The 143211-nt window shown below is 45.7% G+C and overlaps 4 protein-coding genes and 1 non-coding gene across 7 annotated transcripts; 3 read left to right on the top strand and 2 right to left on the bottom strand.

Annotated features, from left to right (window-relative positions):
• The first annotated feature begins 13994 nt into the window (after positions 1-13994).
• On the top strand, positions 13995-36058 carry NT5C1A (5'-nucleotidase, cytosolic IA). Its single transcript, XM_063139628.1, has 6 exons — positions 13995-14221; positions 27242-27409; positions 29147-29276; positions 31544-31666; positions 32928-33112; positions 35288-36058. Exons 1-6 carry the CDS (start codon positions 14066-14068, stop codon positions 35651-35653), a joined length of 1128 nt encoding a protein of 375 aa, XP_062995698.1. The 5' UTR covers positions 13995-14065; the 3' UTR covers positions 35654-36058.
• Positions 36059-49024: 12966 nt separating this feature from the next.
• On the top strand, positions 49025-53016 carry LOC134408087 (ras-related protein Rab-39B-like). The gene is made up of 2 exons (XM_063140170.1): positions 49025-49259; positions 52488-53016. The coding sequence occupies exons 1-2, from the start codon at positions 49039-49041 to the stop codon at positions 52909-52911; spliced, it is 645 nt and encodes a 214-aa protein (XP_062996240.1). The 5' UTR covers positions 49025-49038; the 3' UTR covers positions 52912-53016.
• A 3258-nt stretch (positions 53017-56274) lies between these two features.
• Positions 56275-67532, bottom strand: TAF12 (TATA-box binding protein associated factor 12). 3 transcript variants are annotated; one of them, XM_063140173.1, is made up of 7 exons: positions 67358-67532; positions 64774-64857; positions 61544-61795; positions 60028-60105; positions 59583-59697; positions 58918-59006; positions 56275-56743 (listed from the first exon to the last, which is right to left on the bottom strand). In XM_063140173.1, the coding sequence occupies exons 2-7, from the start codon at positions 64840-64842 to the stop codon at positions 56708-56710; spliced, it is 639 nt and encodes a 212-aa protein (XP_062996243.1). In that variant the 5' UTR covers positions 64843-64857; positions 67358-67532; the 3' UTR covers positions 56275-56707. The 3 variants fall into 3 exon arrangements, with proteins under 3 accessions (XP_062996243.1, XP_062996241.1, XP_062996242.1); XM_063140171.1 differs by having other exon boundaries at positions 67366-67472; XM_063140172.1 differs by lacking the exon at positions 64774-64857 and having other exon boundaries at positions 67366-67474.
• A 2076-nt stretch (positions 67533-69608) lies between these two features.
• Positions 69609-69750, top strand: LOC134408545 (U11 spliceosomal RNA). The gene has a single exon (XR_010026117.1). It is a non-coding gene; the product is annotated as a U11 spliceosomal RNA (small nuclear RNA).
• A 3943-nt stretch (positions 69751-73693) lies between these two features.
• On the bottom strand, positions 73694-130382 carry LOC134408332 (discoidin, CUB and LCCL domain-containing protein 1-like). Its single transcript, XM_063140586.1, has 16 exons — positions 130379-130382; positions 128998-129447; positions 113720-113941; positions 99762-99899; positions 98133-98184; positions 97904-97976; positions 95602-95735; positions 93822-93859; positions 91866-92060; positions 87275-87396; positions 85727-85907; positions 84876-84971; positions 81697-81787; positions 77944-77981; positions 76199-76321; positions 73694-74363 (listed from the first exon to the last, which is right to left on the bottom strand). Exons 1-16 carry the CDS (start codon positions 130380-130382, stop codon positions 73828-73830), a joined length of 2493 nt encoding a protein of 830 aa, XP_062996656.1. The 3' UTR covers positions 73694-73827.
• Positions 130383-143211: the final 12829 nt, after the last annotated feature.

Here is a 143211-nt window from a genome sequence, read left to right as displayed (position 1 = left end):
ACAGAAAAGGCCCTCTCCCTTGTTGCCATCCTCCGAGCAAAGAGATTATGTGAAGCTATTCACATGGGTGGGGTTGATAGTTGGATGCGCTGTTAACTTATGAAGGGCGCAAGCCTAGGCACGATTAAGCAGAAATAAGTCCTACAACTCTCAGGATTTCCCAGCCAGCAAGGCTGGCTGGGGGAAGCTGGGAGTTATAGAATCTATTTCTGTCCAATCATGAATAGGGTTGTGCACAAAGTTCTTGAGAGTATTACAGTTTTGCAGACTTGCTTGGGGATAGAAGACATGTAAGACATAAGAACGTAAGAAGAGCCCTGCTGGATCAGACCAAGGGTCCATCTAGTCCAGCACTCTGTTCACACAGTGGCCAACCAGCCCTCGGCCAGGGATGAACAAGCAGGACATGGTGCAACAGCACCCTCCCACCCATGTTCCCCAGCAGCTGGTACATACAGGCTTACTGCCTCAAATACTAGAGATAGCACCCAACCATCAGGGCTAGTAGCCATTGATAGCCTTCGCCTCCAGGAATTTATCCAACCCCCTTTTAAAGCCATCCAGATTGGTGGCCATCACTACATCTTGTGTTAGTGAGTTCCATAATTTAACTATGCGCGGTGTGAAGAAGTCCTTCCTTTTATTTGTCCTGGATCTCCCACCCATCAGTTTCATGGGATGACCCCGGGTTCTAGTATTTTGAGAGAGGGAGAAAAATGTCTCCCTATCCACATTCTCCATACCATGTATAATTTTGTACACCTCTATCATGTCTCCCCTTAGCTTCCTTTCCCCCTAAGCTAAACACGATTACGTTGCCATGAGCAAAATGGGCAGAAAGAAAAAAATATCCCAACCTTGGCAAAGGGGTTATAAGAATTATCCCTGAAGAAGGCCAGGCATGGAGGATGAGGGAAGAAGCCTTTACACCATCATTCAAGGAACTAAATGAAAAAAGATGATTATGATTTCTGGTTGCTCTTGGTAGGGCCGCTGGTGCAGGAGAGGAGATCTGGGGAGAGGGGGTGCAATTAGAGAGAGCTGACTGTCCTCCCCCCACCCCCAAAAAAAGACTCGCAGCTACAAAGCGATAAAATTGCAGAGGCAAGGGCTTCAGGATCAATGCTGGACTGCTTCAGATGTAATGCTTAACCCACTGTGTGTTATGAGTGAGGGCCTAGGCAGTCCTTGGGCTCACATGCTTTCTCCCCCATCCGGCACAGCCATCAGAAGGAGTTTGGAAGGATTCACTTCCATGTTTGATTATCTGCAGTTTGCCATGTCATCTGAACCACTGTGCCACTGTGGTTAACCTTAACTATGGTTCCTGGAAACAAGCTAATTTCAAACCACAGTTTTATCAAGCTGGTTTGTTTTCACTAACCATAGCTAAGATTAACTACAGTTTAGTGTGTCCCATGACCCCTAAACGGTGTTTAAACTAAAATAGAAATGGAATCTTCCAGTCTCCTCTTTGCAACTGCACTGCAGGAGGGAAGAGGAGAGAATGTTAGCCCAAGGGCCCACCACCAAGCGTCCTATCCCTGGGCCTGCGACTTCTGTCCTTCCGTGTCCCCATTCCGGACTGAAGATTATTCTTGGAAAGGTGTCCTGTCTGCTTGTTGTGGTTTTGAATATTGTCGTAACTGTTTAGAAACTGTGGTGTTTGTGTGTGTGTGTGTACGTATACACACACACACACACACACTGCATACGTAATCTTTTTAATGAAAAAAAACTTGGGGGGGGGAAATAAAATGTGTCCAACACAATGTGAGTTTACAACTTCGCTTGTTTAAATAAAAGTGCAATAGCTTCTTTTGCAGTGGGGGTCGAGGTGTGGGGCAAGGTGTTACCTGCAAACTTTACTTTGCTCCATGAGTTCAGTACTCGAGTATTTGTCTGCTTGGTTGGGGGTGGTCTCCTAGTACAATCCAAAGACATTTTGCAACCATTCCATTCCTTTTTCCTAAATGATTATTTTTTGTGGAAAGAAAAAAAGCAGGGAAAAGTGGTGGGAAAACACGAGAGGTTTACAAATGGAAGATAACATGAATGAGGCAGGTGAGGGCACCATAAAGGGTTGGAAGCATCCTTTGTGTCTCATCACAAGAACTTGGAGCCTTTCTACATGAAGCTATTGTTGTTCACTCATGATTCCTCACTTACTGTAGTTTGCAGGTCCTTTACATGATGTCCTCCTCCTCTAAGGCCTCTCCTACGTTGTTCAACCATTATTGCAGTTCTTTTCCTAATGAGGAAAACCTGTTATCATTTAGAGATAGTGGAATGAGAGTCTCGTGTAATTGTGCAATTCCATGATACCACAACATCATCTAAAACTTATATAATGGATAGAAAGGATATAGAAAGGCAGAGAATGAAAATCCTTGGAGGAAAAGCTTGTGTAAAGGAGCCAATGTTAAAGCGCCATCACACAGGAAAATCGTGTTTGTTTACCATCGTTTCTTGACTAGCGCATTCATCCCTCATTACTTCCTCTTTTGAAAGAGGAAGTAAACAATGTGCATGTGGCCCATTCAGTGGCCCGTTTTGATCCTGCTGCTTCTCCTGCACACAGTAAGAGAGAGCGGCAACTTCCATCTTTAAACTAAGTCAGGCTTACTGGGGTGCTTTTTTGTGGTGTGAAAAAGGCTAGAAGGGGCCAGAGGTGAGCGGGAGGCAGAAGTCATCATGAGAGGGACCCTCGAAAATCTGTGAGTGCCCAGCGATGAGCATGTGATAAAACGCTTGTCTGATGGAGCTCTTACTCCCACGAAGAATCCGGCAGCAGAAGCCTCAGTAAAAGTGCAGGATAAAACCCTCCTGTGGAAATGGCCTTAGCTGTGATGTCTTTGCTACCCTTACACATGGATTAGAATGAAGCTAGCCTTCACGTCAGGCAGCTGGCACTGACCGTTGGCAGTCAGTCCTGGCAGGTCCAGCCTTTGGGGGTGAGGAAGAAAACAAAGGCAGCTTCTCGGCATATTGAAGCAATGCAGGCTGAAGTCTAAAGCAACTGTGGACCTGAGCAGCTCCACATTTTGGCCTCCCCCGACCCTGCCAACACACACACACACACACTCACTCTGTTGGGAATTGGCACAATTTGGAGAGGGTGGTGTGGGGAGCAGTATTTGTTCAGGGTAAAAGTAGCCAGGTGCCTTGGCAATCGACAGAGGCCTTGAACCCTGTAGGCCCTGCTATATCCCACCTCATTCAGGTATCCATGAAATTCCTTCTCACGCAGTTTCAAAAGCCCAATTGATGCATTGAGCTTCCTCAGTTACCTCCCTACGGGGTATGTGACTGATTCTCATTGTCCTTTATTTGTTTATTTAAAAAATTTACAGGCTGCTTTTCCTTCTACCCATTTTTAAAAAAATACCTAGTGAATGTGGGTGCAAAGGTGTGACTTTGTGAACTTGTGGTGCAATCGTCAGTGTTTAAGTAATATTTAAAGCTGTATTCTTTGCTAAAGAATGGCACCAAAAACCCTGAATAAAAGACCAATGAAAAACAACACCCTTCATTCATAACACCCTTGTAAAGTCCTTGAGTGATGTCTGCTCCACTCTCTCTCCTACACTGGAGCCACAAACGTAGGGTTGCCATATTCTGAATCCACAAAACCAGGACATTTTGGGGGGTGGGGGTGGTAGGGTTTTTTTAATATAAAAAAACCGAGCAATATGTAAACATCTAGGGAAAGAAAGCAAGCTATCTAAGCTTTAGTTATCGAACAGTGCAATCCTATGTGTGTCTACTCAGAAACAAATCCTATTGCAACCTAAAGTACTTAAGCACCTGCAAATAAATAATAGGCAAAGAACAGTTTAAACAAACAAACAGAAAAAAATGACACTAAATTACATTTCTCCACTAGTTCTCAAAAGCTAGAGGAGACTTCAGTATGGAGACTGACACTCCACTGAGCAGGCTCAAGGCACCATTTCGTAGGTTGGAATTTCTCCGGCCGGCTGGAACAGGAATCCGGGATTCTTGACTGACTGGCGGGGACATTTTGGAAATGCTTGGAAAACGTGACATTCCTGGTTTTCCGGGATGTATGGCAACCCTACACAAACACGCCTGCCTTTGCGCCTGCCCTGGTGACTGTACCATTGCCTCTGGGGTGGAGCTCAGGCCTATCCCATGGCAACCCCGGCTGAAGAAGGACATGACGTTTTAAGAATGGTGAAGGTGTGGGGGTGGGGTGGGGTGGGGTGGGTGGGTGGGTTTGACAGCACACTCGCTACCCCTTCCATCCCCCAAGCACCAATACATTCTCCCAGGGCCGGTGCCAGACTATTTTGTGCCCTAGGCCAGCTTCAGAAAGGCGCACCTGGAAGCCGCTATCCCAGAGTGGCTTCCAGCTGGGTGTGCCATTCCGAAGCCACCTGCCCACTCCCCCAACCCAACGTCCTGGCTTCGACGCCAGCGCCCGGCTAGAAGCCGCTCCTGGCTTCAAACCCAGAACACGGGCTGGGTGGGGCGGGCCGGCGGCTTTGGAACGTCACGCCCGGAAGCCTCCCTCTCAGAGCCACTGTGGGAGAGCGGATTCCGGCACCCCCCTTACCTTGGTGCTCTAGGCCGTCACCTGAGCTACCTCTATGGCAGCGCCAGCCCTGCATTCTCCCATATATATTTTATCTTTTTTTCCTTAACTTGTTTTCTGCAGTAAAGAAAAAAGACAGAAGTAACAGTAGGAAAATACAGGAGGGCTATGGATGGAAGACATGTCTGGACACCCCCCCCCCAAAAAAAAAAAAACACTCCATGAATGAGGCAGGGTGATGGAGCCATAAAAGCCTCAACTGGAAACACGCCCAGTTTTCATCCAAAAATGCAGTAAGCCCTTCTAAAGCAAGCAACAAGGTTCATTGGGACCTGGCTCTTGATGGCCACTAGAGGGCACTGGAAACCACAGTATTGGCCAGCTGCTGCTACACCCGAGGGGTCTGTTACATATGGGATCCCTGTATATGACTTTAATGCGTTTTTAAAAGTATATATTGATGAGTGGAATTCAAAGTTATTCATTTGCAACAGGGGCTATGTTGCATCAATTCACACAAGAATGCACCAACATCCAGACCATGTGGAGGCATGGCCAACTGCTCAGAAAGACCTAACATGAGCACAAATCACACTTTTTGTATCCCACCTTCAGTGGGATACAAGCCCCACCCACCATGGGGACAACTGGCCAGTACTGAAGGAGTCCCATGATCACACCCACACACAGTTGTGTGAATTGTCCTCTTGATCAGCCAACACCTCTACTCAAGCTAATATATCTGCTTATCTGTTGGGAAACATAGAATCATAGAATAGTAGAGTTGGAAGAGGCCTACAAGGCCATCGAGTCCAACCCCCTGCTCAATGCAGGAATCCACCCTAAAGCATCCCTGACAGATGGCTGTCCAGCTGCCTCTTGAATGCCTCTAGTGTGGGAGAGGCCACAATCTCCCTAGGTAACTGGTTCCATTGTCGTACTGCTCTTAACAGGAAGTTTTTCCTGATGTCCAGACGGAATCTGGCTTCCTTTATGTTGAGCCCGTTATTCCATGTCCTGCACTCTGGGAGGATCGAGAAGAGATCCTGGCCCTCCTCTGTGTGACAACCTTTTAAGTATTTGAAGAGTGCTATCATGTCTCCCCTCAATCTTCTCTTCTCCAGGCGAAACATGCCCAGTTCTTTCAGTTTCTCTTCATAGGGCTTTGTTTCCAGACCCCTGATCATCCTCGTTGCCCTCCTAATCTAGCCCTCGGTACTGTAGGATTTAAAATCTGCCATTGATTTTATTTTATAGGTGGGAGGATTAAGGAAAGGGATGTAAGGAAAGAGTGGGTGTTGCAGAGGGGGAGATGTAGCGTGGAAATGCTTTCAGTTGGGTTTTAGGCACTGGGCAAGCCATGTGGGAGTTTTGACTTCTTCCACTGAACAGCAGAGCAGAAACATGCCCTGCCTTGTGACTATGAGTTTCTCTACACATAGGAAAAATCTCGCCACCTTATTGAGGGTTTCATCTTCCACAGTCTTTCCATCTTCACGATGCACTCCTTTACAAGCGGCCATGTGATTTTAAATGGAAAACCCTTCTAGGCAAAGCTCCATTGTGTTTAATGACACAGCTCCATGTAGTGACAGAATTATAGTGCAATGATGACTTTACACACTGGGGAGATCCCGCAACACCCCAGTGATAACTTTAAATACCATATTATCTCTGATCTTTTTTTAAAGCGAGATTACCAGGGGATAGCGTGGGAGATGTCCTGGAAATCATGTAATGGACCCACAAACCTCTAAGAGTGGGCCAACCATGAGCATTCAACAAATCGCTTGTTTAGAGAAGCTCTATTTCACAACCTACCTCAAGCCTCCCTGGTGTGCTTGGAATCCAGACCAGTCTGTATGGTTATAAGACCCAAAACCTTGATGTTGGAAAACAAAATTCTGAGTGTCTTGGAGGTGCCAGATTTAGTACTGTACAACAGATTCCACATCCGAATATGATGTACGCAATGCCTATATCCTATAGTTGTCCTTCCCTCATGCCTCATTTTGCCACCTCTAGCTCATCAGAAACCTGTTAAGATGAATAACCCTCATTGGTTGCTAGGATACCTTCTTGTACTACTAGCATCTCTTAAGAATGTCTCCATTCCACCTACACCCATCCCTTTTAAATTAAAATGGTCCTGGCATGGCCTGTGGCAGGAATGTAACCAGATGAATTCTCCATCACGGCAAGTGCTCAGCGTTATTCTGAGCATCCAGTCAGGATTCTAGAATGTGCCCCTAAAGAACCAATGGCTTCCATTTGGAACCCAGTTTGTTTCCACATGGGGCTTTGTTTCCCAGATCTACCTTGTACTCATGGGGTGAGAATAATAAAACACAGCTGGCGTGGGTGGGCAAAGCCCCTGCCTGCTGAGACGTCCAGGCCTCCTGTCTCTCCTCGGCCTTTTGGCTAAGATCAAGTGTAAAAACGATACAGTCAGACATAACTCCCCTATTCATACTACAAGCACAACACGTATCGAAATATCTGCAATTAAGCCTTGGAGCTTAAAGCTGTTTTGCAACAAAAAGACTAAAACCAGGATTTACCCCCTCTCCAGCAGCCACCCTGGAACAGACGTCAACATGGAGGCAATAGAGAGGGGCAACTGAGAGGCTGCGGACAAGAGGAAGCCACGAAACCAGCTGCCACGCTTGCGTGGGACCTCCGTTTTAATTCTGATTCCAGCTAAGGCGGAAAAGCCATACTTAAGCAAGCACGCAAGGGCTGCAGGATGAAAGTAGCCCCAGACATGTTACTGAAAAACCACAGAGTCATTCCAAATGAATTTTCTTGACACAACCACGGTGCGTGCACGGATGTGTGCACGTTCACTCACACAGGCTGTGCCAGTCTTGAATGCCCAAAGAACAGCGGGGTTGGGTCAGGTCAGGGCCTAGCACCTTACAAGGAGGAGGAAACCATGGGACCTGCTCCAGTGGTCCTTTATAGCTCACTCTTGGCTCAAACCCATTGAAGTTGTTTTCCCCAAAGCTCCCTCAAAGAGTCTCTTCTAGATCAAGTCTGCTGATGTTTTGATTTGCTGCTGGCTAAGGAGTTATTTTTGTCAGACCCTGGCATATGGGGAGGGAGGGAGGGAGGGAAGGTTGAACTCCCTGCATTCCTGCCACGGTGTTGGGGAAGTCCTTCCACCCAGCCAGCCCCACCAGCAGCCTTTAATCCGAGAAGGGCAGCTTCTATTAGCAGCCAAGCAAGGGGAGTCCCCACTTTCACGCCTCCCTCTGTGTGTCTGGATGGACCATCTCTAGCCACTTTGCAGCCAATGCTGGCACTGTGCTACCTCTTCCTCAGATGCCTAAACAGCCTGGGTGGGATGTAGCAAATGGGAACCACAGAGCTTGTGAAATATCTCCCTCCCACCCTACACCTCAGAGGCAGCGGCCCGAGATGTCTCCATCATTGTGGGACATATGTGTAGACGAAGGTTGGAGTCAATCCAACCCTCCTGCAAGGTAGGCCCCAGACCAAACGTCCTGTTGTCCCCGGCCACCCCTCGCCCTCGCCCTCTTCCCAACCGGGACGAGCCAGAGATTCCTGGAATAAAAACACACACACTCAGCTAAGGGCCAAAACAAGTTTAATACCATTCAGCTAAAACTAACACGTAAGGTTTTGGCCAGAGGTAGCAGCAAATGGGGAATTGGGGAAGGAGAGGACGGGAAGGGAGGGGAATCAAAGGAGGGACCACAAAAGGATAATGTACTAGAAGCCAAGGCTCCATCTAAAACCTGCAAACACACAACCCACCCCCAGCCATAAAAGCGGCTAGCCTTGTCTCAGGAAATCCAGACATTTAAAATAAACAAAAGACCCTAGCTTACTCTGAGCAGCCGTCCCATGCTGACTTGGGTGTTCTTCCTCCAAACCCAGAACAGAAGATGCTCATCCCAAACAGGGTACCCTTTTTATCCCCTTTTGGAACTTAGGGCCCCATGACCTCTCGAAACCAACCCCCAGCTTTGCCTGGCTCTTAACAACCCTCCCCTCCTAGGGAGGGCTTCACCCTCTCTCACACAACTGAACCCAATTATCCTAGCGACCAGGGAGATAACCTGCAGGTGAGAGGCCCAGTCTTGGCGCCGAGAGTGCCACACTCCCACCCCCACTTCACATACCATCATAACTACACAACACATACAAGAACAGATACAGAACAGAAAGAATAATACAATTAAAGAGCCGGTACAGTCCGCAAGCCAGAAAGGCCCCATGTCCTTCACAATATGATCACGCCAGTCGGAGGTGGATCGGAACTGGAATATGTGAATGAGGACTATGTGGACCTCCCCATGTACAGCACCCCCTAGAGAGCTCCAGTGAGGAGGCCTGGGCTTCTGAGAGTAGGGGCAGCAGCTGTGGGTCTTAATCTCATGCGAAGCCCTTTCTAGAAACAAACCGCTGCTGGCAGGGTTTCTTTTTGAAGGGCCTGCCACTGAATCGCAGCAGAGAAACTGCCAGGTTGCAGGCTCCTTCCTCTCCCTGGCGAATGTGGCCCAGTTCTCCAAAGTGGCCAGCTTTGTCTGCCCTGGCCCACTTCAGGCTGCAAGAGGGGCTTGCTTCACTCCGCATGCTCCTCCATGTGCCCAAATTCCTGCACCCAAACCTCATGCCGGGCGGGGAGAAGAAGGCCGCCGAAGGGGTCTCCTCCTGGACACGCCAAGCAGTGGGGCTGTGGATGGAGGAACATTTGTTTGTGTGAGCCCCCCGCTTCTGTCTCAGGTGGCTGAGCACGGAGAACCAGGGCAGGGCCCTGGGAAGCCCCTCGGCAGCCATGGGAGCTGGGCCAGGGGACTTTCCGGAGGCCTTCCAGGTAAGCGGCAGAGGGAGGCGCTGCTGGCCCCCATGTGCTCCCAGCTGAGGAGCTAGCTGGCCTTCTCATGCTCTTGCAAACAGCTGTCAATCATTAGCTAGGGAATTGCAGGCTCGGCTCGGAGGCGAGGCAGCCGGAGACCAGCACTCTGCCTGACGGGTCCAGGTGAGGGTGCACGGGAGCCACGGATGGAGGCATGCGAGGAGGGAATGCACCACGCAGGAGCACATGGTCCCACGCCAGACTTGCCTTCTTTCCTGTTTCTGGGGGCACTGGAGTGCCACCTCCCCCAATCTGAGCATCCTTCAAGTTTGGTTTCATTCACGCACACTCGCACACTGACCCCGCACCCGGTCATTTTTATGGGTCGCTAGCAGCCCAAGCCCCATTGGGTGATGGAGGGGAGGGTGATCTGTTACAGCAGTGAAGTGTCCCCCTCAATCTGATGGCTCTTTATTTTCTACTTTGAGGGCTGAGGACTAAAACTGTGTTGGTGAAAGCAAGTTCTGTTGGGCTGGGCTGGGCTGGGCGTGTGTGTGTGTGTGTGTGTGTGTGTGTGTGTGTGTGTGAGAGAGAGAGAGAGAGAGAGAGAGAGGGAGAGGGAGAGGGAGAGGGAGAGGGAGGGAGGGAGGGAGGGAGATATTAACTGCAGTGAAGAGGACTTTATTGTGGTTTTACCACAATTAGCATATTTTATCTCTGAAAAAATTAAGCCCCCTTTTATTGCATGACCTAGACTGCATTGCGTAACCAAATACGCTCCAGGAATTATTCATCAGGAATCATCTGCTCACCACCAGTCTCTTGAGCAGAGCACGCCACTCCACTGCTGAGGGAGGGACAAAGCAAGAAAGAAAGCAAACAGGGGTTTCAGGGTAGAGTGGGTGGGTGGGTTTAATTTTGTAAACTGCCCAGAGAGCTACGGCTATTGGCCCGTATAGAAATGCAATAAATAAATAAATGTGTCCAATGGTAGCAGGCAAGGCTCCAAAGAGAATCCACCAGTAGTGTTATTCCTGTGAGTGTATATTATATACATATATCAAGTATTTTGTGGAGGAGGCCTGTTTATAATGGATGAAACCGGTGCCCTGGGGACCCACCGGATGGTTATAATGGGGGGGGGGATCAGGTGCAACAGGCAAAGGGTCCAGGATGGTAACTCTTTGATATTTGGGGGGCACAAGTGAAACAGCCACATTCCAGCTCTCTGGCAGGGGCACCCCAGGATCCTTGGCCATCTTCTAAGAGATCCAGGGGCTCATCTCTCAGATTCTATGGCTTAGCAAACCTGCTTCCTCCTTGAATTGTTATGCAGAAGAGGGTTATTATTATTATTAGGATTTTTTGCAGATGCAGTCTTCCTCATTCTCTCCTGGACAAATCTTAAAGGTTCTGGGCTCTGTCCCCATCTGACATATTTGGGACCCATATCAGTGGTGACGATCCAGCTGCATTTTCATCCTCTCATTGCAGACACAGGTGTGCTTTTTGGGCTGGGCTGCCCAGGCAGCTGCCCTGGCAGGTATTGGGGAGGGAATGCTGCGAGATGCACAGCACGGAGGCTGGATGAGACCAAAAGCCTCTCTGGGCTCCATCACACTAGTGATTTAATATACTCTCGCCATGTCTAGTGTGCAGTTTTGCAGCATGGTCCTCACATGACGCCGTGCCTGTCCTGCTGACAACCCGCCTCTTCCCCAGCCTTTTCTGTCTTTTCCTAGAATGGGGAAAGGCTGGATTATTTTCCCCAAGTGCATTTAATGCACCTTGAAGCCTCCATGTAGTGCTGTCCTCTCACTTTTTCCTTTGTTGGGTGTGTGTGCTTTGAATGGAGTCTTGCTGATGAAAGGGGATGGTGGATTCTCCTCCTCCAGCACTCCATCTCCAATGCTTGAATGAATGGACTTTTTACTGCTCCAACCCCACCCTCCTTGCCCGCAGTTCCCTCATTTTTAAAGATAAAGAGATGAAACTTGGGACCTTGACAGCTCTTAAGTAGAACTTTAGGCATGCCAAGCATGAATCAGATCGGTTCATCCCTTGATTTTTAAGGAATTTTTAAATCCCCCCCTTAAACCATTTCCCTGATGGTTCACCAATGTGAAATTCCACCTTTTTGCATTTGTGGAGAATCTATTTCCCTTTCTTTTGATAATGTGAAGCTGTGCATCTCCAGTTCATAAAATAGAGATGTGCTGTTCCCTTACTCAAGAGTAAATCCCATTGATTTCAACTGCATTTACATCCAAGTCATACTAAAATCCAATGAATGCTTACCTTTGTGTAAACCCCATTGAACAGAGAGAGACTTACTTCTGAGTATTATTTATTTATTTATTTATTGCATTTCTATACCACCCAATAGCCGAAGCTCTCTGGGCGGTTTACAAAATTAAGACAATTCAAAGTGTAAAACAACAGTATAAAACCATAATATAAAATACAATATAAAAGCACAACCAAGATAAAAACAGCAGCAATGCAAAAATACAAATTTAAAATACAAATTTAAAACAGTAAAGCTAAAATTAATTTATAGACTTAAAATACTGGGAGAATAAAAAGGTCTTCACCTGGCATCTAAAAGAATATAATGTAGTAAATATGTATAGAACTGACTTTTAATAGTATGGTCACTCAGAAGCTTTTTTTTAAAGTCTAAAACAGCAAACTGAAATAAGTTCTCTGCCACCCTATGCTTCTGAGGTTTTCTGTTTACTCAGAAGTAAGTCTCTATGTTCAACCAGGTTTACTCAAAGGTAAGCATGCATGGGATTTTACTATGACTTGAATGTAAATGTAGTTGAAATCAATGGGATTTACTCTTGAGTAAGGGAACAGCATGTCTATATTTTATGAACTGGAGATGCACAGCTTCACATTATCAAAAAAAAGGAAAATAGATTCTCCACAAATGCAAAAAGGTGGAATTTCACATTGGTGGACCATCAGGGAAATGGTTTAAGGGGTGAAATAAAAAAAAATCCTAAAAAATCAAGGCATGAACAGATCGGATTTAAACCTGGCTTGGCTAAAGCTCTCCTTAAGAGCTATCACTGTGCCAACCTTTATCACTTTAACTTTAAAAATGATGAAGCTGTAAACATTTTCATTAATTCCCATAGGAGCTCCAATGAGCGAGGGGGGGGGGGAGGCTGCCACTTCCATTACAATGTCCGTCAAGGACAAGAACCAATGAACTGGAGGGGGAAGAAGGTGGGGCGGGGTGGGGCCGGCTCAATAGCAGTGAGAGAGCAAACAAGTGAAAACAGAGTTCACTGGTATACCTGCGATTGTGAAACAGTGGAGGCAAACCAGAGGGGGGAAATAGGTGTGAAGGAGCTCTCTGGTCTAGCATCCTGTTCCCAACAGTGACGAAGCAGATCCTGGTGGGAAGTCTGTGATCAGGACAGGAGCACAGTAGGCTGCTGCTAAAATCCTTGCCCATCAGCTGGAATTGAGAGGCAATCTAGGGCTATCACTACCAACAGCCATTGCTAGCCTTTTCCTCCATGAAATTGGCTTTTCCCCTTTTAAAGTTGTCCAAGCTGGTGGCCATATTGTGTAGGATGACCATATGAAAAGGAGGACAGGGCTCCCGTATCTTTTTGTATTGAAAAAGAAATTTCAATAGGTGTCATTTTTATATATGGGGAACCTGGTGAAATTCCCTCTTCATCACAACAGTTAAAGCTGCAGGCGCCCTGCCCTCTTTTAAATCTGGTCACTCTAGTATAGCTCCTGCAGCTTTAACTGTTGTGATGAAGAGGGAATTTCACCAGGTTCTCCATATATACACAAATGACACCTGCTGAAATTCCCTTTTCTATGCAACTGTTAAAGATACAGGCGCCCTCCTTTTCATATGGTCACCCTATTGTGGAAGTGAATTCTATAAGTTAACTACGTGAAGAAGAATTTCTTTGGCCTGTCCTGAATGACTCTCAGCTTCGTTGGATGACCCCACTGAGTTCTAGTATTATGAGGGTGTGTGTGTGTGTGTGTGTGTGTGTGTGTGTGTGTGTGTGTGTGTGTGTGTGTGTGTAGAAGATGGCTCTCTGCCCGCTTCCTCCGCACCAGGTGTAATTTTATACATCTCTACTGTGTTAATAACACGATCTGGGCTTTCACTTTCCTAGGAGACTCGGTTTAGAGGCACCCATAAACCCCAGAAAGTGCCCAGCCTCTTTTCTCGCTGGATAGATCTGCACCTCGTGGCCTCCCGGACCCTTATCCTGATTGCATGTTAGTTTTGAGTGAAATATTCTCTGGGGCGAGAAAGGCGCTTCCTCCCAGAAGGGCCAGGAACAGCTTGCTGTTGGCATCGGTTCCAGCCCCGAGGAGGTTAAGTGAGCCGGCCAGTTGATTTGGTAACCAGGGATGCCCAGGAGGTTCTTGGGTACCCTTATAAAGAGCTTTGGCTGAGCGACAGAGGCACACTTCCCTGCCCACCCACCCACACGCGCGCTCCCTCCCTCTCTCTCTCTCCTGCGCGCACAGGCAGACCTCGCCGCCGCTTGATTCACCCTCTCTGGAGCGGCATCCACAGACACCCGCCCTCCCCCTCTGCCTGCTGAACTGGAGCCCTGCGACAGAGGAGAATCATCTGCTTGCCCTTTGCAGCCCATCCGGCTCCCCTGGAAGGGCAGAGGGAAGGCGCGATGGATCCGGCAGGCCCCGGGCACCCAGAAGGGAGAGGATCCCCCAGAGATGCCAGCAGCCAACCGAGCAACGGCGGGAGGCAGCCAAAGCCAGAGGGATGGGAAGATGCCAAGGCGTTTTATGACAACCTCTCCCCCAAAAAGAAACCCAAATCAGTAAGCGAGATTTCCCTCTTTTTGTCCTCCTTTCTTGGGCTCAGGGATGGCGGTCCGTGGGGTAGCTTGGTTGCATGCCAGGTGCATTTGCAGATATAAAGAAGCTGACATTCTGCATGGGTGGAAAGAGGGGAAAAAAAAAACATCCTGGGGATAGACATGCCAAGTTATGGGACCTGTTGAAACTGCCCGCTTACCTGCCTCTGTCGGTGTGTCCGAGGCAGGTCCACCTGCTGCCACAGGGCAGGGAGAGACGCTGGCCGGCTCAGAGAAGCCCAGAGTCAGTCTGCAGCGTCTCCCATGCCAGCCTCTCAGCCGTCCAAGGCTGCCTGGGAAAGAAGCCTGAGAACCGGGAGAACAACAGTGGCCAGGCAGAACGCGCAGTTCTGGACTAGACAGCCGCTTCACTCCAAAGCAGCTTTCTATGGGTCAAAGCCATGTGTTAGATAGGTGGCAACATCCAGGCAATTGGCATTCAGCAGAGAATGTTGTTTCTCCTGGAAGATGCTGTTCTTGCTTGTGAGGACGAAGCTTGCTGAGGATGCAAGATAAAATAGCAGAAGGGAGCTAGGATATTTTGCTACAAAAACGGAATGCATGCTCCTTCCTTCCTTCCTTTCTCCTGGGTGACAAGTTCTTTCTAGCTGTTAAACCCCTTTGCTGGTTATGCCCAGTGGTTGCATATATGTGTAACCTGTAAATAACATGGCTGTCCCTTCCTCACGCAGACAGACTCCCTGCCCAGAGGCGGCAATCTGGCACTGATCTGCTCAAGCCAGCTCCCTCTTAAATGCCACGCAGATGGCTAGTTGCTGCTTTTGCCAGTCCACGTGCAGTGAAAATAATGGGAAAGCTAATGTTTCAATGGTAGGGTGACCATATGAAAAGGAGGACAGGGCTCCAGAATCTTTCACAGTTGTATTGAAAAGGGAATTTCAGCAGGTGTCATTTGTATATATGGAGAACCTGGTGAAGTTCCCTCTTCATCACAACAGTTAAAGCTGCAGGTGCCCTGCCCTCTTTTAAATCTGGTCACAGTATAGCTGCAGTATAGCTCCTGCAGTTTTACCTGTTGTGATGAAGAGGGGATTTCACCAGGTTCTCCATATATACAAATGACACCTGCTGAAATTCCCTTTTCTGTGCAACTCTGAAAGACACAGGAGCCCTGTCCTCCTTTTCATATGGTCACCCTATTCAATGGCCAATCCTCTAGCATCAAATGTAAAATCTGAAATTCCAGGTAACGTTGCTGGGTGACCATCTGAGGCCAGCCCTTCTATTAGGCAGAGTGAGATGGCTGTTTGAGGAAACAGCTTTTGAACACCATTAAAGAGCTGCTTCTTAGGAATTACATTAGCATACATGCCTTAATTTTTGCTGCTGGGGGGGCAGTGTGTGAACTCCCCACCTCAAGAACCAAAATGTCTTAGTGTGGCCTAGATTTCAGTGTTTCATCTGAACGTTGCAGTGGGAGAGAGACAGTCCAATGGGTCAATACTCACATAGATGAAGCTGCGGTACCATCTAGCTGTGGAAACCTCAGTGAAATGAATAGGAGTTGTGCAGGAGCGTGCAACTTCTATGAGCAATCATCCCATAGTTTTGCAGAGTGATTACTCATGCCTATCCAATCACCAGTGTACCTTATCTCACTGTGTACCTACTGCGTTGACAACATAAAACAGGCCCTGATGCAACTGGTGTTGACTCCAAATGAACTTTTATTACTGCACCCCCCACCCTTATCGGGAACTGGAACTGGGGCGCAGCATGGGGACTTCCAGACAAATGGGTCCTAGTGCTATCAATTGCAAGGCCTTGTACAGCAATTCCATCTTTTTTTCTTAATGGGTTTTCCGCTGTAAGGAAAAATGCGAAAGAAGCAGTGCTTTCCTTCCCTCACTGAATAATCTCAGGATTAGGGTTGTGAGAATGCCTGCAAAGTCCAAGGACAAGTAGCAGAGTTCTGACACCAACAGTCAATGCCGAGACATCTAGTTCATGCCTGGCTTACTCTCCTTTGCCAATTTGGAAATGTGCATAATCCTACATGATTTACTATAGTGCTTTGCTAACCAAGAAACTATCCGGACTTTTGTATAATCCCTGACTGGTGAGTACATGGGCTGGACCGGCAGTTTCAGAAAAGCTACTATACACCAAAACATAGGGGAAATGTGTCTTCATGCAGTCCTCCGAAGAGTTTCTGTGAGGTGCACCCAGGAATGATACTTTTCAAGAGACATATAGAGGCTGTGGACATGCACCTCTTGTATTGTGTGTGTGTGTGTGTGTGTGTGTGTGTGTGTGTGTGTGTGTACGTGTACGCAATCTTCTCCTCAAGATCAAGCTGGGGTGGGATCTTTAGGTCTGGATCTTTAAGGTAAAAACTGGCTGCGCACTGCACTGATTGGCTGTGAGTTTATGATGCCACAAATCCACCTACCTCCTATTGGGCATCAGTAACCCCATACTTTAAAAAGGGGGTGGCGGTGCTTGTTTTAAAATGCCAAACAACTTGCAAGTGGTGATCTGAAGACGTAAGTGAACAAATAGAGACCTTGCCTGAAGGATGGGGTGCTCAATAAGCATTTGGCCCACTAGCTAGGAGTACCTAAATGTGTCTGAAAATATGTGGGTTTTCTCCAGTGGGGTGAGCCTCGCTTTCTCTGCCTTTGTGCTAAATAGACAGATGTAGGGCTTTTCTAGATGAGGCTTTTAATCAGCTTAGAGACCGCTTTCTTGTTCTTCCAGGTTGTGTGTAGGTTCTCTTCACACCCAGTGTTTCCTCTTCCTATGAACCTTTCTACATGAGGCTATTATTGTGTGCTCGTGATTCCTCACTCACAGTAATTTGCAGGTCCTTGACACTACATCCTCCTCCTCCATGGCCTCTCCCGTGCTTTGCAACCATTATCATGGGTTTTTTTAGATTGAAGAAAGTCTGGAGGATGTCCGCTAAAGCACAGTCAACTTCTGCAGGTGGGAAAGGGTGAGCACACAGGAAGAGCTTTGTCTCAAAACTTCCAGGTGAGGCTTGTCCTGCCCTCTGCCTCATTCACCAAATTTTATGTGGGGCTGGGTGGGTTTCCAGATGGTGGTGTCATGTCTAGCCCTGCTCCCCCTGGGTTGGAAGAAGGTGTTTCAGGTAATCAATCCGAATCAGGCTCTGAAGCAGAGGAGTGGGCATCAGAAACAGGCCAGCCTGTACCAGTGGGGGAGGAAGTTCTCATGGGCTCTTCACCAGCTGGGAGTGAACCCTCTCCAGAGCTTATCTCCTTAAGGGGAGGGCTTTCCATTCTTCTTGAAAGGACAATTGTCTCACTTAGTTTGCATAGTTTTGCCTAGGGAAAAGTTCCTAGAGATTAGACTCTCTTCAGGAGGGAAGAGATGTATATAGCTTGAATAAAGCTTTTGGATTACTTAGCAGGCCTCATTGTTGTCTCCCAAGAAGGCAGGAAGTTTTGAGAAACATGACAGGTGGGATCTTCCACTTGTGACTTCCCTGTGTTGCCCCATCAATTCCATCTATTTTCTTACGACAGAGGCCGGTGGGCAACTTGTGGCCTTCCAGATGTTTTGGCCTACAACTCCCATCAGCCCCTTGTCTAAGTTGGCTGGGGCTGATGGGAGTTATAGGCCAAAGCATATGGACGGCCACGAGTTGCCCACCCCGTGTCAAGAAAGAAAAGGTGGCAGAGTTGCACAAGGCCTCCTGCTTGGAAGGCAGCAGCCATACCCCCTCTGCTTCCAGCTTGGCAGTGTTAGGGTGACCATATGAAAAGGAGGACAGGGCTCCTGTATCTTTAACAGTTGTATTGAAAAGGGAATTTCAGAAGTTGTCATTTGTATCTATGGGGAACTTGGTGAAATGTCCTCTTCATCGCAACAGTTAAAGCTGCTGGTGCCCTGCCCTCTTTTAAATCTGGTCACACTAGTATAGCTCCTGCAGCTTTAACTGCTGTGAAGAAGAGGGAATTTCACCAGGTTCTCCATATATACAAATGACACCTGCTGAAATTCCCTTTTCTATGCAACTGTTAAAGATACAAGAGCCCTATCCTCCTTTTCATATGGTCACCCTAGGCAGTGTCAGTTCTTTGGTTACTTTGGCAGGTTGTATGTTTTTTCTTATTCAAACCCTGTGTTTGTGTTTATGTGGTTAAGTGCGCCTATAAAAGAAATGCAGCTGCAAAACTGTCCCAGGGGGAAAGAGTGGGATGGATGAACCCAGTTGGCAAAGCCCAGTTGGCTAATCAGTGCCATGTGGCTTTAAACACTCTAGGATCCACTGTTGATGAAGGATGGTTTCCAGTCATATAAATGCCTGGGAGCCCCATCGAGAGCATCTGGATTAAAATAAACAGGGCAAAGAATAAAAGGAGCATGATAGTCGGCGTCTACTACCGACCGCCCAATCAAGGAGAAGATGAGGATGAAACTTTTGAAAAACAAATTACCAGCATTTCAAGGAAGTGCGATGTAGTAGTGATGTGGGACTTCAATTACCCCGATATTCTGCAAAAAGCGGCCTTTCCAAGAAATTCCTGACATGTGGGGATGATAACTTTCTCTGACAGAAAGTGGAGGAAGGAACTAGAGCATTTGCAATGCTTGACTTGATATTGACCAATAAAGAGGACTTAGTGGAGAAAGTGGCAGTTACTGGAACTCTGGGGGAAAGTGACCAGTCATACTTGAATTCTTGATTTTAAAGGAAGCAAAAGCTGAGTGTAGCTGTACGCATACTCTGGATTTCAGGAAAGCTGATTTTAATAAACTCAGAGCTATGATAAGTAAGGTTCCAAGGCAAGTGGCCCTAATGAGAAAAGGAGTCCAAGATGGGTGGGAGTTTTTTTAAAAAGGAAATTTTAAAGGCACAATTTCAAACAATTCCAACAAGGAAAAAAGATAGAAGACAGCAGAAGAAATCAACGTGGTTCCACAAAAAGCTTAGAGATGACCTGAAAACAAAAAAGGATACCTAAAGGAAGTAGAAGGAAGGCCAGGCCACAAAAGAAGAGTTCAGACAGATAGCACAGAAGTGCCGAAACGGCATCAGGAAGGCTAAAGCTGAGAATGAGCTGAGACTAGTGAGGGATGCTAAAAGCAATAAAAAGGCTTTCTTCAGATATATGAGTAGTAAAGGACAGAGGGAAGAAATAGTGATTCAACTGCTTAAGGAGGATGGCAAATTGATAACAGATGACAAAGTCCGAAGTGCTCAATTCCTACTTTGGCTTAGTCTTCTCCAAAAAGCGGATCTATGACCCCCCTGGAAAAAGTGAAGTACAAGCTGAAGGGGCAGGATTGCAATTTAAGATTGATAAACAAATGGTCAAGGAACACCTAATTTCTTTGAACGAGTTCAAATCTCCAGGGCCTGATGAGCTGCATCCTAGAGTAATAAAGGAGCCGGAGGAAGAACTCTCAGAACCAGTGTGTATTATCTTTGCAAAATCATGGAAGACAGGTGAGGTGTCAGACGACTGGAGGAGGGCTAACATTGTCCCTATCTTCAAAAATGAGGAAACTGGAAACTATAGACCAGTCAGTCTGACATCCATCCCTGGGAAAATTTTGGAGCATATTATAAAGAAGTCAACCTGCAAGCACCTTGAAAATAATGCAGTGATTACGAGAAGCCAGTATGGATTTGTCAAGAACAAATCCTGTCAGACTAATCTGATCTCATTTTTTGATCGGGTAACCTCCCTTGTGGACTGTGGGAATGCTGTGGACATAATATATCTTGACTTCAGGAAAGCTTTTGACAAAGTGCCCCATGATATTCTGATTGACAAACTAGCTAAAAGTGGGCTAGATGGAACAACTATTAGGTGGATTCACAGTTGACTACAGAATTGGACTCAAAGAGTGCTTCTCAATGGAACTTTCTCAAACTGAGGGGAGGTAATGAGTGGGGTACCGCAGGGCTCAGTCCTGGGCCCAGTGCTCTTCAACATTTTTATTAATGATTTGGATGAGGAGGTTAGGGAACGCTTATCAAATTTGCAATGACACAAAATTGGGTGGGACAGCTAATACCTTGGAAGACAGAAACAAACTCCAATGTGATCTTGATAGGCTGGAGTGCTGGGCTGAAAACAACAGGATGAAATTTAATAGGGATAAATGCCAAATGTTCTACGCCTAGGAAAAAGAAACCAAATAAACAGTTACAATTTATTTCTGTATTTATATATTTATTGCATTTCTGTACTGCCCAATATGCGAAGCTCTCTGGGCGGTTCACAAAAACAAAGAGGGAAAACAGGCAGCCAGACGAAGGAGATGTGTTCTTCTGCCTCGTTCCTCCCCCCCCCCCCCTGCCTCCGGTTTGTCTGCCGCCATCTATATATGAATCTGTGGAGCTCCGCATATAAAATTTATAGCTTCTCTCCTCTCTCCTCCGTAGCTTTGTATGTGCAAATGTGCATATATGAGCAGATGCTCATTTATAACTACAGTACAAAAAAAAATTCAAGACATAAATCGCTGTTGCTGCTGCAGTGTGACACTCTTTATTTACATTCGAATCGACGAAAAATTGGGTTTATATTTAATGAGGAGCAACCCTGTTGTCGTGTAGACGGAGCCCCGGTCTCTCTTGTGATTGGTGGCAGTTAGAGGCTCCCTGCCCTTTGCCTGCCCAGGTTTTCTGGTCTCAGTGGGATGCAAAGCTCTGAGGAGCGAGAAGCCCAGGGACAGCTGCCCAGTCACCCTCATCACTGCTCCCATAATATTTCTGCTAAACGTAATCCCTCAACCCAATTGAGGGAGGGAGGAAGAGATTTTCCAGGAGGAATGGAGCTGACTCCCCACTCCTCACCCCGTCCCACATACACACACACACGCCATTCAAAACCACAGAGTTCTGCTTGCATTCATGCAACCAGTCCCTGGCCTCTCCTTCCTGCCAGCCAGGGGCTGCTGCTTTCTAGATCCAGACGTCTCACTGGTGTTCTCCTGACCTTGCACAACCTTGGCTGTTGCTGGGAGGAGAAACAGGGCTTGTTCAGAATGGATCCTTGCAACACTGAAGGTTGCTGAAGGTTGCATGAGCCCCAGGTCACAACACAGGTCCTGAGAAGGTTTCTTTGCCTTAATGGGGGAGACCAGCCACAGAGAGAATGACGTGGAAAGGAACGTTGCTTCTTTGCATTAATGAGGGAACAAGACTTGAGTTTTACCTTTCTATTGTTATTATTTAACTAGCAAAATGGCCATAATTTCAGTGGATGATGCGAGTATGCAGAAGGAAAGCCTGGGCTTGCAGGGGCCTCTGATGGCAGACACGTCAAACGGCCCCCTTTAACCAGGGACAGCTCATCGTTCCTGATCCCCGTCCCCCTGATTTTAAATAAAAAATTGTCAATGTGGGCTGCTGAAGCTGCTGTTCTCCAGGGCTCGGCCTCCTCCCCCAGAATTTAAATCTAGAATTTAAATCACTGTGAAGAGTGGATGCGTCTTGTCCGTAGCGCACAGGCATGTAAATGCATGCCACACATATTGTGCCAGGCAATACACAGCCGACCATTTCACATCCTGCTGCCAATGAGGTATATTTTGAATTGTTGATTTGTGTGTGTGTGTGTGTGTGTGTGTGTGTGTGTGTGTGTGTGTGTGCGTCTTTCTAGTACATCTTGAAGCAAAAGAAAAATGCCCTCTTTCTTTTTAAATTAGCGGAGGGCAAGCTGTGGTGGAGCAAACCGGTTCAGCAGGCGAAGTAAAATGTTCAAGTATATGTTATAATGTGTGCTTAGATGTGGTGTGGGGGCTCAGGCAGTGATACTTGTTATAAAATTGGGGTGCTGCAAGTGCATCCCTCTTTTCATCTGTGAGATGTTGGAGGGTCTGTGATGGGTGTGTGAGCAAAACATCTCTGAGTGTTAGAGGCAGGGGCTCGTTACAGCCTCCCATCCCAGAGGGCTCCTTGGTGAAGGCCGGGCTGCTCCTGCTCAAGTTTAGCAGGCAGGTTTGCCCCCTCTGCAACCTTGTTCCAAGTGCAGTGCTGAACGCCCGCCACCCCCTCCCCTGGGAGGAAAAGGGCATTAGCCATCATCTGGCAGGACTCCTGTGCCTTTCAATAGGCGTATGATGGGTAATGATGATTTGGTAGGAAAATCTTTTCATGGCCTTGGAAGGGAAAGTGAGAGAAGAGAGGGAAAACTTCACTTGATAAATTTCTACAGGTCACAATGTTGTAAAAGACACAGGTGCTTTGCCAGAATAACGTTGGCAAACGGACCACACTGTTATATCCTAGAAATTACTCTGGGTAATTCAGCGTTCTGCCCATGTGCCCTTCTGTCAGGGTACTTTGGGTTATTTGGAGGTAACACAACCCAAAGTGCCCGGGTTCGTATGTCACACAGCAACCTTAAATCATGCCGATGAGTGGTTGCATAGTTAAAGATACAACAGCAGGCACGTAGCATGCAACCCAGCAAATCATGGGTTAATTAACCCACAATTTGCCCCCAATATGTGTGAATGGGGCTAGTAGGGGCACTGGAGTGGGGAGCTCCCAGCAATACAAACACACACACAGGGGTTTAAGCTAGGGTGACCATATTTGGGAAACCAAAAAAGAGGACACCTAGTGTGTGTGTGGGGAAGCAGCTTTCTGAGTCCTGCAGAAAGTACGTTATTCCCCCGCCACCTTCAAGAACCCGATTGGAGTGGAGGAGGGGAAAGGATTTCATTCTGCACCACCACCATCCACTCCAATTGGGGCCTTTTCTATAATGTCCACGAATGACCCACTTTCCCCTTTAAGACCTCAATTTTTGCTCGGGGTGGGGGAATGATGTGCCTCAAGAAAGCATGTCATTCCCTCCTGCCATGCTAATGGCAGCCTTAAAGAGGAAGGTGTGTCATTCCAGGACATTATTGAAAATTATAGAAAATCCCCCCTGACACCATGGAAAGAACAAAAACCAGGACAAATCCGGGGAAATCCTGACAGTTGGTCACCCTATTTAAGCAACTTTTCATCACTGGTTGTTAACAGAAGCAACTAAACTAATTTATTTAACAGAAGCAACTAAACTAATAGCAGGCCTATCCAGTGAAATTTTAGAATGTTTTAAAGATGTTTTAATCATGTATGGTGTGTTTTTAAATCAATTTAAATGTGTATTTTATATCATGTTTTTATACTGTTTGTTTTATAGTTTGAATGGTTTGAGTTTTTGTGAACCACCCAGGGAGCTTCGGCTGTTGGGCGATATAAAAATGCAAATAATAATAATAATAATAATAATAATAATAATAATACATTTCTTTTATAATTTCTTTTAAAAATTATATCCCCTTTCAGCTACAAAAGCTCCCAAGGGGGCTCCCAATATAACTCAAACAGATGCATACAAATCAAACAATGACAACCATGGGAACTAAAACCCAGAGCAACATTTAAACATTTAATAGCAAGAAGAAACATTTATAAACAGTCCAAAGACCTGGTGAAATAAGAATGGAGTGCTGGCAATTGGCCTAAGGACTAAAGGAAAGGGAGCCTCCCAAGGAGGGCATCTTCTCTCCCCACACATCCCACTTTTGGCACTACTACTGAGAAGACCCTGAGCTGTGTCCCTGCCCCTGCCCAAGTCATTGTGCTGCCTGAGGGGAAGAACAAGGTGGCGCCTCCTCCCATTCCATGTACAAAGCTGATGTCATGTTTCTCAGAAAACTCCTGCTTTCAATGGGAGGCAAATGACGAGGCTTGCTAAGTAATCCACAGAGCTTTCATTAAGCAACAAACATCTCTTCTACCTGAAGAGAGAGTCTAATCTCTTGGAAACTTCCCCCTAGGCAAAACTATGCAAACTAAGCAAGACAATTGTCTGCTCAAGAAGAATAGGAAGCCTCTTCCCAAACTCCTGTAACTTCAGAGAGCCTGGTGCGGAGGCAGGTTCTGGCGCAATCCTAGTCCGACCAACTTTCTCATACCTTCCTTCCGCTCCGTGCGTTTGAGCTTCCAGCGGACCCTAGCATCCGCTAGCTTGTCAGGACGCTCACCTCCGGAAGAAACCTCACTTCCAACTGAGTGTGTAGGATTTGGCCTTGAGGAGATGAGCTCTGGAGAGGGCTGACTGCCAGCTGGGGAATCGCCCATCAGAGCTTCCTCCCCCACTGGTACAGACTGGCTGGTGTCTGGCGCTGCGTCTTCTAGTTCTGAATCTGATTCTGATTGATTACCTGAAACACCTTCTCCCCAAACAGGGGCAGTAGGGCTAGACGTGACAGCTGACTGGATGGTAGTCGAATCTTTCTTCAACACTGGCAATGGGACAGCATCCTGCACCACCTCTGAAGGCAGCAGCAGGCTTGCTTAGAGGGCACAAGGCCGGCTGTGTGGCAAAGAGGTCTCTCCTCCCGCACCTTGTTGACGCCTCTGAAGGCAAAGGGGCACCGAGGAAAGCCTCAAATGATGGCCATAAAACAAAATTGTAAACTTAATCACCCTGCGCCCTCCTAAGAGCTGTTAAAATAATATTTTAGCTAATTAGTAACTCACAGCACCCATGTTGTTAAGGAACAACTATTTTCATTAGCAGGGGAGTCCCCAAACTGGTTAATAACTGACTGTCATGAATGACACAATAATGTTTCATATTTTGTCCTTTTGAAAACATGGGAAATAATGTTGGGTCTGTTTGTAACTTTTAATCCAATTTGGCAGCTAGGGTGACCATATGAAAAAGAGGACAGGGCTCCTGTATCCTTAACACTTGTATTGAAAAGGAAATTTCAGCAGGTGTCATTTGTATATATACGGGGAACCTGGTGAAATTCCCTCTTTATCACAACAGTTAAAGCTGCAGGTGCCCAGCCCTCTTTTAAATCTGGTCACTCTAGTATAGCTCCTGCATCTTTAAGTGTTGTGATGAAGACGGAATTTCATCAGGTTCTCCATATATACAAATGACACCTGCTGAAATTCCCTTTTCTATGCAACTGTTAAAGATACAGGAGCCCTGTCCTCCTTTTCATAGGGTCACCCTAAGCAGCTAGCATCTTGGAAGGTGTGTTTGCTTATCTTTCATACAGTATTGCTGAGGGACTCTGGTCTGATCTTCTGCTAAGATTATTCTTAATTAGCTTGTTCTTCAAAAGAGTTTGGCATTTGCTTTAGTACAATGAGGACCACCCCACCCACCCTGAAAGCCATTACATGGGGATGTGACAACCTTTCAAGTACTTGAAGAGGGCTATCATGTCTCCTCTCAGTCTTCTCCAGGCTAAACATGCTCAGTTCTTTCAGACTCTTCTCACAGGGCTTTGTTTCTAGACCCCTGATCACCCTCTTTTCATTGCCCTGAGCTAAATGGACTGGGGGTCTGGTTTGCAGAAGGCCTCTCCCTGTGTACCTGAAGGAGTTGTGTTCTTCAGCAAGTTGTTGGCAGGGCCAGATTAAATTGCAAATAAAATTTGAAAAGTTGAAAAAGATTTGAAAAATTGTATTTTGAACAAGTTTTTTGTTTGAATTTGAGGAATGCTTTTGAAAAGCTTAAACCTTGCTTAATTATAAGCCTACAGTGATAAGTGCAGTACTGTTAACCTTTTTTTTTATGTAGTGCTCTCCATAATTGATGATGATAATAATAATGATAATAATAATAAATTTATTTCTTACGTTCCTCTCCATCCTGATCGAGGTGGGGAAGTGATTACAAACATGGTATACATTGTTAAAACTTCCTAGAAAGCATACTAAAAACATTCTAAAAGCATCCTAAAATTCCCCTAGATAGTTCTACCAGAAGAGATCAGTCTTTATAGCTTTCTTAAATGCTAAAAGACTGCTAAATTGACAAATCTCCTCCAGCAGGCCATTCCTCAGTCTGGGAGCAGCAGAAGAGAAGGTCCTCTGGGTAATACCTGTCAGCCTAATTTTGGCTGGCTGAAGGAAGTTCTTCCCAGAGGACCTGAGTGTACATGAGAAGGCGATCCCGCAGGGAGCCTGGCCCCAAATCATGTAGGGCTTTAAAGGTGATAACCAACACTTTATACTTCTCCTGGAAACTAATTGGCAGCCAGTGAAGAGATTTTAAAACTCAAAATCATGTATCCATTTGGTCCATTAGATTAGAGAAAAATTCACATCTAGACAGTGAAAGAATTAATTTTATGAGGATTATCTGAGGCTCTCCCTTACATTGCTTCTGAAAGATACACAGGGGCCGTTGTCATGTACAGTAAGTAATATGCTGTATTGTAGAGTTAGAAGAATATGAATAAAGCAGTTTTATGATCTTAACCTTCATCTGAACTGCCTTGTTGGATCAAGCCAAGGCCCATTGTGCTTCCAACAAGCGAGACACTTGGGACGCTCCCAAGCCTGGTCCACTCTCTGCCCCCCACATTGTTTACTTCTAGTAGCATCTGGTATTCAGAGGCACGTGGTCCTTGGAGGTTCCCTTTAGCTCTCTGTCTGAGATAGAGATGTATCTGTATCATCATCATCATCGTCATCATCATCATCATCATCATCATCATCTACATTTCTGTACCACTCCATAGTCAAAGCTCTCTGGGTAGTTTACAAAAGATTAAAACATTAAAAACGATATACAAAATTTTGAACCATAAAAACAAATAACAGACAATATACATCTAAAAACAACTTTGAGCTGTCAGCTAAACCTGAAAAACAAATCCGTAATCGATTAAAAACTCATCACATGCTGCTAAACACTTGGGAAAAGAGAAAAGTCTTGACCTGGTGCCAAAAAGTTAGCAACGTTGGTGCCAGGCAGGCCTTGTTGGGGAGATCATTCCATATTTGGGAGGCCGCCACCGAGAAGACCCTCTCCCTTGGAAGAGGACCTTAGATATGAGCATAGTGTGTGGGTAGGTCCATGTTGGAAGAGGCGTTCCATCAGGTATTGTGGTCCCAAGCCATGTAAAACCTTTATAGGTTAGAACCAGAACTTTGGTACTACCCTTCATGGGTCATGGGTAACTGCCATCTCTCTCTGTCTCTCTCTCCCCCTCCCCCCTCCCCAGCCAAAGCCACAAAATGCCATCACAATTGCTGTGTCGTCCCGAGCTCTGTTCCGAATGGAAGAGGAGGAGAAGATTTACAGTGAGCAGGGCGTGGAAGCCTATGTGAAGTTCCAGTTGGACCACGAGAACGAGCCCTTCCTGCCTGGAGCTGCCTTCCCTTTTGTCAAGGTCCAGTCCTTCTCCAATGTTTTTATTCACCTCCAGATGACAGCATCAGGCCTGGGTTCAAGATACTGGGACACAGCGAGCGCTAGTCATTTATCAGTGATTTAGCCAACCCAGAGGTTTTCTGAATGAGCCAATGAAACGGTCCTTACAGGATGCTTCCAGACAGGGGTGTGTGGTCCCCTCCTAGCTCTACCAGTTGCAAGGCATTGGGCAGCTATTTTCTCATTAATGGGTTATCCGAGGTAAGAGGAAAGATAGAAAAAGCGGTGGGAAAAGATGGGTTACAACCAGAAGATGATGATGTTTGGACCCCATAAAACTCATTTGGATGGACTTGCCCTCCATCCAAGGAGGAGGTGAGTGAATGGAGAGGAAAAAATAAAGACCCATCCCCACGGCAGGAAAGTTGGAGCAGGAAAAGACCCGTCTTAGTGGCAGGAAAGCTACCCATGCCCACAGGGGGAAAGGCAGCTGTGCCCATATTTGCCCAGAGCAGTGTGTAAGCACTCTAGCACTGAAGTTGCACAACAGGAGAGTGCACAAGCACTGGAGAATTAGAAACAACGCCAGAAGGAAAGTGGTTCTGGCATGCGCAAGGGGTGGGGCAGAAGTATGTTGCTCATCGCTCGTTGTACCACAGCAAATAGCCACAAGGCATCCATGACCGTCACAAACCACGTGCTCCTGGGTGGAGGTCTTCCATTCCCAGCACCCCCTGGTTGTGCTGTCAGTGCTCAGTAAATGCAGGTATACTGTGACAGAAGCACAATCATGGACGCAGTAAATCCCCCATGCAGACATGCCCTTGGAAGAATGAACAATGCAACGCAGCCGGTGTTCTGTGTATCTCAGGGAGCGGAGTCTGTCCAGCCCAGGAGAGGCCGCAGGGCTTCATGCAAGATGCTTTGCCAGCTCTTCCGAGAAACGCTGGGAATTGAAATGGGACCCTTGTGCCTGCAAAGGAGGGGTTCTGCCCCTGGACTCCAGCCCTTCCCTAGCTGTGCTCTCTTGCAAACTGGGCATTGCTCAGGGCCAGGGGGCTCTGGGCATGGCACCCCTCTAGCCCTCTGCCCAGAGGGGGGGGACCCTGGATGCTTTCCAAGAGGTGGGGGGATGGGCAGCAAGGGGCAGGGGGCAGCACCGAAAGCAGGAAAGCCGCACCCACCCCCCCAAACATGATATTCCGCTTGGTGCTATGAAGAGCAGTTCTGGGTGCAGCGGTTGCAGCCACCTGGGGCCTGGAGCATAACCTGGGGGCAATGAGGGCAATGAAGATGGTGGCAGCTGTAGCTGCCTGACCCGGAGCTTTTCTCCAGAGCCGGGCCCTGATTTTCAAACAAAGGAGCAGCCCGCCAAGCCATACTCCATGGGGGAACCCAGGCGCTGCACTGCAGCTTCCTTGCAAGGTCCATCTCCAGCTAAAAGGATCCATCAGCAGGCGAGTGGAAAGCAAAGGTTTGTCCCTGCCTGAGGGCCAGGAAGGCTGCTGCTAGTCAGAGGTGGGGTGGGGGTGGGGGCGTGCAAAGGCAGCTGAGCCTCTGGGTGCCACCAGGGTGGTTCTTTTCCTTTTGCTTGCTTTCGATGGAAGGAAGGTGCTCAAAAAGCGATCTGCTCGTCTGTCAGTGGCTGCTGAGTGGAGAACTTCTTGCAGGTCCTCTTCTGTTCATGGGTTTATGGAAGGGAGTCCCTGGGTTTTGTGCTCTTGGCCAGACTGCTCTGCCCTCTTTGACCCCTTAGGCGCTGGAAGCTGTCAACACACAGCTGCGGGAACTCTACCCAGACAGCGAGGAGCTCTTTGACATCGTCCTCATGACCAACAACCATGCCCAAGTGGGGGTTCGCTTGATCAACAGCATCAACCATTACAGTGAGTAACCAGAAGCCGCCACAGCTCTTGACCAGAAGCACCCGAGCAACAGATGGCTTTACCTATCAGCCCCCTATTTGCAAATGGAAACCTTATACTCATTTGACTGTCCCGTCTGCCCACTCCCCAAAAAGCCCGGCAGTGCAGTGATGGTGTTGGGAGGGAATGCTTTGCGAGAGATCCCCCAAGGGGATCTCTCGCAAAGCATTCCCTCCCAACACCATCACTGCACCCCACCCCCACACATGGTCAAAGCAGTTTAGGCTTTGATGATCAGGGGTCTGGAAACAAAGCCCTATGAAGAGAGACTGAAAGAACTGGGCATGTTTAGCCTGGAGAAGAGAAGATGGAGGGGAGACATGAGAGCACTCTTCAAATACTTGAAAGGTTGTCACACAGAGGAGGGCCAGGATCTCTTCTCGATCCTCCCAGAGTGCAGGACACGGAATAACGGGCTCAAGTTAAAGGAAGCCAGATTCCGGCTGGACATCAGGAAAAACTTCCTGACTGTTAGAGCAGTACGACAATGGAACCAGTGACCTAGGGAGGTTGTGGGCTCTCCCAGGCTAGAGGCTTTGAAGAGGCAGCTGGACCAACATCTGTCAAGTATGCTGTAGGGTGGATTCCTGCATTGAGCAGGGGGTTGCACTCGATGGCCTTTTAGGCCCCTTTCAACTCTACTATTCTGTCGTGTAGAACATCAGGAGACCAGCACAGTTCTCCCAGCAAGGAAGGCCAGCAGGGACACACAGACGCAGGAGGGCTGGGAAAGGGCATGGAGGGCATCAATTGGGCAGGTAGGTCGAGATGGGAGAGGGGGCTGCTGGCTTGCCTCCCTAGCACTCCCCACCCCCACATGCACCTGGCATTTGACGTTTTAGCTTTCCCTATAGTGGCTGGGTGCACAGCCTCCATGCGGTGCAACCCTTCCAGGCACATCCTGTCCAGCAGCAGAAGCTTGCTCGGGTGAACTGGGACTGGTGGTGGCAGAGAGGTGGATGACGCGTGCCCAGTGAGCCCCCTGGGGGCTGGAGCAGCGGCCTGTCATCTGTGACAAGCATTGCCTGGCATTTCACACAGTAGCAATGACTGCGTTTCATGCACTAATGTGGGTGGGTGAGGAACTGCACTTTCCCAGAGTCAAAATATGGTAGTTTATGTGCTGCCTTTAGGGAAGGCATCTGGAGTCCTTGAGAAACAAAAATGTGCTCTCAAAAGGCAACTATGGGTGCTTCCAAGGAAAGTTTTTATCGTTGACCACCCTGCTTCAAACATGAAATTTTTGGGTGGTGGTGGTGGTCCAGACTGTCGTGTTTAGCCTAGTTATCTTGCCCTTCCTGGGAAGCCGGCCAGCTTATCAGCCTTTTCTGGGAATGCAGCCAACTGAGAGGCTCCTGGTTGCTAAGCAGTGAGAAGTTAACTCACAGATGTCTGAGATGCCAAGTTGTCATAGTCTACATAGCAGAGAGATACAGAGGAGGTCCAAAGTCCAGTCTGGGGTCAAAGTCACAACAATTCCAAGGGCACCGAGTCATGGAGCAAGCAGCAGAACTAGCAACTTCATAAGGGTTGTTGCCAGCATCAGGAAACCATCTGATGCTCCCTTTTATGCTGGGCTTCAGCCTGGACCCACCCATCTCTAGCTGTGGCTCATTACTGAGCCTTCCGGCTCAGCCAGCTATTTAAGGTCAGCATTCACAGAGCTGCGTTTCTCCTGGCGCAGACTCCTTCTCACAGGCCGGACCTGCTCTGCATTCCTCAATCTCCTTCTTTCCTGGGGGCTCAGAACCTGCTTTGTTGGAGACAGGAGGTGGAGGAGTATGGCCTTCACGGAGCTCTTCCAAGGGACCTGCATCCTCCTCGGCTGCACGGCCCTTTGCTCCCTGCAACACTGCCTCTGGTATGTCTTCGGAGGAAGAAGAGTCTGCAGCCTCTGGTAAGCCTACTTCCTCCTCAGACGAAGATTCCTCAGGAGGGCCTATGACACAGACATTGTCATCTTCCATTTGCAACAGTCCTGTGTTTTCCCACTGCTTCTTCCATCATTTTTCTTATAAAAAAAAGTTGTTAAGGAGGAATAGATGGAATTGCTGCACGAGGCCTTTTGGTTAGTAGCTCTAGGAGCTGTCTGTCTGGAAGCACCCCAAGAAACCAGTGCAGATGTGACCCCTGCAAGTATAGGCCTGAGGTTGTGGCCTCCTCTGGCTTTCCAAGGGTGGTTTCTTTCTATACACAAAAAAGTGTATTTCTTTTTTTCTCCCTTCCAGATCTGTTCGTTGAAAGGTTTTGTATGACAGGTGGGAACAGCCCTATTGGCTACCTGAAGGCCTACCACACCAACCTGTACCTGTCCTCTGACTGTGAGAAAGTGAGTGAGGCCATAGAAGAGGGTGAGTGCTGCTGGTGATGGACCTTTGGGTGAAAGTGAAAAATGGTGGGCCATGTTGCTTTTACTGAAAACTTTGCTCTTGGAAAGAGAGTTGGAAATTCTATGTACATTTCTTTGATTCTAAGACACTTTCCCCCCCATATAAACATCTCTAAAAATGGGGTGTGTCTTAGAATTGCGGGCGTGTTTTAGGGTTTTTTTTCCTGTTGGTGGTACTGAAATTAGTGTGCGCCTTACAATCGATGGCGTCTTACAGTCGAAGAAATATGGTATATGTTGTGTGTGTGTGTCTCTCTCTCTCCCTCTCTCTCTCTCTCTCTCTCTCTCTCGGCACATGTATGCTAAAATCTAAACCAATTTAATTAGGGTGACCATATTTGGGAAACCAAAAAAGAGGACATCTAGTGTGTGTGTGTGGAAGCAGCTTTCTGAGTCCTGCAGAAAGTATGTTATTCCCCCGCCACCTTAAAGAACCCGATCGGTGTGGAGGAGGGGAAAGGATTTCGTTCTGTACCACCACCATCCACTCCAATTGGGGCCTTTTCTATAATGTCCACGAATGACCCACTTTCCCCTTTAAGACCTCAATTGGAGCTTGGGGTGGGGGAATGATGTGCCTCAAGAAAGCATGTCATTCCCTCCTGCCATGCTAATGGCAGCCTTAAAGGGGAAGGTGTGTCATTCCAGGACATTATTGAAAATTATAGAAAATCCCCCCTGACACCATGGAAAGAACAAAAACCAGGACAAATCCAGGGAAATCCTGACAGTTGGTCACCCTAATTTAATTCTCATGACTTGTTTCCCCAAGAAATCCTGGCTATTGTAGTCTTGACCATGCCATCTTGCAGTCCCTTTGAACTTTGCTCCCATAGTTTCGTACTGGCCAAGAGGGCCAAACATATTGCAGGCCAATATGTTTACTAGCCCTCCCAATAATGGCGGCGTTGATAGTGGTGGCTGTGGTGGGAACTTGTCATGGCTTGCCATGGTGGGAGAGAGGCCTTTGTGGGTCTTCTGCCTGAGAGGCAGATTTTGACTGAGGTTTGTTTATGCAGAATCAAGTGGCCTAAAACAGCCAAACCAAGCTAGGATTACATGGACCAATGGAGTTTGAGGTTGGTGTTTGGTTCCTCTGGTTCAGTGACAGAAGACTGTCCATCCGTAACCAGTTCAGGAGGTCTCGCTCCTGACTACTCCTGACCATTTTGGGAAGACTTTGGTGAAATGCTACTAGACCACTTCCCCCCTTCTTTTATCAGGAATTGCTGCAGCCACCATCTTCAGCCCCAACAGGGATGTGGAAGTCCTGGACAACCAGCTGCGTGTAGCCTTTGATGGGGACGCAGTGCTTTTTTCAGATGAGTCTGAGCAGATTGTGAAGGCTCACGGCCTCGACAAGTTCTTTGAGCATGAGAAGACGTACGAGAACAAGCCCCTGGCTCAGGTATGGTTGAGAAGATCTGGACATCTTGTTAGCGCTCTCTATGTCTCTTGCAAATTGAGACGGCAATTATATTTATTTATTTCAGAAAATGGTTGGCCACTTTTCAGCTAACAAAAGAATTTAAAACAAGACTGACCAAAAAGAAAATGCAATAAAATACACCAAATCAGGAAGTTGAGCAGCATGACCATTCATATAAGATCAACAGATCTAAAAAGCTAGGGGAAATATAAAAGTTTCACCTGGTGCTAAACAAAAAACAGAGGTCATGCCAAGCAAATCTCCCAGGGGAAAATTTAAAGGTGGGGGTGTCATGACTGAACTATAACAATAAAACTTAGTATGCACATTAATGACAGAATCCTATGGCTCGTTGTTGACAATCAGCATTTTCATGGAAAATGGGCAAAATGTGGCATTTACATGCTAATGTAATATGGTGACGGCAGTGAAGCATCTGGCCTGAGCTACCATGATGTCATGGAAAGCACACCAATGATGGAGCTGGCAGAGATGGCAAAATTTCCATCAATAATTAGAGAAAAGTCAACATCTGTGTTTTTAACGGAATGGAAACCGTTTATAGACTTTTTGCAAGAACAAGAAAAAATGAGTTATTCATCTGTGGATTCAATCAGATAAAATTTATTTTTAAGATAAAATACAGAAGGGAATCAGGATTTTTCTAATGGTAGATTAAGAAAAAATAGGATTATATATTTGGGCTGTGGAGAAAATGGGAAGCCAGTTTTATGTTTTAAGTCTTATGTGTTTTTTGAACTTTGTATATATATATATATATATATATATATATATATATATATATATATTGTTTTCTCTTTTCTTTTTCTTGTATTGTGTTTTTTTAAGTTGGTTTTGTTTCAATGCAGACAGTGTTAAAATTCGCCAGAATAAGAGGAGGACAAATGATAGCCCCAGCATGTAAAGTTTTTGAGGCAAAGGTTTTGCCGCAGTTATTCTGTGGGGCAGAAATATAAAGCAACTTGAGGTGGTCCAAAATAAATTCCTACGGATATTGTTGGGTCTTCCCCCTGACACACCCATTTGTTATATGAGGGCGGAAGTTGGGATGCTCCCAATAGAGTATACCATCTGGAGGAACATGTTTTTTTATTACCTCAAAATGAAAACATCAACAAATAACCTAGTTAAAATGGTGGTGAGAGATCAGAGAAAATACCCCTCACATGGCAACTGGATAGAAAGGTGTGAAGCCAAGCTGAGACAATTCGGAATAGATCCTAAAACGATATTAGAAGGAAATATAGATCAACAACGCATGGTGATTAGACAAACATTGAGGAATTATTTTGGTAAGCTTGATATTAATGCAATTAAAGCTTCCAAATTCTCCAATATTTATCCTTTCATAAAATTAAAGCACAGAGAAGAAAAATACCTAATTGAAATTACGACTCCAGTCTTGCGTAAAGCTCTTACAAGCCTGAGAATGCAGACCATGCAGACAAATTTTAGAGAAGGAAGATTTAATAATACACCCAGAGACCAAAGAATTTACTGTTGTGGAGAACAAGAGGTGGAGGACTCTGTTCACTATATATTGTACTGCAGATTATACAATAGCCCTAGGAATAAATACTTAGCAAGGTATTTGGCCCCTATGGTGCATTTAACAGACCAAGCAAAATTAGGCTACCTACTAACGGCAGAGAAATCGACCCTACTGAATTTGGCCTATTTTGCAGTAAGAGCTGCAAAAATTAGGAAGGAACACGTACAGGTGGATGATTGTAAATAACAGATATACCATAGATATACAGAGTACAATGAGAAATTAGAATGTGTTTACTGTAGAAGATGTGTGCTGATGGGAGTAATTGCTGTACAGAGACCGTCTCATTTTAATTTTTTATGTAATAATGTGTGATAATATGTGTTTGGCTAAAACCCATTCAGGGTAGCCATGAATAAAATTTGATTTGAAGTTGGTTTTGTTTTGAAAAAAAGTTTAAATACCAAAAAAAAAAGCAGCACACCAATGAATAGATGCCTGAGACACCTACTTGCTGTATGTGTGTGTGTGTGTGTGTGTGTGTGTGTGTGTGTGTGTGTGTGTGTGTGTGTGTTATTTTCCTACTATATATGAGGAGTGGGAATAGAGCTCCGGCTGATGGTGTCTGTTTCCCTCTCCAGGGGCCACTGAAGGGCTTCTTGGAATCTCTTGGGAAGCTTCAGAAGAAGTTCTACTCCAAAGGCCTGCGCCTAGAATGTCCCATCCGCACCTACCTCGTCACAGCCCGTAGCGCTGCCAGTTCTGGGGCTCGTGCCCTAAAGACTCTCCGGAGCTGGGGACTCGAAACAGATGAAGCTCTCTTTCTGGCCGGTGCCCCCAAGGGCCCCATGCTGGAGAAGATCCGCCCACATATCTTCTTTGATGATCAGATGTTCCACGTGGAGGGAGCGAAGGAGATGGGCACCATCGCAGCCCACGTCCCGTATGGCGTGGCTCAGAAATCCAGGCGCACAGCACAAGGAAAGCAAACTCAGAACAGCAAGTAGCACCCAGGAGTGGGACTGGGGCTGCACCAGCTTTTGGTACATGGAGATCAGTTGGTGGGTGAAAGGGTTAGAGCATCTTCCATGATGACCAGAACCAAAGGTGTTGGGATGACACGTCCTGCTTGGATCAGGTGTCCGGGAGAAGCTTTCCTTCTGGTTGTCTACATTGCACTTTATGAAAATGTCCTCCTCCTGCAAGTCAGCTTCATGCTGCTTAGCCCACCATACCTGCACCAAGGCCACCCTTAGCCTCCACTTGTGCCAGTATCCATTGGTGGACACTGGTTTCAATCCTGCTGTCCATTCACGATGCTTCATGGTTGATCATAGCCTGACCTTTTTGCTCCGGAATATCCACGGTTTCTAGTTTTCCTCATGAACCCCTATAAGTGGGCTGTATGCGTTCCATGCGTTGTGCAGAATTTGCCAATGGTGAAGATTTAAGCATTGTGAAAATCCCCCTTTTCAACATTTGCTTTTAAAAAAGGGCCATTTCTAGTTGTCATGATTGCAGAGATAAGCTTAAAAACGTACAGCAATGGCACAAGGACATCTCCAGAGCCAGAAGTCTCAAAAGGCAACCCTGGAGAGGCAAGTGCCCAAGACGGGACAGAGGAGGGACCACCCTCCACAGTGCTGCCATGCTCACTCTGCACTGGGAACCCACAAGGGCCAGAGGCATGGCGTGGAAATGCTCCGTCTTCACATTCCACCTGTTCTGGGTCAGTGGATGCAATGCCCAATTCCCCCCCCCCCAGAATTGGCACTGTTAGACAGATCGGACCTGAGGGCTCCGTCACACCAGGGTTTCATCATCGCACTCTTGTCATGCCTGGTTTGCAGTTTTGCAGCGCAGCACTGTCCTGCAGCCACCCCGCCTCTTCCCCTCCCTTTTTCGTGTTTTCCTAGATTGGGAAAAGTCTGGATTATTTCCCCCAAACGGAATTAAAGCACCCTTCAGCCCCGGTGTAGTGCCGTCGTCTCGCTATTTCCTTTGTTGGGGGAGTATGCTTTGAAGGGAGAGCGTGCTGACAAAAGAGGAGGGCAGGGCAGTTCTCCTCCTCCATGCCTGTGTTGAACGAACGGGCTAGTGTTGAGCCAGTCTAACATACTTTTGCTGCTCCAACCCCACCCTCCTTGCCTGCAGCTCCCTCATTTTTAAAGATAAAGACATGAAACTTGGGACTGTGAGAGCTCTTAAGTAGGGCTTTAGGCATGCCAAGTTTGATCAGATCGGTTCATCCCTTGATTTTTTAGGAATTTTTAATTCCTCCCCCCCCCCTTAAATCATTCCTTCCCATTAACACACACACACACACACACACCTCTGATTCTGCACAGGAGCGGTTTAAGGCAGAATCATGTGTGTGTGGGGGGGGTATATGTATGTATGTATGTATGTATGGCCTCCACACCCCCAGGGACCTTGGGGAACTTCCCTTCAATAAATAAATAAATAAATAAATACAAACAGACCACGCGCGCACCAGGAAAATGGGGAGGTGGTGGTTCGAGCTTCATCCCGCGTACCTATTTCCCTCGAATTATTCTCTACAGCGCTAAGCTGTCATTGTTGTTGCTGCTACTGGGCGGCAAGATCTTTTGCATACCAGAAAGTGGGTTTAAGGGGGGAAATGTAAAAAAAATCATAAAAAATCAATGGATGACCCAATCCAATTCAAATTTGGTGTGCTTAAAGCTCTCCTTAACATCTATTACTGTGCCAATTTTGATGTCTTTATCTTTAAAGCTTACGCAGATGTAAGCATTTGTTTAATTTTTCTTAAAATCCTGCTCCTGCGCCCCAGTGGCTGCTCGGAAAACAACAAAATGATACGCTCGAAAACTAGTAGCAAAATATTGCACTTCTTTTGGTTAAGAATCGCAATTAAAGCAGGATGCATGGGAGTACTTCACAATAAAAACAGATTATAAGCTGGAAAACTTCAGAGTACTTCACAATAAAAGCAGATTGTAAGCTGGGAAACTTCGGAGTCCTTTGCACGCGATTCACAGTGATTGCACAGTGTAACGCTGGTGTGATAAAGCATCTCCACGCCTCTCTAGAATGGTGCAATTGCAAAATTACAAACAACTGGTTTTTTTATAACAACAGCAATCCCAAAACATGGGTTAAAAACAAAACAAAAACAGGGCAAGGAACCGACTTCCCCCTCCACGATTTCTTTGTTTTTGGATCAGAGGAGGAGAGGGGAAACGGGTGTGTGGGATGTTCAGGAACAGAGGGTGCTCGGGGCGGCAGAAGCCCCGAGAACCTCCATGTTTCAGTCCTTCCAGCTCCGGCCGTGAGCTTCAGGTTGTTATCAGGGTTACCAAGGAGACAAAAGTAGCCAGACTCACAGGTTTGCTTACAAGGAGACTAAATTTATTGGCATATTTCAGCACATTCAAGCATATCCCAATAAAAGTGGACCAGGCAGCGAAAGCTTCCTGCACAAAAGACCCTTCGGCAAAATCTGGACCCCCCCCACCCGTGGGCACAAGAACAATTACGGCATAACTTCACCCAGGGGCACTTATTAATTGGATGGCAAGACTGGAATGTCAGCTTGTTAGATACAGTACCTCCAGATGCAGTACCAGGCTACATAGATAAGACACCTGATGTTCTCACGAGATCACTGTCATTGGGCTTTTGACCCATCTTTCCCACAACGCAAAGGAATGTTGCTGACTGGTACAGAAGGCAATAACAGTTTGCTAGCTTAGAAGCAGAAGCAGCCATTCACCCAGAAGCCTTTGCAGGCAGCCATGGTTTGCAAGCCTCCAGGCCATACACTCCAAAATCCACATTTGTGCTCCTTGCTGTGGGTATTACCCTGAAGGTGCACAATTGCGGTTGTTGGATAACTACGTGCCAATGTGACCTCATATAGACACGGCCCTAGTCAGAATTGCTGCCACCCCATGGCTGACCCTCCTGTTCTCTCTACAGCTGTGGAACCCTCACAAACAACAGCCTGTGCTCCATCATCATCATCATCTTATGTGTATGGTGCAAAGCATCTTACAGCAACATCAGAGGGGGAAACATAACAAAATACAGCAATATTTTCTGAAAATTCACCAATAATTGCAAATCCTAATACAATGTAAGCAGTGTTTATTAGAAAGTAGCTCTCTAATAAGCTTCCTTTGAGCAAGCTTCTGTTGCCAGCCCCAGGAGCCAAGTGGGGCTTATGCCAGAGAGCAGGGCAGAGGCCAGCTAAGCAAGACTTGGGCAGGCAGTAGCAGAACAAGATAAAGACCTGGATCCCTTGAGAATCCATGACCCAGAGCATCGGGCGCTCTCTGTCCCAGTCTTGAAATATTGACTCCGCAGTTGTATTACCTGATCCACCACAGAACTACCACCATGCTAAATATATAGGGTGGAGTGGGTGAGTAGTGGAAGCTGTAAATCAAGTTTTGTCTAAAGGTGGGCCCAGGTATGAAAAACCTGAAGACTACTGGTCTTGTTAGCCCACCTCTTGGCCAACCTGCCTAAAGTGTAAAGAAAGAAGAAAAGAAAGAAAGTCGTGCTTGTGAGAAATGGGAGGAGAGTAGAAACAGAATTCTTAGGCCCTTTGTACACCTAAGGATTATCTCAGAAAAATGGAGGAATCATCCCTGCCTGCTCCCGGGATCTCCTGTGTGTCATTTGGATGCACAGGAATGATCCCGGGGGAAAAGGCAGGTGTAGAAACGTCCTTAATCAGTAGGTCTACAATTCTCAGGTTCCCTTGGAGGGTAGCCATGATAGTTAAACTGGTACACATAAGGTGGTTGTGTTGCAGTGTGTGAGTGTGTGTGTGTTTTGTGGGGGGGTTGTTGATTTGTTATAGCTCTGACCTGAGAAAATGGGCAAGAGGGATTTCTGAGCAGCGGGGTTCAAAACTGACTGAGGAAGACAAGGGCAGAGATTCTAGCCCAAGAGTGTGAGGAAACAGCTACCTATGTGTAACGTGACTCGAGGCCTGGCTAGCTTGACCCTTCTCTTTTGGCTGATGACCAGAAAGTGGAGAGGCACTAAAAGCATTTGTAGAAGGCAAATGCCACCCCTGGGATGTCTAGCCCACCAATATGTTTTGTGCCACTTCCTTTTGTGATGAACTTAGCGTATCCCGAAGCAAGGACAGCAGAGGCTGTGTTGTCCCTCACAGCCAGTTCTGCCTTTACGCCCAGGGTGCTGGACGGCCTGCCGCAGCCCTCTGTGCTTATCGGGGAAAGCTTTCTCCCATTTCTGCATGTGGCTTTGAATCCCACCCAAGCACTGACTGTTTTTAGGCCTGCTAAATTTAGATGTCCCTCTCAGTTTGAAGACCATGTGGTCCATTCAGGGGCCGTTTTTATTGCACCGCTTTTCCTGCACGTAGCAGGAAATTAAGTCGGATTAAAAGGGGTCCATTTTGTGACGGAAAAAAAGGCAAGAAGGAGCGGGAGGTGTGCAGGAAAGGACATGCGGAAAAAACATGAGTGGGCAGGAGGAGCGAGCATGCGATAAAACGCTCGTCTGATGAACCCCTTCGTGTGACTTTTCGGAACCCGTTCTTCAGGGTATAGCCCCCTCTCTCTTCTCAGAGTCTCTAGATCAGAGCTGGGCAACTTTGGCTTTCCAGATGTTGTTGGACTGCAGCCCCTATCAGCTCTAGCCATCATAGCCAATGGTGAGGGTTGATGGGAGTTGAAGACTAATAAAATCTGGAGGGGCACAAAATGCCCAGCCCTGCGCTAGATGTTAAATGCTGGAGCGGAGAGGGAGCAGCTCAATCATGGCTAGTGTCGATGCAGGCGCATGGATGCAAAGGAAACCTCTATGCGTTGGGCAGTCTGGGCGTTTGCCTGCTGCTGCTGCTGCTGCACACATGGAACTATTGAAAGACAAGATATTCTTTCTAGCTTATCCCTGTCCAACCAAACGACCTCCTGGCTTTCAAGTGGGTGGACGGAAGGCCACTGCAGAGTAAATGAACGCAGCATACAGAAGGTGGAGCAGGAGCGCCTTCAGCAATATGTGACATGGGAAGGGTGGTTGTGGGGTACAGCAATCCACGTGATGAGATCTGGGGTGTTGCCGGCATGTCTCGTTTTTTGTTTGGACAGTATCCCTGAAGGCTTGAGGCCCCTCGCCACAGTCCTTTCCAGTATTGTGAAGGAAACAGAGACTGGGATGTCCCGTTGCCCCCCGAGGGGAAGAGGCTTGGCTGGGCTTCTTTGGGAAAAAAAGAGTGGCTTAAAGAGAGGCATGTGGAGAACAGGGAGAGGGTAGAATCTCTGCAGTATTACGTGTGGCGTGGCAGGAGGGCGGGAGCAGGCTTGGCTGGCAGCTCTTGCAACATCGCTGCCAGGCTCCAGGCATCTCATGCCTTTGACGAGGCCCACTATTTATAGATGAACTGACCCATGCCTTTGCCACTGGGCCGTCAGAAAGGGTTTGATGACTGTAAGGAAAGAGCTGCTATTCCAGAGCAGGGAAACTGATATTCCCCTGCCGCCCCTCAAGCCACCACAGAGATTCTTTATCTCTCTCCTAACAAAACAGTTGAAACATTGCTTGTTGCTGTGAATTAACTCTAGCACCATTCACAGCGTGGGACCACCAGGAGACTTGAAGGATCAGCGGTCTTCTTATGTACATGAAGATCTTCAGTGGAGGGCCTCCGGAGGCTGCCATTTGGGTTGAGGTGGGTGGCTACCAAGTCGCTTGTCTCTACACTCGATATACCCCGTCATGGCTGTGCAGTTGTGCCCCATTGTTTATGTGATGCAGCCACCAACTTGCAGCCACATCATGCTATTCCCCGTGAAACTGTGCTTTTTCGATGTGACGTTTTACCACGCCTCTTTACATTACTCCAAGTCAGTGGTGGCTTCAGATTAAGAGAGTGGGCACAGTTAAGAGGCAGGTCCTGGTGTGCGGTAAGCAAGGGAATGCAAGTAAACCGTCCCACTGTTGTACAGTTCCTAATATTTAACCTAGATTTTGATTAAATATGAGGAAAAACTTTCTGACAGTAAGATCTGTATGGAGGTTGTGGGTTCTCCATCTCTGGAGGTTTTTGAGAAGAGGCTGGACACCCACCTCTCGTGGATGGCTTAACTGGTTTTGCTGCACATTGCAGAGGGTTGGATTCTTGTGGTCCCTTCCAGCTCTACAATTCGATGATGATGATGATAAATAATAATAATAATAATAATAATAATAATAATAATAATATTCCTATCTTTCCTCTCTCATCTCCCACTATTGCCCCGCTTGTGCTCTTCGCTCCTCTAATGCCATGTCTCTCACCTGCCCAAGGGCCTCTACTTCCCTTGCTCGGCTTCGTCCATTTTCTTCGGCTGCCCCTTACGCCTGGAACGCTCTTCCAGAACATTTGAGAACTACAAGTTCAATCACAGCTTTTAAAGCTCAGCTAAAAACTTTTCTTTTTCCTAAAGCTTTTAAAACTTGATTTTGCTCTGACTTTTATACTGCCGGTTTGGTGCATTCTCTTCCCCTCCTTATTGTTTTATTATGATTTTATTAGAATGTAAGCCTATGCGGCAGGGTCTTGTTATTTATTGTTTTACTCTGTACAGCACCATGTACATTGATGGTGCTATATATATAAATAAATAAATAATAATAATAATAATAATAATAATAATAATAATTTTTGTTACCCGCCTCTCCCTCTGGATCAAGGCGGGGTACAACACAAATAAAAACACCATAAAATACATACAACTAATTCAAACGTTTAAAACCAGTGCATCATTAAAAACAGCACACCATTAAAAAAGGCATCTTAAAATTCAACTGGGTAGGCCTGCCGGAAGAGATAGTGTTCTTAAGGTTAAGGGGAGACATGATAGTGCTTTTCAAATATCTGGAGGGCTTGTACTCGCTTACTCCTGAGGTCAGGGCTAGAACCTACAGGAGGAAATTTCAGGAAAGCAGATTTCAGCTAAGCATTAGGAACAACTTCCTAACAGTGAGGGCTGCAAAGCAGTACAGCAGACTGCCAGCCCAGGCGGGCATCGCTCAGGGATGCTGTAGCTGCACCCTAAAGTGGATTAGATGATCTCTGAGGGACTTTCTAACTTTACGGCCTGGTTCAGACAACACGCTAAACCATGCTGCTTAACCACAAAATGGTTGTGGTTAAGCAGCATGGTTTAGAGTGTTTTCTGAACTAGGCCCATGATTCTTGTGAGGACTGAACCAACTTTTGAATATTTTGTGGTTAACATTCAATTGTTTCATTAGTGTACATTTTATTTATTTATTTTGGATTTAAAAAGAAAAGAAAAAGGCAGAGCCCAAATTATTCTGCACACACGTATTAAAAACGAAAATCTAGATAGTGATTAATTAACATGAAAAACCTCAGACCAAAAAAAAGAAGGCATTTTAAACCACCTAAGTTAATACTTTATTTTCCTGCCAGCAGGGCCGGTGCTAGCTATAGGCAAATTAGGCAGCGGCCTAGGGCGCCGCCCTCAGAGGGGCACAGCTGGCTAGAACCCGGCCGACATCTCACGCAATTTCAAGGGGGGAAATACTAAAGAAGAAAAAAAGCCTTAAAAACAGCAAAAGAGAAAAAATAAAAAGAAAAAATTCATTACCATAACCAGGATAAGGAGGAGGGTAATTAACGACAATGCCATGCAGGACTATTGGAGTATATAAACCTTGGGTGATTCTACTTCAATAAGTTATTCACCATTCTCCTTGGAGCAACCCCTTAAGAAGTCTGCTGTATCTTAATTGGATCGTGTCCTGCAGTTATCCCAAAAGAGATTGCAAGCACAGAGCAAGTGACCAAGAACATAGGTCTTAGCTAGACCAGGGCTTTTTACGTTGATAATCTCGCGATTTTATTATCGTGAGATTGTCACCCTGGTCTACACGCAGCATGCAACATTGCGCCCGCCATTTTGGGTTTTTTTTGTTAAAGCAGGCGGAGCACACAAGCGGAGCGCACTATGCCAATTTTGATCTCTTGATCTTTACAGATTACACATATAGAAGCATTTTAGTTACCTTGGAGCAAAGGAGGGGATTTGACCACCTTTACAAAAGAAATTAAAATGATTGTTCATTGCTCACCCTTTGAAACGAGCAAAACAAACCTTCGCTCCTCCTCCCCTGTAAACTTAGGGTGACCATATGACCAGATTTGCCCAGGTTTTTGATGACAAATCCGGGTGGGGGAGGGGAAAGAGCAGCTCTAATGGGAATTTACAAAAATGCTTATAACTCTGTCATTTTTTAAGATAAAGACATGAAACTTGGCACAATGGTAGCTCTTAGGAAGGGCTTTAGTCATACCAAATTTGAAACAGATCCGTTCATCCATTGATTTTTTAAGGAATTTTTAAAAAATTTAGGTTTTAAAATTATTTTTAAAATCGTCATTTTTAAAGATAAAGAGATGAAACTTGGCACCATGGTTACTCTAAACAAGGACTTTAGCTATGCCAAGTTTGAAACATCTGTCCATCCATTGAGTTTTAGGATTTTTTTGAAAGTTTGAGGTTTTAAAATTTTTAAAAAAAAATAATTTTAACATGGCTACCATGTTGTCCTCCTTTTTGGTTTCCAAAATATGGTCTCCCTACTGTAAACCTTTCCCAAGGGGCAGAGCTTGAGATTTCACTGGCGTAGTAGCGCCCCAGGTGAAAAGATCCATGAGCTGAAAGAACGCAACAACGCACAGACGTGGAAGTGCCCAACGCTCGACTCGCTAAAGAAACGGAGGGAGAAACCGCGTATGAAAACTGGATAAAAAAAGGAGGTATGATGGAGTCCTGACTCTCTTGGGATACAGGATTTCTTCATTGGTCAACTGGGATGCCTGAATTTAGGACCTTACAAAACCCGCCACAAGGGGGCTCTTCTGGGCCACCAGATATCCAGGCAGGAGGGATGTTTTGGTGCCACTCATTTAATCAATCATTGCAAAGAGGTATAAATTGTATCCCTGTCCCCAAATTTTCATGAGAAGATTAAGAGAACTGCAGATATGGAAAAGAAAAGAGGGCTCCCATGGGACAATGTGGGCGGAAAGAGGCAGATTATTTAGACAATTTTAGAATTGTCTTGGCCTGTGTGAACAGGGACCTGGTTTCAAGAAGAAAGGAATGGGTGGTAGCCAAGCATAGTTATTTTTCAAGCGCTCTAGAAATGGGATGTTTTTCCCTCCCTGCAAACCACTGGGGGAGGGGTGGTAAGGGGAGGAGAAGAGGATGCCACTCACATCACACAGCCTTTTCATTTGTGTGTTCTCATGGCATTCACAAACTCGGGTACCATAGCCAGGTGTAGCCTGTTTCTAAGTGGGCTCATCCTCTTGATCCATGTAGGGCCTTTCTGTACAATCACCCCATGCACACTTCCATGTACATATGCCCCCAAACTGCATTTTGGCCTTGCAAACACTCTCCAAGGCTCCTCCTGTGTCATCTCATCTGGGCCTCATGGATGTGAAGGAGAGACTTCTATTAGTGACACCTTGCCCCAAATCTCCCGATGGCTGTTCCCAACAGCTTCATGTAGATATTAAATAACGCTAGGGACAGGACGGTGCCCACAGTTCAGCTGCCATGAAGCTGGAGTGCAGTCACCCAATGCTATTTTCTGGAACCGACCCTGCAAGAACAAGTCGAACCGCTGTTGAACAGGGTCTCCAACTCCCAGCTCACAGAGGAGGTCCCGGACGATACCATGCTCAAAAGTATCAATAGCCACTGAGAGATCAAGAAGCAGTAACAGAGTTGCACTCCCCATGTCCCTATCCTGAAGGAGGTCACCCATAAGGGCAACCAGGATTGATTCTGTCCCCATACTGGTCCTGAATCCAGACTGGAATGGATCCGGACAGTTTCATTTAAGAGAGCCTGCAGCTGACGTGCTAACATCCTTCTGAGCACCTTACTCAGAGCTTTATCACACCAGCGTTATACTGTGCAATCACTGCGAATTGCATGCAAAGGAGTCCGAAGTTTTCCATCTTATAATCTGCTTTGACTGTGAAGCACTCCCAGGCATCCTGCTTTAATTGTGCTATAAAAGCAAAAGACTTGCCGTATTTTGATACTAGTTTTTGAGAGTATCATCCAAGCGGCCACTGGGGTGCAGGAGGAGGATTTGAAGAAAAATTAAACAAATGCTTACATCTGCGTAAGCTTTAAAGATAAAGACATCAAAATTGGCACAGTAATAGATATTAAGGAGAGCTTTAAGCCTACCAAATTTGAATCGGATTGGGTCATCCGTTGATTTTTAATGATTTTTTTACATTTCCCCCCTTAAACCCACTTCCTGATATGCAAAGGATCTAGCCGCCCAGTAGCAACAACAACAACAACAGCTTAGTGCTGTAGGGATAATTCGAGGGAAACAGGTACGTGGGATGAAGCTATCAGAAACGAGGGTTTTGTGACCAGACAATAGTTAGCATAGATCTCTGGTTTCTTTTAGGTGTGGTCGCACTATTGCCTCCTTCAATGCAGCAGGGACCACACCATCATGCAACTATGCCTTCACAACTGCCCTGATCCATTCAGTCAGCCCCCTGTGGCTAGCTCGAAAAAGCCATGATGGGCAAGCATCAAGTGAGCATGTGGTGGGTTGAACAGAAGCAAGCATCTTGTCTATATCCTCAGGCTCCAGCAGGAGAGAGCGGCAAGTTCCATCTCAAAAGTTCCATCTCAAAAAAATAAGTCGGACTTACTGGGGTGTTCTTTTGTCATGCGAAGAAGGCTAGAAGGGGTGGGATGCAGACGAGGTTGTGAATAGGACCCAAAATCCATGAGTGCCCAGCAACAAGCATGCAATAAAACGCTTGTCTGATGAAGCTCTTAATTGCAATTCCTCATGGATTTTACATTGGAAGAGCAATGACTGTGTATTGCGAGGATCTGGCAGCTTGGAGAACCCATCAGAACATGAGCCTGAAGTAGGTCCTACACCCAAGAGCTGAATCCAGTCCGTGCTCCACCAGCCCAGACTCCTTCCTAGAAGAATGAACTCTGGGAGAACCAGAAAGGAAACTCCTTGGCCAGCAATAGGTCAGAAGGGTTCCTGTGAGCATCCAGGTCAGATTTGCTGCTCGGTGTCAGTGATGGGGAATACCTGTTGAATTGCTACTCATTGGCAACTGTACAATACTTGCTTTCAGCATGTTGTGGCCCAAGGTGAAAGCAAAGTCAGTGATATATGGTCATGTCATATTTAGGTCACATTCCTAGGTTTGGTTAAAAGCAAAAAAAAAGGGTTATAATAACTTATGACCAAATGCAAGCTTAGGTTTTAACTTGCAAAGATGAACCTTAGCAAATTAGGTAGGTGACAGAACCAGGCCTTAAACATGAAATAAATGCTAGACGAGAACCAATATCCTTGTACCACAGCAGATGCATGACTGACAACTTCGGAATAACTTCTGTTCCCCCCGCCCCATGTGCATTTGGTTAATTAATGTTGAAAAGGGGGTGGGAATCCAGCATGGTGAAAAGACTTGATTGAAAGGCCAGTAAGGCTACAATCATGTCCACACTTGTCTGGGATTAAGCCCCAGCAAGTACAGCTGGCGGGGCAGATGGGAACAGATGTCCAAAACATCTGGAGGGCACCAGGTTGAGGAAGGTTGTCCTAGAGAAAAAAGGGGTACTAGGCTGGCCAGATTTTTTTTAAAAAAATGCTCCTGCACCTTTAACTGTTGTGTACAAGACAAAATTTCAGCTGCTGTGACGACACTTGCTGAAGTTCTACCTTCACATCTATACAACACTGCTTTGGTAGCTGATTCTCTCAGAACCCCACTGCTGCAAGGCAGAATCGCAAACGTTACTCACAGCAGGAGGCAGCGCAGGTTATCCAGCCAGAAAAATACGCAGCGCCGGCGGCCATTCGGCTTATCAAACCCGCCCCGTCTTGCGTTCCTGGGCTTACCCTGCACTGAGATCCACCCCTAGCTGTGCCCAGTTGCTCAACCTGAATCGAAGCCACCATGGACGGACAGACAAAGAAACAGTGTGTTGACATTGGAGCAATTGAAAAAGTCGTGGTGAAACAGACACTTCGAAAAAGGGCAGTTTCATGTGAAAAGGCCTAATGTGGCTGCAAGTTGTTGGCTTCGTCATATAAACAATGGGGAGCCACGGCGCAGCCATGACAGGGTATAAGGCATATAGACAATCCCTCCACACCATTGTTCAAGGACGCAAGACATCTCCTCTCCTCAAATGCTATTTTGGGCTGCAAATGCTATTTTGGGCTGCATTAATAGAAGTATAGCTTCCAAATCACGTGAGGTACTGGTTCCTCTCTATTCGGCCCTGGTTAGGCCTCATCTAGAGTATTGCGTCCAGTTCTGGGCTCCACAATTCAAGAAGGACGCAGACAAGCTGGAGTGTGTTCAGAGGAGGGCAACCAGGATGATCAGGGGTCTGGAAACAAAGTCCTATGAAGAGAGACTGAAAGAACTGGGCATGTTTAGCCTGGAGAAGAGAAGATTGAGGGGAGACATGACAACACTCTTCAAATACTTAAAAGGTTGTCACACAGAGGAGGGCCAGGATCTCTTCTCGATCCTCCCAGAGTGCAGGACACCGAATAACGGGCTCAAGTTACAGGAAGCCAGATTCCGGCTGGACATCAGGAAAAAATTCCTGACTGTTAGAGCAGTACGACAATGGAACCAATGACCTAGGGAGGTTGTGGGCTCTCCCATACTAGAGGCCTTCAAGAGGCAGCTGGACAAGCATCTGTCAGGGATGCTTTAGGGTGGATTCCTGCATTGAGCAGGGGGTTGGACTCAATGGCCTTGTAGGCCCCTTCCAACTCTGCTATTCTATGATTCTATGAAATTCCTTCATCTGTGCCATAATTAAAGAGGCAGGAGCCCTTCCGGGTGTCGCATTTGGCCTCACTAAATTGTGTGCGAACAAGTGAGAACAAGAGGTTTCCCTCTTAGAGCTCTCGTGAGGTTTCGCTTCTTCCCGATATGCAAATATTATTTTGCCACAAATAAGCAGAAACAGTGCTGCTGACGGTGGAATGTAGGTGAAATGTGTTTTCTCCCAGCCTGGCCTTCTCTTCCATAAACCCAGCATGTTCTCTGGGTGGGGCCAAACTTGGTGAGTGTGCTCATCCAGCCACGCTGAGCTGCTGCTTGCCCGAACTTGGAATAATATAGCACTCAGCCCCAGGGTGTCAGCGCAAACAGCCTGCTTGCGCTTCCAACAAGCCTCAACCAGCTTTTCACTTTCTGCTAGGGCTCAAGCAGCTTGCTCCACTCACTGTAGCTGGATGAAGCTCGGTTTGGGGGCTTTTAGCTTGCATTTGGGGCCCTCGGGAGCTTTCGCCCACCCACGCCCTTCACCTCTGCCTCCAAATGGCAGTGGATTCTCTATGGCACTACCAGTTCCGGATTATCATGCTGGGGGACTCCACTGTGGGCAAATCCTCTCTTCTGAAACGCTACGCCGAGGGAGTCTTCCTCGAGTCCATCAACCAAACCGTGGGGGTGGATTTTTACGTTCACTTTGTGGAGATTGAACCCGACCTACGAATCAAGCTACAGTTTTGGGATACAGCTGGGCAAGAGCGGTTCAGGTGAGTTCTGAACCAAAGTGAGATGAGCAGAGGCATCAGCGGCCCTGGCCACCTTCAGCAGCACCCCTCCACGCTCCCCCACAGTTCTGGAGGATGCGGAACTGAGGGGGGTGAACCTACGCGGTCTGGGTTTCTTTTCGTTTTGTTTTTAATTCATTACATTTTTAGCCAGCCCTTTCTCTGACAAGTTCAGGGTGCTGAACAAAGTCCCTGCTTTCTCTCAGGACGGCAGAAGGAGGGAAGTTGGCACCAGCTTAAGATGACCCAGTGAGTTTCATGGCTGAGGGGGGATTTGAACTCAGGACCTCCCTGGCCTTATGTTTGAAACTCTAAGCGAGGGGGAAGGAATCTCTTACGGCCCGAGGGCTGGATTCAGTTTCGAAGGAGCGCCTGAGGGCTGCATTCCAGTGGTGGATAAGGCAAAATAGTGGGGCCAAAAAATAAAATACCAACATATCATCGCTTAAAGATCTTTAGTGCCAGTAACTAAGCTTTAGGAAACACATGTTACGCTTTCGGGATGGGGCAGGGGGAACTGCACAAAAGCCAGGAAACTTCCAACCCGTTGGTAGTTAGGAGAAAGGGATGGGGCTAGGGTAAGGAGAGGGGATGGGACTACCTGCAAAATCTCTGAGTGCCAGATCTGGCCCCGAGCCTCTGGTTCCCAATCCCTGTTGAGACCAATTCACCACATTGGCAAATGGCTTGGGCTTGCTGTGAACAGTTGATTTATATCCCACCCCCCGGGGGTTACTCCTCTCAAGGCTGGCTCATAAGCTCTTTAAACAATCTAGAACAATGTATCGTAAACCATAAAATCATAATCTAAACATACATCTAAAATAATTGCAGCAGCTGAAAATGAAACAGCGGAGTAAGACAATTAAAAAACGTATAAACCTAGTTGGCAACAAGTTGGTAAACTAGCAGCAGCAGTTAACTAGACACCATCAAAGACCAAGCCTAAATATCATTTAAAAGCAGTTTGGAGTAAATAAGTCTTCAAAGCTCTTTACAAAAAAATCAATATAGGAGCCATACACAGCTGTCTAGATCGGGAATTCCAAAGGCATGGGGGCCACCACTGAAAAGTTCCTGTCTCTAATGCCTGTCAGTCGAGCCATTCAGTTGTGTGAATAACTGCTGGAAAGGGCAGATGAGCGTTGGGGTCATGGACAAAGAGGCCTGTTCTACACACTTGCAGCACAATGAGGACGTCATGTTGTTGGCAGGATCTGGGATTGTTCATGCTGGGCTTTGGGGCAGATGTCCAGGGCCCCACCTAGCCCAATGAGGAGGGCCCTCAAATGTGACAGGGCTAGCTTACCACGTTTTGAAGGAAGTGATGTAATATACATTGCAATCTAAAGGGGTGTGTGTGTTCCTATAAAACTATTCTGTCCAGAGTTTAAAATTACAAAATTGGATCATGGGCAGAATGGAGGCATGCAAGGCAGGTTGGAGTCTAGAGAACTGCGAGGCCAAGATGCTGCAGCATATGCACCAGTGCTCAAATTAGGGGCGGGGGGGGGGGGGGAGATGAAAATCCACAAGAGTTGAATGCCAAATATTGATTAGAATAGACTAGGTAAATCTTTGGTTGCACGCATCTATCATCTTATATTGACAACTGTTTCTTCTAATTTACCTAAATTCCCACCACTTTCAAGACAAGCTTGCAAGCCTTTAATCTGTGTGGCTGCAATCCTGTGCATATATGCTTGGAGTATGTCCCACTGTGTTCTATGGGACTTAATTCCTGGTAAGTGTCTCAGACTGCAGCCTTTGAGCTCATGAATTGCCATTATAAACAAACCAACCTCCTCCACCCCCTGTGGAATTGTTTGAGAAGCATGTCGCTTTGGAAATGCTGGCCGGGATGATGGGCATTACAGTCCAACACATTTCGAGGACATGTTGAGGAAGGCTACCGTCGAGGCCTCTGCACGCTCCCAGGATATGGAGTGCAGGGAAATAGGTGACTGGATAGGTTGCACAACGGTGCAGACATGTCTGTGGCTGATATGAGCAACTCATTCCACTGACTCAAAACTGATTCATTCGGAGGGATTCCTCCCTCTTCAGGAGGTCGGCTGGTAAGAACTGGGATCCGGGTTTTTCCAGTAACGGCATCAGCCTTGCCCAGAAAGGCATGGCTAAGTAAACCCACCTATCTCCTTCTGTTGTCTTGTAAAAAGCGTGCTTGTTTTAAGTGCCTTTTTCGGTTATAAATAAGGTTAGCCACTTCCCTGTTGAAATGTACTTTATGCTGTTTTAATCAAGTTTGTTTAGTGTTATGACACACTTTGAAGACGTGTGTGCATAGATACGACAAATGATAGCTATTTATTTAGGCTGCAATCCTAAAAATCTCTGGGAGGTTGTCCCAGGGGTCATAGGCTTGGGGTGGGGTGAGTTCCACATTTGCAAGCCTCCTCATGGAAGGCACAAAAATCTCTTCTGCTCCTGTAGAGCTGATGGCAAAAAAGGAGTGTTCTGGGGGAAGACAGCCTGTTCCACTAACACACCCCTGACAATGGAAAGAAAGTGTGCTATGCCTGCCCCCGGTGTACTTCTTTCCCCTCCAGCCCCTGCCCCCCCCCCCCCCCGTCTACCTATGCCAGTGCAAACCCAATGGGGCTTTGGGTTTGGTACTGGTTCCTCTATCTTGAATTCTCACTATCCACACCCAAAGGATTTCTGTTCAACAACTTACAGCAGAATCCCATAGAGGTTTGCTCAGAAGTAAGCCCCACAGAGGCCAATGGAACTTACTTTCAAGTAAGAGTACACACAGGCTTGCAATGCTAGCCCCATTTCTATCAGCATACAATCATCCAAATAAAAGTGAATATTAACCCATTCATAAATGGATAGCTTTAATGCTTAACTCAGCCTTCCTGAGGTTCATCAGATTTATTGGACTACAGCTCCCATCATCCCAATGTCTGGGTATGATGGGCGTTGCCCCCTCTAGTGTGTTGGGCTGCAAATGGAAGGTCAGTCTTCTCCAACCTGGTGCCCATAAGATATCTTGGATTTCAGCTCCCAGCATTCCTGCCAATGAACCATGCTAGTTAAGGTCGATGGGAGTTGGTCTGGAGGACACCAGGCTGGGGAAGATTGACATAATCAGTGAATGTATATCTAGTGGCTTCTAATGCCTCCATGCTTCAAGAAGGCAATCCAAGGGAGAATGAATATCCTTCACCGCCTTTCCTTTCTCAGGTCAGTGACACGTTCCTATTACCGCAATTCAGCCGGAGGAGTGCTGATGTTTGACCTCACCAACCGAGCATCTTTTGAGAGCATCAGGAACTGGCACCAGGAAGTGATCGACACGGTGAAGCCTCACCACGTGGCCTTTGTGCTGGTCGGGCACAAGAGTGACCTGAAGGCAGAAAGGAAGGTTGGGCAAAAGGAAGCAGAGAAATTGGCTGCTTCGCTAGAGGCAAAGTACATTGAAACGTCAGCGAAGAGCAACAGTAACGTGCAGGAGGCTTTCCAGATGTTAACCTTAGGAATCTACGAGTCCCTGAAAAGAGGGAAAATGAGACCCAGCGAACAATGGGATGGGGTGAAAAGCAAACTGCCGCCCATAGCAGAGCCTGCGGTCCAGGCAGAGGAAAGTAAAAAGAAATGCTCATGTTAGCCAAAGGCAAATTTATCTAGGAAACTGTAGAAGCCCTGTTGCGTAAGAACAGTTGTGTAGTCTCACTCTAAATTCACCTTGAGAGCAATGAAAGTTGTGGAAGCCTTTTCAGACTATTGACATGAAGTTCAGTATCATGCAGGGTTCATTGACAATTGCTGCAATGAAGATATTCCATTTCTCCGCATACACCCCCTCTGGAAACTTTTGTTAAAGACAAGTCTGTGTCTGCTTTACATGACATTTCAACCTTGTGCCTCTCTCATCCACTGCTTTTACGTCACATCTTAAAATCTTGTTGTATCCTACCTAGGCTGCTTCTGCTACGGACAGACCTGGCTTGAAACATGCAGAGCTATTGTAGGTATTATCACTCCAAGAAGCATATACCCTGCCTGGCAATTTAACATCTATTAGCTTGCCACCTAATTTGTGAACATCTGACTTGACCCACCTCATTGCCTGACAGATTGGAAAACTGCAATATACTTTATCATCTGAATGTTCAGGAATAAATAACATTGGTTCTAAACTCCTACAGAAGAACTGCTGATAAAAGTCAGTATCATTTCAAATTAACTTTCTACCTCTGTTGTTTTAAGTCTCCTTACATGCCTTGTTTCCCAGTGGAAATGCTGGGAATGCAACTTCTGGTTGTGGCAAAGCAGGGAATAGATCCAGGCCTCATAAATTTCTGGGGGATCCAATGCAGCCCCCCCCCAAACCCTTCTAAGTTGTCCACCCCAAATGTAAGGAGATCTTCTTTTATGCTCCAAACTGGGTGCTGGATGAAAATGACAAGGTTAATTAAGTAGCACTGCAAACAATATAATCAGGGAATATGTGACCTTTAGAGTTCATCAAAATGTTTCTTCAGCCTGGAACAAATAAGCAAAGAAGGAACGAACTGCAATTTATAACACTTTTGAGATAGAAGAGGTGTTTTGTATCCTTAAGTAGGTTAGATCATGCGTGGTGCAAAAATATGTTGTAGCAAATGGCATGATGGGCTAAAGACCAAAGCCAGCAGTAACTTGGGTCTGTCTCAAGCATTAATTGGAACAAGTGGAAGATGAGAAATAAAGAAAACATGGTAGAACTTACATTAGCAAGGGTTCAGTGATGTACTAAGTAAAGCAACATTCAAATACTTAGTAATGTTTGTGAATCAACATTATCTTGGATGGCGTGGCAATACATTGACTGAGCAGTTTAGTCAGAGTAAGTGCTGAAGCATCAATTTTTGTTTTGTCCATGCTAGTTACATCTTTAGTACACACTGCTGCATCCACAGGCCTGAATTTCTCATTTCCACCCCAAAGAACATTGGGAGGAATCACACTAAAGACCAGCATTGCAGGTGCATTTAACATGGTGATATTTAAGGTAATTTTCACCCTACCCTTTTTGCCTCTGGTGAGTCCCAGAAGCCACTAGAAGCCCTGAGAGCTTCTCTGAACTTAGATTGAAAGAGGTTCAACACCCTTGAAGCCACTAGAAGCCCTGAGAGCTTCTCTGAACTTAGATTGAAAGAGGTTCAACACCCTTTATTTATAACATGTAAAGGCACCTTTACTAGTTAATAACCCATGATCAGGGCACCGGGTGGGATTCAGTCTGACTGCTGGCCTCAGGGCGAAACTAAAGTAAGGACTATTTCCCTAAGTTAGATTTACTGCTTTAAAATGAAAATTTGGTAGGAGAGTTACAGGGTGGAATATTCATGGTTGCGCACAAAGACAAGTGTTCTGGTCTTGCCGGTTCACTGACGCCAGCTTCTAAATTAAAAAATTAAATTACCCTGGATGCCATCGTGGTAAAATTTTTGAAAGAGGGGACATTAGTATGTTTGTTTAATATTGTAGCTTAAACCAATGAAGAACTTGGTTAAAGAGTGAAGAGTATTTTTAGCCACTGCTGGATGGCTTAATGCAGCCTTCTCCAACCTGGCTCTCTCCAGATAGGGTTGGACTACAATTCTCATCATCTCCAAGAATGCCTGTTAATTGGGGATGATGGGGATTATAGTCTAACACTTCCAAGCAAGGCTACTGACTCACTTGAACCTCAGATGCAGAACACAAGAGATATAGAATGGGTAATCAATTAAAGGCACTGTCTAGACAGAAAAAAAAGTCCAACAGTTCTCAGCATGCTAGGAATTATAGGACATTTTTCTGTCTAAACATGCATACGATTGCACCTTAAGTGGCTCTTTCATTGACCCTGTTCAGATAACATGCTAAGCCATGGTCGTTAAGCATTTTGAGCTAAACATTATGACTTAGTGTGTTGTGTGAACCATTCCAACCCATGGTGGCTGCATAACCATGGTTTAAACATGCTCACTAACCATTTGCTTGAAAAGGGTTAGTGGCCTAACCATGGCTTAGTGTGCTGTCTGTACAGGCCCACTACTCCAGATCACTGATAGAGCACCAGTGCTACCACAGTTCATCCTACCAAATATGAAGAGGGAAATAAAGGCAGTTTTCAACTACAAGGGAGTTTGAAAAACAGGGGAAAGGATTTTTAAAAAGCTAAAGTAGCAAACAACTTTCATGACACATCAAAATCTGAGGCAACAAATTTAACCCTGATTTTAAGTTCAAGTGTGTTTTTGCATTGTAGACCACTCACTGAAGCAGATGGCTGGTGACTATTGTGAAAACAGTTTCCCCCGGTTATAGGAAAGATGAACAAGCCACAAATTGTATAACCCTAGCTGTATACACCAGCTTGGGGTGCTGAGCTCTCCCACGCCTTATCTATGAAGCCGTGGCTGCCAGTTTCTTAAAAGATCTTTGTGTGTTGGGAAACCACCATTCTTGTAGAACTCTTGTTCTGGCCCTAGCTCAAGTGGGTTTCTATTGCAATCACAGAGCTAAAATAGGGTGACCATATGAAAAGGAGGACAGGGCTCCTGTATCTTTAACAGTTGCATAGAAAAAGGAATTTCAGCAGGTGTCCTTTGTATATATGGGGAACCTGGTGATATTCCCTCTTCATCACAACAGTTAAAGCTGCAGGAGCTATACTAGAGTGACCAGATTTACAAGAGGGCAGGGCACCTGCAGCTTTAACTGGTGTGATGAAGAGGAAATTTCACCAGGTTCCCCATATACACAAAGGACACCTGCTGAAATTCCCTTTTCAATACAACTGTTAAAGATACAGGAGCCCTGTCCTCCTTTTCATATGGTCACCCTAGCTAAAATGGCCTGCAATACAAAAAGAATTCCACTTTTCCCCATCTATATATTGACAACTGAAAAAAGGACAAAAGATGTTTGCCTGAACATCTAGTATCGCAGGTTGCAAAAAGTAAAGAACACTAGGATGGAAAAAGTGTCAATACTGTGATCAATTTTTAAGTCATAATTTCTTTACTCGTAAAACAAATCCAAATATCTATAAACAGCAACATTACAAAGAGTAAAATGGAAATGAAAAACATCTACAGCCGTTTCTAATACTGTTCCCCAAAATACCAAAATATTCTGTCCCTTGGACAATCACTTACACCATAAATCACTTTGAAGGCAGAAAATAAAGTCTATGTTTCGAGATGCATTGTGTTCTTTTGGGGAAATAGATGGGGGGGGGGGGCAGGGCTAACGGCTTTTGGCAAATCTCCTCTGAAAGTCAGATATTGCTGCACGGTTAAAATATGTGCTTCTCTGGAAAGCATTAAAAAGCAATCCCACAGATGACATCATGGATACTTCGCAGCTTAAGAGGCAGATTCCCCCCTCCCCCAGAAGAGCCATTTTTATTTCCCTGCCATTCCCAGGCATTATTTCTTGGTTGTTTTGCGTATCAGTGCCATCCTCTGAAAAGAGAAAGAAAACAGACAGTATGAGTCAAGAACAGGACAAGTCAGGAACATGGTCTCTCAGTAAGATGCATTAGGATGTGAGTTACTGTGATCCAAAAAGATACTTCCACAAACCTCATCCCTGTAGTACCCCAAACCTTGAAGGCCCTGTCCCATCTCAGGGTCAAACTAGACAAGACACACATTATTGCATTTCTATCTTGTATCAGCTTTTGGAAAGAAAAACAACCCAGCAGCCAAGGGGGCTTTGATCTGGCTTGGAACCACGTTGCAGAGTAGGGTTGTTGTTTTTTTAAAAATCCTCTCTCCTGCAGTTTTCCCAATAAATATCAGTCCCGTCCCCCCCACCCTTCCAAAGCTGCCATTTGTCTCCAAAAGACAGATGTATGGCTATGTTTGTTTCCACCCAGGGCAAATAGCAACTTTGGGGCAGGCTTTACCATCAGACAAAGTAACCTGGTTCACATCACAGTTGGCGAGTGTCAACTTCTACTGTGTAGGAGGATACAGTTCTTTGTGCCACAAAGCCTGCCTTCTCTCCCCTAAGCTAGCCTGCTGTCCTCAAGTGTAATGGAGGACACCGTTCCACAACCAATGCTGAAATGGAATTCAACTGCCACTCTGGTAGGCTTCTTAATGTGGAAGGGTGCCATCTTGTCCACCTCAGGTAGTAAAATGTCTTGGGCTGGCCCTGAGAGGGGTACTATTTTTGTTGGTAAAATTTACATGGAAAAGGGTTAACCCCCATTCAACACAGCACAGTCTGACTTGGATCAGGGCTCCTCATAGCTGCTGGGTGTTTTTTTTAAAGTTGTGCCAATCTTCAAGCAACTGGAAAAAACAAGAACTGGTATGGCATACTTCTGACATAATGATCCAATTTGCATGTCACGGCGGCAAAGCGTGGATTAACTAAACCCATGGTTTATTGTTGGGTTAATCACTGGGTTGTTTAGTCCCTGAACAACAAATCGGTCTGGGTTCACAAGTCATACAACCTCCGATTGGGCCGATTGGTTTAAATAAAATAAAAGTGGCTTGTGCACAACATGCATCCCAGCAAATTGTGGTTTAATTAACCCACTATTTGCCCCTGTTATGTGCAAACAGGCCCATTTTGTCTAGATTGTACCTCGCACCACACAATATTCAAACATTTCTCATACAGGTCTTCACGAGTTTATAGGCAGGGCTTTGAACAAGATTTCCCACTGAACAGTATAGTCTCATGATGGCTTCGTAAAAGCTCATATGTAATAAATGATTCAATCACATACCCAGATGTTTCCTTTTAATGGACAAATTCATTTGTTTATTTGCTAGTTGAATAGTTTTTATGCTTCTTGTAATTTTATTGTTATTATATGGTATTTCTATTTTTATAATCTTATGTACACCATCATCCTGGGATACCTTGTGAATGAAGAGTGGCTTGTCATTTAAATAAAGAAAGGGCCATTTGTGGAACTTACAAGTACTTGGGTAAACCGTTCTTCTGAACGAAAACACTTTTAACAAAAGGGCTTTGAAACCAATTTTTTTACCCCTGACGTGAGGATCTGGATTCATAGCCTTCTGCCGTACAGGAATATTGATATTAAATGCCTGGCGACATTAATCACTTGCGCTCCCTTGTGCGACATTAATTGCTTATGGCTAACACCTCTGTCAAGAAAATCTTACAAAACCTTGGAAGCTGAAATTGCCTCAAATCAACCTGGTCCTATTATCTGTTTAGTCAAAATTACAGTTGTTGGGAATACTGATTTGCAAGCGTTTTCTGATTTAATGGTGTTGCATTTTATTGTTTGCTTCTAATTTTGTTTGTTTATATCCCTGTAAGCCACCTAGAAAATTTTGGTTATAGGGCAGCCTATAAATTACATAAATAATTAAAATCCTGAATCTGCTGCAGGCATAGAGTCATCCTGATCCTATTCAATGAAGACTAAAGGCCTAGTTAGAACTGCATCAATGGCTATGACTTGTTGCATGCACCTATACCAGAAAACTTTCAATTTGATTTAGTTTAGCAAACCCTGTTTTTCATCAGATGTTCTCTCTCCCTGTTGGGCATTTGTTTAAATATAGGAAGCCATCTGGTTTAAGTTTCAAATTATACCCCTTTTCTTAGGCAAGTTCACTACTCCGTAGTAAGAAACCAATACCTGTTTGTGAGCTTCTGTGGTGCAGGCTTTTTTATAAGGCCTGATTTCTTCAGAACCAAAACCTGGGATCCACATATTCCATTGACGCTCTGTAGCACAGAACAGGGTGTGGAGGATGGGGGAAGAGAGAAAAAGCAGTAGTAAATAGACAAAGAGTTAAGCAGAGAGTAAACAGATAAGAAACATTCCAAGATTCAGCTATGTAGAAAGGAATGAACTCCCCAGTACCTGGTTTATAAGAACTATATAAAATTGAGAAGCTGGGAAAAATCTTGTTTTGGCAGGTGTTCTCCAGCATTTTAGGGTGAGGATTTTTTGTGTGTTTTGCATTAGAACAAATTTCAAAGGCCGCTGATAAGAAATCAGGGTTAAGTCACTCCCAACAAATGGCAGTACCATATGGGCTGGTGACTGGGTGTCAGAAGGAATGCTTGCATAGGTGACTTTTATGTTTCAGCTACAGTGTAAAAGCCACTTTTCTGTGGCTTCAGCCCACAGCACTGCTACAATGTTTAAAGGCTTGGTATTACGTGGAATAAGACCAATCTTGCAGGTCACTCTCAGATGAATGTTGTTTAGTTGGGTCACACACACTGACATTGGACAAATACAACAATCTACAGCAGCCTTCACGAAATGAACACAATTCACGCACTAGCACTCACCAAGATGCAACTGAACATCTTTCACTTCCAAAGTGTTGGACTTGCGATGCCGTGCAAGCTGGCAGGCAGCTGTCACCACACTTTCAATGAAGTCGTCAGCAATTTGCAACAGCATCTGTCAGAAACAGGGAAACAACACCCACATTCGTGGTGGGTTTCAGCATCAGATATAACAGTGGACGGAGCAGCATTTAGCTTCAGAAGCTTCTCACGTGTCCAACAAGTGAGAGACTACTAGACCACCCTCAGGAATGTCTCAGTGATTTCCCACCAAGCAAATGATAGAATACTCTGGATCCATTCATGTGTAGCCAGCTTGTGTATCTCATTTGATCAGAATGAGCCAATGGCACAGCTCAACCAAGGATGGCCTTGGGCAAATACCAAGGGGACTGAGGCTACTGAGGATTGGCTACTCCTGCAGCTCATTTTACCCAAAGCCTACCTCCTCCACATCTTCATCCAGTTGCTCGTTTGGATCTACCTCTCTGACAAGATCCTGCAATTTCTTCTTGGTTAAGATCTGGGGAAAGAATGGATGGGAAGAAATTGATCAACTTTAGGATGTATGTACTAATTATATTGTATTAATTGTATTCTGCACTGCAAAACCAACCAAGAGCACGTGATAATGCTCAGATATGTTCTTATAACATTAGCATCTAGAGCCATTCTCACACTCAAGGGGAGAAATACGTTTGTCTTATTCAAAACCATATTTGCAGCTACCTATGCAAGTAGATTCTATTTAGTAAGGCAGTAGGCGCACACATACACACAGGAAATAGGCATTTTTCAAAGACAGCAACATTTTCAGTAATAATGTTACTGTACCACCAAGAGACCCAGGAAACAGCATCTATCTATCTCCACCAATAAACTTATAACTTAATTCTTTGCAGCATCTTTAAGTCAGCAAGTTGAGATCCTCACAGTAATAAAGTGGCATTTGGGGGGCACAAGGATCAGACTAGGGGGGCAGAGGCATCACTGAAGGTCATCACAGAAATGCACAAGTCAAAATTGCAAGGCCATAACCAGAGAGTTAGATGTTTTATATATTTCTTGTGCCAGTTTAGAAGCAACAGTTCTTAAACAACTCTCTCTGCAATATTCTTAAACAACTCTCTCTGCAATATTCTAACTGGCAATCTATACTGACAGGATTTATTAAAAAATCTGTCAGAACACTTCTATTTAATATTTTCCTGAAAAACACAACAGTAACACTCCAAGATCCTTTTGTTGGCATATATCATCTGTGAATACAGCAGATCAATTAATGTAGTCTCTTGCTAGGCCTTACTATTCCTGGACAAAGGATCTGTTGATAACACACTATCAGACTTTAAATGATTTTTTTTTATTTTAACACTTTTCCAGATGAGACATGTCAACATCTTAACACTAAAAGGTGACGATCAACAGGAAAAAGGTGAGCCACCTGAAGTGGCAGCAGCTAGATCTACCTGGTAGCCAACCCAACACAAACATTACATTGATCAGAGGGAAGTTTTTGGCTGCCACATTGCTGTGTCACAAGCCACTTGCATTTCAGGTGTATGGATAAGTGCTGTATTAGAGAGAGTCCTTGGCCTGTTCTGCCCATTCGCCAAATTGTTAAGTAGTGAATCTGGTGAAGGAATGCAAGGTGGGAAAACAGTTGCCCTTTATAGCATGTTAACATTATGGACAATTATTTACACAACAAAGTAATATTTTATGTTTATGTTATGGTAAAATCAGCACAGAGAAGTCCCCACAGAACTTTATGAATCAATACACATTGTATGTCTGGTGGTGTACAAAGACATACGAGATGTTTCTGAACAGGAGCCTCAGGCTTTATTCATTCAGAGTTCAAAACACAAAGGGGCAGCAAGCATTGAGCACATTCAAAAGCAGCCAATGTTATTTTTTCATCCTACACCTCACTGGCGTTTCTAGCATCATGGAATCACCTGGTTGCTTTCAGGACTGAGACGCCCTCCACTGCTAGGGGTCCCTGGCATCTTTGCCACAGCGGTGTTGTTTGCCATGGAACTATGAGGAGGAGTACTGGCCGGTTCTGGTTTGATTGAGGAGAAGTTGGATAGATTGATCAAGGTAGACGGGCCAAACTGGTTCATAATCTGCTGAGCTTTAACCTTCAGGTCATAGAGCTTGTCCAGATCTTGCTTCTTTTTTGGATTATGTGGGCCCAGACCAATCAGCTGGAGGAAGAAGCAAAGCCCAATGTTATGACAAGGAAGAAAGTACAGGTTTAGAAGATGGAGATTTTTTTAAAGTTACTTATTCTAGGGCAGTCCCTAGCAGGCTGCACCCCGGATATTCAAATCTTTCAGTGTGCATTTGGAGAAAGAAGCTTTCAGCCACCATTGGAAAGACACCTTAAGTTACTATATCGCTTTTATGCCACTTCATAGGAGGGTGCAGGCAAAGCTTTTCAAGGCCTGCTTTCTGTGAATACTTTAATGCAGGGGTGGGCAACCTGAGGCCCTCCGGACATTATCTGACTGCAAATTCCATCATCCCTCACCATTGACTATACTGGCTGGGGCTGACAGAGGATGCAGTCCATCACCACTGGAGGGTCACAAGTTGCCCACCCCCGCTTTAATGTAAGATCACTGTTAAGAAATCTGAATGCCCCTCCCAGGAACACACTTGTGAATCTCACAAGCACATCCTCAGTCGCTTAGTTCCAACATCCAGAGCAAAAGAACTTTCCTCCCTCCTCCTAGATTCGACTTCTTAGAAAGCAACCAGCTGACCACTGATGACATGGTTAACATATACCTTTGGACAACTTTTGATAAAGCAAAAGGGTCCCTCCCCCTCTGTTTTACAGTTCTAAGAGAAGGGAGCTAAGAGAAGAAGCTGCTCAGATTACAGCCAGCTTTCCATCAGTATCACTAGTCTAGTTTAGGATCCCCTAAATCCTTTTCAAATTTGACCTTCGGCCATCTTAAAGCTTGACATTTTTCTGCAAAGAAAACAAGTCAGGATGGTTCTTACAGCGCTAAGTTGTATTTTCATTACCAACTGTGCTGCAGAAACACTACTCCAGAAACAGGTCAGGTTTGCCAATTCACCCATTAACATTTAACGCCCACTGCATTCCTCTCTTATTGAACATAACCTTGACCCACAGTTCCATAACAGGGCATGTTTCTTTGGGTCTCTCAAAAACAAAGACGAGGTTAGGCTATTGGGAAGTATAGAAATGAAATAAATAAGTAAAATAAAGAAAATAATAATAATAATAATAAAAATATTGGAAACAGATATTTGCAACACCTTCAACAGATAACATAGAATTTCAAGGAGTTGTTTCAAAATCTTTCTCCATTCACTTAAAGACGTTAGCATCTTGCATGTGCTCTTCAGTTCAGGCTATCTGCTAGAAGCTTGTTACCAACCAAATCAATTCATCAGTGAAACCACACAAAATATTTTAAAGAAGTGAGTGGTACTAAGTTCTCAGAAACTGCATTTTTTCCCTGAGCCTTAATTTACCGGTGGTTCACATGCAATTTTACTATCTTAATTCCTCTTAAGTTACTGTCATTTTTCCTTAAAATTCTATCCAACACACCCATGATGTCACATCAAGTCTCAAACCATGCTGAACACATACTACTCAAGCAGTAAGGCGGTAAATATGATTTTTTAAAAATTATTTTTCAAAAAAGCACGTTCAGTTAGTACCACCCCACACAACAACGCTGGTTTTTTCTATTCTATTTTAGAACCATGCATTACTCTACTCAACATACTGTGGCATTAAGACAATGTAATTAAGCTGGGGCCAGGAAAAGGGGGGTGGGAGAGAGAATCCTCACCCAGAATTAGAACTGCTTTCAAACTGGGGCAAATTCTTAACTTTGTACAACAGCTTTGCTGTTAAAAACAGCCTACTCTGAGGAAGAGAGGGGAAACGTCTGGGTAAGGCAGCGTTATGGAGCTCTCTGTGCTATCACAGGGTAAAGCTGCATCACAGATGATGCAGCATGTGGTCATAGATGGCAGCTTCTACACCAGTGGTTCATTTGTACAGTGAGGGGGCTCTGTCTGAGGTTTATTGTAGTTGTTCTGTAGTGACAGAAAGAATCCAGACTTGGTTTGTCATGCTTTAGTCCCACTGAAATCAGTGGGGCTTGAGTTAGTCATGTCTATCTCATCCTACTCATTTCAACGGGAGTTGTGATTATCTTAGTCTGGATACAGTCCGTTGTATACATGCTTAGCAGTAGTTTCATCATCAAACAGTTAGAAGGTGCAGATAAATATAATCCCAATTAATGCACGATATGGGAGACTCGAATTTAACCGAAGTCAAGCACTGAAGCAGATTCTTCTACTGCCCTAAAGAAGAAACTTGGCATTTTGTTCTCTCTCTCAACTATCATTCTCTCCTGTCTATCTTTCTTCATTCCTTCCCATTCCTTTCATTGTTCTGACTCTAATCTTAGTAACCTGTCTCCATTCTGATCTTTCCTACACCCAGGTTTTCTACTATGATACCTTACTTCTCAAATTCTATTCTGCTTCTGTGCTTCTCCATCCATTTCCAGTTTCCAAAAAAGTCACCCTTTTGCTAATGAGATCCTCCCTATCTCACACTCCCTCTTTTCCCTACCCTCACCTATTGTCAATTTTCCTCACAAACTAAAGAAGGCAAACATAATACATGAGGAAAAATAAGCCTTCCAGCAGGGACTGTGCCTAGTTACTTGTACTGTACAGCGCTTATCATTCTCTTAAAACCAGCTGAAGAATGCATTTACATTCCTCTTGGTAGGGGCCACCTGCAACCATTTGACATTCCTATGCCTCTCTGTACAGAGAAATAGTACTGTCAGGAACAAATAGTACTGTTAAGAAAGCAAGGATGCCTTTATTTCCTGATAAAGGAGAGCATGCCTCAATTCCAGAGCTAGGAATGACTCCAAAGAGAGATTCCATAATTCAGCTCTATCGATCATTGTGTTGAGTTAAGCTTTAGGGAGAGGACATTCCCCAACCAACCACAGAGACCAGCTGACCTTTTGCAGAATTTTCTTTACTACTGTGACCACACTTCAGTCTTGGCACACGATCAAACTTAACAATACCACAAGCCAGTCTGCAGCTTCTCACCATGATGTCAGCATGCCATGTCATGGTGAGTTCAAGCCAACTTACTTACAGCTATCTGAGTGTCTAGATCTTTAATTACATCAGAAACTGCTGTGGGACCATTGAATGCAGAGGCCATTTTCCAAAAATGTTCCTGCAAGTAAACAGTCAGGGTTAACCTACATACCTGTTCGTCTCCCACTGCAAATGCTTATAAAAGTTCCCCCAGAGCATTTTGTATTATTGCCTCTGCACAGGAAAATTCGATCAATCTTCCACACTCTGGTGCCCTTCAAATGTGTTGCTCTACAATGATGGGGAGTTGTAGTCCAACACATCAACCAGTTTAAAGGCTTTGACAGATACCAAGCCATTGCAGACCAGGGCAATCTCTTCTCTATTTAAAATGGATACATGTAAACAATTCTTTATATGTGTGTACAGAGAAAGAATTAAGAGGCTGCAATTGCACATTCTTGCCTGAAGAGAAGACATCTTCCCAACCAAGGCCTTACATCCATCCACACCAGCAAAACATTCTGGAGATATTACTGCAACAGTGCAATACCTCAATAGTAACTTGAACCCGGGCACAAGAACTCATCCACTTGTTTATGGTGATGCTTAGTGGTTACGTGTGCAATCCCAAAAGTGTTAGACAGAAAAGAAGTTCTACCACCCCCAGCATTCCCCAGCTAGCCATACTGGCTGGGGCATGCTGGGAGTTGTAGGACCTTTTCTATCTAAACATGTATAGGATGGTTAGGATCCTAAGGGCACAATCCTATGACTTACGCCCTTGATGCTCATAAGCTCTAACTCGGAAGTTTATGAGCATTCATTGTAGAGCAGGAGGAGCAACAGGGGCGGCTGCTGCCTCTCAGCTCCTCCCACTCTGCAATTTCACTAGACAGGCATTTTGCCCATCTAGCTGGGGTGTGTCGAGAGGGAAGGAAAGAAGCCGGAGAGAACCCAGGATAGCTTGAATCCCAGCCTCTCCAGTTCCCTCCCTTCCCCCCACCCCCGGAATGCCCCATGACCTCCTCTGAGAGGTAGAGTTCCCAACCTCAGGGAGGCATCTGGTGCAGTTCTTCCCATGCAGGATGGGAGGGGGAGGGGGCAGAACATGAATTCACAGATCAGAGGTTGCAGCGCTGTTCTAACCTTTGATGTCAAATCCTGACGTATTTGATGGTTCCCCAGATGTTCTCCAGGGGCCATAGGATTGTTCTCTAAGAGTTCATTACAAACTGGATAGTAACCTCTCTTACAAACTGAGTCACTGTTCTCTCAGCTTCCTCCTCCGCTTCATTTGCAATACCAGCTTTCTCTGAGACTCCATAAGAATGATTGAAAACATTTATTTATTATTGCACTTATATCCCGCCTTTTTTCCTGCAAGGAACGCAAGGCGGTGTACATAACCCTCCTCCTCTCCACTTTATCCTCACCACAACAACAACCCTGTGAGGTGGGTTGGGCTGAGAGTCTGTGACCGGCCCAAAGTCACCCAGTGGGTTTCCATGGCTGAGGGGGACTAGAATCCAGATCTCCCGACTCCCAGTCCAACACTTTAGCCACTACACCACATTGGCTCATATGGGAAGTTCTTGGATAATGGTGTGTGCTTTAATTACAAAAAGTCGGGGGAGAGACAGATGGTGGGGAGGGGTGGGCTAGAGCAGAAACCCATCCCTGGGAGTATGTAAGTATGGAAGCAGTGCATAAGAAAGTGATTTAAAAATGTTTGAAAACCTGAGGGCCAAATTTTTTGTTTTTCTACACATTATCACCAATGAAAACACTCTAACTGCTAAAAGCTTTATTACTACTGTTAGCCCAGGGAACAATATTTTCAAAAATATTGTGTTCTCCAGAAAACTGAAGAAGAAAAGTAGGACCATGACAACAACCAGAAGCAGGTTGAATCTGTGGGTTCTAATTCATTGTTTTCGAATCTTACCAAGCTGCCAGGCACATAAATACTTTAGATAAATAGCGATAAATATACCATGCCGTTCCTGCAGGTCAAACTCCTCTTCTCCTCATCTGAAGGTTTTCGCATCCTGAGCCCTACCTTATCTTTAAGCAGGGCTTCATCCCGACTTCCCAGCCACCCTACCTTTCAGTTTCAGAGGTCGCACCAAGCGAGACGAAAGCGGGTTTCAGATATACAACGCCACCGGTTCTTTCTTTTATTTATTGGCTGGTGTCATCCTGCATTTCCCCTGCCGCCTTTAAGGTACTGACCTGTCATTACACATTATTATTATTGTTGTTATTACTACTAGCTTTCATGGGCGGTGCATTCGGGTGTATGTGCACACAAAGACACACACACACACACACTTGTTTTGCTATCTACCTTGAAGTGCTTGATCAGAACAGAAAAGGAAACTACGAGTGTTTTAAGGTGAAATACATTTAAAGCAAGACCTGTCAAGCGTTGTGAGGCCTGTTGCCAGGCAGAAACAAGAGAGGGAAAGAGGCAGGTGCTGGTCCTGAGGCAGGCGGCGCGCCACGCAGGCAGCCCGGTCGCCTCTTCTCCCCCTCCGGGACTCCCGCAGCCCGAGCCCTGCGTGCAGCGGGGCTCCGTCGCAGCAGCCCGGCCCCGTCCTCGCTCCCTCTTCCGCCCGCTCCAGCCACCGCCTGACGGACTCACCGGCGCCCCGGCCGCTTATCTCGCCATGTCCTCTGCGCTGCCTCCGCCTGACTGCCGCCTTTCCCCTCACTGGGTCTCCGCGACACAGCACTTCCGGGGTCACGACCCCCTGGAGCCACAGTAAGGCCAGGAAATACACGCGCCGGCCCACGCGCCAGCCGCCAACGAGCCGGCCAATCGCGGCGTCGCTTTCTCCCAACCCTTCGTGCGCTCTCCTGGTCTTGACTGCGCCTGCGCCGAGGCGCGTAATCGGCCCGAGACGCGGAGGTCGTTCGTATCTAAACGCGCCCGCCCGCCCTGAAATCGGCTCGGTGCTACCCTGCGCAGGCGCACTGCCGCTTGCAAGGAGGACGTGCCTACTTTTGGATTTATGATGTAGTTTTAGTAAGTTTCTTTCTCGTCCCGCAACAATCAAGCCAGCCTTTCCAAAGCCGGATAATGATCATGGGAGTTTATTTATTTATTACATTTCTATACCGCCCAATAGCCGGAGCTCTCTGGGCGGTTCACAAAAATTAAAACCCTTCAAAGTATAAAACAACATTATAAAACCATAATATAAAAGCTCAACCAGATAAAAACAGCAGCAATGCAAAATTACAAATTTAAAACACCAAATTAAAATTTATTTATAGAATGTTAAAATATCTTCACCTGGCGTCTAAAAGCATATAATGTAGGTGCCTAGCGAACCTCCTTAGGGAGCTCATTCCACAGCCCCGGTGCCACAGCAGAGAAGGCCCTCCTGGTATCCTCCAGCCTCAGTTCCTTGTAGTCCAGAATATTGGGAGCATCTTTGCAATGTGTTTTCTTTTTCGTAAAGGAAGGGAGGGGGAGACTCTGGATTTCTGCACCAGCATTTGCTTGGCCCAATTTTTTAAAAAGAAAACGCCTGCCTTGTATCTTCTTGAACTAGCGTGGTGTAATGATTCAGGGCGCAATCCTCTGCGGGTTTAAGGAGAAAAAGGTCCTACAACTTCCAGCTGGGAATGGTAGGACTTTTCCCTGCCTAAACATGCGTTGGATTGGACCCTAAAGCGTCAGCCGTGGACAGGGAGACCCGAGTTCGAATCCCAATTCACCACCTCTCAGCATAGCCTACTTCACAGGACTGTTGTGTGGTTCTAAAATAAGCGTGGGGACAGAGGAGAACCAAACACGCAGTAATTGCCTTGGAGTTCAGCGAGGCTTTCTCTCTGTTTCTAGCCTCGGTGCTTCAGGATTTCAAACTTACCTGACGGTAAGAGCTCCCCACCATCACTACGCGCGGCTCTGTACGTTTATTTATTTAAAACATTTGTATCCCGCCCTATATCACTAGGATCTCAGGGCGGCGTACGGATAAAATCATACAATATAAAACAATATACACAGCTAAAACGAATTAAACCATTAAGTTAAAACCAGTATATAATTTAAAAGCAGTAAAAGAATTAAAACAGTTAAAACAATGTTTTATGCCAGGGAGTGGAAAACCTGCGACCCTCCAACATGCAGAGGATTCTACCCTTACTTGTTGCAGAAAGTCAGATTCTCTCTCTCTCTCTCCCCCCCCCCCCCCCCCATCTACTGCCTACTGCCTACTGCTAATAACCCAGAGATCTACCGGGTAGATCCCTTCTGCTCACGCCTGCTCTATCGGGCTGGTTCTCTCTCTCCTTCAGGGTCTGCCCGAATTAACGCTAGAATCGTCGGCACACCGGTACTTGTGAGTACGTCCCATCAGCACCAGTGGAACTTACTCCCGATTAAGCAAGCAGAATGGTACTATTGCGATTTTTATTTTTTACACCGGCGAGGGTCATAAGAGTGTAACTTTCCCCGAGTTGCTTTCTTTCAGTGCAATCCTGTACATGTCTACTCAGAAATAAGCCCCAATGACTTCGATACGACTTACTCGCAGGTTAGCGCGTACAGCTGTGCAGCCGCGGTAGCTCTTAAGGACAGAACAGATCTCACACCCCCCCCAACTTTGCTTTTACAGAAAAAGAGGTTTGCTACCCAGAATGCCATGTGCTTAATTTGCATGTCGGCTTGGGAAGGCGAAATGGTGCGATCCTTCTACAGAAACGCTGTTGGATTTCGGGTGGGCGGCATTTATGCGGAATTCAGGGTGCTGTGGAGTTACGGCTGTTATGCATTTTGCAAAATGCGTTTATGGTGCCCCCACCCCCCCGGCCTCTCGCTCTGACCTACATGGAGGTTGCACGGCGTTTATCAAAGCGTCCGCCTACTGCTTCTTCAAAAAGGGCTTCTGCTGTGAGTGGCACATGGAGAGGGGTGGCTGCGGCTTTATCGCTTTCCGTGCGGAATCGCTATCAAGAGATTTCGGAAGCATAATTTTTGTGCTCGGGGTAGCCGGTAATCGCTTGTTCTGGCTCCCCAATTAAAACTTGTTAAAAATAGTATTGGAAGATCATAGTGAGGTGCTTTTCAATCCTTAAATTTTATCCAATATAGGCGGTATAGAAATGCAATAAATAAATACATTAAAATTGTAACTATGGTAATGATTAAAGTCTGTTATTTTCTAACTGTATTTGGTCAGTCTTATGATAGATTCTGTTCAGGAAGGAGATATTTATGCCATTTCTCTCCTTATCTATTGATTGTATTAGTTTTACTCTGTACGGCACCATGTACATTGATGGTGCTATATAAATAAATAATAATATTATTATTATTCCATGCAGTTGTTGTTGTTTATTTGTTCAGTTCTGTCAGCGGTCGCCACCCCTAGCTTCCCCAAGGTCAAGTCTGTCACTTCCAGAATATCATCCATCCATCCATCTTGCCCTTGGTCGGCCCCTCTTCCTTTTGCCTTCCACTTTCCCTAGCATCAGCCTCTTCTCCAGGGTATCCTGTCTTCTCATTATGTGGCCAAAGTACTTCAGTTTTGCCTTTAATACCGTTCCCTCAAGTGAGCATTCTGGCTTTATTTCCTGGAGTATGGACTGGTTTGATCTTCTTGCAGTCCACGGCACTCTCAGGGTGCTGTTTCACAGTTAACATATTCAGCCAGCACTTCTATCCATATTTGGTCAGAAAAAAGTCCTACAATTCCCAGGATGCTTCAGCCATCATGGCTGGCTGGAAGAATGCTGGGAGTTGTAGGACTTTATTCATTCTATAAACATGTGTAGGATTGCACCCTTAATGTACTGATTCATATACGTTTAAATGTAGTGTCAATCATTCTGTTCCGATAGAATGTGATGATTTGCAGTTAAAGATAATTTGCGCCATCTGGTGGACAGTTATATATGGGCAGCTATGTGTACGCATGCAGCATCCCAAATCTCCGCATAGTGGCGCTAGAGTTTTAGGTCAACAACTCATCAAAGTTATTACCAACATTACGTTGCCCATGTACTGAAATAAAGTTTCCAGGGCCAGATTAACTCAACCAGGAGTGTAAAAAAGAATTTGCACAAAATTTGCACAAATCAATCTATTTTTTAAAAAAAATTATAGTCCACCTGGGCTAGATTATACATTCAAAGTTATGAAGTTTAAAAACCTTAGCAGAGAATCAACCAAGAAATTCCTGGCCTAGGTGGCTTTATAGTCCTTTGAGGCCAAAGGCAGGCAATGCTAGCTTGAGTGGGTGGAGTTGCCCCAGATCCCAGAGAACACTGTAGCTCGGTATATGGGACAGCAGCACACAAACCGTAGCAGTTCCTGAGTCATAGTGTGGGTTATCCTCTAGTTTGCCATGCCAGGGAGTGGACAGCAGCACATCATGGGAGAAACAGGTTGCAGAGAAGGCCTCTACCCAACGCATGCCTCCACCACTTACAGCATCCAGACTGTGGGTTGGCTACATGGGCTGTAACAGAAAACCTGAAATATTGCAGAGGGGTGATGGTGGTGAGGAGGAGAAGGGGGGGCTCCATCCTGTACTCTTCTTTGGCTCAGGCTAGAATAAAATGTTGTGGTGTACATTGCTTTTGTCCAGAGTTCCCTCACACAAACTTATCTCTTCTCTCTCCCAGTCAATATTCCATGTCCACTGAGCACTCCCCATTGGACTGTTTGGGGCTTTGGGGGAGGGGGTAGAGTTCAGCAGTTTGGATAGCTCCTTTAGAGTTCTGGCTGGTTCTAACTGAAACCCAAAATAGAATCACAGCCACACTGAAATCAGAGCCACCAGCCTCCACTGGTCAGACCTAAAAGGGTTGCTCTTCCAGACTCGGCTATGTGCACGTCGTCATCGGCGCGTCGGGGATAAATGCGGAGAGGGCCCTGGGGCAGGTAGGGGTGTCAGCATTGAGCTGTGCTGGAGAGCTTGGGCCGTCCTACCCTCTTTTACCTGTTAAGTTCTCAATCCAATAGTACAATAGGAGTGATAACACTCAACCACAAAGGTACTAAGAAAGTTTTATAGACGAATAATTCAAAAGATATCACAAATGTACAAAAGACAGGCATATAGATAACATTTACAAGATGTTCATCAAACATTCATAATGAAGCCTACAAAAAGTTGGCATCCATTAAACATTCATGACAAGAATCAATGATCTCATAAATACGCGTCTAGTAAATAATTTCATAAAGCGTCTAATAAACAGTAGTCCGGTACAAATTCTGTTTCGAGAATGCTTCGTCAGTAGGACGCAACTGGTTCACAAAAGGAAATTGAAGAAATTGAAAGCATTATCTGACAGCTTGAATACGTGAAAATGATATGGTGATAAACCTTGGATGGCTCCACTCTAAATGTATAGCCGCAGCTCCTTTTGTGAACCAGTTGCATCCTACTGACGAAGAATTCTCGAAACAGAACTTGTACCAGACTACTGTTTATTAGACGCTTTATGAAATTATTTATTAGACGCGTATTTATGAGATCACTGATTCTTGTCATGAATGTTTAATGGATGCCAACTTTTTGTAGGCTTCATTATGAATGTTTGATGAACATCTTGTAAATGTTATCTATATGCCTGTCTTTTGTACATTTGTGATATCTTTTGAATTATTCGTCTATAAAACTTTCTTAGTACTTTTGTGGTTGAGTGTTATCACTCCTATTGTACTATTGTTATTTTCAACCACAGCCTTCTATTTCACTTTAAGTTCTCAATCCAGCCAGGCAAATACCTGCATCTCTACACCCATTTCCCTTACTGGAAAAAAGGGGACTGTAGTTAAATTCATGATGTATTCAAGAACTCCAGCTGGGATTGCACCGATGCAGAGGGTGGGAATTGTCTTGCTCGTGTCTCTTCTTTTCTTACCGTAACATTACCATAACCTATCAAGAACCATAAAGAGTCTTGGGGCACCTTCAAGACTGACAGGTTTGTTACGGCATAAGCGTTCGTGGACCAGAGTCCACAAAAGCGTATGCTATAATAAATGTGTTTGCCTTTCAGGTGCTGCAAGGTTCTCTGTTGTTTTGGGCTGTAGCAGAAGCGGTAGGACAGCCCCTCTGGAGATCATAACCAAACGAAAACAATCATTCCCAAGAGCAATTTTAATTGTGGTTATCATGTCAGACCCTTTTTGCACGTGAACAAACACTTTTCTTTACATGGTGGAGGATTTTTTTTTTTTACTCTACACAAGGTGGGAAAGTTACCCAGGAAATCATCCAGGAGAAAAGTGAGTTCATCAGCAAAGGATAAAGAGGGAAAGAAAGCAAAAGGTTTAGGTTTGGTTTACAAAATGCTTTCAAGTTTTTAATAAAGGAACGTTGGGGACGGCAGGATTAGTGAGCTCTACTGGATGAGGCCTGGCTCTTTCATTCCATCTAGAAATCTCATGACACAATATATATTATATATAATAGATACATTTGTTATTCATAAAAATAATCAAAATGGCAATGCAGCCTGAAGAAATCATAGTATATTCAGCCTTCCCCAACCCAATGCACTCCAGATACATTGGACTGCAATGCACATCATTCCCAGCCAGCTTGCCCATACTGGTTGGGAATAATGGAAGTTGTAGTCCAACACATCTGGAGGGGACCAGCTTGGAGAAGGCTGATATACCTATATGTGCGATTCCTTACCCCACCCCCAACCCATTTCTCACTGGTGTCTTCAATTCCTAATGAAGATGTTTGTTACATTAGGTGGAGGGGGACAGCCTGGTCCAACCCCTCAGCACCTGAAAGGCTTCCCAGAAGGCGAGCATGGACAAAATGAACCTTTCCCGTTCTCTCGGTTGGAGAAGTGGCTGTGTGCTTTGGGGAAGGGACCATCACTTAGGAACCCAGCACCTGCTTCACATGTAGGGGCATCCCAGATTTGATCCTGGGCACCTCCACCTTGAAAAACGTCAGGGAGCAGGTGATGGGGAAGCGCCTCTGGAGGACAGGATAGATACTGGGCTGGAAGAAAAGCCAGATTTTCTATAAGCAGCTTTCTATGCCCTTGACCGTAGCATCCTCAGCTCAGTCCATCTCTTCCCGAGCAACCCGGGTGTGGGGTCCTCTTTCTGCCAGGCTCACAAGGGCTCATGATAGACGTGTGCAAGGGGGCAGTCTCTGTGCTGGAAGCCACGGCCCTGCGGTGAGGTAGCAGGAGGCGTAGTGGGGGATCCGTTTCTCAGGCTCAGCGTCCGATCGTCCCGAGGCTCTACGTGGCTGGGGCAGCTGCCTCGGACGGATTTTCCCCGCAAGCTGTCGACTTCGTCCGGGTTGTCCGGCTTCTCCGCCAGCCGCTGAGCGGGGAAGTCGTACTGCATCCGGGCCTCTGGTGAAACTAGGGAGCCCGCGTGGCTTTGGGAAGAGGGCATCACTTTGATGATGCAGACGTTCTTCCGGCACACGCCTCCCTCCAGCTCTGCGGGCTGCTCTAGGAAGGGGGTGGCATACTCGGGCTCTGGCGGCAAAGGCTCGGCATACTCGTGGTATTTGCCTGGCACGTCGTAGTGGTTCATCACCAGGGGGAGTGTGTAGCCTTCATCCAGGGCGGGCTTGAAGGTGGATGGAGCCATTTGGCTGCTGGGGCTGACCTGGACCACGTCCGGCTCAGCATATTCTGTAAAGGGGAAAAAAAAAAGAAGTCCCCGGAAAATGATCTAACCATTTCTGGAGGGGTAGCCGTGTTAGCCTGCGTTGCAGCAAAAGCAACGAAGACTCTTCAAGGCTAAAGAAAAATAAGAAATCAGGGAAGAAGTGCAAATTTTACGCAGGAAATCAGTACCATACTATTAAAATAATTTAGAGTGCAATCCTAGGCATGTTTAGACAGAGAAAAAGTCCTATAGCTCCCAGGCAGCCCTAACTAGCCATGCTGTTTGGGGAATGCTGGGAATTGTCCGAATTCTTCCTGTCTAAACATGCATAGGATTACGCCCTTAGTGTGAGTTGCTAGAGTACAGTTGGACGGCATCCCCCATCCCTCCAGGTGGGGGATGATGGGAGTGGTAGTCTGGCACATTTGACCCTGCAAACGCCACTCAGGCCCCGCACTGGCCCTTCCCACATTCGCTATGTTTGAAATGTGTTCTCACAGGCTTTGTGCACAAGTGACAGAGGGCTTGGCCTCGGATGGGTTGTGATGAACATTCCCCCGTAGCCCCCAGTTTCCTGCTTCCGTTCTGCCGGCCCGGCGCTTTGCATGAATGGCACTGCCACAGGCGGCTGCAGAATGCAGATGTTTGCAGATGGCCACCAGCCCAATCTCCCCTCCAGTCCCAACCCCGCCCTGCTCAGCCTCATGGAAATGGAGATGAGGAGAGGACTCAATGGGCTGAGTGTTCAGCCCCATCTGGGTTGGGTGAGTGTAGCGAAGTTGATGCTCATGAGATGGCAATTAAGAGACAACCAACCTCGCTAGGGCTGCTTCTGGACAATGGGCTGCACTGGCTACGGGCTAATTTATGTGCATCCCCAGTCCCTTAGAACTAACCCTTTGTTTTCTCTGTTCAAGAGGAACAAGCAAGTCATTCAGGAAAGGTATCCGGGGCTCATTACTTCCCTTCCTCCACCCCGCCAGTGTTTTGAGGAAAATGAACGGCCGAGGCAGAAAGACAGGGGTGGCTGTGGCTGCTTTCAGGACACTTCGTTCATATGTACCAGGGCAATTTGCACAATCAGCACAGCTTATCCTGGCTTATTGTCGCCTGGCACCGACACTGTTATCTTTCAGGCGCCAGGTCAAGACTTTTCCCTTCTCCCAGGCATTGAACAGCATTTAACAACGCTAAGTTTGTCTTTTAACGGACTCCAGAACTGTTGTTTTTTAAATGGATACTGATGTTTTTATACAGTTGTTCTTATGTTTCTGATGGTTTAAAATTTTGTATACTTTTTTTTAATGTTTACTGTTTTTAACTTTTGTAAACCCCGCAGAGAGCTTTGGCTATGGGGCGGTATAAAATGTAATATATAAATAAATAAATAAAACAAATATAAAATAAATAAATAAATTTACACTATGGTGGTTTGTGGAGTGTGCTGGTGGCCATTTTGAATCATTAACCCCCAGCACGGGGTTGCCACAGTTTGCCACGTGGTCCAAACCTGGGGTTGTTAGAGGAGGAAACAACCCTCAAATATAACCCATGATCTCTTGTAAGGCTATCTGAGGGTTATTCCCTCCCCCTTCAACCACCCCTGCTGCCCAGGTTCAGAAGACACAGAAAACCATGGCAAACCCTTGCTGGGGGTTGAATACTCAAAATGGCTGCTGGCATGTACCACAACCTATAAATAAGTGTGGCATAAATAAGCAAGCCCCCCCCCCCCCCGAACTGATTGTGCAAACTGGCCCATTCACCCAACTTCTCCCAGGGGTGAGAAAATGCATGGGTGTTTTTATAACTTTAAAATAAATAAAGTATTTTTTTTTAAAAAAAATAAAAAACATACCTGGTGATTGAACTCCGCTGAGATCTACTGGTGTTCCTGTCCCAGGAAATGATGTTATTTCAGAGTTGGACAGTTGCAGGGTCCCTCTGGAACATACCTGGCTGGCCTCAGGTGCTGGGTAACCTAAAAGGGATGCAAACAGAAAAGCTTAAAGTGACTGTGAACACTGCAGTTGAAGAGCTTATTTTTCTAATTTGAAGAAAGAACTGAATGATTTGGCAGAGCTCGCCTGTTTTTGCAATTGTCTTCCTGGTTTCAAAGTACTGCTAATCCTCGCTACTCATTATAAACTCTAGCCTTAGCTAGACCTAAGGTTTATCCCGGGATCGTCCCGGGGTCATCCCTGCTCATGTAAATGACACACAGGATATCCTGGGAGCAGGCCGGGACGATCCCGGGATAAATCTTAGGTCTAGCTAAGCCCTCAGTCTCCAACAGCCTATCCTCTTGTAGCCCGAACTGCAGCATCTAGGCACAAGAGGCTCAGGGAAACCCCAAGGTTGCAGGAGTATTCACACAGAGACACACATGGGCAAAAAAGCCCTAAGGAGAAGAGAGACCCCCCCACACAAAAAAAACAACCTAGAGGGGCACAGAATGCAGACTGACTGGTGGGGCAGAGGTGGGGCGGGGGGCACCAGAAAATCCAATGAGGGGAAATGCAATAGAATCTCTTTTAAGTTCATGACTGTCTTCTCCAAATGGCAGAGGAAAGGAAGCATAGTTTGACTCTGAGTGCAGAGCGGTATATCACCAATTTAGGGTGACCATATGAAAAGGAGGACAGGGCTCCTGTATCTTTAACACTTGCATAGAAAGGGGAATTTCAGCAGGTGTCCTTTGTATATATGGAGAACTTGGTGAAATTCCCTCTTCATCACAACAGTTAAAGTGCAGGAGCTGTACTAGAGTGACCAGACTTAAAAGAGGGCAGGGCACCTGCAGCTTTAACTGTTGTGATGAAAAGGAAATTTCACCAGGTTCTCCATATATACAAATGGCACCTGCTGAAATTCCCTTTTCAATACAACTGTTAAAGGTACAGGAGTCCTGTCCTCCTTTTCATATGGTCACCCTAATCACCATCATCCCAGAGAAATGCAATTAGTGTTAAGGGCTAAAACAGGATGTGACGCAGGAGAACCAGGATCAGGACCTTGGGTGTTTTCTTTTTAATTAGCAGCCTCACATAGCTATAGAAGCCTCACATAGCTCCTTTGACATACAGATATCCAAATTGTAAAGTGAAATTGTGTCAAGGAGGACATCAAGAATGCTTGTAAGGTATGACTGCCATCTCCCCGAAATTAACAATAAAGCAACCTGAAACACAGGAACATCCCATAAACCAGGCTGAACCATAAAGCGTCGATTAAAAATCAACAATCCCGTGTGCTGAAATGCACATTGGACATATTAATGAAAATAATAATAAAAAAGTCTGCCTGGCACTGAAAAAATGCAAGAATGGGTTCCAGGCGAGCTTTTCTGGAAAAAGCATTCTAAATGGGAGATGCCACAGCTGTGATTTAGTAATAAGCCATGTTGCAGTTCCTTCTTTAAAAAAAGTGGAGGGGCTATTTTGAAACTGGGGTGCAAAGTGGAAAATGATCTAATTCTTCTGTCCATGCCCCATTGCCCCACATCCCCGGTGTGTCGGATGGGCAGCAGGATCTCACCAGCTTTCAAATATGGTGAGCTTTCCGCTCATTTCTGCTACTTCTATGCACTGTTGGGCTGTTTACCTTTTACGAGGCCACAATCATGATCTGCTGCAGTCTTCCTGCCAAAGGGAAGGAGTAGAGAAGGTATCAAGTGGGTTTGACAGAAGTTTGTGCACCTAGCACTCAAATGTCTGTACCAATGTGTCCTACTTTATCATCATCATCATCATTTCTGTAGCAATATGTCCATCATCATCATAGAATCATAGAATCATAGAATCATAGAATAGCAGAGTTGGAAGGGGCCTACAAGGCCATCGAGTCCAACCCCCTGCTCAATGCAGGAATCCACCCTAAAGCATCCCTGACAGATGGTTGTCCAGCTGCCTCTTGAATGCCACCCTCCTCCTCCTCATCATCATCTCATTTCTGTACCATCCCATTGCCAAAATTCTCTGCGTGGTTTACAATAATTTACAGAGGACACCCCTCTCTTTCAAGTCATCCACTATTTGAAGGACAGTTAGAGGACAGTCCTCTATTTAAAGGACTTTCCAGTTCAAGTCCAATTTAAAGTCAAACAACCGTAAGAAGGGATAGCAGGGGCTTTGAAGTTGCCCACCCCCAGTTAGCACCTAGGCAGCACACTGAGTAGCAGGCACCCAGCTCACCTGGTCACTATCCTCCCCAGTAGGATGAGTTACACTGCATAACAGCCTTACACGGCTTGGGACCACAATACCTGATGGAACGCCTGTCCCAACATGAACCTACCCGTACACTACACTCAACATCTAAGGTCCTCCTCCGGGTGCCTACCCCAAGGGAAGCTCGGAGAATGGCAACCAGGGAGAGGGCCTTTTCAGTGGTGGCCCCTCAGAGGATGGCAATGAGGATGATCAGGGGTCAAACAAAGCCCTAAGAGGAGAGACTGAAAGAACTGGGCATGTTTAGTCTTGAGAAGAGAAGACCGAGGGGAGACATGATAGAACTCTTCAAATACTTGAAAGGTTGTCACACAGAGGAGGGCAAGGATCACTTCTCGATCATCCCAGAGTATAGGATGCAGACTAATGGGTTCAAGTTACAGGAAGCCAGATTCCAGCTGGACATCAGGAAAAACTTCCCGACTGATAGAGCAGTATGACAATGGAACCAATGACGTAGGAAGGTGGTGGGCTCTCCCACACTAGAGGCCTTCAAGGGGCAGCTGGACAGCCATCTGTCAGGGATGCTTTAAGGTGGATTCCTGCATTGAGCAGGGGGTTGGACTTGATGGCCTTATAGGACCCTTCCAACTCTACTATTCTATGATTCTAATTATGGAATGATCTCCCTGACGAGGCTCGCCTGGCACCAACATCGTTATCCCTCTGGTGCCAGGTCAAGACTTTTCTCTTCTCCCAGGCATTTAACAGCATATGCTGAGTTTTTAAACTGACCCCAGAATAGTTGTTTTTAAATGGATAGTGTCTGCTTTTGTTTGTATTTTATGCTTTTTATGGTTTTAAATTTTGTATATTTCTTTTTAATGTTCACTGTTCTAAACTTTTGTTAACTGCCCAGAAAGCTTCGGCTATGGGGCGGTATATAAATGTAAATAATAATAATAATAATAATAATAATAATAATAATAATAATAATAATTTCTAAACGTGCATCCTCACATATAAATGAACAAGTGCCAAATTTATGCCAATTGGTGTCCTCTTTTGCCCTCTCTTTTGTTGATGCACGCCTGCTTTACTTCTAAATGGCAAGCTGCCATAGCACCCAGCGTTATAGAATGACACCCAAATGGACTTTAGACCAGTACGCAACCCAGCTCTTTGCACACCTGAGCATGTCCCTACATTCATCCTTTGGTTGTTGCCTACCTGTTGCACTGTGGTTTAGAATGTCGGGCTAGAAGTGGGGAGACTCAGGATCTAAGCCCTACTCAGTCACGAAGCTCATTTGGTGCTCTTGAGCCATCACCATATCTCAAGCTCACCTACCTCGCAGGGTTCTTGTGAGCTACTTGGAGGAATGCAGGAGTTCAGCATTCAATTGTTTATAATCACTGATCTCTAAGGACAGCTACAAACCTCTCTCTAAGCAGCCTCTGGAGGTAATCCATTAGTGCTAAGTTAACTGTAGCCTCTCGCTAGCGTAACATGGACCAGATCTTCACCAAGCAGGATAGAACACTTTGAAAGCGGTATATGGAATGCGTCCTGGGCCCCAACAGTTGTCAATACTGTTACAAACCATTATAAAGCAGTAGTGGAGATCAGTGGTTCCTAATTGGTGTTCCGCGGACCCCCAGGGGGTCTGCATAACCCACCCAGGGGTCCGTAGCACCATTCACCTATTAGCTCTGCAAGGTCCGCATGTTAATAAAAGAAAATACGCCATCTCCCGTGCTCCGTTTGCTTCGATGGTGATGTCATGTGCGAAAGCACCTGCGTGATTTAGCGTCTAGCTTCAGAGATTACTTCCCTGCACCTAATCCTGAAAACTCATGGAGAAGGAATCCTTTTGAATGTGGTGATGTACAACTAACAACTCTATCTGCGGAAGAGCAAGATGCACTTGTTGACGTGACTTGTGATGGTTCATTGAAATCATTCTCCCATCACATTTAGGTTTAGTAGCTTCTCGAAAGGTCACAATTTGTTTAATTGTAAACTAGACGTTAGTAAAATTAAATTCGGCTTTATATTCCTAACTAAATCATTGTCATTTTTGCGTGGTAATATCACAAATTTTATGGTCTGTTTTTTAGTATACCTAAAATCCTTTGCTTATTAGGGGCTATCCCTTATTTTCTCCAAAAAATTGCTTCGCACAGGTAACTACCATAGAGATAACAAAATTTTCAAAAGTAGGGGGTCCATGGCTTGGCATTTGAAAAACAAGGGGTCCGCAGTACTTAGCTAATTGGGAACCACTGGTATAGATGATGTCAGAGGCCTCATCTACACCAAGCAGGATATTGCACTATATAAAAGGTAGGAGCCACACCAAGCAGGATATAGCGGTATGAAAGCAGTATATGGTACATGTCATGGGCCCCAACAGTTGTCAGTGCACTTCAATACCGCTATAAAGCAGTCGTGTGGCTCCTGGCTTTAATATACCACTTCCATACCACTTTCATAGTACAATATCCTATGTGGTATAGATGAGGCCAAAAAGTAACAACCTCAGATTAGTTTGTCTGCCAACCCTGTATTCCTTCTGGCACCAGGTTAAGTTGTTTCTGTTCTCCTACCAGAACTGTTTAATTGTTCAGATCTTTTGAACTTTAATTTCATAGCCTGGGGCATTTCCTGGATAGTTTGCACTCCTGTATTTGTTAACTGGTTTAAGCTCTTTGTTTTGTTTTGTATTTCATCATACTGGCTTTGGTATCATTTTTCACTGTGCTGACTTGCACCTTACATGAGTGTACTTTGATGTTGTGTTGAGTTTTAGATTTTCCGTTATGTTTTATTATGCGATTGCTTTATTTCATACTGCATGACACCTTCTTGAGAGGCTTCTCATAACTATAAAGAAAGAAAAGCAAACCATTCAATAAAACGGAAAACCAGAAAATTATAACCCACTCTTTCCCAGCCTGGCATGCTCCAGATGTGTTGAGTAGATGGGATGGGAGTTCATCCAACACAACTGGCAGGGATCAGGTTGGGAAAGGCTGCTATGAGCCTGTGTTTCTGTCCAAGCTTGTAGCAAGACTGGATCACAACAGTTGTGACAGTGACATCTCCTGCCCTGTCGGGTTGGGTTCAGAGGAGCTCTTGCCGATTGCAGGGCTAAGGGAAGAGAAGGCGGGAAGGTGCGACTCACCTCTTCTTACGACAGAGGAAAACCAGCAGCAAGAGAGCCGAGGAGATGAGGACAAACCCTCCAATAAGCATCATCACCAGTAATGGGGGACCTAGCTCAAGAAGGGATGAAATCCAGCATCAACACTGTCCACGTCTCCAAAGCAACCAACTAAAGAGAAGTGGTTGACATAGGGTGACCATATGGAAAAGAGGACAGGGCTCCTGTATCTTTAACAGTTGCATAGAAAAGGGAATCCTAGCAGGTGTCATTGTATGCATGCAGCACCTGGTGAAATTCCCTCTTCATCACCAGTTGCAACTGCAAGAGCCCTGCCTCCTTTTGTATCTGATCAAGAGGGCAGAGCTCCTGCAGCTTCAACTGCGGCGATGAAGAGGGAATTTCACCAGGTGCTTCATACATACAAATGACACCTGCTGAAATTCCCTTTTCTATACTACTGTTGAAGATACAGGAGCCTTGTCCTCTGTTCCATATGGTCACCCTAGTTGATAAAATTTGGGAGTCAATGACTATGTATAAAGATACTCAGCAAATGCAGCAAGCAAGGAATCCTTTTAAAAAAGATATAATGGCACCACGTTTTCCATTTATTTCCTTTGTAGAAGCTTGTTAGTGTGTGGCCTGAACCCAGGAGATTTTCTGCTGGGGTAGCTTGTTAACCATGCAGTGTGGCTTGTTTTTCTCAAACAAGCCACCCCGCGGAAAATGTCCTAGGTTCAGACCACACACTAACTGGTGGTTCAACAACAACCCACACTCAATCACTGAGTGGGGGCTAGCGTATTGTGTGAACAGCCCCAAAATGTGATGTCCCAGCTCTGTATCAAGATGATGCACCCGGCCACCTCGCTTGGAATCCCCTTCCTCTCCTTTTCATATTGTGTCTATTCATCTATAAGCCATCTGTTTAAACCAGGGGTGGGGCAGGTGTGCCCTCCTGATGCTGTTGGATTACAACCCCCATTATCCCTGAGTGAAGTTGGCAGTAGTCCAATGGCATCAGGAGGGCCAGATCCCCACTACCTCAAATGGAGCTAATAAGTGTTATCAGAGTGGTGGCTACATCTGGTAACTTAGGCTGTAGCTAGACCTAAGGTTTATCCCAGGATTGTCCAGGGGTCAAACCTGTTCATCTAAGTGCCACACAGGGCATCCAGCGCTCAGGCAGGGACGAACCCGGGATGATCCTGGGATAAACCTTAGGTCTAGCTACAGCCTTAGAGGCTTGACTTCTGCAATGCGCTCTACACAGGGCTACCTTTGTGCCTAGTCCGGAAACTTCAACTAGTGCAAAATATGGCAGCCAGGCTGATCACTGGTACACCTAGGGGTGACCATATTACACCAGTCTTAAAATCTCTTTACTGGCTGCCAATTAGTTTCGGGGTGAAGTATAAAGTGTTGGTTATCACCTTTAAAGCCCTACATGGTTTGGGTCCAGGCTATCTGCGGGATCGCCTTCTCACGTATAAACTGCCCTGCACACTCATGTTCTCTGGGAAGAATCTACTTCAGTCAGTCAAAGTTAGGCTGACAACTGTTACCCAGAGGACCTTTTCTTCTGCTGCTCCCAGACTGTGGAATGGTCTGCTGGAGGAGACTCATCAACTTAACAGTTTATTAGCATTCAAGAAAGCTATAAAGACTGATCTCTTCTGGCAGGCCTATCCAGTGGAATTTTAGGATGTGTTTAGAATGTTTTTTAGGATGTTTTATTTTATTTTATTTATTTATTTATTTATTTATTTATTTCATTTCTATACCGCCCAATAGCTGAAGCTCTCTGGGTGGTTCACAAAAATTAAAACCATGAAGAGCATAATAAAACAACCAACAATTTAAAAATACAAATACAAAATACAATATAAAAAGCATGACCAGGATAAAACCACACAACAAAAATTGATATAGGTTAAAATATGAAATTAAAACAGCATAGTTTAAATTTAAGTTAAATTAGGTGTTAAAATACTGAGAAAATAAAAAGGTCTTCAGCTGGCAACGAAAGGAAAACAATGTAGGCACCAAGCGAACCTCTCTGGGGAGCTCGTTCCACAGCTGGGGTGCCGCAGCAGAGAAAGCCCTCCTCCTAGTAGCCACCTGCCTCACTTCCTTTGGCAGGGGCTCACAGAGAAGGACCCCTGTGGATGATTTTAAGGTCCGGGCAGGCATATACGGGAGGAGGCGTTCCTTCAAATAACCTGGCCTCAAGCTGTTTAGGGCTTTGAATGTTAACACCAGCACTTTGAATCGGGCCCGGACATGGATTCATGTTTTAACAATGCATATTTTGTTTTAATTCAGTTTTATGTATTTTATTTTTACTGTTGTTCCCCGCCTTGATCAAAATGGAAAGGCAGGTAAGAAATAAATTATTATTATTATTATTATTATTATTATTATTATTATTATTATTATTATTATTATTATTATTATTATTATTGGTATTTGGGAAAAAGTGCAATGGGCAGCGTTACAGGGGCGCCCCCTGCTCCCATCAAAGTCAGTGTCTCCCTCGGGTGCTTTTAAGTTTCGGAGAAATGGTGGTGATGGGAAGTCGGATCGCAGGTCTCCGGTATCACATTTGGTTTGACCCTGGACCACGTACTGCACCCCAATTGCAGCCAACAGAAGTCATCAAAGGATGCGACGAGAGGAAGCTATGAGAATTGGCAGGTAGGCAGGAATGGGGAGGGTAAAGGAGCCAGCATGGCCGGCTACAGTTCGTCTGGTTCCTCCGAGGCAGAGGAAATAGCTGATCGGAAATCTGCAGAGGAACTGCCAAACAGGAAAGGCAAGTTCACGAGTGTGTTTTGAGTGTGTGTGTTGGGACTAGATAGAGGAGGCTGGGCTGCTTCCCCAAGCAGGATGCTAGGCGTTGCTTCTGTGTCAGTTACCAGCAGAGAGTGGAGGCTGGCAGCTCCGATTTTGGTGGAGCTCTGGATCCATTCTGGGTTTCAGTCAGAACCTGCCAGGACTGTAAAGGAGCTATCCAAGGTGCTGAACCTATTTGGGGGAGAAGGTCCTACTCCTTTACAGTTCTGGTTGGTTCTGACTGAAGCCCAGAATGGATTCACAGCCCCACCGAAAGCAGAGCCACCGGCCTCCACTGCCAGTTTTGTCTCCGGCCTCAATGGTGAACTCTTCCTAACATGCTGACACCGGGAAGCACTTACCCGTTTTCTCTGAATTGATCACTATTCCTGGGATGGTGGTGAAAACGGCAGGGCTGCTGCTCGACAGGATGGAGGGCTCCTTGGGGCCACGGTGGACTAAAAAAAAAAAAAGAGCAGTTCAGGGGAGATCCTTAACACACCAGGCCTCAGGCACCACCTGCCAGTTTCGTTCATTGCCCCAAAGAGTACAGAGCAGGCATGCAGAACCCCTTTAGCCCGAGGGCCGGATTTTGCTTCAGAGAAGCTCTCGGGGGCCGCATTCCAATAGTGGGTGGGGCTGAAGGCAAAGGGAGTGGGGCAAAATATACCAGCATATTGTAGTGTAAAAGCTCTCACTGCCAGTAATTAAGATTTAGAAGAAGCATTTCAACCTTTTAGGATGGGAAGGGGGAACGATGCAAAAGCCAGGAAACATCAAATGATCAGCAGTTGAGGGAAAGAGGGTGGGGCCATCTGGGAAGCCCAGGTGGGCCAGTTTGGGACTCCCAGTGGGCTGGATTAGGACCTCAGGTGGGCCGGATTTGGCCCACGGGCCTGAGGTTCCACACCCCTAATACAGAGAACACTCACTGTCCCCATCTAGTTTAGTCCTGTCTACTTTGATGGGTGCAGCTTTGCAGGGTTTCCGCCAGCCAGTCTTTCCCCTCCACCTGCCACCTCATCCTTTCCATTGGAGATGCCAAGGATTGACATCCGTGCAAAGCGGGGGCTCTCCCACAGAGCTATGGGTTGTGCTCACCCAGCTGAGGTTGCCTGTACCAGCTGCTCAGGCTACATGCAGGAACGCAGCCTCACAAAAGGTTGCTGTTCCAGCCGAAATGGACAAAGAAGCGCCCATAGAGCCACCTTACTTTCGCTGTTGCTGTAGGGGCGCAGGGTCTTCAGGCGAGAGGCTTGGCATCCCAACAGTGCCACTTTCAGAGCGGCCCGCTGGTTCCAGCTCTGGGGTGCAATGCGGAGGTAGCGGCCCACAATGGGAGGGATGAAGGCGTTGGAGACTTCTTGGTGGCTGTCGCTGTTTCCTTCAAAGATCTGTGGGGGGGGGGGAGGAGAGGTCAGCCAGGAGAGGGTCTTGGGTTCAAGAGAGGCTTGCTTTAGCTTCTTGCCATTGCTTACAGACAGTCTCAACGTGCCCTTCTAAGCGACCGATTATGATTATGGCTATACTGATCACACCAGAGAAACCCCAGTGAAACCAATATTCTGCATTAGTGCAATACAGCAGCATGCAGGTCATCATTTCAGTCTATCTTCACAGGCAGTCTTCAGCAAGCTGGCACTGGCCAGATGACTAGGACTGCAATTCCCACCATTCTCAGCCAGCATGCCCAACAAGCAAAGGGGATCAAGCAGCAGGGAGCCTGATGGTGGCGGTGGGCCCAGGTTGGCACCGGGGGAGGGCATCAGAAGCACCGTAATGAAGGCCCCCTCAAGCCCAGCAGCTGCCTTGTGCAGCCCCGACCAGAACCAACCCAACCCTCCCCCTTGCATTTAGAAAACTAGGATCTCAGTGACAATATTAGGTAAGGTGAGAACCCTTCTTCCTTAGGTGCTAGCTTTCTATAGGAAAGAAGGTGGTGACATAGGAGAGCAATCCAGCATTCGATCCCCAACCTGAAATCTGATGTTCTACAGTAAGGGTGGGCAATCTGTTTTGGATTACAACTCCCATAATCCTCCTGATCATTGGCCATGATGACTGGAGATTATATGGATTGTAATCCGAAGCATCTATAGAGTACCAGGGGCGACTTTTCCCAACTTGCAGACTGTTTTTTTAAAAAACTTTCCAGAATTTTACACAAATTTAATTGTGGAAAAATACATTAAAGAAAAACAACAACACTGGCTGAAAATGTTCATTTCCCATATAGGCTAAAGCATGAAAATACACAATGGGGGTGGGGGAGATTTGGGCATTTTTGCAAGTGTAAATTTGCAGAAATTTGGGAAATTGGAAAAAAAATCTGATCCTGTCAATGAGTGGATGATGGAATGAAAGGCATTTGATAATGTGTGAAATGCAGATGGAACATATTTTACAAACTCCATATATTGCTATTAGGATGTTTCTCCTAATGTTAAACTGAAATCTGCTTCCCTGCAATTTCCACCTGTTGGTCTAGTCTTGCCTTCTGGAGCAACACAGAACAACGCTGTTTCCTGCTCTGCAGGCCAACTCTCGGTGACCTCCTAAATTAGATTCCCCATTGTGAATTTGGCTTTCGTCATTTCCTTGAGTTTTACTAATGGCCGCGTGACCCTTGCCTGGCTCTTAGACCACATGTTTCTGATCATACAGATCTAGGCAGCTTTCAACCACACTGAAGTGGCAGAAGCTTGTCTGCCACTGATCTCCATCCCAGAAAATAACACTCTCCAGTTCCGGTCAAGCTCACCTTATCCTCGCTGCCACTGTTGGATTTGTAGACTTTCCAGTTCTTGCCATCTTTGCTGGAGAGAACCTGGTAGGATTTTACGTAGTAGTTGTGTTTCTGAGAAGATCCCTTGGTGATAATGCCTGAAACAGATATGGTAAAAATGGTACCCCAAATTTGGCCATGCGTCGTTGAAGCACTAGGTGGGCTCCTGAATGTGACTCCCTATTTTTGCGAACAGTGTAAGGCACTGAACAGAGTTGTTATGGCCTCACCTTGAGAAAATGGAAGGAAGAATCATAGGGTAGATCGTACCCATCCTGATCAGGAGTGGGGTGAAGTCAAAAGGATCCCATTCTGACATAACCCTCCTCACCCACCCCCGGTGCAAGCAACGGCTGTTCCTACTTGTGTAATAGAGTGTATCTTGGCGCTAATGCACATTATGGTTTCCTCTCCCCTTCCTTCCTTGACACAAATGTCTTATTTGAATCTTTCACTGCGAGTCAAACTTACTATTCTGAACATCTTCTCTACAGTGGTTGCTTGAGCAGCAGACAAGCATAAGAACACAAGAAGAGCCTGGCTGGATCAGACCAAAGGTCTACCTAGTTCAGCATCCAGTGGTCAATCAGATGCCTCTGAGATGCCCACAAGCAGGACATGAGGGCAAAATAGCATTCTTTCATTGGTGCTCCCTAAATGAGATCTTAACAGAAGTGATCATGACTCATGGTGGGATTTGCAAGACATAGGCAGCTGCCTTATGCCAGGTGAGATCATTTGCCATCTTGCCCAATATTGTCCACTTTGACTGACAGCTTCTCTCCAGCAATTCAGGCAAACGTCTTCCCCATCACTTACCTGGTCCTTTCAGCTGGAGATGCTGGGATTGAACCTGGGATCTTCTGCATGCAAAACATGTGCTCTACCATAAAGCAGTGGTCTTTCTCCAAAATAATAGTAATGGCGCCATCATAGGGACATGGGAAGCAGCCTTATTCCAGGCTAGATTATTTACCCAGCTAGACCTGAACTGTCTGCTCTAGGGGAGGACAGAAGGTAGATTTCCAGATGCTTGGGACTTCAATTCCCAGAAGCCTCTTCCAGCATGGCCAATGGTCAGGAATGCTGGGAGTTGAAGTCCCCAAAATCTGAAGATCTACTTTCGGTCCATCCCTGGCCCACTCCAACCAGCAGTGGTTCCCCAGGGTCTCAGGCCTGGCACAACACCTCTGTCTCTCCTATCTTCTGTTATCTGATCAGTTTTCAAACCTGGAGACACCAGGGATTGTACTTGGGACCTTCTGTATGCAAGGCAGGTGCTTTGCCTCTGAGCTACCTCCCTTTCTTCCATTTGCAAAAAGTTGCTTCAGAACCTAAAAGAATCATTACACCTTCGAGATGCTTAACCTGCAAGACTTTAACAAAACAAAACAAGTCCACAAGGAGAGCCCTGCTGGATCAGACCAAGAGTCCAGCTAATGCAGCATCCTGTTTCCCCACAGTGGCCAACCAGATGCCTATAGGAAGCCCACAAGTAGGACATGGAGGCAACAGTCTTCCCCCTTCCTCTTGCTCTCCAGAAATGGATTTTCAGAGGTAAACTGCCCCTGAACATGGAGGTTCCATTTAGCCATCTTGGCTGAGTGCCAGTGTGGTGTAGTGGTTAGAGTGTTGGGCTGAGAGTCGGGAGATCTGGGTTCTAGTCCTCACTCAGCCATGGAAGCTCATTGGGTGACTTTGGGACAGTCACCGACCCTCAGCCCAACCTACCTTGCAGGGTTGTTGTTGTAAGGATAAAATGGAGAAGAGGAAGATTATGTATGCTGCCTTGAGTTCCTTGGAAGAAAATAGTCAGGATAATCAATCCATCCATAGATAGGTCTGTCTTCCATGAATCTGTTTTCAGGCCAATCAGCTTGAATATTTAGCCTTATCATTGCCTTCCCCAACCAGGTGCCATTGGCTGTGCTGGCTGGGGATGATGGGAATTGTAGTCTAACCCATTTGGAAGGTAGGGAGGCTGCCCCGTCTCCTTGCGCTGCCAAGCACCAGCCAGAGAGGCAATCAAATAATCCCAGTCTCTCCCCTTTCTCCATTCCTTTCCTGCATTCCTCTCGGCCTCCAGCCCCCTCAGCCTCACAATGCCTCTATTTTTCCCTCCCTTAACAGGCGTCATTCTGGGGTTTGCCGCACAAAAGCCTCCATTTGTCCTCAGGCCTCGGGAAACAAAGAGTGAATTGGCTGGGACATAATACGAAACTTGTTAAGAGCAAGGGTGACCTGGCCTGGCCCCAGGCCTGAGGTAACAGGGACACAGGGAGGAAGGAAGGAAGGAAGGAAGGAAGGAAGGAAGGAAGGAGGGAGGGAGGGAAGGAGGGAGGGAAGGAAGGAAGGAAGGAAGGAAGGGTTCAGGGACTAAAGGGATAGAAGCAGAAGAGGGTAGAGGGAAAAGATGAAATATATAGACCAGCCTTCCCCAACCTGGTGCCCTCCAGAAGTGCTGGACAACAACCCACAATCCTCAGCCAATGTCCATGCAGGCTGAGGATTAAGGGCTTGGAGCCCTCCAATGGAGCTGTAAAGAACCCCATTGATTACACTGGTTGTGTCAACGATGCTTGCATGGCGTTCTGAATCCCATAGCCAGCCTTAAACAGAAAACGCACGTTGCCACATTGGAAACATCTAACACTGTCATGCCTCGTGGGATTGGGGAGGCCCAGCAAGCATTATTATATGGGCAGTGGGGTCATCTGGAGGGAGGGGGATGCACTGTGATTCCCTGATGCAGCCCATACAGCAAGTGGGGGCTCAAAGCTTTCTTTTCACCATCACCATTGTCCAGAGAGTGTAGCTTGAAGCTCAGCCAGTGAAGCCCTGCTCCAGTTTACCAGCCTTTGGGATGCTCAACTGTCACTGACTAGGAATCATCATCATCATCATCATCATCATCATCATCATCATCATCATCCTTCTGTCCCTCTGGATCAAGGCAGGGTACAACACAAATGCAAACACCATAAATAACATATAACTAATTAAAACATTTAAATCTAATACATTATTAAAAGCAGCACATTATTAAAAGGCATCTTAAAATTCAACTGGGTAGGCCTGCCGGAAGATATCAGTCTTTATGGCTTTCTTAAATCCCGGAAAGACTGTTAAGTTGACAAATCTCTCCCGGCAAGCCATTCCACAAACTGGGAGCAGCAGAAGAAAAGGTCCTCTGGGTAATAGTTGTCAGCCTTGTTTTTGTTGGCTGGAGTAAATTCTTCCCAGAGGACCTGGGTGTGCGGGGCAGATTGTACGGGAGAAGGCCATCCCACAGGTAGCCTGAACCCAAACCATGTAGGGCTTTAAAGGTGATAACCAACACTTTATACTTTGCCTGGAAACTAATTGGCAGCCAGTGAAGAGATTTTAAAACCGGTGTAACGTGGTCACCCCTAGGTGTACCGGTGACCAGCCTGGCTGCCTGGGCTTCGTCTGTGGTGTCCACCTTTTTATAACCATTAATAGTCTGGCCCGAAGATTCTCGAGGCAGTTCATAAGAGCACAAGAAAAGCTTTCCAGGATCAGAGACTGAAGATCCATGTAGTCTATCATCCCGCTTGCCACAATGGCCACAACTGAACCTCCAGGTAGCCCACAATCACAACCATTTATTTATTTTATTTATTGCATTTATATCCCACCGTTTTTCACTCCAAGGAACTCAAGGTGGCATACATAATCCTCCTCCTCCTCCTCCACTCCATTTTATCTTCACAACAGCAACCCTGTGAGGTAGGTTGGGCTGAGAGTCTGTGACTGGCCCAGAGTCACCCAGTGAGCTTCCATGGCCGAGTGGGGACTAGAACTCAGATCTCCCATCTCCCAGTCCAACTGTCTAGCCACTACACCACACTGGCTCTCATTAAGCCAATACCCCTTCCACACTGTTGGTTTCCCCAGCGAGCTGGTAATTCATCAGCGTATTGCCTCTGAGCCTGGATGTTCCACTGTGCCCTGCACTGATAGATCTATCCAGAGCCAGCGTCAAGGGTAGGCATGGTGGGCCATTTGCCAAGAGCTCACTCTCCAGCAGGGGCCAATTGTCAAGCATCCTCTGGGCTTGCAACTTGCTTGTTAAACCGCATCTCACTCTGGCTCAGACAACGGTGATGGCAAGGACCAGGAGGTGCCTCTGCCACTGTCTCTCTGCCTGTCAAGCGAGCAAGTGGTAGCAATGATGAGAAAAAGGATGAGGAGCAAAAGCAGCTAGTGGTAATCATCATAAGAAAGTAAAGGGGGAAGCATTGATGGTGTCCTGCCCAAGGTCTCATCCTTGTTCAAAGCCATCTAAGCCAGTGGCCATCCTCAAATCCTGCAGCAGTGAGTTCCACAGAAAAATTATGTGTCGTGTGAATAGGTACGTTTCTTTGGTCTGTCCTGTATCGACTCCCAAATTCAAGGAGCGACCCCATGAATTTGGCAGTACTGCCGGTGAATGAGGAAAACGTCTCCACTTTTCCTGCAACCGTGTGTGCTTTGATATGCCTCTCTCATAACCAACCACGGCGCCCCTTTTAGGCAAAGAAAAAGGCTGCTGATACTTACTGACCTGTGATGTTCCTCTTTCCACCCAAGTCTATTTCCAGCCACTCATCTGCAGAGCTTTGATCCGCTGCCCAGGAGGCACCGTCGGCACTGAAAGCAGCTCGCTCGGCACTCCAGGTTTTATTCTCCCCTATGACGTTCTGTTCGTGCCAGTAGGATGAAGAGCTGAAGCTGGCGACTTCTAGGACTCCAGCACAAGCTGCAAAATGTATGTATGTATGAACATAAGAAGAGCCACGCTGGATCAGACCAAGGGTCCATCTAGTCCAGCATTCTGTTTACACAGTGGGCAATCAGCTGTTGAGCAGGATTCCACACGCAGGACATGAGCGCAACAGCGCCATCCCGCCCATATTCCCCAGCAGCTAGTGTATATATAGGCTTAATGCCTCAGATACTAGAGGTAGCATGTAGCCACCATGACTAATAAGCCACTGATAGCCTTCTCCTTCAGGAATTTATCCAACCCCCTTTTAAAGCCATCCAAAATGGTGGCCATCCCCATATCTTGTGGTAGCAAATTCCATCGTTTAACTATGTGCTGTACGAAGAAAGACTTCCTTTTATCTATCCTGAATCTCCCACCCATCAGCTTCATGGGATGACCCCACTGGGTTCTAGTATTATGGGAGAGGGAGAAAAATGTCTCCCTACCCACATTTTCCACACCATGCATAATTTTGTACACCTCTATCATGTCTCCCCTTAGCCTCCTTTCCCCCCCTAAGCTGAACAATCCCAGCAGTTGTAACTTTCCCTCATAGGGGAGATGCTCCAGCCCTTTGATCATTTTAGTTGCCCTTTCTTGCAGTTTTCCCAGCTCTACAATATCTTAGAATCATAGAATAGTAGAGTTGGAAGGGGCCTATAAGGCCATCAAGTCCAACCCCCTTGTTTTAGGTGTGGTGACCAGAACTGTACACAGTATTCTAAGTGTGGTTGCACCATAGATTTGTATAAAGACAATATGATACTGTCAGTTTTAGTCCCAATTCCTTTTCTAATAATGCCTAACCTGGAGTTCACCTTTTTTACAGCTGCCACACTGTATGGACTACATTTCCATACTGCCCAATAACCAAAGCTCTCTGAGCTGTTCACAAAAGTTTAACCCCCAAAATGCATCATGAACATAATATAAAACCATAATAGTTCAAAACAGAATAAAAGTAAATTAAAAGCCAGAGTAAAAGCCAGTCGCAGTGTAAAAATCTAAAAAAACAAATTAAAAAAAATAACAAATTTAAAAAACAAAATTGAAGGGTTCAAAAACCTGGGAAAATAAAAAAGGGATAATTAATAAAACCATTAAAATACTATGACGCTGCAAGATAGGTTAAAGTGATGTGTAACATCTGGGAGGAGCAGTCTTATGGCCCTGAGGTAGAATGTAGGGGGCCATAGGATATTTTGGATTTCTGGATCTGAGGTCAGAGACAGTGTTCTGACCTCAGACCCAGGAGTCTGAGCTTCTCTGCCCCCCCCCTGCAGCTGGCGTGGGGAGAATTGTGTTGGCTGCCTCTATGAGCTTGCCAACATGAGTTTGGAGAGGAGAAAAGTGGGGGAGGTTCTGTTGGTGGGGAGGAGGCTGGGGTGGCCGGATTACAAAGAATCCTCTGGCTGCCCTAAGCTTCCTTCCCTCCTTGTTTGCAGAGCCCCAGCTAGATGGGAAAATTGCCCATCTAGCTAAAATGCAGAGAAGGGGTAGCACAGAGGCAAAGATTGCGCCCTGCTCTGCTTTCTCTGTGTAGGATGCCCTCACCCTCCAAGTTCAGACGCTGATGGGAATTCCTATATGACTGCACCCTTAAACACCCTTTTGGAAAGCCGAAGATTTTGAGGGGCATTCGTAACAGTAGAAGGTCTACGTCCCACAATTTGAGAGTGTCATTGGAGATGGATAGAAAAGTGGGGAAGAGAGCCCCCCCAAAGAAACAAACATGTGCAAGGAAGAACATACCTTTCTGAAAGATGAGGCGTTTTTCGGATAAAGATCCCCTATTTAAAACCAATCAAACAAAAGATGAATAGGTTTAAGGTCTTTGGGACTCACTCATTCTCTCGGTGCAAAAACAGACATGACACAGGCTGCAATCCTTTTTACTCTGACGTAGGAGTAAGACCCATTGAGCTCACTAGGTTGTATTTCTGAGTAGACATGTACAGGATGTGATGTTAGCCTAGGATTTAGCCCTATATTGCCATTATGGATGGTCGAGCCATGACATTAACCTCTTCAATGAGGGAGGAAGGATAATTTATTTATTTGTTCTATTTCTATACCGCCCAATAGCTGAACCTCTTGGGGTGGTTCACAACAGTTAAAAAGGACTTAGGGCATGGAAGGATCATGGACTTACCTGCTTCTGCGATCCTCCCCTAGCATCTCGACAGCCGCGTGACATTGCGGAAGGATGTTGCAGCTGCCTTTTTCGCCCCGGAAGAGGGAGAAGGAGTACAACTGCACTCCTCCACAAAAGGTTAAAAAAATGAACTCGCTTCCCACCCCCCACCTCAATGGGCACAGACTGCCCCTGTGCCCCCGTGGGATGGTCCCGGGATCGTGGAAAACCTGAGTTTTCTGCAGTTCCCGATATCCTGGGGAAAGTTCCTGGTCATCCCGGGTTGCCCTTGGGATCTCCTGTGCATCATTTGGATGCACAGGGACGATCCAGGGACTACCCTGGGATATAGAGTTGGTGTAGACATGCCCTTACTGTGATATCAAAGGGGCTTATTGTGACTAATAATAGGACTCTATTGGGCTTTATAGAAATCAATCAATCAACAATATCTGCAATTTGTCACTTTAATTATTAGATACAAAACTGGAACATGGGTCAACAATGCTGGATCATCTTTATAGACCTTCCCCCCTTTCATGTAACTCTACATAGAAGTGATATGAAGATATTGTCAATGCTGTTTGTTCTATGTCAATAGAAGGCACATGTAAATTCAATCTATCAGAGTGGCGAGTACTATGGGTTGGATCCAGAATGAGTCGTCCATAGAGTTAGGGATGTAGACATTTTGTAAAATCCACTCTATCTGCATTTCATGGATTGTCAAGTGCCTTTCGTTCCATCATTCGGTCATTGCCAGAATTGGGTCCCCCCCCCCCCAATTTCCCAAATTTTGTAAATTTGTACTCGTGCAAAGTTGCACATTCTAAAAATGTGCATTCTATGCTTTAGCCTATGGAGGAAATGTGCATTATTCACTGGTGCTTTTGTTTGTTCGTTTGTATTAAAGAAAACAGTTGTGTATTTTTCAATGCACAAACATGCACAAAATTTTGGGAAGCAAAAAAACTGGTCTGCAAGTTCACGGAATCTGTGAAACTTAGGAAAAGCCAGTCGAATGCGGAATCTGCTGATCAGATTAATAGAAATCTGAACTCATTTGATTCTGCTGAGGATTTCTCCAACATCCCTACTTGGAGTAGACCCACTGAAACCAATAGTATTCAAGGCAGTCATGACAAACTTCCCATTGATTTCAATGGGGTTTCTAGAAGTATTACTAAGTCTGGGTCCAATTCATTATCTATAGTTCATCATTCATGCAGAATTTACTCTGCTTCCCACTGGGAGTTTCTTTCTTATGAGAAATAACTCAAGGCAACAAAACATGGATTAATTCTACTCATCGGGGCAGAGTTCCCAAAAGATAGAAATGATTACCAGGTTGCTATTCTAGTTTAGCAGATTGCATCCTCAACCTGGTTGTCTACTTACCTCTTTGAGTAGAGTCCATTGGCAAATGCTGGCTCATAGAGAGTGATCCCTTTTTCTTGTGACACCGTCACTTCTCCCCCTTGCTCGTCTGAGATCACGCCGGCATGGACAGCAGCTTTGCAGAGAACTGATGTCTGCAGGGAACATATATGAGACAGCAAATCAAAGGAGACCGTTGTGACCAATCTCCAGGCAACAAAAATCCAAAGAGAAGATGCTAGAGAATGGACAGGAGAAAACTCTTAGGTTAATTTCAGTTTCTTAGGTTCAATTAGTTTACATTTATGAAGGAGCTGAAGGGGACGATCATATCTCACTGACTGTATTAGGCTACAATCCGATGCTTGAATTGTAGGACTTTTTTCTCTGCTTAAACAAGCATAGGATTGCATCCCTAAATAGCCAGTTCCAATATGTGGGTGGTGGATACCCAGAATAGGGACTTCTTTTGGCTGTAGTGTCCAGCATTTGGAACTGCCTCCCAAGAGAAGTACATCTGTCCATAAATAGAAATGTGTTTTGTTTTTTGTTTTAAAAAAAATTATTTAAGCAGTCTTTTACAGGATCCTGATTTTATTTATTTATTTATTTATTTATTTATTTATTTATTATTTTAATTTATTAATCAGCTGTATATACCACTTTCCACAAAGTGTTCAAAGTGGTGAACATGCAAGATCAACCCATCCAAAGAGTAAAATATAACAATAAAACTACACAATAATAATAACAAAAAATACTAAGAAAGGATCACACATTATCCTTTTTGAGGTTTGGGGTCTACAGGGGGTATATTGACTAAGGCCTCAGCTAGACCTATAAGGTCTAGTGCGACGGAGGGGTGAGCATCTCACAATATTGTTACCATGAGCTCTCCCCTTCTGTTTACATGTGGTGCACGACGACCTTGGAGGGAAAGGACGTTGCGCCCGCCATTTTGTTTTTTTTTAAAAAAAGAAAACAGAAGCAGCGCACGAGCACTCATGCGCTCAAAGGTTGTTTTTTTAAAAATAATATTTTCCCTGCTCCCCCCACCCCACCCCTGTGCACCGTTCCCAGCTCCTTGCGAGTAACCATGAGGAGCCTGCCCACACGTTCTGCGGTCTCGGGATCATCCCGAGACCGCGGAAAAAGTGGGCTGAAAAGGTAGGGTGATATCTCAGGGAAAGGGAGAGATCATCCCTCCCTGCTCCCGGGATCCCCTGTGCATCATGTGTATGCACAGAGACAATCCCAGGGATCACCCCAGGATAAAGCCCTGTCTAGCTATTGCAGGCTAGGGCTGGTGAAAGTCAGGACCACGGCCAGCTCCCTGTGGGACAGGTTACAAAGAAGCAAAGAGCTTCTGCCATGTTCCTCCAGCAAGAGCCCGTAGTAAGGCAGGTGTTTCAACCTTTTAAGGAAGTTGTGTACTGTATTATTAGTATCATGATATAAATCCTCGTCCCACACTGCCCTGAAATCCAGAAAGGATGGAAGGAAAGTATACCGATATTTTAATAAAAAAGTAAATAAATAATTTGTAAAGGCGTGCCCTTCACTCTGTGGTCAAGGACCCACCTGAAAGCACAGTTTGGCACAGGTTTTTTTTTAGTGTGCAGTTGGACACAAAATGTGCAGTTTGGGGGAAAATGTGCAGTTGAAAATTTGATAATGTGCAGTTGGGAAAAATGGTGAAAAAATTAAGACATGTGTTATATGTTATGCGTATGTGTTTATTAAGAATTTAACAATAGACAAAGTCAGGGATGGCATGTAACACAAATTATATAAGCATGTAGGTAACGAGCCGTTGATGGTGTGACTGATGTTGTTGGGTCCTGTGACAGTGTTGCCTGAATAGACGTGGGGGCAGACTTGACACGGGTCTATTGCATGGTCTAGTCCCTCTGTCTGTGTCTCAGTCCTGTGTAGTAGTATTGCTGGTTAGCATCTGCTTCAGGTTGGGAGGTTGTCTGGAGGCCAGGACCGGTCTGCCTCCCAATGCTTGTGTGAGAGAAGTGTCTGTACTGATGATGGGTTGGAGTTCACTGATGATCCATTGCAGTGGTTTCAATTGGGGGCTGTAGGTGACAGCCAGTGGTGTACGTCTCTTGGTCAGTCGTCCTGGGTATCCGTACAGCCCTATCAATCTGTCTTTAAGTTTAAGGTGCTACTAGCATTGGTGATAATTTGTCCAGTCGTGAAAGAGAAATAATGTGTTTGGCTTGGGTGCGGGCAGGTGTGTGTGTGTCTGACAGGGCATCTGTGCAGTTGGAAGATTTGCTTTAAAAAATCCCTGGTTTGGCACTGTGGGACTCACATCTCGGTAGCCTTGGTTTGAGTTGCCTGAGATGTCTCCTGGTACTCCCTTGCAGCCTGCAGGACAATATGCTCTACAACAGAATAAAAGAGAATGTAGTGTTAGGTCCTTCTCTCCCTCTCCCTCTCTCTCTCTGTATGTGAAGGAGAAGCAGGTCTGTATGCTGAGTGATAAGAGTTCTCCCATTGTTTATAGGCAACTAGGGCAGATTCTCAAAGGAAATACTCACCGAATGAGTTCCTTGCCATAATGGATTCCCTTTTGCAAACATGAGATCAAATCTAAAAGACAGAAAGGGAGCGCTCAACAGGAGAAGATATTGTAGTTTAGAAGTTGGATCTAGGATGATACGAAGCTGACATTTATTTATTTACATTTCTATACTGCTCTACATTGAAGCCAGATTCCAAAGCAGTGAACATTAGGGTAAAATATCGAAAAGATAAAAAGATTCAAACTCTTGGTCCATCTAGCCCAGTATTGTCAACACTGATTGGCAGCAATGGCTCTCCAGGGTTCCAGGAAGGAATTTTTCCAGCCTGACTTGGGGATGCCGGGAATCGAACCTGGGATCTTCTTCATGCAAAGCATGTGCTCTGCTAAGAGCTACACCTCTTCCCCAACTGATCGTAAGTGAACATGGTGTCTACAGCACTCCGCTTCTTGATCTGGATCCAAATGTATAGCACGGGTATACAAGTTGGTGCTCCCAATCACTTCTGCACTATACCTCTGTAAGTGAGGAGGGCAGAGCTAAATCCAGCCTGCAGAACAGAAGTTCGGGTAATAGAAACAGAGTCTGTTCTGTTGGTCTACCATGAGCTAGAAAAATCAAAGATGGTGGCTTGTAGTGCATTGGAGAAATGAAGAGTTTCTTCTAAGCAGCAGGCCACTTCCATTTAAGGATACCGGAGTCTTCTGAGCACTTTTTGACAAAGAGCTCATCTACACCAAGCAGGATTTTCCACTATGAAAGTGGTATATAAAAGGCAGGAGCCACACCAAGCAGCATACAGCAGTATGAGAGCAGTACATAGTATGTCTCAATGAGCCCCAACAGAGGTGAATGCACTTCAGTACCACTATAAAGCAGTAGTGTGGCTCCTGCCTTTTATATACCGCTTTCATAGTGGAATATCCTTCTTGGTGTAGATGAGCCCAAAGAATGGGAAAGGACCACTGAATCCTGTTTGGGTGCTAAAGAACCATCTGCTTTACCAAGGGCACAACCCACTAGGTCAATGACCATGCTGGTTGGGAATGATGGGCATTATAGACCCCTATATCTGGAGGACGCTGGGCTGGGGGAAGTTGTCATGAAAGAAAGAACACCAAGCAATCTGATATCCATCCTTCAGTGTTCCCCAGTCCATCCCCTCTCATGATTCCTCCCAACATGCCACAAAGCACGCAGGGGAGAAAAGGCTGATGTATAAATGTTTGCGGCGTGCAAATCCTCAGAGACTGGCTACTGTGTGAACCCTTCAAAGGCAAAACGCCAGCTGCAGATGTTCCCCTTGGAGCTCTGCCTTCCAGCCTCCGCGCACAAGGCCCGATTCTCATTCGCACAATGGCTCATTTACACCTCCTTGAGCTGACGTAGCTTCTGTGCCTTCGGCATGCCGTTCAACAGGCAAAAGGGGCAGAGAGGGGCAACTGACATGATCAGTGGGTGAAGCATCTTCCTTACAAGGGAAGTCTTTTTGGGTTGGAGGGGGAAGGTAACTCCATGGCCGCTGTTTCTAAAACGATGGAAAAAATAGACCGATATTTTTTCTCCCTCTCTCATGCTAGAACCTGATTTACAGAAGACAGCTGTTTGCCCCATTTAACTGTTCTCACTAGGTATCTCCCATACCTGGCTGGTTGCCGCTGGCGTAAGAAAGGAGGAAGCCACGCCCCGAGCGATGCGTCGTGCTGTTAAACAAGATGGTTACGGAGGTGGAGTTCATCACCAACATTGTGCGGGGTGGATTTGAGTTGCTACAGTATGGACCTGGATTGAGTTAGAGGAAGAGAGAAGGAGAAGAAAATATGGGTGCCTATTATGTCAAAAAACATAATTAACTTCAGCAGCAGATCAACCGAGAGCCCAGCCTGCTCCCTGCTGGGTTAGTCTTCCACTTCCAGAGTACATTGAAGGTAGAAGAAAAGTCAAAACGATGCCCCCCCTCCCCATCTGCAGTTTGAAGTGGGACATTCCTTTCCACATCCCTAGGACTCTTCCCTCTCATTTGATTGCATGTGTTGATTCAGCCTAAGTCTGCTATTCTATGCACTCTTACTTGGGAGTAAACTCTTGCAGGATTCACTAGGACTTCTTTCTGAGTCTGCTCATTTAGGTCTGTGCTGTAAAGTCTCAGTCTAAAGTGGGAATGCTCCCAAGTACATTTTCCAGATGTCAGCTGCCAATAGGAGCAAAGTCGAAAGGTTTGCAAGTGATCTTCGAGTTCCCTTTCCCTCTCTGCTCCAAACTACTACTCCAAAGATAAATCCCTCATGCTTTCAGCTGTTTAATCCAAATTAATTTGCAATCTCCCTCTCCCTGTTAAGACCCCAGCTTAACAAACTGCCAGCTTTGCCTGGCATTTTCTGGGGAGGGTCTGATCAATAAGTCATTTTTTTAAAAAAAAAAATTAAGGGACAGATTTGCACACTGCAGTCTCCGCTTCCCCCAAGCTCCAGCTGTCATTTCAGCAGGGAGGCCAAGAACAGCAAGGCCCGTTTTAATCTATGCCATTTCTTTCATGGTTTTGACTTCATTTCTCAACATTCTTTCAGCCTGTGATGTATTGGTCAGTATCACAGGTTGGTGTGGCATTACCCCACAGTTCTGTTCCCTTAGGTATGTCTGACTTTGTATGTCTAGTGAGTACAGAATGTTGGACTGAGTGGGTGTGGCTGATGATGCTATGAAAGGGGGGAGGAGTATAAATGGGGGAGTCTAGAGCTTGGTGAGTTAGTTGGTTGGGAGTGGGGAGGGTCAGTTAGGATTGTCAGTGGCGTGGAGAGTGCAAGGAGATAAGATTTTAAGAGACTTAAGATTACTGTTATTATTAAAACTAGTAGATTAAGCAGGTTAACTTGAATTTGAAGTAACTAAGATCTCTCAAACAAAAGTAAACATTTGATTTTGTTTTATGGCCTCAAACCATGTGTCTGCTTGGCTTTATCACCTGCTCTACAGTTACTATCGTAAACACCTTATATATAACCTTCAGTTTATTACCTACACAGTAAAACCTTTTCAGATTCTAGCCTTTACCTTCTCATATGAGGGAAAGGTTGTGTTTTACCTTACCCTCAGGTTGTTCAAGTGGTGGTGCTTGGCTTGAGGAGGGCTTGTGTGAGACAAGGCCTGGTGTGTGAGGCCTGTGTTGTGACAGTGGGCACCTTTGTAGGCTCCGATGTCAGTGGGGCAGTGAATCCACTCCAGGTTTCCATCAGAACCAGTCAGAATTCTAAAGTCGCTATCTAAGGTAGAGGTTGGTTCAAGCACCTTGGATAGCTCCTTTATTTTTTATTTTTAAAAAAGATTTCCTTTTTTATTGTGACTATCAACAAAACAGAACAGAAAATACATCGTGAAAAAACAAAAACAAAAAACCATACATTGCATATATAGGATTGTCGCCATTTCCATCATGTGTACCATTTAAAAAAAGCAAAAAGAAAAAAAGGGAGAGAATTATGCAAAGGTGTCAATAAAAGCAGACCAGATATCCGTGTATTTATCCACTTGCAAGTTGCGTCTATATAACACTCATTCAACAGTTGATAATGTTATTAGGTCCTTGATCCATTGTATTATTGGAGGTGTGAATTTGTCCTTCCAATGTGATCATATAAGTCTTTTGGCTGCCATAAGGGCTCTGAAGATCCATCTGTGCTGACCATATGTTAACTTCCAAGAAGCCGGTAGACAATTTAGGAGGACGTGCACATTGTTCCATATTATAGATGGTTTCAGTACAAAGTTCATCCTTATTATAACCTCCTCCTAAAAAGGGGCAACTATGGGGCACTGCCAAAACATATGAGTTAAAGAAGCATTAGGTGCATTACATCTTTAATAATTGTGCAAGTTAGACAAACCCTTATTGGGGGGGAAAAGGATCCTGACCAGGGCCGGGCAAAGCTGGTAATAGGCCCGGGTCAGATGGGAAATGTAGGCCCCATTTCAAACTGCTCATTAAGTATTTTTTAATCAGTTCTAAACACATATGAACTAGAATGATTTATAAAAAAGGTAATGGCAAGCACTTTTATTCAAGATGTATATAAGACACCACTTCTTCACATTCAGAAGCTTTTCTTTGGGCAAATTCATCATCAACAACAGAAAAATCAAGCAACTTTGCCTTGTCAATGTTAATGTTCAAAACTGCTAAACCATTCAAATGTTCTTGCAGCATTGCAGACCGAAAGTATGACTTGATTTGTTTTAGGACACTGAAGCTGCTCTCATTAGAGGCCATGGTTGCTGGCAATGACAGAAAAATGTGCAACGCGATGAGGACACTTGGGAAAATATTGCCCAATCTCAAATCCAATATTTGACCATAAATTTCCTTCGGTGAAACAGCATCGAGTTTGAAATTTACATCAATTTTTTTTTAAGATGCAGCACTTCACTCTGAATGTCAATTGAAATATGACTTGGGTATCACAGCTGAAACTGATTAGCTTTTTGAGACAACTCATTCTCATCTAACTGCTTAAAGTGCCACAAAAAAATCAAAAAGTCCACAAATGTCCCCGATTGCAGAAAAGCGACATGAAAGGCCATTGATAACAAAGTCAATTATGTTGAAGAGGAGAGCTGCTTCGTAACAAATCTTTACCAAAGGGTCCCCCTTTGCTTCTGCCAGGAGGCCTCGGAGTAGGCTCCCTCAAAATTGTAGGCCCATGCCAACTGGCCCCACCGGCCCCTCCTCTGCCCAGCCTTGATTCTGACTAAAACCTGGGGCGGATTTACCTCCCCCACTGACATTGGAGCCACCAGCCTTCACTGCTGCCAATGGGGCAGAAAGGAGCATTCCAGGACAAGCCATCTCTTTGATACTCTTGAAGGCGGCTTGGCTTTTCATGCTCCCATTGAATCATCACAGATGGATCATCAATGTCTGCATGGATGAGCTTCCTTCCAGTAAAGACTTGAATTTGGCAAGGGGGTGTAGTGGGGGAGGGGTGGAGAGAGCGCACATGTGCATGCAGGGGAACATGCATTTGGAGGCGCTCCATGCTCGGCCTTCTGCTTTTTGTTTGGTCCTGCTTTACAGCGGGCTGTTGGCCTATGACACATCTTTCTTGCACACCAGATGTTGCACGAGCATTACTGACATTTCTGGTATGTGCCCATTCCTAGCCAGGCCGTGGGAGGATGGCTAGAAATCTGCTGTCCCAAAGCCAAAACTCTGCACTCAATCAAGGCAGCAAAATAAGCAAAACGCCCCCGGACAAAACACGTAACGCCATCCTGCTGGGGTGTGTGTGTGTGTGTGTATTGGATATAATGTCCTCATTAGGACTTGGAAAGCTGGAACTACAATACTTAACTCAGGCCATGGCTAGACCTACTGGGTCCAGCACAACAGACGGGGAAGGATCTCGCGATAACTATATCGTGAGATCTCACCTTCTGTCTACACATGGCGTGTGACGTCCTAAGAGGAAGAGGACATCACGCCCACTTTTTTTTTTAAAGAGAAGGAGCACAGGAGTGCTTGGACACAAAATGTGACTTTTTTTAAAAAAAAAAATCCCTGCTCCCCCCACCCCAGATGGGCACAGAGCTCCTGAGGCGCTCTGTGCTCCGTGCCTGGCTCCTGGCTCCTCATGGTTACTTGCGAGGAGTCGGGACAACCAGCGATGCCCGGCCACGGATTCTGGGGTCTTGGGATCATCCTGAGACTGCCGAAAAAGTGGAAAAAAGGACCTGCTGATATCCCAAGCCAAGGGGGGGATCATCCCTCTCTGCTCCCGGGATGCCCTGTGCGTCATGTGGATGCACAGGGATGATACCCAGGATATTAGCTCATCTAGCTATGCCCTCAGTCTTTCCCAATCTTGTGCCCTCCAGAAGTTTTGGACTACAGCTTCCATCATTCCCTTAAGCATATAATTTAAAAATCCTGTATCCCTTTCTATACAATATGCAAGCTCTCTAAGTTCTTTATAATGCAGAACTTTAAAGTTAAGGATGCATTTATATTGGATGCAAAATGGGATGGAATGCAGGTGGTTGGATGGAAAGGGAGGCATGTGGTCTGAGCAATAGCAGATGAATTATTTTGGGGTTGGCAGAATTCTGAAAAAATGTGAGAGAACAGAGGCGTTACAGGGATGGGTATAAAGAACAATGTTTGCAGCTTTCAAGACTGACCATAGAATGAATAACCGTTTAGGCAAGGAACTGTGTGTGCATGTGGGGGCATCATTTGCAGACCGTTTTTTCACTTTTGGAGTGGGCAGTTAGCACTAATGTGCATTAACTAGTGCGTTGATGCGCATGAACGCTGATGTGCAAGCTGCGCAAGTAGAATTAAATTCTGGTAAAAATGATCCAATTCCTTCAATGAGTGGACAATGGAAAGGAAGATGCCTAACAGTCCACGGAAAACAGGTGGAACAGGGGCAAATATAAAGAAACTCTGTGATTTCTTCACACAAATTACTGGTAGCGGAGGAGAGAAGGAACCTAAAATGAAATCAAGACTGTGTGCCTAGTCGTAAGGATGGATTGCAGCATGCCAGTGGATATGCAAAGTCACTGAGAAGTGGCTGATGGGAATTGTAGTCCAAAACATCTGGAGTGTAGCAAATTGAGGATGGCTGAGTTACTTCGTCATCTAAAGCACTAAAAAGAGGCAAGCTCTGGTGCTTCAGGAATCACATAATAGTTGTTTTATTGGTTTATATCCAAACGTGCTCTGCAGAGCCTCTTTTTAGTGCTTTCGTTACATGGTGCAATTTTTCTCCCTGCACAGACACACACCCTTACTTCGTCATCTGCTAGACAAACCAATAGTTGTAGTATGCGTCCGTCATAGGCCTGATTCTCTGTTTTTTGGGTGAAACATGTCGCTGAAATATTTCAGGGTCAAAGCCTAGCTGAATTCCAGGAGGGCAAGAAGGAGAGTAGAATAGGGATAGCACCAGGCTTGGGAATTAGCAGTAGGGTAAGCATGTGTCCTCTTTTACAGAGGACACTCCTCTATTTGAAGGGCTGTGCTCTCAAAGTCCAGTTTAAACATAAAGGACAACAAGAACTGTCACCAATCAGCTGTAAACACCTGCACAACAGACTGAACAGGAAGATACACAGGTCACCTGGTCACAGTTAGGAATGTATGGATTTTATTAGGGCTGTGCAGAGACCCCCCAATCTACCTCGGAGGCTGATCTGGAGCCCCCAAAGCAGCCCCGATCCGCCTCAAGGCTGCCTCAGGGGTTCCCAATCTGCCTACTTCCAGGCTTCAGCATCATTGGAGTGGAAGCCGCTGGATGCAAGCTGGTGGCAGCGGTGGACCCAGGTAAGGGGGGAAGGGGGGAGGGGGGCTTACCTGCGTCTTCCACTGCCTTGCATCCGGTGGCGGTGGCAGGTAAGTGGGGAAGGGGGAGGAGGCTTACCTGCTGCCTCCATCGCCGCTGCCATCTTTCTTCCGGCAGCTTCCGGGCCGCCGGAAATGAAAGGGAGTAGGCCGTGCGATAACTTAAAATCGCATGGCCTACTCCCTTTCATTTCCGGTGGCGGCACTGGAAGCCGCCAGAAGAAAGATGGCAGCAACAGAGGCAGCAGGTAAGGAGACTGGCAGGGTGAGTGGGGGGGCGGAGCGGGCTCCAAAGTGCCAAGGCGGCCCAAAGCTTTAGAGCCAATTGGCTTCGGCTTCAGGCCACCTCAGCCTTTGCCCGAACTACCTCAGATCCAGTTTGGAAGGGTCCGAACCACCCTGATCCACTTTGGATTCGGGATTTGGATCCGAGGTGGTGCACAGCCCTAGATTTTATTAACTCCATTCCGTCTGCATTTCACGAACTGTTGGGCATCTTTTGTTCCATTGCCCACTCACTGATGGAATTGGATCCCTCTCTTCTTCTTCTTTTTACACCAGAATTTCGTTCTACTTGTGCAAAATTCACTTCAGCACTCATGATCAGTGCACTAGTTAATGCATGTTAGCACTCATCCCCCACCCCAAAGCTGGTCCACAAGTCTATGGAAATTGCACGACTTGGAAAAAGCCTGAGAATCGACAGGTCAAATTCATAGAAATCCAAAATCTTTGGTATCCATAGCAGATTTCTCTGGTATCCCTAGTCATTCATCAATTCATTTATTACGGTCACAAGCCAGCAAAGTTAATATAAAGCATGCAAAAGGCAATTAAACGTAACATAATGGCAAAATACAGTTTTGTAGAATTCCTTCTCTCAGGAGGATATCAACGTTTCCCCCCCTAATTTGCTCTGAGGTCATAAAAAACATATTAACCCTTTGATACCCCAAGTCTCATGCTCTCACACCATGGTTCCTGGTGTCCACTGAGGATGCGCAATCCTTATTATACTGTTATTTTGGAGTAGAGTGCTGCCTTTTGGTGCTTATTTTTTTTTTTTAAACCAACTCTTCAAACCATGCAACTTCCCTCTTGTTTCTCCGCGGCCCAATTTTGGCTCCCTTTCTGTCAGTTTGGGATCAGTGAGTTTGTTATTCGGAGGAATGATGACTAAGTGGAACTGCTCAGAGAGGTGGCGTTCCGCCAAATGCCAGTGGCTGGGAGACGCAAACAAAAGGGAAGGGCTTTTGCCTTCTCGCCCTGCCTGTAGGCATCATGGAAGCATGTGGGTGGTCACCCTGGGAAACAGGATGCTGGACTAGGTGGACCATTGGGCCCGATCCAGCAGAGCTCTTCTTATGTTCTTACAAGGCTGCCCAATGAAGTTCCTCTCCCTGGGAATGCTAGGTTAAAAAAATATATCACCTCTTTCTTTCAAGAAACTCAGAGCAGTATATCTATCCATTCATCTCCCCTTTTTTATCTTCACAACAACCCTGAGAGGTAGGTCACGTTACGAGATGGCCATTGACCCAAGTCAATCAAGTCAGATCATTCACTCCGAAACCTGACATTCTGTACTTGCAGCACCATTTCTTTGCATCCCTGCTCTTCCATTGGCTCATTCAAGTAAGCAGCCTCCCCCCTCCCAACAAATTGCTTGGGGCATAGGCTGAACCTCCTGTGCTGGAATGTATAGCATGGACACATAACTCTGATTAAGCAGCCACTGAGTCAGACTGAGAGATGCCCACATCCTTGTCTTACTCAAACACAGCATGGTAAAGGGCTCCCACATCCCATCACCGGCCTGCTTACCCAAGACCGTACAACAAGCATGAATTATAGGAGGATCACTGTAGGATCCCTTCCATGTGCCAAAAAGGGCCACTCCCATCCGCAGCCCCAAATACCCTCCTTAAACAAATTTGGGTGTCTCCATCCTCATCAGTCCAGCAAACTCTTTATACCGATAGTCAATGCATATGAGCAGAGAGGTGGTCTGATCCTGAAGATTAAGCACAACTAGTCTGGAATACAGTGGGGAGGGACTGGCAGTGAAACTGCACACCTTTGCCCTACCTAAATCATACTATATTATTAAGTAGTAGTTTGAGTAGCTGGTTTATTATTTATTTATTTATTTATTTAAGGATTTTTATGCCGCCATTCAGCCAAAAAAGGCTCTCACGGCGGCTTACAAAAGTATTTCTTGGTTCATAAGCTGGTGTACTTTCAGATGGTCTCTGAGACCATAATGAAAACAATAGCAACTTTCAAAGAGTGACAGGTTTCTTAGATGCTTCTGCTGTGCATTGAAGAGGCAAGCCACTTTTGCATTAGGCAAGAAGTCTTCCGAGCATCCTTTCATGTAGTTATTTGCTGAAGGTGCAAGCCATTTTTCTGTTGGGCAAGGAGTCTTTCAAGCATCTTCCCATGCTTGTGGCAAATTCCGAAGGGCCAGGGGTTCTTAGACACTTCTGCAATGTGCTGAAGAGGCAGGCCACTTTTCTGCTGGGTAAAGAGCCTATCAAGCATCTTCCATACTTGTAGCCATGAGGCAATATAATTCAACGGCCCACAAAGAACAAGCAAATCGAAATAGTGGTTCTCAATGCAGCAAAGCTTAAGAACCACGGTGCTAAGTAAACACTGCCTAGGTACAGTTGTATGGCATGTTAAATACATGCCAGAATTAAGTTGTACATTGAACAATACTGAGACTCGAAGGAAGGAAGGAAGGAAGGAAGGAAGGAAGGAAGGAAGGAAAGAAAAGCTAGCTAACACTGAAGCAAATTAGATGACAAGCATAAGCTGCAGATATGACCAAGGTGAAATGTTTCCCAGGTCCCTTTGTTTGTAGGCCTCATAGGCCTCTTTGCCACGGCACTGTGGCGTGAAATTCTTCATTCCACACAGCTCGCCTCAGCCCTGAGGCATCTGCCAGCAGCTGCGTTGTTTCCCACAGCCAGCGGAACAAAACAGGCAGCAAGACCTGGAGCCAGAAGCCCCTCTCTCCCTTTCCTGCCGTATGCGTGCCTTTCCGTTCCAAGGTCATGCTTGCTCAGGACTTCCGTTCGAGAGAACTTCCCGAAAGTCAGCCAAAACCCCCCAGCTCTGCTGAAGGCAGGACTGGACAGGAAGGCCTCCTCTTCGGAGAAAGAATGTCTTGTGGGTGCCCCTGCCAGAAGCAGGGACAGGACAACTGCAGCAAAGCGGACGGGTGGGGATGGGAAGAAAGGGGAAATTCCAGCAAATGCTCCCATTTCTGTAACTGGAAACACACTTTCACTATCAGTACAAAACCTCCCACGTTACCAAAACCTTCTCCAATCCGGCACCTTCCAGGTGTGTTGGATGGCAACTCCTGTCATTGGCCATGCTAGCTGGGAATGATGGCAATTGTAGTCCAAGGCCTCATCTACACCAAGCAGGATATTGCACTATGGAAGTGGTATATAAAAAGCAGGAGCCACACTACTTTGAAGTGCACTGACAACTGTTGGGGCCCATTCACACATACCATATACCATTTTCACACCATTATATCCTGCTTGGTGTGGCTCCTGCCTTTTATATACCACTTTCAGATTGCAATATCCTGCTTGGTGTAGATGAGGCCCAAGACATCTGGAGGGTGCTGGGTTGGTTGGAGAAGGCTGCATTATAAGTAGTCAAACCTATGTAGAAAACAGGAAACTGCCTTCCGCTGAGCCAAACCATTGGTCCACTGGCAGCCAGCCTCTGGGGCCTCCCATGGGGGGGGGCCTTACTAGCTTTACCTGAGGACGCAAGGGATGGAACCTGTGTTCGTCCACCGCCAAGGTACAGCCCAACCACTGAGTTCTCTATTGGCAGGAAGCTGCATCCAATTCCTCCACCCGGGCAGGTGTACTTGCACCATGTACCTGTTTACAGACATGTGTTTGTTGCATTTCACTCCACCTGTTGCTACTCCATGGTATAAAAAATAACAGCCACAAAAATAGTCTTAAAAATCCATGGCTTAGCAGGAAAAAATATTTTTATTCAGGCAGGCCTTTGGCATGTATGCTGGTCTGCTACTGAATGGTGTTTTTAACTGCTTGGGCACCGTTGATTTCTTCTTTATTGTTGTGCTTTTAATTGTGCCTTTCATTTGTTTGTTTTTACGGTCATTTTAATTACGTTTTGTTTTTATCTTAGCCTTATTGTTGCTAGCTGCTTTGAGTGCCATTTTGGGGTAGGAAGGCATGATATACATCAAATAAATAAATAAATAAATGGCCATCCCACACCAAATCTGAAATGGTAAGCCCGAAAGCCTCGCTGTGTTCAACCTGTTTCAGGTTGACAAATTCATGCTCTGAATACATCTGCTGCAGAATTGCATGTAGTGCCACTCCCTCCCCACGGTTTCTTTCCTTACTTAAAGCAGTTGTCTGAGTTACAGTGTTTAATGGGAGACTACTGGGGTGGGGGATGTCCTTAACACCCTTTCGTCTCTGCCAGTTTTTAACCAACAAAGTATCTCCCCACTCCCTGCCTCAAAACCCTGCTTTAGTTCCATAGGAGGGAGAAGAAATGGTACCCATTGGTTTCCTCCTCCTCAAGGAGCTAAAAGCAGCTTGGCAGGGGGAATTTAGATTTACACCAAACAGGATTTAGCACTATGAAAGTGGTATATAGGAGGCAGAAGCCACACCAAGCAGGATTTAGTGGTATGACAGTGGTACATGGTATGTGTCAATGGGCCCCAACAGTTGTCAGTGCACTTCAATACTGCTATATGGCTTGGGCCCAGGTTATCTGAAAGACCGTATTCTCCCTTATGAGCCTGCCCATGCTTTGAGATCTTCTGGGGAAGCCCTTCTTTCAGTCCCACCATCTTCACAGGCGCGCTTGGTGGGAACATTGGAGAGGGCCTTCTCGGTGGCTGCTCCACTGCTTTGGAACTCTCTTCCCAGGGAAGCCAGACTGGCTCTCACCTTGATGTGCTTTCGGAAGCAGGCAAAAACTTCTTTGTTCCAGCTGGCCTTTGGAGAATAATCTGGTCCTCCATCTATGTTAAGAACTTGTAAAACTGTGGTGTATTTTCAACGTTTAATGCTTTAATATTGTAATTTTTTAAAAAAAATTCTACATTTCTTTTCCTAGGTTTTAAAATGTATATGTTTTAAATTTTGTAAGGCCGCCTTGAGGCCCAGTATTGGGCAAAAGGTGGGATACAAATAAATATAATAATAATAATAATAATAATAATAATAATAATAATAATGTGTGGCTCCTGTCTCTTATATACTGCTTTCATACCACTTTCATAGTGCTATATCCTGCTTGGTGTAGTTCTGGAAGTGAAAAAGTTGCAAAGAAGGAAGGCTTAAATTGCTCAACTCTCCACACTGTATTCCCTTAAGGATTGCAGCCGGGGCAGCTGGCTTAATTTTTTTAAAAATACGCAATATGGTGCGTGGGGTGGAAGACCACATGTGACTAACATCAAGCTCGGCTAACATGAAGTGTGACTCACAGCATGCATAGTTTGAGTCTTATTGACAATATTCCAAAAGGGGAAGGGCTCCTCCACTCCCTTTCAGAACTCTGAAGGAGGGCAACATTTTGCGATGGGAGAAGAAATGATGATCACGTTCACCCAGATTGTCTGAGCTTGTCACTCGATGCTCCTTCGATTTCGGCAACCGCTTGTGATTGCTGTCCAATTTGCACGAATGGGGAAATTGTGCAAATCGAATTGTGCAAATCGAATGCGATCAAACGGAGAAATTGCGCAAAAATTTCAGTAGTCTTCAAAGTTGTGTAATTTTCCCCTATAGACTAAAGCATGAAATTGTGAATTTTTAAGAATTGCGCGATTTCTCTGAAATCCTGCATTTTAAAGAATTTGTGCATGTTCGATAAAACGGACACCATCACATCTAACATGTTGATCTCGGGTGGGTGAGTAGATGTTGAAAAAAAAATCAGGGTGGTGGTGGGGTTATAGGGAATTCCCTGCTAGGAATTCAAAATCCATGTCTCCTTATAAAAACAGCCACAGTTGCAAAGCTTCTTATCACCCATAGATGTGTGTCTCTGTAACCAGGGGAGTTGCAATGTAAGGGCTTAGATAAGAACAGTGTCAAGAAAAAGCTGGCGTTTTTCATTATTTCTGCCTGGGAAACGGGCCACATGGAGGGAACTTATGCACAGAGCAGATATGTGTGTGTGTGTGTGCCAATTCATTAAAGTTTTCCCCGCTGTGAAGCAGCTCCCCAAACGGGTTCAAGATTTCCTGGGAGAGATTTAATGGATTTAAGAGAGATTGGACAGACCTGAGCAGATTATCAACAGACTGTAGAGGGGGAGCTCAAAGAGGAAGGAAGGAAGGAAGGAAGGAAAGGAAAGGAAAGGAAAGGAAAGGAAGCAAGCAAGCAAGCAAGCCTTTGGAAATGTCTGCTAGAAAGAGTCTTCCAGAAAATCATGAATCACAATCTGCCAGGAATGGGACATGATGGAGGCGGAGAAGCCAGGGGGGGATCAGCCCCCCGCCCCATACCAAGGGGAGGCAGAACTAAATATAGGATACAGGCGGGAAAAGAATTGCAAGCCAAAGAATCAGTGAAGAGTTCAGAATCCAAGAGCGCCAGAATACTGCAAAGAGAAGACCCCTTTGTGCTCTGACAAAGCGATACATGAAAGGGGTTGTAGGGAGAATGTTCATCTCTTGCCCATCTGAATAGCCACAGAAATCGGAGGTGGTACAGAACCATTTGTTCATAGATCTGTTTCTAAAATAATAAGGAAAGGGGATCGGATCCTACAGTCTACTCTAGTGCAAGGATGAGGATTTCATTTCGTTCCGTCTTTGAGAAGTACTTAAGATTGAGCAAGGATTTCATCTGCTGGATTCCCACGGGCAGCTGGCCGGCCACTGTGTGAAGAGTATGCTGGAATGGATGGACCTTGGTCTGATCCACCATGACTCTTCTTATGTTCTTATCACCTCATTTACTTGCCAGCTCATGCAGGGTCCATCGATCACCCTGGCACTCCAGCAGGTGACATCCTTGCTCATTTTCTGAAAACAGTCCTGGTGCTGAGTTCTCTTGTATTCATTACACCACTGATACAGGCTTAGACCATTGGCCCAGGGGTGGACAACATGGTGCCCATGGACCATAGGCAATCCCCTGCCATGGCTGCTTTGTGGCCTCCTGTTATTGGTGCTTCTGCATTTGTTGAAGTGATGGCAAAGAAAAAAAGAGAGGGGAAAAGCAGTGATTTTGTAAGCAAACAAGGTACATGGGAAATGTGTGTCTTTTTTGCAAGTGGAATCACACTTCTGGGAGCCTCCCATGTACCTTGTTTTCTTTTAAGCTGCTGATTTATTTATTTATTTTTGGCCATGATGGCAAACTTGGTAGCAATTTTGGCAGCTGCAGAGGTGGGTGGGGTGCTGTGACCCCCTGGTAGTTTCCAAGGAGAGCATGTGGCCCCTGACCCACAGAGGCTACCCACCCCTCATCTAGTCCACCAATGTCTGTACTGACTGACAACGGCTCTCTAGAATTTCAGACTGGAGAGTTTTCTAGCCCTACCTGGAGCCGGGGTTTCTTGATTTCTGGCTGGATTAGTGTTTCCATATTTCTGCCCCAGCAGGTTGAAACCTTTACATTATTATAAAATACTAAAATGGATGAGCTGATCTTTTGCCATAAGGGCTCCCAAAGGTATATCCAGGGGTGGGGGGAAACTCCTAATACAATGAAAAAAAATGATGTGTGTGTGGGGGGGGGACATACAACCAAAAGTGTAGCCCTTATTTTGTTTTAGCTCAGCCTTCCCCATGCTGGTTTCCTCCAGATTTTTTGGACTACACCTCTCATTATCCCCAACCTGCACAACCATTCATCAGTGGAGACTGGTGGCTGTGATGTCAATGGGGCTGTGACTCCACTCAGGTTTCGGCCAGAACCATTCAAAACTGTAAAAGAGCTATCCAAGGTGCGAAGCCATTCATTCATTCACTTCATCCCACTTCAGATGTGCTTGTTGTTGGCTCATATTGCTCCTGCCCTGCCTGGATCGACATTCAAGGTTATGTGACTTGGATTACAGCTCTCCACCAGCCTCCATCTTCAGTGAAGGCTGGTGTCTCTGATCTCAGTGGGCAGTGAATCTGCTCTGGGTTAAACCCGGAGCGGATTCACTGCCCCATTGACATCAGAGCCACCAGCCTCCACTATCAGGACTACTAAGAAATCAAGGATGGCCTTACCAAAGCTGGAACCATCTGATAGAGAAGAAAGCAACAAGAAGCCAGATTTGCATCGTTCCGAGGCCTCAATGTCCATGTCTCCAAAGGTTAGGCTGAGGTGGCTCCCTGTAGCCCCACGAATTCTCCACTCGCAGGACGTGACGTTTGGGTATGTGCCAGGGTAGTTCTTGGAGGCCAACGTCCCACTGTATGGCGTCAGTACTGAGTGGCCACAACCATCTCCTGAAAGGCAAGGAGATAAGATGAGGTGGTAGAGTCACACTAAGGACTGAGTAGTACCAAAGAAGCTGCTTCCTATACTTTAGGTTATTTTGCCATCAAGCCCAATATTGGCCTCAGCTAGATGAGGGGGTGAAAGGGCAACCATCTCATAATTTTATGATCGCGGGATCGTTGCCCTCGTTTACATGTGGCACGCGACATCGTGGCCACCATTTTGTTTTAGTTTTAAAGGAGAAGGAGTGCACAAGCGCTCGTCTGCGAAACAGTAAAAAAAAATTAAAAATTCACCCCACTCCACTCCTGATGGGCACAGAACTCCTGAGCTCCTCTGTGCCTGGCTCCCAACTCCCAGGTTACTCATGAAGAGCTGGGACAAACCGCGACGCCCGGCCACATGTTCCGCAGTCTTGGGATCACCCAAATTTGCCCAAATCCACATTTCCCCTGCAAATTCACACTTGAAAAATTGCTCAAATTACCCCCTATTTACAAATCCCCCCAAATATGCAAAAAACAATAACAACCCAATGCACTTTTCATGCTTCAGCTTATGGGGGAAATATGCATTTTCAGCTGGTGCTTTTTTTAAAAAAAAAAACCTTATTTTTCTACGACTACATTTGTATAAAATTCAGGGAAGTAAAAATCTGGTCTACAAGTCTGTGGTATCCATGCAACTCGAGAAAAGTCAGTCTGATGCAGAATTTGTGGTCAGATTTCTAGAAATCCAAACTCATTTCATTCCACTGCAGTTTTCTCTAACATCTCTAATGGTGAATAGGGAACATTGAGACCAGTTGATCTGTATGAATGTTCCATCTAATGGACAAGTCCAAGCCCCCCCCCCCCCCCCGGTTGATCTCTCTTTTTACGGTTCTTTATCTTTAAAACTCAACAACATCCCTTCAAATAGAGGACTGGCAAGTAATAAACATGGCCAGCCTAGCCAGTGGTTGTGAATTTGAAACAAAGCAGTGTCCATTTTTCTGAGTGAGTTAATATGAGCTTGCATATATGAGGTTTCCGAATCTATGAGTAACACACAGGTGTGACATGCTGGAATACACTTTGGCCTTCATACATCACAAGCATCTTTTTATGCAGGCTCAGCTGTTGGTTCTCAAGATAATATAGTCTTTTTAATGTGGGACTTTAATGTTAACATGTTTGGGGATATAAAAGATTGGATTACACAGGATGCCTTTGTCAGGAAAGAGCCTTTGCTTTACGCTCAGTTCCCTAAGCTATCGAGTCAATCCATCTATTTCATTTTTAGCAAAAGGCATCAGGGTGGGGGAAATCATCAGTGTAATTTTCTTTGGTTGGGGAATAGGGTATTTATGGGAATTGGTTTTAGGCTATGAGCTGCTGTCCTGATTGAAGATGCAGATGGATGTGGTTATATATCCCAGGGTTAGAGTTTAATCAAATGCCTGGAAGAGGGAAAGCGTAATCTGCTTGGCCAAAGCAGTACCCACAGATTTGCAATGATTTTACAAGTTGCAGGCTTTCCTGGTTTGCTTCCTCCTTAGTGCAATACAAGGGTTATCTGGTTAGTTCCACGCGAGATCCCTCCTCTGTTTACACGCGACGACCTCAGGAGGAGAGGCGTTGCGCCCGCCATTTTTTTCTTTTCTTAAGGGGCCAGCAGTGCACGAACACTCATGCGCAAAAGGTGAGTATTTTTTAAAATTCTCCACTCTACCCTACCCTACCCCTGATGGGCACAGCACTCTTGAGGAGTGCTGCACCCCATGCGTGGCTCCCAGCTCTACGCAAAGAATCGCACGAAGCCGGGTCAACCCACGGCATCTGGCCACATGTTCCACGGTCTTGGGCTCAGCCCGGGACCATGGAAAAACTGGGGCCAAAGGGGAGGGCTATATCCCAGGGCAAGGGAGGGATGATCCCTCCTGGATCCCGGGATCCCCTGTGCATCATGTGGACGCACAGGGATGATCCTGGGGTTTGCCCCGGGATAAAGCCCCATCTAGCTATGGCCAGTGTATGTGAAATTCAGCTCACCCCACTCTCCTAAAAACACACACACACACCCCTTCCTTAAATTTTCTGTATTATGCATCATTGTCATCCTGTAGGGGAAAAAATCAGCCTCTCTACTAAGATAAATAATAGGCTGTGTCCTGCATCAATAGTGCAAATTAAGCAAATTGGCATATTTATCTCCTCAGCTGAAATTGTTAGCAGAACCACCTCCATTTTTAACAGGAAACTGTAAATCTCCATTGCACACCAAGCAAAATGTCATAATGCCCTGTATGACTGCTTTTGCTAGCACCAAAGAGAGGCAACTGGCAGAGAACCATGTGTTAGTGTGTTGTCTGAACCCAGGACATTTTCTGCAGGGTGGCTTGTTAACCATGCAGCGTGGCTTATTTTTCTTGAACAAACCACCTTAAGAACCCATGGTTTGTTGTTGGGTTGTTCAGTCTGGTTAAAAAGCCACAGTGCGTGGTTAACAAGCCACCAAGCAGAAAATATCCTGGGTTCAGACTATGTACTAGCCCACAGTTCAACAACCAACCCATAGTTCAATAACAACCCACACCCAAGCACCGAGTGGGGGTTAGCGTGTTGTGTGAACAGCCCTCAAAAACTTCTCCAACTTGATGCCCTCCAGATGTGCTGCACTACAACTCCCATCCTTCCTTTCCTGCACAGCCTGACCTAGCCTTTGCCCCAATGTCTTCCGTAGTGTTCCCAAGTTGGATTTGGTCTCCAGCCTCAAAGCTCTGCTAGGTCAGCTTCTGTATGAGGCTGCCCATATCCTCAGTTTGATATTAACAGCATTTTGTAAAATAATAATAATAATAATAATAATAATAATAATAATAATAATAAATGCAAACTATGTTACAGAGAGCTGGTGGTTAGCAGTGGGAAATGTCCCAGTTAATGTATGATATCATAATTCCCAAGACTTCACAGTGGCCAAACCTACCCACCCTTTCGAAGACATTTCATACAACTCAAAGTTTGACTGTTCCAGTGACAAGTCACTGCATTTTTTCTGGGCTCATTTAGCAGGAAGACACTGCCAGGTTGGTCAGCAAATCCTAGCCGACATATTTTTCAACAGGATGTGGAAAAGACAAAACAGAACAGATGCTGCGGAAGAAACACTCCCATTTGGTTTTTAAGACCTAAAACCTCAAAACTATTTTTTTAAAAAGTGTGTGTGTGTGTGGGGGGGGATAATTTCCCGTAGGCCACTGTGTTTGTTACTTCTGTAAATGAGAGTGTGGATGGGCTAATTTGTAATTTATTTACTCCATTTCCCAGAAATGATGTTTGTAACTCTGTTTGCAGTTCACCATTATACTGGTTCAAAGAGAGGAACAAGAACTGGACAGATGTACCGATTTGCAGTGTCTACTTTCTTCCTATGTGTACAGATTGCTGGTGTCTACCGAACTTATGATTCAGTTAGTAATTGTTATGATCTAGTACCACTGCAGAAACACAAATATCAAAATGAAATAGTTGGTTTTTTACATTAACATCAACCCCAGCACGCACAATCCAGAATATTGAGGGATCAATCCCATCCACCTCCTCACTCGGTTCAATAAGTATGCATTAGATTGCAATTATTATTGTTGTTGTTGTTGTTGTTATTGTTGTTATTTATTACCCACCTCTCCATTTTGATTGAGGCAGGGAACAACAGTAAATATAAAATACATAAATCTGAATTAAAGCATAATATACATTCTTAAAACATCCTAAAAACATCCTAAAAACATCCTAAAAACAATCGTAAAATCCCGCTGTACTCATGCAATGGCACTAGCAGCTCAGTTGGCCACTTATGAATCTCAAAAAAGAGAGGAAATGGATCATCCAAGAAAGGAGAACAAAATAGGGTGTAGATCTGCATAAAATCTGCATATGCAACTTTATACATTTAGGTGTAAATTTTAAAAATTACTGTTATAATTTAAATGAATATGCAGAGCATCTCACCATAGTGTGGAAGATTGTAACCAGGTGACCTGTGTACCTTTGCTCAGACGACTGCCCAGGTTCTGTTGATGGGCAACTTCCAGCCCCAGCTCTACCTTCTGATGGCTCTATCTTTAAACAGTAGAGGCTGGTGGCTCCAGTTTCAAGTGGGGATGTGTGAATCCATTCTGGGTTTCAGTCAGAACCAGTCAGAGCTCTAAAGGTGCTATCCAAAGTGCTGAACCCTATCCCAAAAAATTGGGCTCAACTTCTTGGATAGTTTTGACTGGCTCTGACTGAAATCCAAAATGGAATCACAGCCCCATCGAAATTGGTGCCATCAGCCTCCACTGTCTTTGGACAAGAGTTGGACTGGACAGCTCTTCAAACAGGGGATGACTTCAAAATGGGGGACAAGTCTCTGAAAACAGGACACACATCCAGCCTATGCAGAGCAATCCTGTGTGTGTGTGTGTGTGTGTGTGTGTGTGTGTGTGTGTGTGTGTGTCTGAGAGGGGGGTACATGGAAAATCTGCAGTTTATCAAACCTTGTCGGCACATTCCCACCAGGGTGGGAGAAGGGTTTTTTTTTTTCATTTTTCTTGGAGAATTGTTATTATTACCCATTCCACTGAAATCATTTGAAGGGAAGATACCTCTTAGACTCCCCAGATGAGCTCCCCGGAGAGGTCCGCCTGGCACTTACACTGTACTCCTTTCGTCGCCAGCTGAAGACCTTTTTTATTCTCTCAGTATTTTAACACTTAATTTTAACTTAAATTTAAATTTTACTGTTTTAACTCTGTATTTTAATTTTATATCAATTTTGCTGCGTGGTTTTTATCCTGGTTGTGCTTTTTATACTGCATTTTGTATTTGTGCTTTTAACCTGTTGGTTGTTTTGTTATGGTTTTAATTTTTGTGAACCGCCCAGAGAGCTTTGGCTATTGGGCGGTATAAAAATGTAATGAATGAATAAATAAATAAATAAATTAGACTGGCATAGGTAAGAGGCCCAATCTAGGGGTATGTCAGGAGAAGGCGATATTTCAGGGAGGGGTAACAGGTTTCACAGCACCTTTCATAGGTTTGCTTTTGGTTGCATTCAAAATTATATTGCAAGGGAAACAGCGTCCTTTAAGCATGTTTGAGCTGGTTATTTCAAAAATCAGAAACTGTATATGCTTCTGAATAATAATCACATGCCATCCAAAACTTAAATTAGTTAAGTAATTAGTTAATTGGCTGCCAATTAGTTTCCGGGCAAAGTACAAAGTGTTGGTCATCACCTTTAAAGCCCTAAATGGTTTGGGTCCAGGTTACCTGCGGGATCGCCTTCTCCCATACAGTCCGCCCCGCACACTCAGGTCCTCTGGGGTGAACTTTCTTCAGTCAGCTAAAACTAGGCTGACATCAGTTTCCCAGAGGACCTTTTCTTCTGTCGCCCCCAGATTGTGGAACGGCCTGCCGGAGGAGATGCGTAAAATTAACTCTCTGTGTGATTTTAAGGCAGCTTTAAAGACTAGCCTTTTCCGGCAGGCCTATCCTGATCAATGTTAAATCATGATTTTTTAAGATGTATTGATTCCTGTTCTAATGTTGTTCCCCGCCTCCATCCAAAGGGAGAGGCGGGTAAGAAATAAAATAATAATAATAATTATTATTATTATTATTATTATTATTATAAGGGCACAACTATGTCCTTATCTATACATGCCTAATAGTGCGATGTTAAATGCCTTGATCATACCTTGTTATTTAATTTTCTTTATTTGTATGTATCTTATATTAATTTTTAATAAAAACCCTCAAAGCGGAATTGTACAACAAAACAAAATCTATTAAATGTTTCAGCTCGAAGACCAAAACATTTGTCAGAATCCTATGCATTTCAATTTCATTAATTTGTAAGTGATTCTCTAGTCCTCATGATTTTGGAGCCTTTGCTGTTGCCCCAACGAGCAAGCTTTCTCTTTTCTTTTCTCAAGAGAGCTATTGTACTTCCATGTGACCACCAGGAGGTGCTACTGTGAAAATTTAACTTAAATTTAAACTTGCTTTTTTAATTCCATATTTTAATCTACATCAATTTCTGCTGTGTGGTTTTATCCTGGTTGGGCTTTTATATTGTATTTTGTATTTGTGTTTTTAGACTGTTGTTATTATTATTATTATTATTATTATTATTATTATTATTTATTTATTTATTTATTTATTTATTTATTTATATAGCACCATCGATGTACATGGTGCTGCACAGACCACACAGTAAATAGCAAGACCCTGCCGCATAGGCTTACAATCTAATAAAGTTGTAGTAAACAATAAGGAGGGAAAGAGAATGCAAACAGGCACAGGGAAGTGTAAACAGGCACCGGGTAGGGTGAAGCTAACAGTATAGAGTCAGAACAAACTCAAAGTTTAAAAGCTATAGGGAAAAGAAAAGTTTTTAGCTGAGTTTTAAAAGCTGTGATTGAGTTGGTAGTTCTCAAGTGTTCTGGAAGAGCGTTCCAGGCATGAGGGGCAGCAGAGGAAAAAGGACGAAGCCAAGTAAGGGAAGTGGAGGTCCTTGGGCAGGCGAGAAGCATGGCATCAGAGGAGCGAAGAGCACGAGCGGGGCAGTAGTGTGAGATGAGAGAGGAGAGATAGGCAGGAGCTAGACCGTGAAAAGCTTTGAAGGTCAACAGGAGAAGTTTATATTGGATTCTGGAGTGAATTGGAAGCCAATGAAGAGATTTCAGAAGCGGAGTGACATGGTCGGAGCGGCGGGCCAGGAAGATGATCTTAGCGGCAGAGTGGTGGACAGAGACCAGCGGACTGATGTGAGATGAGGGTAGGCCAGAGAGAAGGAGGTTGCAGTAGTCCAACCGAGAGATAACCAGTGCGTGAACGAGAGTCTTGGCAGAAGAGACAGACAAAAATGGTTGAATCCTGGCAATATTATACAGGAAGAAACGACAAGATTTAGCTACTGCCTCGATATGAGGAATAAAGGAGAGCGAGGAATCAAATATAAAGCCAAGACTACGAGCTTCCTTGACCGGAGTAAGCGTGACATCGTTGACAGTAAGAGAGAATGAGAGGTGAGGAGAAGGTTTAGGAGGAAAAACAAGCAGTTCAGTTTTTGCCATATTGAGTTTCAAACGGCGATGAAGCAGCCAGGCTGTTGGTTGTTTTATTGTGCTTTTCATGGTTTTAATTTTTGTGAACCACCCAGAGAGCTTTGGCTATTGGGCGGTATAAAAAAGTATTAATTAATTAATTAATTAAATAAATAAATAAATAGTGTGATGTGCCAGTATGTTAGGTATGTTAGACTAGCTCTGAGGGGTAAACCATATCCACATTCAGGCTTGCTTCTGCATAAGCCACCATGCACCGTTTGATTGATTGATTGATTGATTGATTGATTGATTGATTGATTGCATTGCATTGTATTGTATTGCATTTTTATACCGCCCAATAGCCGAAACTCTCTGGGCAGTTCACAAAAATTAAAACCATTCAAAATATAGAACAAACAGTATTAAAACACGATATAAAATACAATATAAAAGCACAACCTGGATAAATTCAGCAGCAGTGCAGAAATACAAATTTAAAATACAAATTTAAAACAACAAAGTTTAAATTGAATTTACAGGGTTGTGCTGTTAGAATCCACAGTTTCCTGCATGATAAAATCACGCTAATCGCAAACTCATTTTCTGAGTGTGGATGTTTAATTAGCCAAGACAGCATCATTTACGTACAAGAGGGGAGGATCTAGGTGCTTGTGGAATCCTCAACATTTTCAGGAGAACTGAAAACCTTTAGGGCAAAAATAACTAAGGGGGCAAAGTTCCTGAAAAAGCATGCTCTGTTCAAGGGGCGGGGCGGGGGGGGGGAGAATACTGAGCATCCAGAAAGAGAGATGATGACCTGGCTGACACCCCGAACAGGAGTACTCCGCACTGCAACATTCTTTTGCCCGCCCCACTTCTCCAAATCAAATCACAATCTTTGAAAACCTCAGAAAGGAGGCAGGTCACAGCAACTAACATAAAATCAAGCAATCATTAAACACTTCCCAAGAACATAGGGAGCTGCGTTATGCCAATATTTCTCTATTTAAGCCAATGTTGTGTATTGTAAATGACAGTTGCTCTCTGACATAGGCCTTTCCAATGACCTGCTGCTACCTAGTCCCTTTGAACGGGAAAATGCCAGGAACTGAGCCGGGAACCTTTCACATGCAAAGCGCATGCTCTACCGCTCAGCTATGGCCCACTTTCAGCTCAACAGCCCAAAAGGCCACCAGAACAGAAATAATGATGTGGTGGCCGTGGGTTCTGCTTTACGGAGGACAGTCCTCTTATCTGTGCTGTCAGAGGAATGTCCTCTATTTGGAGCATCTTCATCTGAATGGCTGCCCAATCCAAGTCAGTTAAGCTAAAGATCCGTAAAGAAAGAGAGTAGCGGGGCCCATCCAGTGTTCTCATCTGGAGAACAAGCTGAGCAGACACATAGGTCTCCTGGTCAAAGTCTTCTCCACTATGGTGAGATGTACTGCATTGCTATTTCAATGATACTAATTATTTCTAAGTTTGTGTGTCTGTGATTAGATTATGCAAATTGTATGCAAATCTGTCCTCTTTTGGGTGGGTGTGTCAATGCCTAAGCGGCCACATAAGAACATCAGAAGAGCCCTACTCTTCTATTGGTCACGTAAGAACATCAGAAGAGCCCTACTCTTCTATTGGTCACGTAAGAACATCAGAAGAGCCCTACTCTTCTATTGGTCACGTAAGAACATCAGAAGAGCCCTACTCTTCTATTGGTCACGTAAGAACATCAGAAGAGCCCTACTCTTCTATTGGTCACATAAGAACATCAGAAGAGCCCTACTGGATCAGGCCAAGGGTCCATCTATTCCAGTGTGCTGTTCACACAGTAGCCAACCAGCTGCCCACAGGAAACCCACAAGCAGGACATGAATGCAACAGCACTCTCCCACCCATGTTCCCCAGCAACTGGTGTACATAGACATACTGCCTCTGATACTGGAGGTCGCATAGAGCCATCAGGACTAGTAGCCATTGATAGCCTTCTGCTATAGGATTTTGTCCAATCTAAGCAATGGATGGCGATCAGAGGGGGGAGAAATCAACCTACACTAGATACGCTGTTTGGCATTGATCCTCTCATAACTGGGTTGTATCCAACGTTAATCTGAATTATGTCCCGTTCATTTCAATGGTTCTACTCTGAGTAGGACTAACGTTGGCTACGTGTCATTAACTGATCGGTACAGCTTTGTAAATGAGCCCACTTGCTCCACAGCAAACAAGAATGAGGGAAGGGGCTGCAAACAGAAGCCTCTAAGATTTGGCCAGCTGTTAACCCGAAGCTCTATAGATCCTCTTAGTGCGGCCATCCAGAAGGAGAGCCTAGGAGATTATCATGCCACGCTCATGGCTCTGCAGCAAAAGCTGCAAGATCCACATTAAATACTTTCCTATGGTGGTTGTGGGGTGGTTTGCTCAGGGATGATAAAACCTTAATGTGGGATATTCATGTGCTGTGCTGCAAGACACAGATCTGAGGGCAGGGTGGAGATGGGAATGCTGTTGAACATTTGCAAACTGGGCTATAGGGCTCAAATTGCAAAGGGGTTCCAGCCCCCTTACTGATTTTGATGGTTCCCTTTTGGAGGCTAAAGGGGTACAAAATTCAGCTAAAACTGGAGGTGGGGAGAAGAGCTAAGGGAGGGCTTGAAGATTTCACTCAAGGCCACCTAATTGAAGGTACAATCTGGGGTTTAACATTCATGTCATGCAATCCAGCACGTCAACTCAGACGTAAGCCATGCTGAGTTTGATGGCACTTACTCCCAGATAAGTGTGTGTAGGATTGCAGCCTTAGGGGCTCTTAAGGACAGTCTGACCCCAGTCCTGTCCTGCCCCCCCCACCTTTGCTTGGTCTGCAACCAAGAATATATTGTGGGAGAGACAACCCCAATCTGGATTGAGTCCTAAACAATAGAATCAAAGCTGCTAAAAACAAATATAGTTCAGAAGTTTTGCCCGCTGTATCAGGGCTCCCATGTCTTTAACAGTTTTGTTGAAGAGGAAACAGCAGCCAGTGGAGCTTGTCATGCCACAATGGTGAAGCAGTATCTGCCAAAGTTCCCACTTCTGCCTAGGTAATAAAATATGCAGAAACCTAGAGTACTTTTACATGGTGGTCCCTCTACTTAACACCATTCATCTAAAAACCCTCTGGACTTGTATCCTCTTGTATTTTAATTTTATTTATTTATTCAGTGGATTATAAACCACCTTTCAGGGTAAAACTACCCTCCCGAGGCGATGCATGAAATTTCATAAAAACATAAATGATCATAAAATATATTCCTCCAATTAAAACCACAATACACAAATGGAGGGAAAGTAAATCAATAATCCCAGCAATTAGAAAAAAAAACCCCTGTGGACTGGAATAAAGATGTTTTTTAAAAACTTCTATTGTTTTCCACATATTTCCCAGAGCAAAGAGTTCCATTGGTGTGGCACCGCCACCATTGAGGCCCTGTTCCTGGTACATGTCAATCGAATGTTTCTTATTGATTAGGGTGACCCTATGAAAAGGAGGACAGGGCTCCTGGTTCTTTAACAGTTGTATTGAAAAGGGAATTTCAGCAGGTGTCATTTGTATGCTTGCAGAACCTGGTGAAATTTCCTCTTCATCACAACATTTAAAGCTGCAGGAGCCCTGCCCTCTTTTAAATCTGGTCACTCTAGTATAGCTCCTGCAGCTTTAACTGTTGTGAGTCCGCTTTCTTCAGATTGGACCACTATTGGTGGACCAGCTAAAGCTGGTAAAAGACACTCTTGGCTACTGCTATCACTTGTTGCTCCAATGAAAGCATCAAATTGGAGAACACCCCCAAATTACATGCCTGATTTTCAGGAATGCAACCTCATCTTACTAGGGTGGGCTTGTATCCTACTTTACATAGTACAGTTCTGTATTTGAAGGGCAGCCCAGTCCCTGAATTGCTTGTTTTTCCTCCTAAACCTTCTCCCCATCTCTCATTCTCTCTTACTGTCAATGATGTTACACTTACTCCAGTCAAGGAAGCTCGTAGTCTTGGCTTTATATTTGATTCCTCGCTCTCCTTTATTCCTCATATTGAGACAGTAGCTAAATCCTGTCGTTTTTTCCTGTATAATATTGCCAGGATTCGATTATTTTTGTCTGTCTCTTCTGCCAAGACTCTTGTTCATGCATTGGTTATTTCTCGGTTGGACTACTGCAACCTTCTTCTCTCTGGCCTTCCTTCGTCTCACATCAGTCCGCTGGTCTCTGTCCACCACTCTGCCGCCAAGATCATCTTCTTGGCTCGCCGCTCTGACCATGTAACTCCACTTCTGAAATCTCTTCATTGGCTTCCAATTCACTTCAGAATCCAATATAAACTTCTCCTGTTCACCTACAAAGCTTTTCACTGTCTAGCTCCTTCCTATCTCTCGTCTCTCATCTCACACTATTGCCCTGCTCGTGCTCTTCGCTCCTCTGATGCCATGTTTCTCGCCTGCCCAAGGGTCTCTACTTCCCTTGCCCGGCTTCGTCCATTTTCTTCTGCTGCCCCTTACGCCTGGAACGCTCTTCCAGAACATTTGAGAACTACAAGTTCAACCTCAGCTTTTAAAGCTCAGCTAAAAACTTTTCTTATTCCTAAAGCTGTTAAAACTTGATTTTGTTCTGACTGTATACTGTTAGTTTTACCCTACCCAGTGCCTGTTTACCCTACCCTGTGCCTGTTTGCATTCTCCTTATTGTTTTATTATGATTTTATTAGAATGTAAGCCTATGCGGCAGGGTCTTGCTATTTACTGTTTTACTCTGTACAGCACCATGTACATTGATGGTGCTATATAAATAAATAATAATAATAATAATAATAATAATAATAATAATAATAATAAGCCCAGTTTAAAGCTAAGGGACCATAAGAAAGAAAAGCAGGCAGCCTTGAGTTTGCCCATCAACAGTTAGCATCTGGACAGCAGGTTAAGCAGGTACATGAGTCACCTGGTCACAGCAGTGATGTAGTGGCACATTCTGAGATGCATGCACTAATCATGATTTTCCCCATAGCCACACCACCAAGGAAAGTAAAAATGCAGGCAGCTGCGTTGATCCATATCAACAAACCAGTTCTACCAGTGTTCTTCTCCGCCAGGAACAGGTCTTTTGTAAAACTACTGGGCCTTAATTGCCCACTCAAGACCAAGCCACCCCAAAATACTTTGCATAACAACAGGCAGGGCCAGTCCTACCATTAGGCAGAGTGAGGCAGCAGATGCTGGGAGGCAACAGCAAGGTTTTGGAGGAGAGAGTTTTGCATTTTTCTCTGTTTCCCTTACGCTAGCCTGGTGCATTCAGGCTAATGGGAGTTGTAGTGTAAAACATCTGGAGGGTGTCAAGTTGGGAAAGGCTGGCATAAGCTTTCAGGATCACAATAAATCCCTTAGGGTGCAATTATATGCATGTTTAGACAGAAAAAAACAACTCCCAGCATGCACCAGCCAGTGCAGCTTTTTCCTGTCTAAACATGCATAGGATTGGGCCCTTACAGTGCAATACCCTGCATGTCTACTCAGAAGTAAGTGCTGTTGTTTTCAATGGAGCTTACTCCCTGAAAAAAAGTGTGTATATGATCGCATCCTAACTCTTTTGGATTCCCACAAACTCTTGTTTTGGTGCTGGAGTTTGCCAATGAAGAACACAATTCTGGTTGCTAGATGTCAGCATCAAACTTTGAGGGGATTCAGGAGTTTTTTGTTTTATTTATCCTGTAGTTATAAATGGCAGGATCTGTCTGTAGTGCAGAGGCAGGGAACTGGTGGTTCTCCAGCTGTTGTTGAACAGCCTTCCTCATTCTAAAAGCCCTAAATGACTTGGGACCAGGACACCTGAGAGAGTGCCTTCTCCATTACCAACCTGCCCGATCACTGAACACATGCTCCGGGTGGTCCCAGGTGGGGGTGTAGCCCAGTTGGAATCCACCAGAAGAAGAGCCTTTAGTGTGGTGGCCCCTTCTCTGTGGAACTCCCTGCCCCTAGAGGTCAGCCAGGTGACAACACTAGGCTGCTTTCGAGAAGCCTTCCTCAACTGACTAGCTACTGTTTTTCTGGTTCCTTTGTTTTTAAATTGAACAATTTTAATTTGCTTTTTAAAGCTTTCTTTTACTGTTTATACACTTTTGTTCACTGCTCTGGAATCTGTGTTAGATAATTGAGTGGTAAATAATAATAATAATAATAATAATAATAATAATAATAATAATAATAATAGGCTGAAATACCTATTCTGAAATTTTTGTAGACAGTAAGAGCTTTAAGCTGCAGAGATTTCTTTTTTGTATTTGTCACCACACCCTTTTTGCCTTTGGCCTTGACCACCCTTACAGTGTAGCCTGGGGCTGAAAGAGGTTTCCACACACCTGCTCTAAAGTGGCCAGCTGTTTCTTAAATGCCAATTGAGGCTTTTTCATTCAACTTCCCCTCTCAGTGCTGCACCCCCCTTTTTTTGCTCTTATGGAATCTTCCAGGATGTGGGGCTTTGCCTGTTGGGCTCAGGTACCACTAATTCAGGAGGGTGTCTCTCTCTCTCTTTTCTGCTCCTGCCCTCTCACAGCTCAACTGATAGGTGCCCAAGGACATTCATAAAATGTAATAGTAAATAAAATAAATAATTCTGGAAATGCTGAGATGAGGCAAAGTGCATTTCAGAGGAAAGGGGAGCTTTGGGTGATATCCAATTGATTATATCTACTGTTAATCTAACTTGTTGCATTTATTTCAATAGGTCTACACTAAGGAGGGCCAACCTTGGATACAACTCTTGTTCTCACAGGTTTTATTTCTGAAAAGGGTAATAAAGGTGCATTTCACACTAGCACTCTCATCCTAAAACATTATGCAACTTATCCAGACTTGGTCACACCTAAAACAGACCTGTTGAAATCAATAGGAATTAAGTTAGTCACGAGAATAACTTAAACCCCATTCGTTTCAGAGAGCCTACTCAAAGGATGAGGAAGGGTGTTATCCTATGCATGGCTGGCAGGGGAATGCTGAGAGCTGTAAGACTTTTTTCTGTCTAAACATGCATAGGATTGCACCCTGAGTCTATATTTCCTCTGAAGTCCATCCTAATGATTTGAAGTGCGCGCTCTTTCAGGTAAGGGCATGTAGGAAGACAGCTTTCTTCTGAGGTCTATTTAAAACAGGTACATTTTAAGTCAGAAGCAGCATTGGAAGGATTCTTTTCCACACATTTAGAGTAAAGTAAGCAGCCCCCGAGGAAGGAAATGTCTTTCTGAAATGCATTGGGCAGAATAAAGGTTTTTTTCAGGCACCTGGGAACTTTTTCTCTCCTGTTTTAGGACCGTTTAACACACACACACACACTGCCGTTACAAAGTGTGGTGTAGTTGTTAGAGTATTGAACTAGGACTCAGGAGATCCGGGTTCTAGCCCCCACACAGTCATGAAGCTCAATGGGTGACTTTGGGCCAATCAATGACTCCCAGCCTAGCCCCACCTCACAGGGTTGTTGTTGTTATGAGGTTGAAATGGAGAGGGAAACTAGGACTACATACACCAGGCTGGGCTCTTTGGAGGATATACAAGTAACAACTAAATAAGAAATAAAATGCAAAGTGCTTTTCCTTTCCTTCAAGTAGCCACTGGCGTCCGAAACGTTTGGGGATGGAGGAGCGACTGTTCTGCAGTGCGGGCTGGTGGCTCTGATGCATCAGCTCTGGGTTTCAGTCAGGATTCTAGAAGAGCTATCCAAGATGCTGAACCCGTTTGGGTCTAGGATTCAGCACTTTGGAGAGCTCCTTTAGAGTTCTGGCTGGTTCTGAAGGAAACCCAGAGAGGATGCACAGCCCCACTGACATCGGAGCCACCAGCCTCCACCCCCTCCCTGTGGCATTCCTTAGGGAACTCAACTTCTTCTCCCAGATCCCACCCGCGCGAGTTTCCCAGCCCAGATCTCGCCGCCGCCGCCGCTGCTGCTGCTACTTTCCCACTTACCCGTCTGGCCGCTGGCAGGCGAGAAACCCAGGCATCGCAGCAGCTGGATCAGCTGGAGTAGCAGCCCGGGCGCGCGGAGCCCGGAGCGCATCGTCGAAGCGGCGCCGGCGCCCGCGAGCCTCGCCTGCCTCCGCCCGCCGCTCCCGCTCCCGCGCCAACGCCAGGCAGGACAACAGCAGCAGCCCCGCGCCAGCCCCGCCGCCGCTGGCGGCTCCAACCGCGCCAGTCCCGCCGCGCCCCGATTGGCCCGAGCCGCCGAGCCTTTCCCGGCCACGGGCTCCGCCGCGGAGGAGCCAATCGCCAGGCGAGGGGGTTCCCCCACCCGCGGGCGCTGCTGGCTGGCCTCGGAGGGAAGGAGGCGGGGGACCGGCCGGCCGGGGCGCGGGGCTGACTCCAGGCAGCCGGCGGAGAAATCACGCGAAACAAACGCGGTGGCGGCGCTGAGGGGCGCTGAGGGGTGGGAGGGGAAAGGGAGGGAGGGGGGACTGTGCCGAAGTCTGGGAGCTCAGCGTATGGCCGAACCTCCCTCCGCCCTCCCTCCCTCCCTCCCTCCCTCTCTCTCTCTCTCTCTCTCTCTCACACACACACACACACAGACACCCTCCTCTCTCTCTTTCAGTCTCACTCTTTCTCTCTCTCTCTCTCACAGAAGTACACACACACAGAGTCTCTCTCTCTCTCTCTCTCTCTCTCTCTCTCTCTCTCTCTCTCTCTCTCTCTCACACACACACACACACACACACACAGACACAGACACCCTCCTCCTCTCTCTCTTTCAGTCTCACTCTTTCTCTCTCTCTCTCTCACAGAAGTACACACACACACAGTCTCTCTCTCTCTCACACACACACACACAGACACCCTCCTCCTCTCTCTTTCAGTCTCACTCTTTCTCTCTCACACACAGAAGTACACACACACAGAGTCTCTTTCTCGTGCGCGCTCTTTCTCTCTCTCTCTCTCTCTCTCTCTCTCTCTCTCACACACACACACACACACACACACACACACACACTCTTCCTCTCTCTCTTTCAGTCTCACTCTTTCTCTCTCACACACAGAAGTACACACACACAGAGAGAGACAGTTTCTTTCTCGTGATCTCTCTCTCTCACACACACTCACACACTCCTCTCTGTCTTTAAGTCTCACTCTTTCTCACACACAGAAGAACACACACACACGCACACACACACTTTCTTGTGTTCTCTCTCTCTTTCTCTCACACACACCCTCCTCTCTCTCGTTCAGTCTCCCTTTTTCTCTCTCACACACCTATACTCACACAAAGTCATGCAGTCTTTTTTTCATGCTCTCTCTCTCTCACACACACACACCCTCCTCTCTCTTTCAGTCTCACTTTCTCACACACTACACTCACCCATACAGTCTCTTTCTCATGCTCTCTCACTCACAGAGACACCCTCCTTCTCTCTCTCTCTCTTTCAGTCTCACTCTTTCTCTCTCACACAAGTACACACGCACACTCTTTCTCATGCTCTCTCTCTCACACACACTCACACACATAGACAGATGCCCTCCTCCTCCTCTCTCTTTCAGTCTCACTCTTACACACACACACACTTTCTCACTCTCTCTCTCACTCTTTCTCCCCTTCCTTCTCTCTCTCTAGTTCATGCACATACACAAGCACACAAGTACACACACATTCTCTGTCTCTCAAACACGTATGGCCACTCACACAAACATACACCCCCTCTCTCTTGCACAAACACTCTCCTTGACACAAACATACACCCTCTTTCCCCCCTTTCATTTTCACACATGAGAACCGGGCAGGGGGGTCATCCAATGAAGTGGATGGGTGGGAGATTCAAGACAGATAAAAGGAAGCACTTCTTCACACAGTGCAAAGTTAAACGATGGAATTCACTACCACAGGTTGTGGAGATGGCCACAAATTTGGATGGCTTTAAAGGGGGATTAGATAAATTCATGGAGGAGAAAGCTATCAACGGCTACTAGCCCTGATGGCTATGTGCTACCTCTAGTATCAGAGGCAAAATACAGCAGTTGCTGGGGCACCTAGGCAGGAAGGTGCTGATGCACTCATGTTATGCTTGTAGGTTCCCTGTGGGCAGCTGGCTGGCCATTGTCTGAACATAATGCCCAACTAGATGGACCCTTAGTCTGATCCAGCATGGCCCTTCTTATGTGCTCATGCAGAGCATCCACAACTCATCTTCCATCTTCCCCAGAGACAAACCCATCCCCGACTCAATTGCATTTTTTCCTGTCCACACCTGCTGAAACATTGCACGGCTGTTCCACTCTTTCCGTCCTTGCTGGATTTGGGGGCTTTTATCTCACCATCTCATTCACAGAATTTCACTGGGGCTCCAGACGTCATCATCTTCAACTTGTATCCCTCCCATGCCTTGCATCCCTTCAGTATCAGAGGCAGTATGCTGGGGAACATGGGCGGGATGGTGCTATTGCACTCAAGTTCTACTTAGGGTTTCCCACAGTGAACTGGACTAGCTAGACCCTTGGTCTGATCCAGCATGGCTCTTCTTATGTTTTTATGTTCTTCGGGGTGTGTTGCAGTAGACATAATTTTAGAAGATATGTTCTTCCTTGTGAGAGATGGGAGACTGATTCTTTTAAGCTGATGTTCACCAGGGTCTTGCTATTTACTGTGTTATCTGTACAGCACCATGTACATTGATGGTGCTATATAAATAAATAATAATAATAATAATAATAATAGAGCCTTATCTACTTTCTGCCTACCCCTGTTCTAGAGCACTTTCAAGTGTCCAAAGAACATCATGTTATATTTCATTATAATCCTTACAAGCACCCCTCCCTAACCTGGTGTCCTCCAAATGTGTTGGAATACAACTCCCATCATCCACAGCCACTGTAACCATAGCAGATCTCACTGGTGGTGTGGGATGATATCGGTATATATGTGCTACTGGAATCTGTGCTAATGAGGATGATGTCTAAAAGATCTGGAGGGCCCTATAATCAATATTATCCCCATATTTCAGATGGGAGAACTGAGGCAGAGAGAGAGACAGAGAGTGGCTTGCCTAAGACCACCCAGAGAATTCATGACAGAGGGAACACAGGGAGTTGTAGGACTTTGTTCTGTCTAAGCATGCATCGGATTGTACCCTTAGCCACTATGCAACACCAGCTTTTTCATACTAAACATAAAGGTATAAGTTAGGCTGGCCATTCCCAACCTGGTGCCCTCCAGATGTGTTGCACTACAACTCCCATCATCTCCAGTCACATGGCCATTAGACAGACTTGCTGAGGATGTTGTGGGTTGCAGTCATCTTGGGGGCACCAGGTTGGAAAAGATTGCATTAGTCATTAGAAAGCAGTGGCTAAGTTTAGTCAGAACTGTGAATTGGAAGAGCAGCAGTCTGTCCCACCCACCCACCCCAGGATCAAAATTGTGTATGTATGTGTGTGAGAGTGCTCTATGGCACCATAGGGGGGAGGGGAAATGGGATTATTATAGTCATAACCATTTCATTAGACATTAACAATGTTTAATTAAAGTTAGCTTGAATTTAAACAAGAAGGATGTATCTGCAACTTGATGTGATGGTGAGTACAGGATTGCTCTGTAACCCCCCTTTTTTTCTTAGTATGGTGCCATGCAGCACACGCTCGTACACACACACACACACACACACACACTTGATCAGACGCTCCAATTAATCAGACAATCCAATTCATCATATGCTTCAGATGCACAATTACGCCTCCTCTAAATGAGAGATTCATTGCATGCTCATGATTGGTCACTCATTAAAGTTTTCTGGTCAATTACATGATGTCATCAATGACCAGGACATCTCCTGCTGAATCCTCTGGAAATTCCACTATGAAAATAACCACTTTTAAAGTGGTAATAGCCAGGAAACAGTAGGATCTTCCTCCATTAGATAACATTTCCTCAATAGAACTGAACAGAAGGGAAATATTCAATTCAAAGCATGTGGTTGCCCTTCTCCTTCCATGTAATGCAGGCCATAATAATTGTGCCAAAGAACTAGAAAGCACAAAAGCCCCAGAAAAACAGCAGTTTTCCTTAATGTAGAGATGCTCACAATCTGGGCACTTTAGTGGTTTTAAAAAAATAACTATCTAACAACCTTCTTGCTTTCTTGTTGTCATTTGTCACAGCTTTGTTCAGAAACTTCTTGAATGCATCGAACTCATCATCAGTCAATAGATTTAACTCCCTTCTCATGCATCTGGTCCGATCAAGAGACTTATTTGGTCACATTTGCATGTTCCAGTGAAAGGCAACTTCCTTTGGAACATAAAATTCTATTCTGTGATGAAAAGGAACACTGAACCATAGCTGATGTGTTTGGAAGTTGCCAGAGATGAATACCGACTTTGTTCATTCTAGGAACGTATAGGGCCATGATCAGGTCAAAATAAAAGGGGGTGGGGAAGCCAACTAGAAAATGACAACAATGCTTCTGATAGTGATCTCTGGGTTTGTATTTCAGAATATTCAAAGGTATATGGTAGGTGGGGATGGGTGACTTGTGGCTACCAGGATGTTCTTAGACCACAACTCCCATTATCCCTGACCATTGGCCATGCTGGCTGGGCCTTATGGGAGTTGGATTCCAACATATGGAGGATATCCCTAGTCTAAGAACAGCTGTATATTTGGAGAAACAAGAAATGAACCCTGCAGCTTCCTCCCACATACAGTATGAGGTGTGTAAGTGTCCATCAGCAAAGCCATCTCCATCATGTCTGGAAAAGTCTCTAGGATGGTGTGAAAGCAAATCATCCACAGCCCTGGTGTAGAGGTACATTTGAAGTGTGGATTCTTATCATGGCCTTCCCCATAGCCAGGACCACAAGGAGCATTTGAAATGCAGGTGGTTGTGTTGACCGATATCAATAAACCAATTCTAGCAGTTTTCCACTGCTAGGATTTTTCTCCCTCTCTCATAATAGTAGAACCCAGTGGGGGTCATTCCATGAAGCTGATTGGTGGGAGATTGAGGCCAAATAAAAGGAAGGACTTCAGACAGCACATAAACGATGGAATTCACTTACATAAGACGCAGTGGTGGCCACCAATTTGGATGGCTTCAAAACAGATGTTAAACAAATTCATGGAGGAAAAAGGCTGTTAATAGATACTAGACTGGATGGCTATATGCTACCTCCCATATCAGAGTCAGTATGCCTTGGTACACCTATTGCTGGGGAACATGGGTGGGAAGGTGCTATTGCACTCACGTCCAGTTTGTGGGCAGCTGCTTGGCCACTGTGTAAAGAGAATGCTGGACTAGATGGACCCTCAGTCTGATCCAGCATGAATCATCTTATATTCATATGTGTGAATTTGAGCAGAAAGATAATACATCTCACTGTAGCGGGGAAAACTGTGTTCAGCTGAGCTGTGTGTCTGTACGCTCAGTCTGCTGTCTTTTGTAAAGCTAATGTGCCCATTCAAGTTCAACCCACTCAAATACTTTGCATTACAATAGGGAACGCTATGTTGTGGTAGGAAAAATTCATTTCACCTGAGCTGCTGTGAGAGTTTATTATTTAAGGATTTTTATGCCGCCATTCAGCCAAAAAAGGCTCTCACGGCGGCTTACAAAAGTATTTCTTGACAGTCCCTGCCCACAGGCTTACAATCTAAAAGACATGACACAAAAGGAAAGGGGATTGGGAGGGAGGAGGAGGAGGAGGGGGAAAAGGAAAGCAAATTCAGGCACTACAATCTTAGTTGCAAAGTTCAGCAGTTACAGGTGACAACAGGAGGGAGGGGGCTCTCAGCTGGAGCTGGACCCAGGCATGGTGGAGAGGTGCCTGGCTGCTGCTTCCTCCCTCACTGGTGGCCTCTGCAGAGACAGTTGGTAGCAGGAGGGAGGGGGCCCTCAGCTGGAGCTGGACCCAGGCATGGTGGAGAGGTGCCTGGCTGCTGCTTCCTCCCTCACTGGTGGCCTCTGCAGAGACAGTTGGTAGCAGGAGGGAGGGGGCCCTCAGCTGGAGCTGGACCCAGGCATGGTGGAGAGGGGCCTGGCTGCTGCTTCCTCCCTCACTGGTGGCCTCTGCAGAGACAGTTGGTAGCAGGAGGGAGGGGGCCCTCAGCTGGAGCTGGACCCAGGCATGGTGGAGAGGGGCCTGGCTGCTGCTTCCTCCCTCACTGGTGGCCTCTGCAGAGACAGTTGGTAGCAGGAGGGAGGGGGCTCTCAGCTGGAGCTGGACCCAGGCATGGTGGAGAGGTGCCTGGCTGCTGCTTCCTCCCTCACTGGTGGCCTCTGCAGAGACAGTTGGTAGCAGGAGGGAGGGGGCTCTCAGCTGGAGCTGGACCCAGGCATGGTGGAGAGGGGCCTGGCTGCTGCTTCCTCCCTCACTGGTGGCCTCTGCAGAGACAGTTGGTAGCAGGAGGGAGGGGGCTCTCAGCTGGAGCTGGACCCAGGCATGGTGGAGAGGTGCCTGGCTGCTGCTTCCTCCCTCACTGGTGGCCTCTGCAGAGACAGTTGGTAGCAGGAGGGAGGGGGCTCTCAGCTGGAGCTGGACCCAGGCATGGTGGAGAGGGGCCTGGCTGCTGCTTCCTCCCTCACTGGTGGCCTCTGCAGAGACAGTTGGTAGCAGGAGGGAGGGGGCTCTCAGCTGGAGCTGGACCCAGGCATGGTGGAGAGGTGCCTGGCTGCTGCTTCCTCCCTCACTGGTGGCCTCTGCAGAGACAGTTGGTAGCAGGAGGGAGGGGGCTCTCAGCTGGAGCTGGACCCAGGCATGGTGGAGAGGGGCCTGGCTGCTGCTTCCTCCCTCACTGGTGGCCTCTGCAGAGACAGTTGGTAGCAGGAGGGAGGGGGCTCTCAGCTGGAGCTGGACCCAGGCATGGTGGAGAGGGGCCTGGCTGCTGCTTCCTCCCTCACTGGTGGCCTCTGCAGAGACAGTTGGTAGCAGGAGGGAGGGGGCCCTCAGCTGGAGCTGGACCCAGGCACGGTGGAGAGGGGCCTGGCTGCTGCTTCCTCCCTCACTGGTGGCCTCTGCAGAGACAGTTGGTAGCAGGAGGGAGGGGGCTCTCAGCTGGAGCTGGACCCAGGCATGGTGGAGAGGGGCCTGGCTGCTGCTTCCTCCCTCACTGGTGGCCTCTGCAGAGACAGTTGGTAGCAGGAGGGAGGGGGCTCTCAGCTGGAGCTGGACCCAGGCATGGTGGAGAGGTGCCTGGCTGCTGCTTCCTCCCTCACTGGTGGCCTCTGCAGAGACAGTTGGTAGCAGGAGGGAGGGGGCTCTCAGCTGGAGCTGGACCCAGGCACGGTGGAGAGGGGCCTGGCTGCTGCTTCCTCCCTCACTGGTGGCCTCTGCAGAGACAGTTGGTAGCAGGAGGGAGGGGGCTCTCAGCTGGAGCTGGACCCAGGCATGGTGGAGAGGGGCCTGGCTGCTGCTTCCTCCCTCACTGGTGGCCTCTGCAGAGACAGTTGGTAGCAGGAGGGAGGGGGCCCTCAGCTGGAGCTGGACCCAGGCACGGTGGAGAGGGGCCTGGCTGCTGCTTCCTCCCTCACTGGTGGCCTCTGCAGAGACAGTTGGTAGCAGGAGGGAGGGGGCTCTCAGCTGGAGCTGGACCCAGGCATGGTGGAGAGGTGCCTGGCTGCTGCTTCCTCCCTCACTGGTGGCCTCTGCAGAGACAGTTGGTAGCAGGAGGGAGGGGGCTCTCAGCTGGAGCTGGACCCAGGCATGGTGGAGAGGGGCCTGGCTGCTGCTTCCTCCCTCACTGGTGGCCTCTGCAGAGACAGTTGGTAGCAGGAGGGAGGGGGCTCTCAGCTGGAGCTGGACCCAGGCATGGTGGAGAGGGGCCTGGCTGCTGCTTCCTCCCTCACTGGTGGCCTCTGCAGAGACAGTTGGTAGCAGGAGGGAGGGGGCTCTCAGCTGGAGCTGGACCCAGGCATGGTGGAGAGGGGCCTGGCTGCTGCTTCCTCCCTCACTGGTGGCCTCTGCAGAGACAGTTGGTAGCAGGAGGGAGGGGGCTCTCAGCTGGAGCTGGACCCAGGCACGGTGGAGAGGGGCCTGGCTGCTGCTTCCTCCCTCACTGGTGGCCTCTGCAGAGACAGTTGGTAGCAGGAGGGAGGGGGCTCTCAGCTGGAGCTGGACCCAGGCACCGTGGTTGCAGCTAGGCTCAGAGGGAACAGGGAAAATTGCATCCCCATGAGCTCTGGCTCTACAACTTCACCGTTATTTCTGTCTTTTTCCATGGGATGTAAACTGAGCTGGGCATGGAAGGGCAGCACCAAAATATTTAAAATAAAGAATGGAAGAAATATGCATGGATGCCATGTTTATATTATATCACATTCTGAAGGCCAAGGGCACTGATTGCAAATGGAAAAACAATCTCTGATAAAAGCAACCTCAAACAAACTCTCACAGCCTGAAAAACGTGAGCCTGCCAGCCAAAAGGCAGAACACATTTTAAAGACCGTACTAAACATTTCTAGCAGCACAAAAGTCATCTTGCTTCTTGTGTTTCCTTCATTGGGAACATGAGGCTACCTGGAACAGGCTTGGCTCCAGGTTTGAGTTGACCCTGGGATTTTTTTTTTTTTCTGGTGGGCTTCCACAGCCACGGTGGCAGTACTCCAAGCAGTCCTGGGCAGCAGAATCTAGACACCTGTTTAATTTTCCACAATGCTTTGGAGCAGGGGTGGCCAACGTGGGAACTATGGGCCAGAGGCCCCGCAGCCCCCAAATTTAGTAAGAAACAAAAAATGGGCCAGGAAGCGATGGCGTCCATAGTAGTTATGAAGTGCCCAAAGAGTCAAAAGTTGTTTGCACACAAGCTAACCTTGACCCTTTTGGTGCTTCGTAGCCACCACTGATGCCATTAACAAGAAAATTTTTTTGTACTCACATGGAGGAGCCTCGTGTGGCGCAGAGCGGTAAAGCAGCAGTTTCTGCAGCTGAAACTCTCCCCACGGCCTGAGTTTGATCCCAGCGGAAGCTGGTTTCAGGCAACTGGCTCGGGTCGACTCAGCCTTCCATCCTCCCGAGGTTGGTAAAATGAGTACCCAGCTAGCTGGGAGAAAGATAATCACGGCCGGGGAAGGCAACGGCAAACCACCCTGCTATAAGACCTGCCAAGAAAACGTCAGTGAAAGCTGGCGTCCCTCCAAGAGTCAGTAATGACTCAGTACTTGCACGAGAGGTTCCACATGGAGGCAATGTGGCGTGCAGGATTGGGAGTGGGGGTGAAAATGGACCTCCGATTGGGAAGAGAAAGGGAAGAAGAGGATGTTTCTAAGACACATCACCATTTAGGGTTCCATAGGTCAAAAAGAGGATCATAAACTGAGAGCCAGTGTGGTGTAGTGGCTAAAGTGTTGGACTCGGAGTCGCTTCTGGTCCCCACGCGGCCATGGAAACCCACTGGATGACTTTGGGCCAGTCACAGACTCTCAGCCTAACCTAGTTCACAGGGTTGTTGTTGAGAGGATAAAATGGAGAGGAGGTTTATGTACACCGCCTTGGGTCCCTTGGAGGAAAAAAGGCAAGATAGAAATGCAAATAAATAAATAAATAAATAAACTGTCTCCCCAAAGACTACAGGAAGTCAATATAGACACCTAGGTCTCCTTTTACCATCCCTCTGCTTCTCTGGGAACCAAAGCAACTGAAAGAGATGTAGGCAGGGGAAAAACAAACTATCAAGATTGAGGCATCTTATCGTTATAAAATAGAGAGACTTGCTTCTAGAAATTCCAATGGTGGCAGTGCCTATTTGAAAAACCATGTTTAAGACCTTTAGCATTTTACTTTGTAAACAGATGTTGCTGACATCCAGCACACCAGATGGCCTTTTGGCGCCATCAGCTGGTCAAGAAATGTGTCATGTTAAAATCCCTTAAGGGCGCAGTACTGTCGCTTGCACTCCTGGTACTGTAGACAGAGGGCTCTGAGTTCAGAGGGTTTCGCCTATCTTATGCCCTGCCAGGCAGAGCAAGAAGAGGACAGAGGCAATTCCCCCCGCATTCCTGTTTAAAATGAAAAAAAAATGCTCTGAGCCCATCTTGCTGGTTTACCTTTTGATGGCTGGAAAGGGGACTGGAGAGCCCAGAGGATACTGCCTATCACAGCCGCCTCCACCCACCCACCCCACACACAGCACACTCCTTTTTATTTATTTATTTATTTATTTATTAAATTGATATACCGCATAGCCGAAGCTCTCTGGGCGGTTTACAAAAGTTAAAAACAGTGAACATTAAAAATTATACAAAATTTAAAACCATCAAAAATATAAAAACAACAGCATAAAACAACAGTATTCACTTAAACAACAACAGTTCAGGGGTATGTTAAAAAACAAACAAACTTAGCATATGTTGTTAAATGCCTGGGAGAAGAAAAATGTCTTGACCTGGCGCCGAAAAGATAACAATGTTGGCGCCAGGCGGGCCTCATCGGGGAGATCATTCCATAATTGGGGGGGCCACCACTGAAAAGGCCCTCTCCCTTGTTGCCATCCTCCGAGCTTCCCTCGGAGGAGGCACTCGGAGGAGGACCTTAGATGATGAGCGGAGTGTACGGGTACGTTCATGTCGGGAGAGGCGTTCCATCAGTATTGTGGTCCCTCTCCAAATTCCCTTATGAGGTCACATTGCAACCTCATTAGAGTAGCTTTCCATGACAGCTGGGAAGGAGGAGAGAGAAGATCCATGATCGGAACTTCTACTCCACACACGTAACTCTATCTACAAGCATAAAGGAGGTGATCCACAGCTGCCTCCTGCACCCGAGATACTCACGAGGGACTATAGGGTTGCTTTCCCCAAGCCTTGTAGCACCTTAAAGCAAAGCTGAGTAGAAAGTAGATCTGTATCAATTTATTTATTTATTTATTTATTTTATTACATTTATATACCGCCCCCCAGCCGAAGCTCTCTGGGCGGTTTACAACAATTAAAAATAGTAGACATTAAAAGTATACAAAAAAATTAAAAAACATAAAAACAGTATAAAAACAACAACAGTATTCATTTAAAACAACAATTCTGGGGGCCATTAAAACAAACTTAACGTTATTAAATGCTGTTAAAATGCTGTTAAAATGCCTGGGAGAAGAGAAAGGTCTTGACCTGGCGCTGAAAAGATAACAACGTTGGCGCCAGGCGAGCCTTATCGGGAAGATCATTCCACAGTCGGGGGGGCCACCACTGAAAAGGCCCTCTCCCTTGTTGCCATCCTCCGAGCTTTCCTCGTAGGCACTCGGAGGAGGACCTTAGATGTTGAGCGCAGTGTACGGGTAGGTTCATGTCGGGAGAGGCGTTCCATCAGGTATTGTGGTATTGTGGTAGATCAGCTGGTAGATCTCTGGTAGATCAACTGGTAGATCTCTGGGCAAATTGCAGCTGGGCAAAGCTTTCAGACCCCCCAATTGTTTAACGAGATTACATTGCTGACACAAAGAAAATCCTGACTAACTTGGAGTGGATTTTTTTTTTTAATGAGGAAGGACTGTGACGTCCATTCAGTTCTGGTCAGAGTGTGCTTCAGGATTGGCTGAATACTGAATTGGCGGAATGCCGGATGAGCCACCATGATAGATATGCTCGCAGGACACCTCAGATAGATAGAACAGCTGCAATGGTGCAGAGTTGTGAGCAGGAGCGTCCTCATGCTGTAGCGTTGTCTGAGCTGTATTGCTCCAATATTCTTGTCCACCCGCCACTCTGCAGCAGCACAGCAATGTCTCACATACACAAAGGAGACACTCATCCCCCACATGCAGTTAAGCTACCTGTAGGCAAAGGCCAGGCGATCCATTGAATATATGTTAGAAAGGCAGGTGTAGTTGCTGAAAATAATTGGGACTTTATACCAAGGCATAATAAAATCCATTATTATTCTACTATTACATATGTATATTTAATTTGCCTGACCCTGTCATCTAGCAGTGCCTGCTGACAAGGTGCATGAGTAAGACTGATCATGGAAGAGGCCATCAACTGGCATCTCAGTTGAGACAAAGCGGATTTGTCTCACATAATATAATGGGGCATCCGACATTTATTTATTTATTTAATTTCATTTCTATACCGCCCAATAGCCAGAGACAAATCTACAAACCTATGTGACTTTGGACAAACTGGACTGTGTTCATTCATAACATGTGTTGTTTGTTTTTATGTCCTTTCACAGGCATTGTTTGGAAGACAATGAATAGAAATGCAGCCTTACTGGATTAATTTATGCATGCTGTAATTTCATTAATTTTGTATTTTGTTTTTACTTGCCGTTTTGAACAGCACAATTATGACAATATTAATATTTCTGAATTTCAGTTCACTTTGATCTTACCGCTTACAATTTCCCTGCAACCATGTGTTTATATATACTTGTAACTCAGGATAATAATTCATGTCGACGGGCATTTATCACCAAAAACAGGATGAAAGAGAACACCATTTTGCATAAAATGTGCATATGTCAATAGGCATAGATGCAAATTCTGCTGCTGCTTTTTTTAAAAAATAAATTTTTATTGCTTTTCCACATAATTAAACATACACCATTACAATAAGGGAACAACAACATACTACATACATGTTGAGTAAGTGTTGAATACATATATATTGATTAGATATTAACTATAACATAACATATCATAATATAATCAAATCATTCTTAACATATAAGTGCACCCCCCACCTCGGGATCTATTCCTGCTTCCAAAATCTCATACTGTCTTCCGCTGGCGGTTTCCCACTTCCCTTAGAAAACACAAATATTAGGAACTGTTTCCAAATTCCTTCAAACTCGTTTATTTTAGTTATACCTTTCCTCCACTTAATATTACAAGTCAATTTATCATTAATGGCTATATCCCATACTTCTTTGTACCATTCTTCAATAGAATATTCCCTTGAATCTTCCAGTTCCTAGCTATCATCAATTGTGCTGCAGTCAGCAAACTCGATATTAATTCTTTAATTTCTTTTCCACATTTTAAATCTTCATATAGTGACAGTAATGCAATTTTTGGTGTTTGTTCTATCTTCATTCCCACTATTTCTTCAATTTCCAAAAACACCATCTTCCATAATCTTTGTACATATTTGCATTCCCACCACATATGTAAATATGTTCCTTTTTCCCCACATCCTCTCCAACAGTTTGCTGAATGCTGATTATTTATCTTATTCAATCTAATCGGGGTTAGGTACCACCTCCACAAAATTTTAAAATAGTTCTTTTATTCTCATTGACATACTTCTCAACACTCTTTGTTTCCAGAGTCCCTCCCAGCTCTGTCGTCCTATTTGTACCTTCAAATCTGTCTCCCAATTCTGCTGCTGCTAAGATCATCTTCTTGGCTCGCCGCTCTGACCATGTTACTCCACTTCTGAAATCTCTTCATTGGCTTCCAATTCACTTCAGAATCCAATATAAACTTCTCCTGTTGACCTACAAAGCTTTTCACTGTCTAGCTCCTTCCTATCTTTCCTCTCTCATCTCACACTATTGCCCCGCTCGTGCTCTTCGCTCCTCTGATGCCATGTTTCTCACCTGCCCAAGGGTCTCTACTTCCCTTGCTCGGCTTCGTCCATTTTCTTCGGCTGCCCCTTACGCCTGGAATGCTCTTCCAGAACATTTGAGAACTACAAGTTCAATCGCAGCTTTTAAAGCTCAGCTAAAAACTTTTCTTTTTCCTAAAGCTTTTAAAACTTGATTTTGCTCTGACTTTTATACTCCCTGTTTGGTGCACTCTCTTCCCCTCCTTATTGTTTTATTATGATTTTATTAGAATGTAAGCCTATGCAGCAGGGTCTTGCTATTTATTGTTTTACTCTGTACAGCACCATGTACATTGATGGTGCTATATAAATAATAATAATAATAATAATAATAATAATAATAATAATAATAGAAAGATATAAATATATATTTATAGAAAGGTATAAATACAGTATCATAGTGAGCAAGTTAGTGACTTGTGTGCCTTCTCAGTCTGCTGTCCAGATGCTAACTGAAGATGGGCAACTTCAAAGCTCCTGCTCTGCTCTCCCTTCCTAGGGTTCTTTTTCTTTGAACTTGACTTGGACTGAACAGGCCTTCAAATAAAGCAGCTGTTCCCAACAAGGTACCCTCCAGGTGTTTTAGAATACTCCTCCCAGCATAGGCACCTGACCAGTGGCTATGCTGGCAGGAGCTGATGGGAGTTGAAGTCCAAAATATCGGGATGAC

The sequence above is a fragment of the Elgaria multicarinata genome, chromosome 13, assembly GCF_023053635.1.
Source record: "Elgaria multicarinata webbii isolate HBS135686 ecotype San Diego chromosome 13, rElgMul1.1.pri, whole genome shotgun sequence".
In the NCBI taxonomy this organism is placed as follows: domain Eukaryota; kingdom Metazoa; phylum Chordata; class Lepidosauria; order Squamata; family Anguidae; genus Elgaria; species Elgaria multicarinata.
Note: the sequence above shows the minus strand (reverse complement) of the source record. Positions and strands in the feature narration are given on the sequence as shown.

What these genes read in the sequence shown, in the direction of transcription:
- NT5C1A (XM_063139628.1), top strand. Translation starts at nt 14,066, where the DNA reads ATGGATCCGGCAGGCCCCGGGCACCCAGAAGGGAGAGGATCCCCCAGA. An exon ending in CAACAGCATCAACCATTACA is followed by an intron (nt 29,277 to 31,543) that starts GTGAGTAACCAG and finishes TCTCCCTTCCAG; the next exon opens with ATCTGTTCGTTGAAAGGTTT. An exon ending in GAGTGAGGCCATAGAAGAGG is followed by an intron (nt 31,667 to 32,927) that starts GTGAGTGCTGCT and finishes TTCTTTTATCAG; the next exon opens with GAATTGCTGCAGCCACCATC.
- LOC134408087 (XM_063140170.1), top strand. Translation starts at nt 49,039, where the DNA reads ATGGCAGTGGATTCTCTATGGCACTACCAGTTCCGGATTATCATGCTG. An exon ending in GCTGGGCAAGAGCGGTTCAG is followed by an intron (nt 49,260 to 52,487) that starts GTGAGTTCTGAA and finishes TTCCTTTCTCAG; the next exon opens with GTCAGTGACACGTTCCTATT.
- TAF12 (XM_063140173.1), bottom strand. Translation starts at nt 64,842, where the DNA reads ATGGCCTCTGCATTCAATGGTCCCACAGCAGTTTCTGATGTAATTAAA. An exon ending in TCAGTCCTGAAAGCAACCAG is followed by an intron (nt 60,106 to 61,543) that starts GTGATTCCATGA and finishes TTCTTTCCCCAG; the next exon opens with ATCTTAACCAAGAAGAAATT. An exon ending in TGGATGAAGATGTGGAGGAG is followed by an intron (nt 59,698 to 60,027) that starts GTAGGCTTTGGG and finishes TGTTTCTGACAG; the next exon opens with ATGCTGTTGCAAATTGCTGA.
- LOC134408332 (XM_063140586.1), bottom strand. An exon ending in ACGCCTCATCTTTCAGAAAG is followed by an intron (nt 92,061 to 93,821) that starts GTATGTTCTTCC and finishes TACATTTTGCAG; the next exon opens with CTTGTGCTGGAGTCCTAGAA. An exon ending in TGGAAAGAGGAACATCACAG is followed by an intron (nt 87,397 to 91,865) that starts GTCAGTAAGTAT and finishes TATCTGTTTCAG; the next exon opens with GCATTATCACCAAGGGATCT.